This window comes from Hippopotamus amphibius, chromosome 5 (genome assembly GCF_030028045.1).
Source record: "Hippopotamus amphibius kiboko isolate mHipAmp2 chromosome 5, mHipAmp2.hap2, whole genome shotgun sequence".
NCBI lineage: Eukaryota > Metazoa > Chordata > Mammalia > Artiodactyla > Hippopotamidae > Hippopotamus > Hippopotamus amphibius.
Window position 1 is genome coordinate 67092094 of NC_080190.1, and position 121896 is coordinate 67213989.

Here is a 121896-nt window from a genome sequence, read left to right on the forward strand (position 1 = left end):
GAGTAGCCTCCCCTCACCACAACTAGAGAAAGCCCTTGCAGCAGCAACGAAGACCCAACACAGCCAATAAATAAATAAACTTATTTAAAAAAAAAAAAAAAAAAAGGCACAGGAACCTCCCTGGTGGTCCAGTGGTTAAGACTTCGCATTTCCACTGCAGGGCGTGCCAGTTCCAACCCTGGTTGGGGAACTAAAAAAAAAACCAAAAACAAAAGGCGGCACAGATCTGTACCTACGGAAAAGAATGCACATATTGTGGAGGGAAAAGCAATTCACAAAACTGAAGGAATGATTCTAGTTTTGTAAATGAACTGGAAGAGATGCTCACAAATATGTCGGATACGTGGTGACTGATTTGCTTGTTTTTTCTGTTTGGATTTTTATACCCATCGTGTATTATTTTTAAAATAAAAATTTCAATTTTAGGAAAAAAGTCACCAAAAACATAAATAGTAAATACTAATAACTTTATTATGGCATAAAGCTATATTTTTATACATTAACTCAATTTTACAGTAAAAACACTTTATGTACAACTGTAATGAAACTGCTGCACAGATAGTTCCAACATAAAAATTGGTTGTATTTTAAAGGTTCACTGAGTTGTTTGATACATAAATTGGAAAATATTTTCTCTGTAGAAAATAGTAAAAATTATAACATTTCCCAGGCAAGCCCAATAAACCCATTTAAACCATATAGTAGCTGAATTATACATTTATAAATATGCTTTGAATTCTAGGATCCAGGAGAAACTTTAGCTTCATTTACTGAAACAGCCATGTTGTCCTAAGTTGTATAAAGTGAAATTCTCACTAATCTTGCCCCTTACTCTTGATTTAGGCCTGATTATTTCTTCCTAAAGGACAGGTACACTGTCCTTTTAATCTACTTGATAAAGTAACCCATTCTTATCCAAACTTAAATGTTTTGGTTGTTATTTAAGTATGCTCAGTAACTCAGCAAAACCAGAATTTAATAAAACGTGATCCACAAGGCACGAGTTGTTGGTCATCAAGTACCTACCTCCCCTGACTCGCTCTGGCTTGATGGGAAACCACGAGGAGGTCAAGTGATAAAACTGACAAGTGGATCAAGGAATAAAAGCCAAGAGAATTTGAGAACACAGAAACATCCAGTCAGCATCCAAGGACAGAAGTGAAGTCCAAATAGAGAAAGGATGCTGCCTCAAGAATGAAGGAGTTGGAAGATGCCTTAGAGGACTGGGGCGGGGAGGGTGGGGGGGACTCGAGGTGGGGGGAGTCAAGGAAGGGAGGGAATACGGGGATATGTGTATAAAAACAGATGATTGAAGCTGGTGTACCCCCAAAAAATAAAAAAAAATTAAAAAAAATAAAAAAAGAATGAAGGAGTTGAGAGGGAGGCTCATGAAGGAGGGAATATAGGGATGTATGTATAAATACAGCTGATTCACTTTGTTTCCGGAAACTGGCACATCAACAAATCATTGTCTTATCTCATTATAATAAAAATCCACCAGTGAGGGGGAAAAAAAAGAATCAAGGAGTTGAGTTGGCTTATCTGAGCCCTTTACTGCAAAGGTGACTGAGGAAGAAGCAGTTGGATATAAAGACCCAGTTAGAGAAACCAGCGCCTAGAAATATTTCAGTTGTTCAAATGTTAAATGAAAACAAGACAGGCCACGTATTTGAACTCCTCCTGTCATAGTTTATTTCCTGAGATTCCCTTAATTTCTAGGAATTAAGGCAAGAAGACAATGCCACTCTTAAGCTCCTGCACCATGCACAAGGTTTCCCAGAGAAAGAATACTTGAGACCTCAGAGTAATATCTGGCCAGGGGCTATATTAAGTTCCCCAGTTCCCTCAAAGCAACAACTTAAAAATAACCATGTAGAGTTTGTCTTAAAAGGAAGTCTCTAGGTAGCTGCAACCTTTCAGTGGAGTAGCAGTCTAATAAAAAGAAAGATATCCTATACTGTGGCTATAGGAACTAGGCCTTGAGAAACTAAATTGGATCATTCTACCTAAAATCCACAGCTTGCCTGTTAGAAGTTAAACTCTAGAAACATTAACGACCCATTAAGTTTTCACCATTAAAAGAATGCTTTATCATGCACCTTCACGTGTTCTTCTCTTTGCTCTCAATACATATGAATGTTTCCTTCATGCATGTGGAAAATATTTTCAGTGGGTTTTTTTTGTTTGTTTGTTTTTTGAATCTTTCGCAATGCAAATCTCTGCCCCCTACTCCCTTAGTTCCTTCTTGGTAAATAATGTTAATCTTCCAATAGGAAGTGAAGTATATTATCATCAAGCACCATTTATTCAGCCTCCTTACTTATGAAGAAAGTTATGGGGTCATGTTATACACTTGGAATCCCTTAAGAGTACTTGCTTTCTAGTAAAACACTTATATACACATTATATATACATTTTAAATCTGTGAAGAATTCACTGACGCATGAATCACCTTATACTGAGAAGCTAAAAATTTATCAAAATGCACCTAACAATGGCTATTCTATATACTATCTCCTATCAGATGTTATCACCTCCTCCAAATCTAGAACATATATGTTGGCATAAATTGTGTTACATCCCAGCTAAATTTGAAATCTTGCTTCAAAACATTGCTCAGTATTAATTCTCAGAAGATACTTTATAGGACCATAGGAGTAATTATTAGGCAAGTGGCTGAGGAATACCAATTACAAAACAAAGCCTGGAGTGCTCAAAGTGCTTCTCCAGAAACTGTTGCGTTCCCCATGGTATTTAGGAAGGAAACTATTAAGAGACACTTCTAAGTATAAAGACAGGTCAATTAAAAAAAAAAGTATCAGCAGAAACATGCTTGATTTTGTCTTACAATCTATAGACAATGCATTAAAATATGTAATAAATTCATATACCTTTTCCAAAGAAATACTCGATACAGAAGTAGCAACAAAGTTATAAATGACAATGATCAGATGAAATAATTTAGATAAAGCTTGTCTCTCTTGAAGAGATGGAGACTGGGCAAGCGGTCAGGAAGGAAATACAATGTGCTTTTTTGTATGAAAACTAATGTTCAGTTCCCTGTCGCCAAACACAGTTAGTTCTGTTTTTGCCATATAAATCCTCTACTTCAAATTACTGTCCAAATGCTTTACTAAAACTCCGCTTCTGGCCTTTGTTTTGGAATCTGTTACTTTTGTTGCCACCTCCTGATCGCTGTCCTCTGAAGCTTCTATTTCTTTCCCACTGTCCCCTGGAACCTCGACTGCCTTCCCGCTGTCCCCTGAAGCTTCTGTTTCCTTCTCGCTGTCCCCTGAAGCTTCGATATCCTTCCCGTGGTCCTTCTAGCTCTGGTTGCTCTGTGGCCACAGAAAGCTGCCAGCGCCGTGAATCATGCCATTTTTCCTGTCAAGAGATAGTTTTGTTTTTACCTGCTTTGATTTTTACTGAAGTTAGTTTAAAAAGGCATGAGAAAGACAACATTTTTGCCCTTTTTCTAAAGAAAAACTAGATTGATAACCTAAGTGGCTTAAAAGGTCACTGGCCAAAAATAAAATAAGTTTCACTATGAGACATACTCTCATCATTTACTCAATTCAATTACTACAGTGTATCCACAGCTGTTAGATAGTAAAACATATAAATATGCCACTTGTAAACACATTTCTCACAGCAGTACTGAATAAAAATACAGCAATTAAAAATGTCTATATAAATCTCAGGTAACATACATGGGGGAAAAAGCTGGATATTGTTCACAAAGCTATAGAAAGGAAAACAGGCAGGCTGAATAAGAAAAATATTAGTATAAAAAGGCTAGGAAGAAAAAAATACTAAAGTTTAATTCTTAGTTGTTTTTAGTAAAGGGACTAGAGCTGTTGTTTCCCTTTCTATTATGCTGTATTTTACCATTTAGACAGGTTAACTTCAAAATCTAAGAGAAAAGAATACCTGTACTTCTGTTACTGATGCAGTAGGGATATCAAAGCAAACACCCTAGAAATCAAAACAAATGCAAGTTAATCCAGATTTTGACAAAAATCATAAAATGCACATTAAATGATACTCCAAGAGACCAGGTATTACGTTTAAAAAAAACAGCCCAAACAAACCAGGTATCGATTTTAGATAAACTTTAGACCAAGCCAAACACATGATAACTCCCAGAGCACAACAGTAAAAACCCAGGGATATTTTAAAAAGGACTCAAAACTACTTAGAACTGCCTAGAGATCATTCCTGGCTATCATACTGTGCTAATCTTCACTGAGCTATTAGCTACATTTTATAGCTGAGGAAACAGAGGCTTGAAGAGGCTAAGTCACTTGTCTAAGACTCCACCCTGGTAAGAGCAGCTTTTAAAAATCTGGTTAGTACAGCTCTTAAATAAAACCTATACTCTAAAACCATTAAAATACACTGCCTTACGTAAGAAAGAGTGAACTATTAAGGATGACCTAATTAAAACAGAAAAATAACTGATCTTATATTAATTTTCTAGTTTTTATAATTCAGCCTCCTATGAAAAGAGTTTAAAAATTAAATACTTCACAGGACACTAACTCTGATAAGTGCCATCATCTCCAATTAAGAAGTCTTCAATCCCTGGTCTGGGAACTAAGATTCCATAAATTGCAGGGTGCGGCCCCCCCAAATTAAAAAAGGCCTCCTGTTTCTCGGTGTCCACAAAATAAACTCCCCCCGCAACTAACACAGGCACTCCTCTCCCCTGGCTGTCTTTACTTGCAACATTTCCAGGAACATCCCTTCCACCCAACAATTTACCCAATTATAACCACAGATAGCATCAGGTACTGACGGATTTTGCTATTTGTGAGAATCTTCATTCACATTTTTACTAAGTACTCAATACCAGGCACTCATTGCAGTACACAGATGTCTAGAAAACAGTTTGGGCCCTTAAGTCAGCCACAGTGTTCTTGAGGCTCTCAGTCAGTAAGCAAGCACATCTAGGCAAAATTTACATGAATAAAGCTATGCCTTAAGAACTCTGAAGCATATACAGAGGTGCCCCCAACTCTGCCATTCGGCCACAGGAAGCTTCAAAAAGACTTAAGGCTGAGCCAAGTCATAAAGGATACCATGGAGATAGGAAATACCATATAAACAGTGGACTGACCATACACATAGGATGAAAGAAAGCAAGATGTTCTTGGCATTGTTGGCGTGGAGGGTATTGGTGGTGAAGAGAGAGAGGAAGCTGGTAAAGAGGACAGGAGCCAGCTTGTGAAGAATCTCCATGTAAAAGTTAGGATGTTATCCCAAAGATTATGTGGAATTGCTTAAGGAGGTAAATGTGGTCAGACATGCAATGAGTTGAAGATAAACCTGATTTGAGTCACAAGCCAGTAGTTCTCCAAGTATAGTCCATGCACCCATGGAACCCTGAGATCTTTGGCTGGGGGGTGTCCACAAAGTCAAAAATATTTTTATTGAGAACTTCCCTGGTGGCACAGTGGCTAAGAATCCACGCTCCCAATGTAGGGGGCCTGGATTCAATCCCTGGTCAGGGAACTAGATCCCACGTGCATGCCGCAATTAAGACCTGGAGCAACCAAATAAATAAATAATTTTTATAATACTAGTAAATGTTCTCTGTCCTTTTCACTCTCATTAAGGGTAGAGAGGAGTTTTCTAGACACTACATTACATGTGATACCATTGCTATGATGACTAATAGAAAATGATATTCTTATGCTTTATTAGAATTTCAGTCTTAATTTCTAACACAGGAAATATCAATAGACATAACCCACAAAAACAAAAGCTTTTGGTATCCCCAAGATTTGTAAAGAATGTTAAGGGGTCATCGGAACGAAATGTTTGAGAACCGCTGCACTAGTCTATGCCAGTAACTGAGAGCAGGAGTCAGAAGAAAGAAGACCAGGTTTGGAAGGCAAGATTTTAAATTTTGAATTCTATTTTGAATAAGTTTGTATTAAGTTGCTTAATAAACCCCATCTGGGTGGAGATCTCAGGGAAGCAGCTGGATCTTCAAGTCTGACACTTCATGCAGATGGTTCAGGTTAGAGACACACACGGGGTAGTTGTCAGCGACTAAGCGGCAACTGAGGGTCATGGATGACACTGCCCAGAGACAACTATATATACAGTGAAAACATGCAGCATTCCCATAGAACAGGGAGAAGCTACCGTACAGTGATGAAGCTACTGAACCAAGGCGAGCTCACAACAGAAGCCCCAGCCTTACCTGCTTTCCTTTGAGAAAGACCATTCCCTTCACTTTGGAATCAATATCCTCACCCAGTTGCTCTTTAAGTTCCTTCCAAGCATAACTAATGTTTGGCATCTCAATTGAGCACCGCAAGATCATGGTCACAAAGCCCTGTGGAAGAAAGGGGAACAAAAACAAACATAAGTGATAAACACTTGTCCTCATGTTTCTAAAATATTTATGGGAAAGTTCTTCCTAAAAGCATACCTCTCCTACCCCATTAGTACAAGTAAAACTGAGGAACTCAATAAGATTGGTGGATTGTGCTAGAGTTGGTATCCAGGTTGTGGTATTACACTTCTGCAAAATGTTACCATTGGGAGAAACTGTCAAAGTGTACAAGGAATCTCTCTGTATTAACTCTTACAACTTTATGTGAACCTACATTATCCCAAAAATTTCAACTAAAAAAAAAAAAAAAGAAAGAAAGAAAGAAAAGCATCACCTCCTTAGGTTTCTAGGTATGCTAGCTAAATGTATCATATACACTTGTGTTCATACAATTGGTTTTTTTTAAACATTAAAAAAATTTGACACAATTCACATACCATAAAATTTGCCATTTTAAAGTATATAATTCAGGAGGTTTTAGTATATTCACAAGATTTGCAACCATCACCACTATCTAAAATTCCAGAACGTGTCATTATCTACCCCTACCCCAACACAAAAACCCACATTCCTGTTAGCAGTCACTGCCATTCCCTCCTCTACTGAGACACTGCAACCACTAATCTACTTTCCATCTCTATGCATGTGTGTGTTTATCTCAACCTTCATGCAAAGGTTAAAACAACTGGGAAGTTTCTCTACATCTGTGTCTCTATTTCTGCCTTGCAAACCAGTTAATTTGTACCATTTTTCTATATTCCACATATATGTGTTAATATACGATATTTGTAGAGAACAAACATATGGACACCAAGTGGGGAGGGTTGGGAGGGAATGAATTGGGAGATTGGGATACCAAATTGTATACTCTAAATATATGCAGTTTATTGTATGTTAACTGTATCTCAATAAAAGTTCTTAAAAAAAAACAAACAAACAACTGGGAAGTTTCAATGAAATACTTTCAAATCCTGCTCAAACTCTAAATTATAAAGCGTCAGAAATTTGACAGGGACCCTTACCGCATCTGAATTGATCAAGGAGCGCTGGTCTACTGACGTAGCACCTGAAATATGGGCCAGGGCTGCTGCCAGGGCTTCCACAGCTCCCTTCTCCTCTATCAGCTTCTCAGCTGACTGCTTGAAGTGACCAATTGCACTGGGAGGCACAGAATCCAAAAGCCTGTGGTTTGAGAGTATATTTGTTAGGAGAAAGGACAGAAGTGGACAGATTTCATTTTTAAGACAACATCATCTTGAGATAAATCAATATCTTTCAAGCCATATCTTGCATATGTCTAACATCATTTCGATGCAGTGTATAAAATCATCACATTTCTGTAGTAATAAATCCATTCCTTTGATTGTACCTAATTCTAATTTACCATCAAAGCAAAAAAAAAGTTTTATCCTAAGGAAATAATAAGAAAAAATATTAAGATGTTCATCACAGTGTCACAGAAAGAGTGTGAACAATTTTAAAATGTGCGTCAATATGGACTGGTTAAGTAAACCATGAAACGGATACAACAAAATGCCCTATTGCCACTAAAAATGATGTTAATACAGACTTCCCTGGTGGCCCAGTGGGTAAGACTCCACACTCCCAATGCAGGGGGCCCGGGTTCGATCCCTGGTTGGGGAGCTAGATCCCACATGCATGCCGCAACTAAGAAGCCCGCCTGCTGCAACTAAGACATGGTGTAGCCAAAATAAATAAACATTTTTTTTAAAGAATGTTAATAAATGAACTTTTACAATTAAATGTGCATTACTTTTAGAATCAAAATACATTTAGAATATTATATTTATACATTTATACAATTCTTTAATACTACTTTAGGATCAGAAAATATTACATTAAGAATGAAAATACTACTACTTTCATTCTGAAATAAAAGAAAAAAAGACTCTCAAATCAGTTTAAAAATGATACAGGCCTTTATGAGACTATACATTTGTTAGGAAGTCACTGTTATCTTGGTGGTGATGAAGCAGCCTCATTTGGCAGGGCTGCTCCTCCAGAGGCCTTCTCTCATGTACCACTAGCATCTTGGTATCTTTTCTCCTTCCTGGGCATCTAACCCCAAATTTCCTTAACTGGTATCACAGGAAACCCTGTCTACAGGATAAAGAAAAGCATGCCATGCTAAAATAATTTGAAAAATGCTGAGTTAAATTCTTTTCCTTTGCAAAACTTTCCTGAACTATTAATATGCTAATATTTAGCATTTCTTTTGATCATGAACTCTCCCTATTTTTTAAATAAGTATCTCACATATTTATAAAAGTAAATGCAGAAAGAATTCTAAAAATGTTATTCAGACTCTGGTTCTTAAGCAGGGGATGTAGCTCACCACTTGGAAAGCATTTGGAAAACAGTCGAGACCTCTTTGGTTTTCATAATACCAGCCCCACTCACCTCCCAGGAATACACTACAACCAGGGATGCTAAACAGCTAAATATCCTTGTGAATCAAAAAAAATGGGCAGAAGACCTAAACAGACATTTCTCCAAAGAAGACACATGCATGGCCAACAGGCACATGAACAAATGTTCAACATCGCCAATTACTAGAGAAATGCAAATCAAAACTACAATGAGGTATCACCTCACACTGGTCAGAATGGCCATCATCAAAAAGTCTATAAACAATAAATGCTGGAGAGAATGTAGAGAAAACAGAACCCTTCTACACTGTTGGTGGGAATGTAAATTGGTACAGCCACTGTGGAAAACAGTATGGAGGTTCTTTAAAAAACTAGAAATAGAACTACCATATGATAGTTCCTACTGCTGGGCATATATCTGGAGAAAACTCTGATTTAAAAAGATACATGCACCCCAGTGTTCACAGCAGCACAATTCACAACAGCCAAGACACGGAAGCCATCTAAGTGTCCATCAACAGATGAATGGATAAAGAAGGTGTGGTACCTACATACAATGGAATACTACTCAGCCATAAAAAAGAATGAGGACTTCCCTGGGGGCACAGTGGTTAAGAATCCACCTGCCAATGCAGGGGACACAGGTTCAGTCCCTGGCCCAGGAAGATCCCACATGCTGTGGAGCAACTAAGCCTGTGCGCCACAGCTACTGAGCCTGTGCTTTAGAGCCCACAAGCCACAACTACTGAGCCCATGTGCCACGACTACTGAAGCCTGTGTGCCTAGACCCAGTGCTCCCCAACAAGGGAAGCCACTGCAATGAGAAGCCTGTGCTCCACGACGAAGAGTAGCCCCCCACTCACCACAACTAGAGAAAGCCCGCGTGCAGCAACGAAGACGAACAGAGCCAATACATAAAGAAAAAAAAGGAATGAAATATTGCCATTTGCAGCAACATGGATGGACCTAGAGATTAACATACTAAATGAAGTAAGCCAGACAAATATCATATGACATCAGTTATATGTAGAATCTAAAAAATAATGTAAATGAACTTACTTACAAAACAGAAAGGCTCATAGAAAACAAACATGGTAACCAAAGGTGAAGGGGGGGGGGGTGGAGGGGATAAATTAGGAGTATGGAATTAACAGCTACATACACACATATATATATATATAAAATAGATAAACAACAAAGATTTGCTATATGGCACAGGGAACTACAGTCAATGTTTTATAATAACCTATAATGGAAAAGAATCTGAAAAATTATACAAACACACAAAACTGAATCACTTTGCTATATACCTGAAACTAATACAATATTGTAAATCAACTATAGTTCAATAAAAAAAATAATTATTCTTCAATTTGTAGGACAACTGCACACAATAAAGAATTCTCTTGCTCCCATGCCAGTAGCACCTCCAATGACACTGTTAATCTAATCCCCACCATCCAGATATTTACCATAAGTTTTTCCTACACCCTATGTAAGATACAGTTACTTTAAAATGCCCAAGACAAACATCTTTCCTCTGGTGAATAGGATTGGCTAGGGATGAGTAGAAACAAGAGTTTCTGTTTTATAAGCACAGTCTGAGTATTTTTTTTAAACAAGCAGGTTATCAATTTTTAAAACAGTGACTAAAATAAATTTCAAAAGGCTAAATCTCATTACCGCACAAAAACATGTAACAAATAGAACAAGCACTAAAACAGACCACAGCAGTGATAGGGAACATACCTGATGGCATCTTTGCTAGAAGCTTTTATTATCTCTGTTGCAGAAGGAACACCTATTCGCTTAAATTTAATTCCCTACAAGAAAATGAACCATAATTTAACGTACAACGTGGCCATCAATTGTTTCCACTGAGATCAGTAGTCCCCCAATTTTTCAATATTTACCAAACATATTTGTTACATACTTAAAAGATGAACTTTTAATCTTAAAAAGGTTTTAGAGTTATAGAAAAGTTGCAAAGATAGTACAGAGTTCTTGTCTACCTGCATCTATTACTTTATTACTTTGGTACACTTGTCACAGTTAAGAAACCAACATTGCTACATTACTAGTAACTGAACTCCAGAGTTCATTTGAATTTCACTAGTTTTTCTACTAATAATCCTTTTTCTGTTGATATTCGACCTAGGACAGCACATTACATTTAGTCAACATGTCTTCTTAGTTTTCTCTAATTTGTGGTAATTTGTCTTTGTTTTTCATGACCTTGACAGTTTTAAGGTGTGCTGGTCAGCTATTCTGCAGAATGTCCCTCAATTTGTGAACATCAGTTTCTCACATCCTTAGACTGGGGTTATGGGTTTGGGGGAAGATGACTGGTCTCATTACATTATATCAGGGGCACCTGCTTATCACTGATGTTGACCACGATCACCTGGCCAGGCAGTGTTCGCCTGCTTTCTGCACTGGAAAGTCCTCACCCCCAACCCTACCCTGCTCTTTATAAGCAAGTCACTAAGTTCAATCTACTGAAGGTGAAGCTGGGAGATTAAGCTCCACCACCCAGAGGAGGAAGAACCAGTAAAAGAATTTCCTTACAAAATCCTTCTGTAAGGAAAATTAATGTCTTCTTTCCAATTTAAAAATTTATCCTTTTGATATATTCTCATCTTTTTGGTTTTCAAGCAATTCCTATAACTCCATAAGTCTACATTTAAATGTTTCTGGTGTGTTCACAGTGTATCACTGTCTGAAAACTGCCTTTCAAACATAAAAAAGACCTCTTGTCATTACAAATACAAAACCACTGCTTTCAAATCCAAAATATTTAGAATGGGCTTTATATCATAAGACAATGTATAAAACACGTATCTAACAATGATCTTTCAGTCATGGCCATGTGCTAAAAATAAAAATAATTTCAACTTAATAAAAACTGAATAAAGAGACCAAAGACTGACGTTAGAACTCAACATTTGCTGAATGAAGGCTCAGAAAATAGTTTTACCGCTTTTTGCTCCACTTGGGCTAACTGATATTCTTCCTTGTGCTGATAAAAGCAGATGCAAACTCCAGTCCTTCCAGCTCTACCTGTTCGTCCAGAACGATGAATGTAGGACTCCACATCCTATTGAAGTAAAATGCAGTGACACTGAACAACAGAGACCAGAGCAGCCTATGCAGAGGCAAGTGTGGTGGTTGTAGACCTGGGGGGGCAGGGGAGGGGGGAGGAGCGATGAGGAAGGAAGCACCTAAGCACTTCAATTTAAATTAAAGAACTGTGAAAATGTTTTAAAACCTCTAGAATAGTGTTCCCTATCCTGTGGGTAAATCTGCAAAAAGCATTGTCTAAATGGTGCTGTCCAACAGAACCATATACGTAATTTTAATAGTCAAATCTCTAGTAATCATATTAAAAAGTTTTTTAAAAAGTTAATTTTATTATTATTTTACTTAACAGAATATATCCAAAAACTTATTTCAGTATGCTATCTCTACAAAACAAGTTATCAATGAGGTATTATACATTCTTTTTCCACAAATCTTCAAAATCCACGGTGCATACAGAAAGCTTAAAATTTTTAAAAATCCAATGTATATTATACTTATAGCACACACCTCAGTTCAAGCTAGCTGCATTTCAAGTGTTGAACAGCTCCATGTGGCTGTGGCTATCATACTGGACAGCACAGGTATACAGGCTTATTTAAACAATGTCTGTCACACACTTATGGGACTTCCTTTATAAAAAATGGTGACTTTGCAGTAATGTATTTTTCCATCACTGTGAACATTAATCCTGAGGGATTTGCCAAATTTGGAAGTAATGGAGTCTACATGCTTGAAGTGATGGGAACAAGTTCCTTCACACTAACTTTTATGTAAGTGAAGCATTGTCCACACCACATAAACTATGCTTCAGGGCCCTCTTTGGGAAGTTCCCGTCATATACAAACCCAAGCTATTTTAACCACAGAGGTTGTTAACTATAGACCTTTTCTCTCTTCTCTATCCTCTAGCTCACAAGTTTATCTACCCTACTACCACCCCATCTAAGTCGTACCCATCTTCAAAGTCAAGTTCAAAATTGCACCACCCCCACCCATGCAGCCTTTCAGGATTCCCCTCTGACCAGAAACTATCTTTCCAACATCTGGCCACTCACCACACTTTCCCCTCAACTGTCAGTTCTGAGAGGGGCAGGGGCTCATGACAGGTTCATTTTAAAATCACCCACAGCAACCTAACACCCAAGAGAAAACTATTACTAATCACATGAAAGGAAGAGATACAACTTCCAATTTGTTTTAGCATCCAAAAGAAACAACAAAATAAAATCTAAGTGTAAAATACTTACCTTTGGTGGAGAACTTTGTACAACCAGATCAACCTCGGGGATGTCTAATCCACGTGCAGCGACATTGGTTGCAACCAGAACTCCAAAATCACCATTTCTAAAACCCTTCAGGGTGATTTCCCTTTGCTTCTGTGGAATGTCTCCATGTAATGACTGGGCATCCTGCCAAAGAAATAAGCCCACTTAAGAATACCAGATCCTACTGATACAGATACTTTTAAAATCACCAATTAGGCCTATAAAGACATTCATATTTTGGTGGCAATTCTGCTGAAAATAATACAAAGGGGAAAACGTGCCTTACATGGACAAGCCTCAAATTTCCAATTCTTGGTCATGAAATCAACTGTATCCAACTATACTTACAAGATAAAGAACACCAAATATGAGTAATCAAACCTACATCAGAGTAACCTTGGGTTTGAGCCACCCTTTCTTCATCTGTGAGATGAGATGGGCAGATCAGATGAGCTCTAAGAGGTATACTCTGACTATTACTTTAAAGATGCTTTCTCCCTCAAGGGAAGAGAGAGGAAGGACCAACCTGCCTTACGGACACATTCTGTGACAACTCCTGGGCTTCTTTCTTGGTTTCACAGAAGATGATAGTGCGCCCTTGATAACCACTGTACACTCGGATCACGTCCCCGATAACTGCTGCCCTTTGAGTCCAGTGGCACTTGATAGCCAGATGCTTAGGAAAGAGGGAAAAAAAGATTATTTAGTAAAGTCTAGCTGGAATCTAAATCACCTGCTCAACCTTAACGACACTAGCAGCAACTGTTTAAGTCTGACTAGAGCAAACTTCTGCCACCAGTTTAGAGGAAAAAAGTAAACCACTAAAGCAGTCTTTCCTTTTTCTCCAGAGAGCATCTGGCTTCTTTATCCATTTTCTGACTTTACCAGGAAAAAGTAGGAAAAGAAATGCCATTCCCTAGGTTGCTAAAGGAAACCAAATAATTGACAGGAGAAAGGCCTCTGTGTGTTTTATCCTTTCAACCACTTAAAAATGCAGTCCATTGTCAGTTTCTGTATGGGTCTGTTCCTTGGGTGCAACGAATTCATCTAGGTACGGGACCCTAAGGTGAAAACCGGCTTCAACACGAACACTAGGATTCTCTGTTGCTCTCTAGTGTATAAACTTTAGGTGTAATGTCATTCCGCTTAACCAATTCAGACAGATTTAGGCTCCAAAAGATTCTGCAATCAGCCTACCAGATGATGAAATTTAGAAAACACAGATAACATATACAACTCAAAAAGAAATATAACTTTACGTGACTTTTCACATGGATTTGGAAAAGAAGTTAGTTTTTGCCAGTCTTAATACTATCAGACAGGGAAAATAAATTATATACAATTTATTACTAATGCCAGCAACTGAATGAATCATTTACCTCTACAGTTATTGCCGTTTTCTGAGTCTTTTTACCAATCAGGTCCACTTGTTCATATGTAGACTTCATATATTTCTTAGCAACATTATACACCCAATGAGGGCAAGTTGCAGAAAAAAGCAATGTTTGGGGATTGTCTTCTGAATCTTTGAGGGGAAAAAGAAAAGTCAGTATGAATAATTCAAACAAGCCTACACAGAATTTCACCTCACCCAATTCTTCCAGGGTCCATCAACACTCTAGAGGAAACACTTGAGGTCAAGCCAGGCATTGAGGACACAAAAATGCAAGATACCACTGGGTACCAATGGGCAAAGAAATGCTGCCTAAATAATTTATGTAAAGGATCCTTGAAACCCCCAGCGTACTTTCAAGTTACTTTGCTTTCTAACCATTGGCCTTTATGAACCATGAGGGAAATCTGTCCTTTATAATGAGACCTACTAAGTGGAAAACACCAATTAATCAAGCCCATTAACCAACCAATTTAAATCACTAAATAAATAACCTACAGTAAATACCCAAACAGATTCTATATGTACCTATACTCCCCTCCCTAGCATTTCCTCAACATTTTAAGGTTAGAATTCTAGTCTATTCATCCTTTGAGGTCAGGTACTAAAAACAGCTCCCCAACCCCATTTTTCTTTTTTTTTTTTTAGTTTGCTCTTAGAATACCATTGCATTTTCATATATTTCAAATGGCAGCGTAAATAACCCTTTTGAAGAGCAAGCTGACAATGTATATTGAAGAACATGAACTATACCTTTCAACTCAGTAATTTCACTTCTGGAAATCTATCCTTAAGAACTAATTCCAAATACTGATGCTTGAAGCAAGCTGTCTACATAAAAATGTCTGCAAACGGATTTATATTATGTAAAACTTAAAAACTGTAGATGGATAAAATCACAGCAAAGCAGTTCAAGTTTTATATTTACAATAAGATCATAGTTAACACACACACATACACACAACAGCACAAATCAGGAAGAAATAAACCTAAAGCAAAGTATACCAAGCTGGTTTCTTTTATTTCCCAAATTCTCCCTATTGTAATTATCTGCGAATCATGGAAAACAAAATTTTGGGGGGGCCACATTAGGTGGCATGTGGGATTTTAGTTCCCCGACCAGGGATTGAACCCATGCCCCCTACACTGGAAGGGTGGAGTCTTAACCGCTGGACCACCAGGGAAGTCCGGGAAATTTTTTTTTAAATTTAAGTTTTCCTGAATAAAGTGAGCCACCTGCCAACTTCCTAAGGCTTCATTTAACTCTCAGAAGGAAGTTAATCACCACCCTTCCTCCGATCCCTTATACCAGTTCTTGAATGTAGAGTTTACCTTTCTTGTATGCCACACATAAAATCTCTTCCACTTGATCAGCAAAGCCCATGTCCAACATCTGGTCAACTTCATCCAGGACAACATGCTTAAGTTTCGTGAGATCTAGCTTGCCATTCTGCAGGTGGTCTTTGATACGACCTGGTGTCCCAACCAGGATATCAATTCCATTCCGCATGCGTTCAACTATAAGGAACACCAGTGATAAGACATGCTGGATTTTTAAGTCCTTTTATTAATCTGGGATACCAATTAGATATATTTTTATTCTAAAATATATTATTAACTACAAGTACAAGGTAACATGTTAACTACTGAAGATAAACACACGTGTGGCACTCTGAGCTACTGGGTAAACATGTAAGAAGTGACAGTCCAGTGTACTACATGGTATAACAGAAAAGTACACCAGTGGGGGATAGTAGCACCATGAAAGAAATGATCTTCTTTGCTGGCGGAAGTGTCAAATCTTGCTGTGTCAAGATTTCACAAAGTGAAAATAAGAATCTTAAAAGAAATGGGAGTTTTCTATAATGTAAGCAGGAATAGGGAGAATGACAAGATAGAAGGGCAAGTATTCCAAGAAGGTACAGAGATGTTCAGAAAAACAGAGTTCAGTATAACTGCGATAAGATGGTAATGATGCAGGTTTTTTGGGGGATGCTACTGCAGTCAAGGAATCTACTGCTAGGCACTTTACTCACCCAATATCATCCTCACAACACCACTGCAGGGTGAGTTTAGCAACCCTCTTTTATACATGAACAAACTGAAGTGCAGAAAAATCAAGCAACCTGAACTGAAAAATCACAGTTACTCTGTGAGCAGAGTTCAGATTCAAACCCAGAATGTTCTGATGCCAAACCCTTTAGTTCCACCAAAGCTGAAAAGAGATAATCACAAGCCTTGTGTGCCAATATTAAGACCTCTATTTTTATCTTTTTATATTGTTTTTAAATTTTTTTTTATATTGGAGTATAGTTGATTTACAGTGTTGTTTTAGTATCAGGTGTACAGCAAGGTGATTCAGTTATACATATACACGTATATATTCTTTTTCAGATTCTTTCCCCATATAGGTTATTACAGAGTACTGAGTTCCCTGTGCTATATAGTAGGTCCTTGTTAATCACCTATTTTACATAATAGTGTGTATATGTTAATGCCAACCTTCTGATTCATTCCCCCCTCCTCGGCCCACATTTCCCCTTTGGAAACCATAAGTTTGTTTTCTACGTCTGGGAATCTGTTTCCGTTTTGTAAATAAGTTCTTTTGTATCATTGTTTTGGATTCCACATATAAGTAATATCATATATTTTTCTTTCTCTGTCTGACTTACTTCACGTAGTATGATAATCTCCAGTTGCATCCATGTTGCGGCAAATGGCATTATTTCATTCTTTTCTATGGCTGAGTAATATTCCATTATATATATCCACATCTTCTTTACCCATTCATCTATCCAATGCTAAGACTTTTAAAATGCTTAAATCCCTTCCCAAATTACATATCTAATCTACAAAATAAAGGTTCAAGGTCTTGAACTGGGAAGTAATGGAATACTACAGCAGGGCTACAACATTTGGCCCTTGGGACCAGAAAAAAGAAAGCCTGCCTACAGTAAAAAGAGGCAGAGACCCAAGGTCCTTGAGAGATAAAAAAAAAATAACCTTGAATTCTGACTTTCTAGTTCCTGGACTCTGTTCTCTTGGGCTCAGTAAAGTACCACTGCAGCCTTTAGATAAACACATAAATAATACAAAAGTCCTAAGAACTGTATACAGGATTTGACACATCATCATGCAGGACTATATGCTTGACCATCTTTCAACAATAATGGCAAAAGGAAACCACCATATCCAAAAAGAGCTTAAAAAAAAAAGGAAACCACCATAAATGACTAGATCACATAGGTAAAGCCAGATGTCAAGGTCAGAAGAAATCCAATCAGGGCATCCAACAGTAGATGGCATTTTCCTTCTCTCACTTCTAGATTTACTTACTCTGTCCTCCATAGGGAGTTCCACCATAAAAACAAGCCACTGCCAGCTTTTTTGTGATGTCACTGAAGTCTCTGCTTACTTGACTGGCCAACTCCCTTGTGGGTGCAAGAACCAGTACCTGAAAAGGAAAGACCAAATCCAAAGTATTATGCAGTATTTTTTTCTTAACAAAATTGGAATGCACCAGGAGGTTCAACTCATCCTAATAATTATTTTCAAAACATCCATTATGGGGGCTTGCCAAGCAGCACAGTGGTTAAGAATCTGCTGCCAATGCAGGGGACATGGGTTCGATCCCTGCTCCAGGAAGACCCCACACGCCAAGGCACAACTAAGCCCGTGTGCCACAACTAGTGAGCCTGCGCTTTAGAGCCCATGAACCACAACTATTGAGCTCATGTGCCGCAACTACTGAAGCCCACACGCCTAGAGCCTGTACTAGATAACAAGAGAAGCCACGGCAATGAGGAGCCTGGGCACCACAATGAAGAGTAGCCCCTGCTCACCGCAACTAGACAAAGCCCGTGTGCAGCAACGAAGACCCAACACAGCCAATAAATAAATTAAAAAAAAAAGAGAGAGAGCAAGAAATAGGTACTCAAATTTATGGTGCTCTCGAATGGCTGCACACAGCAAGCTGGAGGAATTAAGGTAAGTTTCATGGAGCTGCTAGTACTTAAGGAGCAGCATTCCAGGAAAAGAGCAACTTTAGCAAGAAGTAATACTGCTGATGATAATATTAGCTAATATTTGAGCTTTTATTAAGTGTAAGGAGCTACTAAATGCTTAATATGCATTATTTTAATTCTCACAAGCTCCTCACCTACAAATGCACTGTACAACTGTATTATAATACCTACAATAACATACAACAGATTTCTAAAACCAAAAGGCAGAGCCTGGATTTAAATTCGGGTAACCAGGATACAAAATCTATAGCCTAAACCTCTGCACTACAGTGAATATGAAAAGTAGAATGAAGTCAGAAGAGTAAGGCAGGGCCAACATGGCGAGGGGCTTTGAATCCTAGAGCAGTTAACACGACACACACCACACAACCACTACAGACCCTCGAGTAGGGAAACAGCATGAAACAAATATGATTTAAGAACAACTTAGTATATCCATCCAACAGACATTTACTGAACATCCACTATGTGCCAGGCAGTATTCCAGGTGCTAGAATAACTCATTTGTTTACTGCTGTTGCAACTGTAGATAAATACAGCAGTAAACACATGAATTAATTAGGAGGGAGCATGGACACTGGAAAGCTAGTAAATGAGGTGAGGCCGGAAAGTCAGATGCAAGAACCCAAAGCCAAGGTGACAACACAGGCATTTCAGTGAGGTAAAGGTTTGTCAAATGCCAGGTTCTCCAGAAATGAGCTCAATGAGCATCATCCTGAGCATAAGGCCTGGCCTCTTCACCTCTGATACCCCTATTCAGGCAGCTCTATTAAAAATGCGCTCTCCATTTTAGGCAAAAATAGAGACACCTGACTAAACCTGTGAGCCCTAGGAATATCTAAGAGTCTGAGAGAAAAATGCGAGCACTAATAAATAATACAGGTGATCACAACCATCAGGGCAGATTACAGTGTTTATATATATAAGGTTTGTGGTCAACAGTCTTAAAAGAATTATCCTGGTTTACCTTCAGATAAAGATCTCCAGTAAACACCAGAAAAAGGCCTTAAAGAGAACCCAATAAAAAACAATAGGGTATGTAAACAATGCCCAAGCAATGTCTCTTCCTGTGTGGATTTGGAACCTCTAAGGACATGTGTTAAAGATATTTACCTGAGGGGCACGGCCCCTCTTGCGGTCTTGCAGTTCTCCCAGAAGTTTCTCAACCAAAGGGATAGCAAAGGAGAATGTCTTCCCGGTTCCTGTCCGTGCCTGTGCAATCAAGTCCTTCCCACTATAGACATGGTGAAACGTCTTTGCTTGTATAGGAAACAGGAAGGTCACCCCACGGGCTGTGAACAAATGAACCATGTTATCTGACACTGCGATTCTTAAAGTTCCACTACACTGGAGGACGAAAACATAGCCATGCTTCTGGTCCTACAGAGTTATGGAATTCTATGTTCTGGTCACAGCTACAAAGACAAGTTCAAATATATTCTGGCAATGAAGAATCTGCTTGACTAAAAAATAGCAATACATTTTTAAGCACCAAATTATAATAAACACTTATTATCTTAAGAGATAAAATCTCATCCACAGGCCAGTATAAGCCTGAAAATCAGGTGTTTTGCTGTCTTGACTGTGCCGCACATGATTCAGAAGACACCTAAGTTGAGCATTTGTGACTTCCTACCTGGTTCACAGGCACAATGCTAAGATGAATTCTGAGTTAGGCTGGTATCATTAACCTAGAGATGCATCACGAAGTGGAAGAGGGAAAAAGAGAAAATACCAACACGGCATCAACTGTTTAACTGCACCAGCAGTATCAGTCGTTACACTTCTCAATATACATATTGTACTGAATAAATTTTAATCACTCGCTCAAGAGGCAGCAAAGGCCATCACTAGTTTAGTCCTTTACCAAATATACAGACCTACTTCATTATATGGTTACACACACTGTCCTCCAATGAGAACACGTCCCAATTAATCTCAACAAAAACAGTGAGTGGAGTGCTTCTAAATAATATGTTCTAATACTATACAGTATTTCCAAGAATATTACCTTTGAGAAGTTTAATAGTTTCTTCAGATATGGGAAAATTAGAGAAAGCTCCTTCTTTTTGCTCCACAGTTATTTCCTGTCAAGTAAAGGGCCACAGAAAGAAATCAATAACTTTACCCCACAGGCTAAATACAGAAAGCCTTCTGAAAAAGAAAGTATTCTAAAACATCTCTTCTAAATCAACCAAAAAGACACAAAAACTTTGGTAGGTAAATCAAGATCTGAAAAGGAAACAGATCATAGTAATCTATAAAACCCTAACAAAAGAAAAACTTGTAGCATATATATACAGCACATATATACCATGCGTGGCTAGTGAAAGCAGATACAGTCTCGACTAAGAATTTTCCCAGTCATTCCAAACTAACCATACACTGTTGAACGGGTTATTAACCCGTTCCCATAGCAACATCTTTCATATATACATCCATAGAAAATAAGGAACAAGCATTTATGACAAAATGATCACACTGGCACTATTTGATTGTAAACAACCTGAATGCCCAAAAGAGGAATAATTAAGTGAATATCTAAACATTATACGATGGATTATGAAACCATTTAAAATGTTTAATATTTAAAAGTGGGGAAAATGCCTATATAAAAATACAGGCAAGATAGGAAAAGGCAAGCCATAATATTGCATATAGTAAAATCGTAATCTGATTAAAAAATAGCTAGCTGTATATATTTTTTAAAGTCAGGAAAATTTTTTAAACGTTGATCATGACCTACGGCAAAGAGAAAATTATCAGATTTACAATTTTTCTTTGATGGCTGAGTTTCTAAAAGATAACAGTATTAGCTTCCAAAGGGACATTTAAGCATCCTATTCGTCTCTAATTAGTTAACAGCCTAAACAAAAAGACTTTCGTAATCAGGCAAGCACCTTTTCAGTGTTTCCACTTAATCATAATTTACTAGCGGAAACCCCTCAGAGAGAAACTGGAGCATATTCGCATAACTATATCCCTGCTGTTGATTTCTGACTTGCAACTAGGCAGATTAAGTGTGGAGAGAAGACTTTCTCTAAACTTAGACCTGTTCAGTTGCAAAGGAGGCATTCTGACACTCTGCAGTTTTTAAGATGAAGTCTCACCCTGCAGCTCAAGGGACCACCCCTCCCATGAAGTGCTGACATATCAAATTTCCTCCCATTATTAAATAATACATGTAACAATTACTTAAACAACATCGAAAGACACATTCTACATATTAAAATGCCACTTCACCTGGTCTAACTCACTGTTACTTTCTTCACTGGCAGCTTCCTTGGAGTCAGAGTCAGGTCCAGAATGAGTGAGTCCATTCTTCAGGTTGGGGCTTTTCTCTCCCATTTCTCCATTCATTTCTTTTTCTTTCTTCATCTTCTTGGGCTTAGGCGCACCCAATTCTTCCTCAGAAGGCTCCTCATTTTTAATTACTTTTTTGGTTTTAGGAGAAACAACTGTCTTTTCACAGGGCTCCTTTGATTTTTTCACACTTTTGGTTTTAGGAGAAATGATGTCATCTTGAGATGGCTCCTCTTTCTTTTTTGCCTTTTTGGATTTAGGAGAATTCATGTCAACCTCAGAAGGCCCTGCTTTCTTTTTAACCTTTTTAGCTTTGGGGGAAATCATTTCTTCCTTTTCTTCTGCTGCCTCTTCAGTCTTATTAGACTTGGGCTTCTCTTTTTTACCTTTCTAAAAAATTAATAAAGACAATACAAACACTGAACAAAGCACTGATACATTTGTGTAATATATCAATTCTGTGTTATTTCAAGATCATATAATTATGAAGACAACAATTTGGGGGCATTTTTCAACATGTGTATTTTCATCCTGTAATAAGACAAAAATCAAATGGAACGTTTTTAATATCATTTCTTGGCTACATGGAGAGAATATATCAGTAACTTCATCAGCCTGAAGGAGAATGCTTCTTGGTACCCAATTCATGCTGGTCGAACAAGCTGTAAAGTCAAATTTTCATAAGGGACTTGGAGGGGCTCATGGGATGCTCCAACAGTTCTAAACTACACACACTATAGGGAGTGACCAAGAACAATCTAACTTAGCTCTGATGCAGTAACAGGATCGTGTATATCCATGGACGGAGGGTGTTAAGCAGATTTCTTTCTCTGCTAGAATTCCTCTACAGGTAAAACATGGATTCATAATATCTGCCTTGCGTATCTCACAAACGCAAGTAAATGTACATAAAGACATTTTATGAGCCAAAAAGTTATAAAAACCCACCATCTATTACCCCATGTGTAAAAATGGTGTACCTAATTTAAACAGAAAAACAAAGAGCACAAGTTACAAGAAAACATAATGGGTGAAACCTCAAAACCAAACCAAATTATGGCTCCTCCTTGAAATGTCTGACCCTCTCCGATTTTTCATATTTCTGAAAACTTAATATTACTGAAAATGTGTTTTACCCTGTTAAAACCTCTGTGGCAGGCCTCAGGCCAATTCCAGAAGTATGGGGACTATTACATTGAGCTGAAATCTGCTTCCCTGAAACTTTAGGCCTTGCCTCTGCTCTTAAATCACGGGTATGGTAATGTCCCCCATATGACCCATCCTTCAGACATCTGAAAAACAATCTGGTCCACCCCATCCCAAGACTTCAATTCTTTCATCCCTTGGTTCCACCAATGAGTGGATTTCCAATCCCGGTGGTCTCCTTTGGAATGCAATGGAGTTTGTTGCTCAGGTCCCTTCTAACTTCAGCATCCCACAACTGAACACGCTGACAAATGCAAGGCAAGTAAACCAGGACCACTTCCCCCGTACCTATGGGGACAAGTCTGTACTACCTCGGCACCTACAACAAAATATTGCTGTTGTAGAAACTCCCCATCAAAAAGACCCAGAAACAGCAAGTTAAGGAAATTCTAAGTCATGTACAAGTTCAGGGACAATCTCTGTTCTCAATGACCTTATCTAAGAACAGAGACTCAGTCACAAGTTAAATCGCTATCTAAGGAAGTAACAGCAAGGAGGCAGACAGCTACTGAGGTAACTTAAGACTACCGCACACTGTCGGCCTATATAAAAATATGGTATGCAGTTATCACCACATGTCTGCATTTCCACGGGAAATCTGGCCAATAAACATTAAGAGGAACTCAACTACTTTATCCTCTAACGGCCGCTTCCCGGAAAACTGTACTCCCTCCACTAGGGTAAAAAAATGTCACCGCGGACGCGCCCACGTGTGCGGCTGGGTTTATGGTCTCGCCAGTTTAGTCGAAAACGCTAGTCCCTACCTTGGTTTGACTTACAATCCCCTCCGCAAACTCACGCCGGAAGGTCTGAGTCTGGGCCAAAATGTGGGGCCTAACCGTGACCGTTTTACTCTGCACCGGGTGCGAGACGCCCAGACTCCGGGACCATGTGGGACACCCGGCCCGCTCTCCAGTTCCGATCCGCCCGGACCTCTTCTGGGCAGCGCGTCCTCCGCCCGCTCCCGGGCGCCCCTTGGCCGAAACCCACGCGGGTCTCGGGACGAGCCGGCTCCGCGCCGCGCGCCACGCGCCGCCAGCCCGGGCCCTTCCCCTTAGCGCCCGGCCCCTCGTCCTGCCTTGCCCCTGGGTCCTCGGCCCTCGGTGGTACCTTCTCGTTTTGCTTTCGCGGCATCTCCACTTTTGCCACGGCCGTGTCCGACTCCAAATCGCCGTCACTAAGAAGTTTCCCCGGCATCACTCAGGACAAGCAGAGCAGGCCAACCGGTCTCGGCTACCTCGTGGAGAGGAAGAGAAAGCCCGGCCCCTTTAGCCCACCCAGCTTTCGTCACTTCCTGGAGCAAAGCGCATCCTGCGGAAGCGGAAAACCCCGGGAGGCGGGGGCGCGCGTGGTAGTTCCGCGGCAGCTGCTGCTCGCGCTGCGGCACTCGCTGAGGAGAGTAGCTGCTGCGCCTGGACTAGAAGGCTGCTGTACAAGGGTAGGAACCACAGAGGTTGGCTTTATTCTCCTTCAAACCCTGCCCAGATTCTCGGTAGCCCCCGCCTGATAAATGAAGACTTGAGGTTGCGTTTGAGTGGCGCCTCTTCAGCGCTTTATATTAGATGGCTCGCGTTTGTAAGGTCCTTTCATGCGCAGACGCCCGAGATGGGTATTCTTGATCATCTTATGGAAACGTCGACACTTGAAAGGAGACACCCAGACTCACAAGCCTGGATAAGAACTAGAGGTCGCGCGGGTCTAGGCATTCATTCACACGTCCACTCAACATACATCCCTTGAGCATTCACCTGTCAGGTGTGAGAAACAAGGTTAGGTTTCAGCACAGACGCCTGTCTTCAATAAGCTTTATAGGCTGGTGGGAGATGGACGAGTGTCAGTTGTTTTGAAGGCACAGAGGGGCACCTAAACCGGCCTCGGGACCTGCAGAAAGGGTCCCCAAACCACGCAGACCTCTACTAGAAAATACAGGGGCTCTTAGTCTTGCAGAATTTGGGCATATACTAATTAAAGCGGTTGAGGGAAAGTGGCCCCTTGAATGATGTACGACAATATCGCTAAACTTCCTGTGAAGAACTAGTGAGGCAAAAAATTGGGAGCCAATTTATCATAAAATCGTTTTTAAAAATAGGTTGAAATCTTGCCTGGCTTTGAAAACCGGAACCGTTTGCTCTGTGGTTTTGAACATATTTCTTACTCTGAACCTGAGTTTCGCATGCATTACTGCGATATTTCATCGGTTGGAAAAATTAAGATAATGAAAAAGGTTTAGCATTGCAGGGCACATAAAGCACAATAAATAAGAGCTATTAAAACTCATAGGGGGAACTATACTCAATATTTTGTAATAACCTATAAAAGAACCTGAAAAAAATACGTATGTATAACTGAATCACTAACATTAACACAACATTGTAAATCAACTATACTTCAATAAAAAATAAAATAAAGCCACGGGGGAAAAAACCTCATAGGTATGTCAAAGTTTTTAGAAAGACAATTCAAAATGTAATCATTTTATGACAAAGAAAAATGCTGGCTGGAAGTTTTACTTCTGTATTTCCTAAGATTAGCTGTTACTGCACATTTTTTAATCTGACAGTTTAAAGGAAATTTTTCGTGTTTCACAAATTATTGATGTTTCACAGTGTCAATTTCTTAACAGATAAATTTATGTAAATATACAGTGCTTTCACTTACACTCCGTGATATCCTTGAGCCAGGAGCTTTGATTTATCTATCTTTGCATCCTTAAGATTTTGGACACTGCCTGGCACACATTAGCCTACCACTAATAGTGGGATAAGGAAGAAACCCTTTGAAATAAATTTTAGTTATATGCCCAGGCAGGAAAGCAGTTAGGATACCTGCAGTCTGGTTAATAACCACAAAATTACATGATACTGCAGTATATGATATGGCTGTACACAGTACATTTTTATTACCAACAGATGCTGAGCAACAGAGTAAGCCCCAAACGCTACTAAATGGAAAATTTTTGTCAAGCTTATAAAGTATATAAATTCCTTTGTAACATACCTGCACATAGGCACAAGGCCAAAATTCCAAGAGGAAACATGCAAAAGGCCCTTTTTGGCTCAAAGGTGGCCAAATTATTGTATTTAATCTAATCATCAGTACAAAATTCATTAACAAGTAGAAGAAATGGATCTTACACCCATCTGCTAGGAAATGGGAAGTACTTCTTGAATATTGATTCTGTCCGACCATTTTCCTCTGATGTAGATGATATAGTATGTTTTCATAAAATTGGGAGAATTTCTACTTCAAAAAGTATGTATACACACACGTACACAGAGTGAATTCAAAAGTCTACACAACAAAATATTAGTAATTATCTCTGAGAGGTGATTTATAGATGGTTTTAATTTTCTTCCATTTGCTTCTCTATTTTTTCAAATTTTCAACAATGGACATATGTTTCTATTGTAATATTTTTTAAAGGAATATATTTTTAAAAAGTGACTATTAAGCACTACTCCCAAATTATATATAACAAAAATAGTGTGAGAGAAGGCTCTCAGACATTCACACCTAAATGTGAATTTATTATTCAAATTTCTAATGCTGAAGGGAATAAAACATATTATTTACAAATTCAGAAGCTGAAGATCAGGGTAATAGATTCAAGTTCAAGTAGATATTAAGGGACCACAACACTAGGGTACAGAGTACCAAACAGAAGACTCTGAATAGCCAAAAGGTGGAGCCATGAAGGTGCCGGGCTCTATGAAGAAGGAGCCGGGCTCTATGAAGAAGGAGCAGAGTAAAGCTAAGCGGCTGAATGCAGCCCAAAGCTGAGACTTTGGTGAGGAATTTGCCCTGCCCCCTCCTTCTTTCAGAAGACACAGACAGCTATTATTTTATCTTCTTAGGATCTGCCCCCCTTTCCCAGCTCATTAGCAAGAGGACCCCTTAAGTCCATCCTCCCCCTTGCTGGCATTTACCTACATGCTTATCTTTTTCACTCTTCTCCCTGAAACCCTTCAATGGCTGTCCAAAACAAGACCTATGAAGCCTTCCAAGATATGACACTTGTCATGTTCTCACCACCGCTTTCCCCATAGTCAAGATCCCAGCAACAAAAGCTACTTACTGTTTGCCATAAGTAGACCGTGTTTTATTAGCTATTCTGTGCCTTTGCCTGGATGTACATTCCCACTTCCCTGTTTCTTTTACCTCTCTTAATTCACATTCAATCATCAGGGCCAAAAAGCTTTATCTGATCTCCCACCCCATTCTGGGGCTGGACTAGTAGGTGTCCTTGTTCAGAGCTCTCAAGTCATCACACTTAGTCATTGCCATGGACCTAGGTTTATGTGTCCATCCATTTCACTAGATTCTGAGCTCTCAATGGCAGAGACTGAGCACTCCTTATTCATTTTTATATCCCAAACATAGTGCCTGGGACCTTGTAGCTACACAGCATGTTCTGAAGTACCAAGCACCTCAGTAGGAATGGCGCCCCTATTCCATCTTTGGTATAAATACCCCACTTACACTTACTCAAATGCAGAGCCAACTGAGATACCCTCCCCTCAGCCATAGCTATCTGGAATCCCACTGCCCATAATTAAAACTTCCCCCTTTCTCAATCCAGCACTGAGAGTCCTTCCTCCCTCCTTGGCCTGACTGAAATCTGGCTCTTACTGGAAAGTACTCCCCTATACCTTTCTCATATGTATGTTGCTTATTCCCTCACATTCAATGTACACTGGTATCAGAGTCCTCTTTTTCTCAAAGTTTCCTATTACTCCTTGACTTTTCATGTAAATGCCCTTGTCCCTTTGAAAATCTGTGGTAATCTCACCTTTCCCCCCTCCTAATTCAGGTAATTTACCAACCTCCACCACTCTTTGGTATTTTGGCACCTGGTATTTGGCACTTTGGTATTTAGTCTTCCTCTCCCTCCTCAGTCCTCGTCTGTCTTCATTCTAGAAGACATGGACATCACTGTCCATGAAATCCATCCACATAACACCTGGCTTCTCAGTTCTTTGTCCAACTCAACTGAAATAGCCTTGCCCCCAACAGGCCTACTACCATACTTTGCAATTGTCTTCTCAACTGCTCCACTTTTGAAATCTCAAATTCATTCAACCCTCCCTGACCTTCATTCCCGTGCCCCTTCTGTCCTCCCTATCAACCCCATCTCCACTTCAATCCCTAATTAGTCTAGACTCCTTGGACCATTACTCCAGTCACTTTTGCTGAGTCCTTAACATCTTCACCTTGTCATCCTTTCATCTTACAGAGCAAAACACCAGTCCTCAATCAACTGTCTCCCATCTCTACTTCTACAATAGGATGCTGAGTGTTGTCACAGGAAATCACATAATCGCTCTAACTAATGCCACTGCAAATTCAGTTTCTCATCTCAACTGGACCCTCAAAGCTGCCTGTGACCCTCAGTTTGCCTGGTGAGTTCTTCATCATGTTCTATGGTCAATACCTAAGCATTTCTCCACTTTCCTCAAATCTCCTAGCCTACTGCTTCCCTCTTCACCTTCAGTGGATGACCATGCAAAAAGACCACAGGCAAAAAATAGAAGACATCAGGCAGGCACGCCCTCAAATTTTTACCTTAATGCCTGCAAACTTACCAACATGATAATCATACTTTCCGCTTGACAGAATGTTAGAGATGTGCTTCTACCATCTAAGGCTAAAATCTCCAGTGTGCTTGAGCTCATCCGTCTGGGTTTTCATAGGGATTGTGCTCCATCATATATTCATTCTTTCTCCGCCTCCCTCCTTTCTGCCTCCCTCCCGTATTAGTATTTCAGCATGCTCAAATTTCCCTCATCTCCCCACCCCAACACAAAATTCTCACTGCAATCTCCTGTCCTTTCTTCTATGCCCAGCTTTAGCTTATTCTTCCCTATCCACAGCAAGATTTCTGGGAGACACGTTCATGTTTGTTGTCCCTACTGCTTTATCTCCCATTTTCTGCTGAAGCCACAGCTAAACAGCTTCTACTCTCAATACTCTTAATATGGTTGCTCCCTGTGTCAATGTCTTTTTGCTAAATTCAAAGGCCATTTCAAACTTATCTTCTGGTTCCTCTGAAAGCCTCGTACTTTTGGGCTTTGTGCCCTCTTCTTGTCATCCCTTCTCAATGGGATCCCCTTTCCTCTGCTATGCAGTAAGTACACTGGTATGCCTCGGTTCTCTTTTCAGCCTTCTTTCCTTACTATACTTTCCCTGGATCATGTCATCTACTAACTTAATTACAATTACCATTTTTTGTTTTTTATTCCCAGATCTTTAGAAGAGATCTCTCTCCCTCTTCAGACCTATAAATCCAACTGCCTTCTGTTTATTTCCTCTTATGCATCTCATGGACTACTCAATATTGAAATACATCTAATTCTGAACTAATCATATTCCCACTCTTTCCCCATATAACTTTTCTTGCTCTCTGTTCTAGTACCTATCCCAGTGACAAAATCTAACTTTTATTCTTCTGCCTCTCTTACCTTTCAAGTCAAAGCACTAAATCCTAACAATTCCATTTCCTAAAAACCTCTGAAATCTATCCATGTTTCTCAAAGTCCACTGCCACTATTTAGCACGGTGGTTAAGAGTGCTGGTTCAGAAGCTAGACTTGGTTCAGATCCTCACTCCACTAGATATTATCCAGCTTTGTGATTCTAGACAAGCAACAACGTCTCAAATGCCTCAGTTCTCATTACTCAAAATATGTTACCTATCATTAGTGCAGACCACCATCACTTCTACCTTGGAGTATTCTGACAGCATCTTAAAAGGGCTCCTAGTCTCCAGTCTGGCCCTTCTGCACTCCAGTCTCCTCAGTGTAGCCAGTAATCTTTCTAAAACAGAAAGCTCATTATGTTACTCCTTACTGTAAACCCTTCAATGATTCCCCCGTCTTCAAGAAAACATTTCAACAATCCTTAAAAATGCACACAGGACCTTTAAAATCTGGTCCTTAAATCCTTATCTCTTATTGCTGTCCTCTATCACATGCAAGTCACACTGAACTATTTGGAGGTCCTCAGACTTACCATGCTATTCTTTGCCCCTGGGTCCCTGCATATACAGGCATCCCTCAGAAATATTGCGGGTTTGGTTCCAGACCACTGCAATAAAGCAAATACTGCAATAAAGTGAGTCACACAAGTTTTGAGGTTTCCCAGTGCATATAAAAGTTATGTTTACACTATACCAGAGTCTATTAAGTGTAATAGCATTATGTCTACAAGAACAATGATATACCTTAATTAAAAAATAATGCTGTCAGAAAAATAGGACCAATAGACTTATTCAACGCAGGACTGCCACAAACCTTCTATTTGTAAAATATACAGTATCTGCAAAGCGTAAAAAACCAAGGTATGCCTGTACTGTTCTGGCGGCAAACCCTCTCTCCCTTCTAAACTGGCTAGATCAACTTATACTTCTGCTTTACTTCTCCTTTTGGGTATTACTTCTTCTAAAAGCCTGACTCCTAAGACTGGTTAGGCGCACCCCAACTAGATCCTTAGCATTCCATACCTACTTTCATCCTAAACATTAGGTGTTAATCTCAACCATAATTTCTTCTTTAGACTGTAAGTTCCTTGAAGGTAGTGACCATGCCTTTTTCACCACTATACCCTAGGGACTAGGATAGGGATGGGCACATAATAGACATTCAACCAATATCTGTTGAATAAATTACTGAGTATGTACTGCTTGCACACCTTTTAATTAACTTTACTAAAATTTAAAGTGTTACATCTAACCAATCATGTTACCAGTCTATGTATAAGCAATTTCTTATTTTCTACCACATATCCTATGGAAGGAATGATCTGAATATAGACACACCACATTTTGTACAATGCAAGTAACCTTAAGACTGACTTAACTGCCACATTAAATTTTAAAAGATTACATTGAGAAAATTCTTAACGCACAGTGAAAAGAGACAATAAAAGGAGGTTTTTTTATTCAAAGGTATAACTAGATAGGTAGATTTGTTTACAACCATTCTTGTGAAATACTTTTTAAAAAAATACAACCAACTTCTTTGCAAATAGCAGACACAGACCTCAACTATGATGACCTAATTTTTGGTGGATAATGTACATGATTAGGCAGAAATAAGCAAGCTCACGCTGGTAGATTAACAATCTCAGTCAAAACTCCGTTTGTGGCCCCCACTTCTTGATCGATTTCTGTTCCCACTTCGTCTTCTACCATCCTGTCGACTTCCTGACCGACTCCCCTGTCGACTCTGTCTACCTGACCGGCCACCAGATCGACCACCTGACCGGCCCAACCGGCCCGACCGGCCACTTGACCAGCCACTCCTCTGTCTGGAATTAGAAGATGTGTTTCCATCATAATATTCTTCAATTTCAGGCAACTTGGCTGCCACTGAGAGTATCCAGTCTGAATCATGCCACTCTGCCTGTTGGGGTAATTACAGGATTAATATAAATGCAAAATAGAAACCATAAGCAAGCACATGAATACAGGAGACTCTTTTCATATCCATTAGCTAAAGGCCATCTATCCATTAAGCTCAAAGTATCTGGAACAAAACTGAAAACCAGAAAACAAAAACATATTCAAAGCTCATTCACTAAAGCTCCTAAGTTTATGAACAAACAAAACAGAAACAGACCCAGATACAGAGAATAAACAAGTGGTTGTCAGAGGAGAGGGAGGTGGGTGGATGAGTGAAACATGTATGGGAGATCAAGAGGTACAAATTCCCAATTACAAAATAAATGAATCACAAGGATGAAATGTACAGCATGGGGAATACAGTCAATTATATTTTAATATCTTTGAATGGTGACAGTAACTAGACTTATCCTAGCACTCATTTTGTAATATATAAAAATATCGAATCACTATATTGTGCACCTGGAACTAACACAGTTTTGTAGGTCAATTATATTTCAGTTTGTTTTTTAAATGTAGACACTAGGAGGAAATGCTTCAAAATGCTAATAGTAGTCATCTCTGGGGGTGGGGATTATGTGTGCTTGTTATTTTTTACTTCATGCTTTTATGTGTTTCTAATTGTCTATAATGAACATGTACTGCTTATAAAATTAGAAAGAAAACAATAAATGTTATTAAAAATGAAAAAATATCAATCCTCTTAAAACTTAAATCTCAAATTTAATATAACAATACAAAGCTTGGTTCCCTTCCCTAATGCTCCCCCCCCCCCACCGCAACCCCCCCCAAAAAAAAGAGTTTCTAAAAGCTAAGTTTTAGTCTCAGGAGAAATTTTCAGGCTGATTTTGGGACTCTAATATTCCTAGTCAGTTTATGCATTCTAAAAAAGAGCACTGGTTTCTCAGCATGAAACAAATAGACCACTAATAAGTAGTATTGATACATTGCTTTCAGCACATATACTGGCAGAAGTAAGGACTGAGAGCTGACATTAAAAATCTGTCAACACCAGCCAGGCACTAAAAAATGTAGCCATTGGAAATAATTTGGTATCGGGATAAACAACTCAAGATATAAAAATCGGAAGCTCATAAGAGCATCAATGTGTCATATCCTGCTACATTAACTGTTTTTCATTGCAATCATGAGTTGCCAAGGCAAGTTAATATTAAAATACCTTACAGGTAAGAGTGAGCAAACAGCCACACACACCACTGGTGGCAATATATGACCAAAGCTGTAGAAATACACACACCTTATGGCCAAGCAGACATCTTAAAAAGTTCACCTTAAAGAGATAAACATGGCAATGCATAAAGAGTTAGCTATGCCCACATATAAGGCTGACCTGCTCATAACAGAATATTAGTATTAGAAATAATCTAAATGTCAGGAAATAGGACATTAAGTTGGCCACCCAGGTGGCCAAATGTCAGGGAGCCAATAAAAATAAGTAACTGTACAGCTGACAAAGAAATGTGTTTACAATATATTCTGAATTTGTAAAAAGACGTTAAAAACCGAGTAATCCCATTTTTGTTTCAAAATATGTATATAAACATGCACAGGGATGCAACAGACAAATTCCACAGTGTAAGAATCTAGTGGACAATCTCTTTCCTCAACAGATAAAATACAAAGGAAAATTTTTTTAAAGGAAGGAGAACGTACAGAATAAAAGAGACAAACATCAAATTACACTGTATGGACCTTCTTACATTTAAAAATATTTAGGAGGCAGAGGGAAAATTTAAACAAAATTGGCTAATACTGAGGAATTATTATTTTGGAAGGTTTAATTATGATATATGATTATGTTTTTTGAAAGCGTTTTTAATATTTTAGGTATATAGAAATATTTATGGTTGAAATGACAGACTTCGTAGAATCTGTTTCAAAAGAATACAGGAGAGGGTGTGGAGAAAAGGGAACCCTCCTACACTGTTGGTGGGAATGTAAATTGGCACAGCCACTATGGAAAACAGTATGGAGGTTCCTTAAAAAACTAAAACTAGAACTACTATATGACCCAACAATCCCACTACTAGGCATATACCCAGAGAAAACCATAATCCAAAAAAATACATGTACCACAATGTTCACTGCAGCACTATTTACAATAGCTAGGACATGGAAGCAACCTAAATGCCCATCAACAGATGAATGGATAAAGAAGATGTGGCACATATATACAACAGAATATTACTCAGCCATAAAAAGGAGTGAAATTGAGTTATCTGTAGTGAGGTGAATGGACCTAGAGTCTGTCATACAGAGTGAGCCAGAAAGAGAAAAGCAAATACCGTATGCTAACACATATATGGAATGTAAAAAAAATGGTACGTATGAACCCAGTGGCAGGGCAAGAATAAAGATGCAGATGCAGAGACCAGACTTGAGGATGTGGGGGGAAGGGGGGGGGCACGTGGGATGGGATGGGACTGGGATGAAGTGAGAGAGTAGCACTGACATATATACACTACCAAATGTAAAACGGATAGCTACTGGAAAGCTGCTGCATGACACAGGGAGATCAACTTGATGATTGGTGATGACCTAGAGGGGAGGGATAGGGAGGGTGAGAGGGAGGGGATATGGGGATATATGTATAAATACAGCTGATTCACTTTGTTGTACAGCAGAAACTGACACAACAGTGTAAAGCAACTGCATTACAATAAAGATCTGGGAAAAAAAAGAAAAAAACTATGACACAAAAATGAAGAAAAAAAAAAGAAAGCTGGTAATACTTGGAGATATGAAACGTTAAAAAAAAAAAAAAGAGTACAGAAGAGAGTGGGTAAGTGGATGGAAGTAGACATGAAACACAATTGGCCATGAGTTGATAACTGCTGAAGCTGTGTGATGGGTACATGAGGATTCAGTATGCAATTTCATTTTCTCACATGTTTGAAATTATTCATAATTTTAAAATGTTTTAAGCTATGATACAGACTGGATACCTATTATTTATTATTATTTTATTAAGGGGTTCATTGATTTAGGCATGATAATGATATTATGACTATTTTCTTGTAATCCCTATCTTTTAGAGAAATATGCTCAACTATTTAACAGATAAAATTTTTTAAATACCTGTAACCTTTCTGCCTCGGTTGTGGGAACATCAAAGCAAACGCCCTAAAAGTAAAATGAAAACATTTTTATTTAGGTACATTTGAGATGCCTTTTTAAAATACCTGCTTATAATCTTATATTGGCTAAAAAAAAGAAAAGATTAAGCGTGTCCCATGATTGCCTATAAGATTAAACCAGCTAATATATAATGCATGACACAGAATGGCTGCTAACTGTACTTCCTAAAAGTAAACCAATATCTAAGAGGAACTTACCACTACTGAGAATTTAGAGTACTCTCTAGAAAAGTTTTTGTAGACACTATAATGTTCCATGTCCCTTGTAAAATTACCTGTCTAATAAATTCCTTTAAAAATTTACTGTCAGAAACTTTCTCTCCTGAAGAGCTGAAATGTTTATCAGATAATGAGAATGAGGTAACCTAAGGTGTTTCCTCTTCGGTCTTGGTTGCGAAGACCGAAGTTGAAAGTTAATTTAATAGTCAAGTATAGCCAAATAGTTTGCCTTACGGATCTTGGTATATTTTCCCTCCCCTCCACATTTTTTCTGAATGTACATATTTGTCTCATACTTGCCACAGATCTTTTTTGAAGGTAAGTAATACTAAATTTGAGAAAGAGAACTATTTCCAATAAACAAGTTAATAAATTATAGACTAGAATGAATCTATGTTGTCAAGTGAGATGAATAAATATAACATCTTTTCTCAAAACCATTAGAAGAAATCAGTCACTAAGATTACTGATGGTTTTAACTTTGCTATTTCATAACTGTATGAAAATACATAATTCACTTTATTATCCTCATTAACAATCAATAGCAGGCCACTTAAAAACCAATATTGTGTATTCCCTAAAAAATAGAGCTGTTTAGCTGTTTCAATTATAAGCTACTTAATCTTAGAAAATAAACACACACAACCACATGTAATATGTATACAAAGACAGAAACTTAGATAACTCGGGTATTAGTCAAATTAAGCAGAATGACTTACAGCTTTCTAGAGGAATGGGTTACTTAAATAACTCCCCAAATTTACAAGCAGAAACATACTAATGTATGGAGAAAACAGTATTATTCATCCCATTAGGCTTCAAAAAGAAAAAAGAATGAACAAAATCTGTTAGTCTTTATAAACGTGTATGACAGTTGTCTAGAAAAGCCTACCATATTTCCTTTTAGGAGGCACATTCTGGTAATTTGGGACACAGCATTACTACTCAGCTTTCTGTTAAGTTCTTTCCAAGCACAGCTGACATCCTGTATTTCTTCTGGGCTTTCCAGAGTCATGGTCACAAAGCCCTTAAAGAATAAAAGTCACATTACATTTGGGAAAAAAACAGCAGCAGCAGGACAATGACATTCTAACTTGACAGACCTTTTTGACTTAACCATGCACTTCTTATGAGCCAATAGTATAACATGACTGTTAAAAAAATAACTTCTTTGAAACTATATTAATAGAAGACTAATGTTCATAGATCATTTAAAGTACCATTCTTCTATACATTGCTGTAAAGACTACATTTAATTCTAACCATCATGCTTTAAGAGGATATTAAACTAGAGCATCAGAGGAAAGATAAGGCAGTGAAGAATTAAGGAAATGCTGAAGGAATGAAAGTTAGCTTTGAGTGGAAAAACAAGAGGACATAAACCTCTTTAAACTTTTGAAGGACTATTACATGAGCAAAAATTACTTGTTCTGTAAAACTTCACCAGACAACAAAAGGATCAACATGAAGAAGATTTAGGGAGGCATTCACTAACAAATATTTGAGCACCCCCTATGTATGTGTCAGAGACTGTACTAGGTGCTAGAGATTCAGCACTAAGTAGTCCTTTGTCTCATGGAGGTTACATCCTAGTGTGTGGGGGGGGCGGGGGGGGCAGTGGATAATGGTGGGGGAGGAGACAGTAAACAAATAAGGAAATCTATATAATGTCAGATAGTAATAAGAATCAGGAGAAAAAATAAAGCAGGGGAAAAAAATGAAAATAGAGAGTAAAGGGAGGGTAAGCTATTTGAGACAGTGCGATGAGGAAAGACTTCCCTGATGCGGTGGGATCTGAGCAGAAACCTGAATGAAGCAAAGGAGGGAGCCAAGATTAAAAGAAAGAACATTCAAAATAGTACAAATAAGTGCAAAGGCCTTGTGTAGGATTAAGTTTATGTTTGAGTATCACCAAGAAAGTTAGGGTAGCTGAAACAAGCAAGGGGAGAGTGATAGGAGATGAGGCCAAAAGGTAGCAAGGGAAGACCCTATGGGACATTCATGGCAAAGACTTTGGATTTTGGTTTAACCCATAAAAGAAATATCAAACCACTAATATCCTCTTGCCTAAGATATTTAATCAGAGGTTAGATAACCCATCTGCCAAAAAGGGATTCTTTTATTAAAGGTTGGGGTTAAATGGCCTCAGATACTTCTTAGATTTAAAAATCTATCTTGGGACTTTTTTTTTTAATCCCTGGTGGCGCAGTGGTTAAGAATCTGCCTGCCAACGCAGGGGACATGGGTTCAATCCCTTGTCAGGGAAGATCCCACATACTGCAGAGCAACTAAGCCCGTGTGCCACAACTGAGCCTGCGCTCTAGAGCCCAAGAGCCTCAGCTACTAAAACCTGCAGGCCTAGAGCCCGTGCTCTGCAGCAAGAGAAGCCACCTCAATGAGAAGTCCTTGCACCGCAGTGAAGAGTAGCCCCCACTCACCACAACTAGAGAAAGCCCTCATGCAGCAATGAAGACCCAACACAGCCAATAAATAAATAAATAAATAATAAATACATAAATAAATTTTTTAAAAGTCTACCTTAATATTTTCTTAAGAAGTATGGTTTAAATGTTTTCTTGAGAAGTATCTGGTGTATTATTAGGTATAGGGCATTTGCTCATTGCTGAAGTATCACCCCACAGATTATTTACTAATTACAGAGGGTAAAATGTATCTTTATAATGGGAATGTATGGCTCTGGGTATGGTTTGTTTTGACATCTGATACTGACCTGGCAGGGAGACAGGTCAGATGGTTTTACACACACACACACACACACACACAGATACCCTCCACATATACAAGCAATCCTTACTTTGCATGGTATTGTGTTAGTTGCACAGAGTCTATTTCTCAATTTGCATGGCTCCACGGCAAACAAAATGAGGAACAGGTTCTGATACGCAAGTTTCGGTTAACAAAGTACTGTGCAAAGTGAAGATGTCCTATATTTCTCCCCAGGTAGAGAGGTATCTATGGTTCAATTTTAATCTTTCTCAGGCTTCCCTGGTGGCACAAGTGGTTAAGAATCCACCTGCCAATGCAGGGGACACGGGTTCGAGCCGTGGTCTGAGAAGATCTCACATGCCTCAGAGCAACTAAACCCGTGTGCCACAAATACTGAGCACACACGCTGCAACTACTGAAGCCCTTGAGCCCAGCGCCCGTGCACCGCAACGAGAAGCCACCGCAATAAACTACTGAGCCCACACGCTGCAACTACAGAAAGCCCGCACACAGCAACAAAGACCCAACACAGCCAATAAATTAAAAAATAAAAGAATTTAAAAATAAAATTAAAAAAAAATTTTTAATCTTTCTCAACCACATGCAATTTTCTCACAGATTTCTACCTTATCAGAGGTGATCAAAGAACGTGGTTCAAAACTTGATGCGCCAGAGATGTGGGCTAATGCTGCAGCCAATGCATCCACTGCGCCTTTCTCTTCTATCAGTCTCTGAGCTGATGGTCGGAAAAAATCAACAGCAGCATAAGACACGGAAGCCAGAGACCTATGGTTTAAAAATAGTAAATTTTCTTGGTCAAGACAAAGGGAAAAAATTAAAGATAAGAGAACGAATGGGAAAAGAGCGCAACGGTTTTGTATTTTAATATAATTAAATGTCTGCTGGTAAAACTGGTGATTAAATTTTCTGATATGTGAACTAGGAGAGCTTAAAGATGTATAGCCTAATACAAAAGAAAAAAATTATTCAGCAAGGTCAGAAAGCATACCTGATGGCATCCATGCTTTTAGATTTAACTAAATCCATTGTAGAAGGAACACCTACACGTTTAAAAGTAATTCCCTGAAAATGAAAGAATTACATTAAAGAAAAATGGAAGTCTTTACAATTAATTCCTAAATTAATCTAGATTGTTGAATTTTCATATCTTGGACTTAAAGAGATTTCCAAGCCCTAGCAAATCAAAAGATTTTCTAATAAATCATTAATTACAAATTTTAGAAAGAGAAAAAAAATTTTTTTGAATTGTTTCTTAGTTACAATCATGGAATTTCAATTGCAAAATAAAGCTGATTTAAAGAAAAGAAAAAGATGCTGTTCACATCAATCAACTTTTTCCTTATTATCCTCATTTTAAAAAGTATATGAAATACTGTATGAAAACACATAAAAATAGGAAAAATGTGAAATACCACAAAAACTCCAGACCACAAAAAATGTGTGATTTCTTATAGAAACTGGCTATGGTGCCATTACTCGATGTAATCATAACTATTACACTAAGACAATGTCACAATCATCCATTTACAATATTGGACTAAGAGGTACGGAAATCACAATGCACTTGATTTTAGTGTCAAGGGAGAAATTGAAGGGAAAAATGAGAAAGTCAGCTCTTCTGTCTTCACAATAAAAGCTGTATTAAAGTCTTGCAGCTAATATAAATTTAGCTCTCCACATGCTTCACATCCAAATGCAGCTTAAACTGAGAAAAGTTATAGAGATCTAATTGTGAGAATATAAAAAGATCTCTTTTCTAAGGCACCATTTAGATAATAAGCTTGAAATAATTTAACTCTACTTACTGCTTTTTGTTCCACATATCTTAATTGACCTCTTTCTCTTGGTTGATAAAAACATATGCAAATTCCTGTTCGGCCAGCTCTACCTGTGCGTCCAGAGCGATGAATATAGGACTCAACATCCTAAAAATAAAAGAGGTAACTCTTCTTAAAAATCTGGCAAATTAAAGAGTCATTCCAGCATTCAAATAATATGAAAAATACCAAAACTACTACTATCAATAATAACATTTTTATTTCAGTCCTGTTACTCTTTCAACATCCCAAAGAATTTTTATGCTTGAATTCTGCAACAAAGGGGATAGAATTTAAAACCTTTTTATCCACCCCATCCCAGGGTTCTTTATATAGAAACTTTTTATAATTCCCTTGCATGATTCTAGGCCTCAAATCCAAGTAAAGAAGCTAATCATTTGCAACGGCACCAAATTCTGATCAACTTAACATCACACTAAAAAAAAGCTAAGAGCAAGAACAGATAACATATTTTTCATATCTAAGCAGTCTTGTAAATTAAATGGCAATTTATATAGCTGTTCTTATTTTCTCCAAATCACATCTCATTTTCTTGCAAATTAAAAACACACTGAGGTGTCACCTTACACCTGTTAGAATGGTCATCATCAAAAAGACAAAAGATAACAAATGATGGTGTGGAACTGGAGAAAAGGTAACTTTGTGTACTGTTGGTGGGATTGTAAATTGGTACAGTCACTACGGAAAACAGTATGGAGGATCCACAAAAAATTAAAAAAAGGAACTACCGTGTGATCCAGCAACTCCACTTCTGGGAATATATCCAAAGGAAATGAAAACACTATTTCAAAAAGATATCTGTATCCCCATGTTCACAGCAGCATTCTTTACAATAGTCAAGACATGGAAACAAAGAAAGTGTCCATCAACAGATAAATGAATAAAAAAGTTATGGTATATATATGTATATGCATATATATATATATATATATAAAATATTATTCAGCCATAAAAAAAAGAAATCCTACCATTTGGGACAACATGGCTGAACCCTGAAGGCATTATGCTAAGTGAAATAAACCAGATGGAGAAAGACAAATACTGTATGATCTCACTTATATACAGAATTTTAAAAAAAACCCCACCAATAACAAACAAAAAACTAAATTCACAGAAACAGAGATGAGACTTGTGGTCACCAGAAGCAGAGGGTGGGGAGAGGGAGAAATCAAGGAAAGTGGTCAAAAGACACAAACTTTCAGTTAAAAGATAAATGAGCACTAGGGACGTAATGTACAACATGATGACTACAGCTAACAATGCTATATGATATTGTATAGGAAAGTTGTGAACAGGGTAAATCCCAAGAGTTCTCCTCATAAAGAGAAAACTTTTTTTGTTTCCTTTTTTCTTTTCTTCTCTTATACCTACATGAGAATATGGATATTAGCTGAACCTTCTCTGGTAATCAATTCATAACATATGTAAATCAAACCATCATGCTGTATGGCTTAGCTTATACAGTGATGTGTGTCAATTATTTTTCAATAAGACTGGGGGAAAAAAATCTCATTGCCTACCTGTGGAGGTGAACTCTGAATCACCAGGTCAACCTCAGGAATGTCCAAACCACGGGCAGCCACATTGGTTGCCACCAAAACTTTAAAACTACCCTCCCTGAAGCCTTTCAATGTAATTTCTCTTTGTGACTGTGCGATGTCACCATGTAAACACTGGGCATTCTGTTTGTAAAAAAAAAAAAGGAAAAGTAAGTGTATAGCACATACTTGCAACTGATAGCACCAAACACCATACAGTCTGTGATCTTTTTTGTTGTTGTTTTTAAATCTTATCTTCTGATAATTATAAAAATGCATGCTTATTGTTTTTTAAAAAAATCAAACATTACAGAAAAACATTTAACATAAAATGCAAAAGCTTCCCTTAATATCAGCCTGCTAATAATTAACTGCTAACAGTTTGGTGAATATTCCTCCACACATTATTTTTCAAATACATACACAGACACCTCACAAATTCTAGCACACAATTTTATGTATTCACTTATAAAAATGGGATTATACTAGATATGTACTGTTTTACAACCTGCTTTATAAATTTGTCATATCTTAGCCATTTTTGCACATCTATAGATACACATGTACTTAAGTTTTTAAAACTATATATGATTTCTTCATATGGCTGCTTTTTTTTTTTTTTTTTGGCCATGCCACGCAGCTTGCAGGATCTTAGTTCCCTGACCAGGGATAGAACCTGGGCTCCGGCAGTGAAAGCACCAAGTCCAAACCACTGGACCACCAGGGAATTCCCAGCATCATTTATTTTAGCAGTACTCTACTGATGAACATTTTGGGTAGGATCCAAACTTTCACCTTCAGAAACAATTCTACAACGAATAACCTTGTACTTACATCTCCAGACTCCTTAGTATATGTATATTTCAGTAGGTTACATACCTAGTCGTTGAATTCCTGGATCAAAAATTATAAACATTTAACATTTTAATAGCTACTGCAAAACTATATTATAAAAAGAAGCTGTAAACAAATAAATAAACAAAAAAACAAACTCACAGACATAAAGAACAGACTTGTGGTTGCCAAGGGGAAGGGAAGGTCGGGGAGGGATGAACTGGGAGTTGGGGGTTAGTAGATGCAAACTATTGCATATAGAATGGATGGACAACAAGGTCCTACTGTATAACACAGGGAACTATAGTCAATGTCCCAGGATAAATCATAATGGAAAAGAATATAAAAAAGAATGTACACACATGTATAACTGAGTCACTCTGCGTAGAGCAGAAATTAACACATTGTAAATGAACTATACTTCAATTTAAAAAAAAGTTGTGCCCATTTACTCTTCAACATTCTGAGTGTTTATTTCATCTTACCCCACCTATACACACACACACACACACACACACACACACACACACACACACACATCCCACCTGTATATTATGAACCATTATAATCCCTGTAAATCTAATAGGCAAAAATAATTTCCCAATGTTGTTTTAATTTACATTTCTGTAATTTTTAGTGAAGCTGAACCAATTTATACTGGGTTGATCTTCCACGTATGCTGCAAATACTTTTCCAAGTATTACAAATAAATTTCCTAGTATTCCTAGCCACTATTAAAATTTTAAAGTTCATAACAAGGATTTAACCCCAACAGTATCTAAACTGCAGTATCTAAGCCTAATGCATTCATGAATGAATTCACTGAGCACTTGCTATGCTCCAGGTACTATGCCAGGTTCTGGAACAATCATAAAGAATCCTGAGACAGATAAGTTGACAAGTATTTTCAATATAGTATGATATGTGCTATAAGAAGGTGCACGGTGCTATAGGAATACCTAAGAGGGGAACCTAACTCAATCTAGTTTGTGGGGAAGGCAGCACTAAAGCTGAGACTTGACGTAATAAGGAACCAGTAGTCAGGTGAAAAAAGAAAAAAGGAGTAGGAGGTTAGGGAGTTCCAGGAAGAAGAAACATCACACATAATTAGTGTTTCTGGGGAACTACAAATATTTGAGTATTGCTGAAGCACAGAATTAAAAGGAGAAGTGGTGAGAGGTGAGACTGAAAAGAAATATGAATTTTATCCTGAGGACAATATGGAACAACTGAATGATTGTTAGCAGAAAATTTTCATGAACATATTTGTATTCTAGAAGGAATATTCTGGCTACAATGCATAGAATGTATTAGATAAGGGCAAGGCAAAAGCTAGGGAGACTCAGCAGACTGTTGTAGAAATTCAGGAGAGATACCATGGCTTCATCAAGGCAGTGGCAATGACCATTTATTCATTTAACAAATATTTAGTAATCTACACTTCAGGTACTAGGGATAAATGGCAAACAAAAGTTAAAACTTTCTCTGTCCTCATCATCTTGATACCCTGGTCGAGGAAATGGATATTAAATCAAATAACTAGGTACACAAATAAATTTAGCCAACAAATATAACTCATGATGCATGGGTCTAACAGGCAAAAGGCATTTAGAAGAGGACAACCTGACCTAGTTTGGGGCAAGGAAGAATTCACAGAAAAGTACTCTGGACTGATATCTGAAAGATGGGAGTTGCTAGGCAAGACAGACTACAAGTTCAAGAGCCCTGTGGTGAGAGGAAACATGGCATGTATGGCGAGATGCACAAATGTGGAGAAAGTGTGATAAGATTAGGCTGGAAAGGTAAGTAGGGGCTAAGCAGTAAATGAATTCAAGAACTATTAGTATACGAAACTGGGAGAACTTGGTGAAGGGAGTGGAAATGAGGTACAAGAGAAAGAAACACATACAGGACTCCTGGATTTTGAACTTCTGCAACAGTAGTAAGGAAGAAATGGACCATTTTAAACCACAGGAAATAGAATCTAAAATACTTTGTAGTTAGCTGGATGGCAAAAGGAAGGAAGATAAGTCAAGGGTGATATGTAGATTTCCGGTTTGGACCATGGATATCATTCAACAACAGGGAATGCTGGAGACAGAGTGGGTATAAGCATACAAAAGAGGATGAATTCAATTTTAGATACACAATGGGTTGGGGTGTCTATGGCCAGTATGATAAACACAAGTCTAGATTCTGGAGACAGAGCTAACCTGGAAAAAGATTTGGACATCAGCAGCATATACACAATGACTGGAGCCATAGGAGTGATTACATATATTTATCTATACACATAGCTATACTTCTATATTCCTACACTTATTGACTGCCTGTTATAAGAAAAGCACTGTACTAATAAATGCTTTAAATGATTTTTACTTGTCTTAAAAGTATAAAAAAAATTTTAATACCACTTTTTAAAAAGGAAACATGGACACTGAAATATGAAGTTATTTGCCCAAGTTTATGCAGCTAGTAAGTAACACAACTGGGATTTAAATCCTGATCTGGGGACATCCCTGGTGGTCCAGTGGCTAAGACTGCTCACTCCCAATGCAGGGGGCCCAGGTTCAATCTCTGGTCAGTGAACTAGATCCCACATGCCACAACTAAGAGTTCACATGCTACAACTAAAGATCCCTCATGCTGCAAATAAAAAAGATCCTGCATGCCACAACTAAGACCTAGCAGGGCCAAATAAAAACAAATAATGTTTAATTAAAAAAAAAATCCTGATCTGTCTGACTCCAAAGTGCAACTAATCACTATACTCAGAAAGAATATATTAAGTGAGAAGAAACAATTACAGAGGTTAGAACTGTGAGGAATGCCAATATTTACAGTACAAGTAAGAATACAAAAAGACCTCAACAAAATTGGGAAAGATTAGCCAGGGGAGAAGAAAACCTGTGTGATATCATGGAACCCAAGTTAAGAAAACTATTTCAAGAAAAGAAACATTTTTTAAAGTCAAAAGCAAATATATTTTAAACAAGTTAGACAGTATTTCATAGTAAATTCTTCCCATTCATTTTTTAGAAACTTGATACAATGCAGATTTTTTTACTTGATAATTAGTCCTAAGGGGGACATAATATATTCACAATACCAGTGACCGTTTCTAGGTCTCCAACTTATGAATACACTATTTTCCAAAAGCTTCTGTGCGTGTGTGTGTGTGTGTATAATTTAGAATTAAGAAGGCATCATTCTGACATTAAAAAAAAATTAATATTTAAAAATAAAAATAAAGAACCTAACCATTGAAGTTCCATGGTAGTCCAAAAAAATCACATATCACCCATAATGATATATTACTACTGCTTTTTATCTAAATAGCTAACAGTCACCCAATGGAGGAGAAATTGCATTACTCTCAATCATAGAAACCGATTACTATCCACTAAGAGGGGAATTCTCACCCAGCCTTTGCAGCAAGGCAATTAATTCCTCCCTATGAGATAAAACAAAAGACAGCTGCTGCTGAGTGTTCTAAAGCAAAGACAGGAAAGATAAATTAACTATTCTTCAATATTCTTTCACTATTTAGAGTCTCTGTTTATACTGGATACAAAGCTAAAGTTACACAATTAGTTAAAATGACACTGGAGGAGACAGTGCCTGCATTGTCTTTCAATCTCCAGTTCCCACATAAAAACAAATAGGACAACTAGGATGACAAAATTAAAAATCTACAAACATCTATGACAAAATTTAGTGACAAGGTATTCTCATGGTTTCCAACAAATAAGCAGGTAGGGATAAAACCTGTATGTATTAGGGGCGGGGGGGGGGGTTGGGGGGGAGGGACACACTTGCTAGTCCTAATAACAGATACTCCCTGGAAAGCATAATGGGCCAATCTGAGACAGTGTGCTGAAACTGTGAGCATTTCTGCACATTTAAGGGTGACTGTGAGGAGCCAGAGGTAAGGTGTGAAAGAGGCTGGAGCTTGGACCTAAATGAACTTTCAAAACTAACAAACCAATGCTCCCTTGCCAGAACAAAGTGCCCCCACATTGAGGAGAAATTGTTGGACCTAGAATCCAAACCGAGGATGCCAGGGATGCTAGAAACAAAGGAAAGAGGTGACCCAGATATAAGTGAGGGGAAAGTCACCAGAGCTCAGAAAGTGGGAGATCTTTTTTTTTTAACAGCTTTATCGAGATATAATTTGTAGACTGTATTCTTAAACACTATCAAAAATAAGAGAGGCAGCTCTAGCTAGAAAACTATTCTGACCCATACCTCCCCATGGGAGCTCAGAAAGATTAATTTTATCTAAAAATGAGCAACAGAAAAGATCACAGTTAAATCCCATAGAAAGTAATTATGAGAGGACAAAAAGAATAATATCCCCACAAACAATGAAAGCTCTAGAAAGGCACGCCCGCAAAACAGATACAGTATACAGCATTATATTTCTGAATGCACTAAAAGAAAAATTTTAAATATATGATATATGAAAGATGAAAAATCAGAATGAGAAAAAGTAAAATATGGGGTGAAATCACTCGAGAAAGAAGTAGAAATAAAAGACAAAGACTTTTCACAAATGAAGACTATACTGGAAGGAATACAAGGTTGATTAAACACAACATGATGCCTTAATTTTGAAATTTTGAAAACTGAAATAAAAAGGTAAAAAAAGATTTGAGATAAAGTGATAAAGAAGGGAGGACGGGGAGGGTGGGGGGGAGTTGAGGGAGGGAGGGAATACGGGGATATGTGTATAAATACAGATGATTGACCTTGGTGTACCTCAAAAACTGGTACAAGAGTGTAAAGCAGTTATATTCCAATTAAAAAAAAAAAAGAGAGAGGAAAAAAGAGCCAAAATACATGTAACAAGAGTTCCTAAAGAAAAAAACCAAAGCAATCAGAAAAGCCAAATACCAAAAAATTAGGATTCAAGAAAATTTTGCTGAAATTAAAAAACACATATATTTGAAACTACAACGATGTATACTGTGTACTCAGAAAAAGTGAACAAGAAAAATACCAAAATATATTATACTAAAACTACTGATTTTTAAAGAAAAAGGAAAAAAGCTTTTGTATTCAGGCAAAAAACCAAATCACTTATAAGGGGGAAAAAAATCAGACTGGCATCAGACTTTTTATAGTATACTTTATTCCAGTGGAAAAACATATAAGATACTGCAGGAAAGAAAATGTGATCCAAGAATTTTATATCCATCTGAAACGATTTTTAAGGTATAAAGTTACAAACAAGCTATTATCAATAGCAATATTGTTTCCATAAGCCATTCCTTGGGAATCTTCTAGATAACAAGTGATAGACAACAAAAACTACTAGAGAGACAGTGACACAAGGACCAATGGTGTTATTATCAATGAATGTTAACATCACAAAACAGGAAAGTACTAGACATTATATACCTCCTGATGGAAGTACACCACCACCTATGAAATAATTTTGCCACAAACAAATCTGAATTTACAGGAAATACAGAAAAGCATGTTAAATGATATCACAGGAAAGCAATACTCTAGATTATGAAAACTTGGTTTCCAAAACAATAATAAAAAGAGCTACAAGGAAAAAAAAATAGATTGAAAAATCCATACAGTGATGAGATTTAATGAAATCACACAACATAAGAATCTTGTTTGCATCCAGATTCAGAAAAACAAACAGGGACTTCCATGGTGGTCCAGTGGCTAAGACTGCTCACTTCCAATGCAGGGGCCAGGGTATGATCCCTGGTCAAGGAACTAGATCCCACATGCCTCAACTGAAAAAAAAAAAAAAAGATCCCACACGCCACAGTGAAGATCCCACATGCCTCAACTAAGACCCAGCACAGCCAAATACATAAAAAAATATTTAAAAAAAAAAAAAAACTATAGAAGAAAAAACAAAGCATGTTTGAGGCAACTGAGAATCTGAAGATTAATTGATATTTGAAGATATTAATTACTATTAATTTTTTTGGATGTCATAACAGTATTGTGAATTTAAAAAAAAAACAAAACCCTTTTTCTGGCCTTCCCTGGCAGTCCAGTGGTGAAGACCCTGTGTTTCCACTGCAAGGCGCACCGGTTCAATCCTTGGTTGGGGAACTAAGATTCTGCATGCTGCGTGGCACAGCCAAAAAGAAAATAATAACTCTTTTCCTTTAGAGATACATACCCAAATATTTATGGGCATAATAACATGTTATCTAGGGTTTGCATCAGCATAATTCAGGAGCATGAAGTGAGTGGGCATTTGGATGAAGTAAGATAACTGCTGCAGCTGGAAAATGAACACATGGGGCTCATTACACTGTCAATGTCTTGTATAAGCGAAATTTTCTACTATAAAAAGTTAACAGAAAAAAGACACATGGATTTAGTGTTCAGATCCATTCATTCAATAAAAATTTGAGATTCATCTTCTACACAACTCTAAAATATTACCCACTCCTACCCATAGAAACTCATTTTGTTTCACTCTTTGTATTTTCAAGATCGATTACATCTGTAAAGTCTTAAGAAAACTTCCCACGAAAAAGGATAGATTTCTATCCTGACTTAACAGACCATAAGAGGCTGGCTATAAATTCTTTCTGAATTAGACTCAATTCTAAGAATGACTATCAAACCTAGTCCACAAAGCACATGATTTTTTGCTCAGTGATGCATACCTATAATTTCAATCAGAGAAAGCATGAAAAAAGACTTACCTGTTTTATGTGTGGATTCATGGCCATTTCAGTTACATTCTTTTTGGTCTCACAGAAGATAATAGCCCTCCCTTCAGACCCACTGTAGACTTGAAGGACATCTCCAATAACTGCTGGCCTCTGAGACCAATGGCACTGGATGGCCAGATGCTTTGAGGAAAGAAAATATCAAATATCTGCTTCATTAAAATTATTGAAAAAGATTTCTCTTGTACATTTTTTTCCTATTTGTTCAAGAATTGGCCTTCCTGGAAGACAATAACACGATTCTCCCCAACCCCATTTAAAAACAGCCATCAATAGGTGAAAGGATAAGCAAATTGCAGTATACTTATACAGTGGACTACTATTCAATAATTAAAAGGAACCAATTACTGATCTACCCAACAATGTGGATGACTCTCAAAACATGCTGGGTGAATGAAGCCTTACAGAAAAAAAGTACACACAATATGATTCCATTTGTATGAAGCTCTACAACAGGCAAAACTAATCTGTGATAGAAAAAAAGCAGAACACTGGTTGCCTCTGCATGGGGACTGGGCAGGGGCACAGGGGAACTTTCTGTGATGGTGATAATATTCTTAGTTTTGATAGGGGTTTAGGTTACACACATGTATGAATTTGTCAAAATGAAGCAAATGTATACTTAAAATTTTGCATTTTGTTGTATGTAAATCTTATCTTAAAAATTTTAAATGTTAGGTGGATGAACCTCAAAACATGCTACATGAAAGAAGCCCAACACAAAAAAGCCACATGTTGTGATGATTACATTTATATGAAATAACCAGAAGAGGTAAATCCATAGAGACAGAAAGCAGACTGGTGGTTGCCAGGGGCTAGGAGAGGAGGGGAATAGGGAGTAAATGCTTAATAATTACAGGATTTCCTTTTCAGGTAATGAAGTGTTTTGGAAGTAGACAGAAGCAATGGTTGTATAACATTGTGAATGCACTAAATGACACTAAATTGTACACTTCAAAGTGGTTATTTTAGTTATGTGAACTTTATTCCAATAAAAAAATTGTAAATATTGAACTCTAGTTAAAGATATGCACACTAAAATATGGGGAATTATACGGGGATTTCTGCAATTTGAAATAAAAAAATAAGATGCGTACAGGGATGAGTAGATATGCCATAAACCAAATTAAGCAAAATATTAATGGCAGAATCTAGCTGGTTGGTACATGGGTGTTCACTGTAAAACTCTCTCAACTTTCCAGCATGTTTGAAAATCTTCATGATAAAATGTTGGGAAAAAAATATGTTGTAACATTTTAAATCTGTGCATTTTAACATATCATATCTCAATAACACTGTTTAAAACAATTAATCATAGAACACATGGAAAACAGATAAGCACAAAGAAGAAAACTAAGAATCATTAGTACCAAATATGTCAAAGTCTTGCTTCTTCCTTCCCACCTCTCAAAATAAAAAATAAAAAAGATCCTGAATCTGATCAAGCCTCACAATCTAACCATCAACTCACAGGAAAATGAAAGCAGAGGAACATGTTAACTAATACCACAGGGTTGCAAATCAGCAAAATTGAGACTATGAGAAACCTATAAGACAAATGCTCAGTTCTTTTCAATAAAAAATTGCAAAGAAAAAAAGGGACAGAGGAACCTGTATTTTAGAAGATTTAACAGATGAATAGATAAAGAAGATGTGAGGTATACATACAATGGAATACAAGCCATAAATAAGAAAATGAAACCTTGCCATTTTTGACTACACAGATGAATCTAGAAAGTATTATGCAAGTATGAGTCTAGAAAGTAAGTCAAAGACAAATACTGTATGATCTCACTTATATGTGGAATCCTAAAAAACAAAACAAATAAAACTAAATGAAAACTGACACACAAATACAGAGTACAAAATGGTGGTTACCAAAGCGGAGGAGGGTGTGGCGACCTGAAAGAGGTGAAGGGGATTGACAGCTAGAAACCTCTAGTTATAAAATAAATAAGGGACTTAACTGATGGCACAGTGGTTAAGAATCCGCCTGCCAATGTAGGCACATGGATTTGATCCCTGCTCCAGGACGATCCCACATGTCACGGAGCAACTAAGCCCGTGCGCCACAACTACTGAGCCTGCACTCTAGAGCCCATGAGCCACAACTACTGAGCCCATGAGCCACAACTACTGAAGCCCACATGCCTAGAGCCTGTGCTCTGCAACAAGAGAAGTCAGGGCAATGAGGAGCCTGCGCACCACAATGAAGAGTAGCCCCTGGCTTGCTTCAACTAGAGAAAGCCCACATGCAGCAACGAAGACCCAATGCAGCCAATTAATTAATTAATTAAAAAAAAAAAGCATCCGCCTGCCAATGCAGGTGACATGGGTTCAGTCCCTGGTCAGGGAAGATCCCACATGCCACAGAACAAATAAGCACGTGTGCCACAACTACTGAGCCTGTGCTCTAGAGCCCATGAGCCACAACTACTGAAGCCCATGCACCTAGAGCCCGTGCTCTGCAACAAGAGAAGCCACCGCAATGAGAAGCCTACGCACTGCAACAAAGAGTAGCCCCGCTCACCGCAACTAGAGAAAGCCCACACACAGTAATGAAGACCCAACACAACCAAAATATAAATTAATTAAAATAATAAAATAAAAAAGCCAGGGGAGGCAACATACAGCATAAGGAATATGGTCAAAAATATTTCAACAACTTTGTACAGAAACAGATGGTTATTAGACTTATTGTGGTGATCATTTCATAATGTATGCAAATATCAAATCACTATGCAGTATACCTGAAACTAACAAAATAATGTACATCAACTGTATTTCAATAAAAAAAAAAGAAAAAAAGGAAAGATGGTGAATAAATATTCAACACATGGATAAAAGAAAGACCTAAGACATAAATTAGTAGCAATATAAGGATCTTATTTGAATCCACATTCAAACTATTTACAAAAAAAAAAAAACAACTAGGGTAATGTGAACACTAGATATTTTAAAATATTAAAAAGTTATTGATTTTTTCCTACTTTGATGGTAACTTTGTAGGTGTTTCTGTTTTTAAAGAGCGCTTAGTCAAAAAAAAAAAAAGAGCCCTTATTCTTTTAAAAATATACATAATTATATGAAAATGAAATGATGACTGGACTGCTGCAAATGGAGGAATTAAAGAATGACTGGGGGTATAGAAAAGATCACTGTTAAAGCCTGGCGATGGGTACATCAGATCCTTTGTACTACTCAACTTCTGTACATGTTTGAAAATGTCCTTAATAAACTTTTCTTCACTGATGCATTTTATGTTCTTAATGTAAAACCATTACAGCCATTACAAAATATACAAAGCTTCCTCTGACCATCCCATACTATAAAAGTCCTCTTTCCCAGAAGTAATCATTATTATTAGTTTGTTTAACCTTCCCACCTATCTTTGTACATAAATACCTAAAGACTCCAATTAGGATTATTTGTGTATTTTTTAAAATAGTATGATTCTGTACTTATCATTTTGTAATCTGGTTACTATCACTCAAATTCATTCCTTTCAACCATTACATTGTATTTATAGATTATACTCTTGTTCATTTGGACTATTTTTATCTACACACACATATATGTATATCTATCAAATGTCAAAGTGACATATACGGTACATACCTGTCAAAATAATGCAAATATTACCTTTAATTCTTTTTTTAAAAAAACATACTATAGGTTTTAAATTTCATGGAGTCAAAATTATAAACCTTTTCCTTTATGGTGTCTTCTGTCTTTATGTTTAGAAAAGTCTTCCCCTTCCTGAAATCAAATAACTGTTGATCTACAATCTGCTGTAAGTTATCTTATGGCTTAATTTTTTTAAATCTTTGGGAATGTTTTTGGTATAGGGTATGAAATGAGGATCTTTTCTCCACATAAGCTTTAACAAATTATCCCAGCACCAGCAAACTGAGATGAATTACGTTTGTCACATTCTACATACTTTAAGTCTGTCTCTATGGATGCTTGTATATCTCCTGTTAGGACTTGCCTGTTCACAAACTTTTCCCTCCCATTTATTTTACTCTGCTGAGTCTCAGACTATACAAATACATAAGTATCTTATTGACTAAGGGCAAAAAAGAGAGATTTGGCCTGAACTGGTACCCAAAACATAAATTTAGCTTCAACAAATTTCAATATATCAACTAAAAGCTAAAATCTATCACACTGGAAAGCTACTTACTTCCACAGTAGTTGCAGCCTTTTGAGTCATTTTCCCAACAAGGTCAACCTGTTCGTATCTGGATTTCATGTATTTTTTTGCAACTTTGTATACCCACTGTGGGCAAGTTGCAGAAAAAAGTAAAGTCTGAGGATTGTCTTCAGAATCTTAAATAAACAAAAAGAATTCAAATGTTTTATTAATACCCCAAGATGTAGTCAGCTCTTAAAAATCCCCCCAAACTTCAAAGAAATAATGAAAAATTCAAAACTTGGGGTGAATTTTGAACATATAAACTTTACTGCGATTATCAAAAGTTTCAACTTTCAAAACTGAGAGAAAGTATCAATATGAACAAAACTGAACCCAGAAGATGAGAATTTAAAAAGGAACAATGAGCAAAGAAATTAGTAAGATGAGTCAGTATAACTACTTACTATAAAATAATACATGGAAGAGAGCACAGAAGGCTAAGAAAAAGCTTAAAGTATGCCACTGTACTTTCTTGTTCAGGAAGAAAACCAGATACCAAATACCTTTAGTTTTGTTAGAACACTGGGGACAATGCACTAAAAATTATGAAATAAATTCATAAGCTTTTAGATAAGAAAATAATTGCTAATGTGATATACCAGTCTTGTAGGATTCGTGGATAATATCTTCAACTTGTTCAGCAAAACCTAAATCTAACATTTGATCCACTTCATCAAGCACAACATGGCGCAGTTTAGAAAGATCTAATCGGCCGCTCTGCAGATGATCTTTGATACGACCAGGGGTCCCAACCAAGATATCAATACCATTTCGAATATGATTAACTGTGAGAGGAGAGAAATATCAACAATATGTAAAAATTCAAATACAGATTTTTCACAGTATATTTTTTTAGATTTGAGTAGCAAATAGATCTTTGTGCTACCATCACACATATTTACTCACTTTGGCTTTGATATGATGTTCCACCATAAAAACACGCCACGCTGAGTTTCCTAGTTATATCTTTGAAGTCTTTGGCTACTTGGTTTGCCAGTTCCCTCGTAGGAGCCAAAACAAGCACCTGAGCAAAAGGTTTAAAAAACAAAAAGATAAGTCTCTATAGACCTCAAAATTCAAACTGAGAGGACATGTTTTTAAGGAACATTTAAAACTAGGAATTTCATCATTAATGTCATAGCATTTAAAGACAGAGCACAAATAACAACAAGAACAGCTTATGTTTATTATATCCTCCCTTACTTCCTCAGGTCTCCTTTCAAAAGTCACTTTTTCAATGAGGTTCCTAACCCTCTCTTCATACCCTCCCACCCCTACTTAACTGTTTCTCTGTAGCACTTATACCATATAAAATATTTATATTCTACTTATTTGCTCATTGTCTGTCTCACCTACTAAAATGTAAGCTCCATGAAGACAGGGATTTACGTCAGTTTGAGTTATATTCAAGATATTCCCTGAACTTCAAACGGTGCCTGGCACAGAGCAGATACTCAAAAAATATTTGTTGAATGAATGAATGAATGAATGAATGAAAGAATGAATGCCCAACATCTGCCAATTTTTTAATGAAATATTTCAGGACTTCCCTGGTGGCACAGCGGTTAAGAATCCGCCTGCCAATGCAGGGCACGCAGGTTCTATCCCCGGTCCAGGAAGACCCCACATGCTGCGGAGCAACTAATCCCGTGCTCCACAAATATTGAGCCTGTGCCCTAGAGCCCGCAAGCCACAACTACTGAGCCTGCCCACCACAACTACTGGAGCCCGTGAGCCCAGAGCAACAAAGAGTAGCACACGCTCACCAAAACCAGAAAAAGCCTGCACGCAGCAACAAAGACTCAGTGCAGCCAAAAATGGATAAATAATAAATAAATCTTAAAAAAAAAAAAAAAGAAAAAGAAAAAAAAGAAATATTTCAATTTATTTAAATTGTTAAGTAAAATATGAAACTGAATTTGTAGCTAGTACTAGAAAATGAACTTAACTGTTTGGTGTTTAATTAGAGCAGCTTCTTCTACACAGGATCCCAAGAGACTTACTGAAAAAGTGGCAAACCCCCTTATAAAGCAAATAAAACTCATCTTTCAAATAGCTTAAACAAAAATTGATCTATACTCCATTTCCTTTTTTTTGATATTTATAAAATGCAGATTTAACAAAAGGTAGCCATAAACTTTCTATGTACAATGCCGATTATAATTATGCAAACAATAGTGCTTTACATGAATTATTTGCTTTGATCCCCACAAAAACCCAATGAGGTAGCATTATTTTTCCAGTTTTACAAATGAGGAACATAAGTCTTAGAGAAGTTGAGTCTTGTCCAAGATCAAATAGCTAGAAGTGATGGAGCTGGAATCTCTGGTAATGTCCTTCTAATACAAAAGCTTTTTAAAGGCAGTGTTGGGACTACATCCTATTTCTATTCCTTTCAGTCTTCCTAATTTTACCTAAGAAACAGAACTCTCTAAAAAAAGATTTGTCCTGTTCCAAGACCATTATTATTTAATTCTATTCATACATGCAAATTTACTTTCACACTGTAACAGTAACAGGAGTCTCAAAGAACAAATTACTTTTAGTCACATATCTGTTCAAATTTTGATACTAATTTTTTTTTTTGGCTGCACTACGTGGCATGCAGGATCTTAGTTCCCCGAGCAGGGATCGAACCCGTGCCCCCTGCAGTGGAAGAGTGGAGTCTTAACCACTGGACCACCAGGGAAGCCCCAATACTGATTTTTTCTTCTTCACTTTTATGAACCTGAAAGTGAACCTAGGTTCTATAAAGGTCAAATTTTAGGGTAAAATTTCACTAGGTCCTTTCTGTTCTTTACTATTGATAAATCAATACCCTAAGAACACAGTATCATTTCTATAATACTCTTAAAGTCAATCAGTAAAATAAATATTATTTACTGAATGACCAAATAAATAAGTACCTCTCTATCTCTAGCAAAATCATTGTTTAAAAGCAAAGGTCAGAACTGAAAAAAAAAGAAAAAGGTCACTAAATATACTAACTGTAAATACTTCTAAAATTAGATATGCTGGCTTAATAAATATACAGTTATCAAAGACATCTGTGGATCCATACACATTATATTCATATGTAATAACTCACTTTAGCTTTACTTGAGCTTTACCTTAAAAATCAGATTTTTGCTTCAGGACCCAAATTTTACTTTATGCCTCAGGACTAACTTTTCTATCTATCTTTGGGGTACTTGAACTTAAGACAAGTACACTTTTGGGTTTTGTTTTTTTTTTTTGGCCACGCTGTGCGGGCTTGTAGGATCTTAGTTTCCTGACCAGGCAGTGAATCCAGGCCCAGCAATGAAAGTGTTGAGTCCTAACCACTGGACCACCAGGGAATTCCCAAGGCCAGTACATTCTCTTTCTCTTTCCATTAGAGTAACATTTAAACCTTTTACTCCTGTTACCTTTGGTGAACGACTTTTTTTAATTGTCTCTTGATTTCTTTGGAGTCTTTCAATCAAGGGGATGGCAAAAGAGAATGTCTTTCCTGTTCCTGTCCGCGCTTGAGCAATTAAATCTTTTCCTTCATATACAGGACCAAAAGTCTTAACTTGAATAGGAAAGAGATATGCTACCCCTCGACCTGTAAAATGAGATTTCATCGAAATATTTACTTAAGACTAGCATCAGGAAAAAATACATTTATTTGAAAATAACATTGTTGATTCATCAACATCTGCCTAAAGACACACCACCTAGCAACATTTACAGTCATTCCTACCCCAAAGAGCAATTATTTAAAAACTGGTCTGAACTTTGACAAGTACATATAAGTCTTTAAAGTTAAAAACCAATCAGAATATCAAAAAAAAATGATGTAGAAATAACTGCAACTAAAAAAGCTATTTCTCTATACTTTGGTCAGAATAGGCACAAGTTTCCTAAAATCTAGTTTTAGATTTTCAATTATATAACCATTAAAATTCATTGTACCTTTCAGAAGCTTTATAGTCTCTTCAGAAATAGGGAAATTGGAGAAGGCTCCTTCTTTCTGTTCACGTGTCAGGGTCTGTCAAAATGAAAAAAGTTCTGATATAACTCATATCCGACCAGGTATTTAGAATCTTTCACTCACTTACTGCTTTTAGTCTTACTAAATGAGCTAACAAATCAACTTTAGTTAGTACTTGCAAAAACTGTATAGATTCACTTATAAGATAAATCAGTGGGAAATTCTTTTAATTTCAAAAGTATCCCTTTAAATAACAAGCTTACTTAATACACTTTCCCATATTTAAAAATGATTAATTCACACATAAGACTCCCCTTAGAAATACATTTACTACATAAATCAAAATTTATTTTCACTTGACTAAGGTATCACAAAACAGCTATTCAATAACCTAAATCATATTCACAGATATAGGTAATATTAATTATGAAGATTAACACAAGCCTATGAACCAACCCCAAAAGAAGCTAACCAATGAGGAAAGTAAACTGTTCCTAAAATTCAAAGTTAAATAAGTTGTTCTATGTTAAGAAAATGGTAATTGGAACACATATGTCAATAATCACCTTAAATGTAAATGGATTAAATGCTCCAACCAAAAGACACAGACTGGCTGAATGGATACAAAAACAAGACCCTTCTATATGCTGCCTACAAGAAACCCACTTCAGACCAAGGGATACATATAGACTGAAAGTAAAGGGATGGAAAAAGATATTCCATGCAAATGGAAGGCAAAAGAAAGCTGGAGTAGCAATACTCATATCAGACAAATTAGACTTGAAAGTAAAGACTATTAAAAGAGACAAGGAAGGACACTACATAATGATCAAGGGATCCATTCAAGAAGAACATATCACAATGGTAAATATCTATGCCCCCAACATAGGAGCACCTCAATACATAAGGCAAATGCTAACAGCTATAAAAGGGAACATCGACAGTAACACAATAATAGTGGGAGACTTGAACACCCCACTTACATCAATGGACAGATCATCCAAACAGTAAATAAATAAAGACACACAAGCTTTAAGTGACTCATTAGACCATCTCGACTTAACGGATATTTATAGGACATTCCATCCAAAAATGACAGAATACACCTTCTTCTCAAGTGCACACGGAACATTTTCCAGGATAGATCACATCTTGGGTCACAAATCAAACCTCAGCAAATTCAAGAAAATTGAAATCATATCAAGCATCTTCTCAGACCACAACGCCATGAGACTAGATATCAATTACAGGAAAAAAACTGCAAAAAATACAAACACATGGAGGCTAAACAATTCACTCTTAAACAACCAAGAAATCACTAAAGAAATCAAAGAAGAAATCAAAAAATATCTAGAAACAAACGACAATGAAAACACAACAACCCAAAACCTATGGGATGCAGCAAAAGCAGTTCTAAGAGGGAAGTTTATAGCATTACATTCCTACCTTAAGAAACAAGAAAATTATCGAACAAACAACCTAACCTTACATCTAAAACAATTAGAAAAAGAAGAACAAAGAAACCCCAAAGGGAGCAGAAGGAAAGAAATCATAAAGATCAGAGCAGAAATAAATGAAAAAGAAAGGAAGGAAGCCATAGCAAAAATTAATAAAACTAAAAGCTGGTTCTTTGAGAAGATTAACAAAATTGATAAACCATTAGCCAGACTCATCAAGAAAAAAAGGGAGAAGATGCAAGTCAACAGAATTAGAAATGAAAAAGGAGAAGTAACAACGGACACCACAGAAATACAAAAGATCATGAGAGACTACTACAAGCAACTATATGCCAATAAATTGGATAACCTGGAAGAAATGGATACATTCTTAGAAAAATACAATCTTCCAAGACTGAACCAGGAAGAAATAGAAACTATGAACAGACCAATCACAAGTATGGAAATTGAGGCAGTGATTAAAAATCTCCCAACACACAAAAGCCCAGGACCAGATGGATTCACGGGCGAATTCTATCAAACATTTAGAGAAGAGCTAACACCTATCCTTCTCAAATTCTTCCAAAATATTGCAGAAGGCAGAACACTCCCAAACTCATTCTACGAGGCCACCATCACCCTGATACCAAAACCAGGCAAAGATGACACACAAAAAAGAAAATTACAGACCAATATCACTGATGAAGATAGATGCAAAAATTCTCAACAAAATGCTAGCTAACAGACTCCAAGAGCACATTAAAAAAAATCATACACCATGATCAAGTGGGGTTTATCCCTGGGATGCAAGGATTCTTCAATATATGCAAATCAATCAACGTGATACATCATATCAACAAATTGAAGGATAAAAACCATATGATAATCTCAATAGATGCAGAAAAAGCTTTTGACAAAGTTCAACATCCATTGATGATAAAAGCTCTCCAGAAAAAATGGGCACAGAAGGAAATTACCTCAATATAATAAAAGCCATATATGAGAAACCAAAAGCCAACATCGTTCTAAATGGGGAAAAACTGAAAGAATTCCCTCTAAGAACAGGAACAAGACAAGGGTGTCCACTCTCACCATTATTACTCAACATAGTTTTGGAAGTTTTAGCCACAGCAATCAGAGAAGAAAAAGAAATAAAAGGAATACAAATTGGAAAAGAAGAAGTCAAATTGTCACTCTTTGCAGATGACATGATAGTATATATAGAAAACCCTAAAGACTCTACCAGAAAACTGCTAGCACTAATTGATGAGTTTAGTAAAGTAGCAGGATACAAAATTAATGCACAGAAATCTCTTGCATTCCTATACACTAACAACGGAAGAGCAGAAAGAGAAATTAAGGAAACTCTCCCATTCACCATTGCAACAAAAAGAATCAAATACCTAGGAATAAACCTGCCTAAGGAGGCAAAAGATCTGTATGCAGAAAACTTTAAGACATTGATGAAAGAAATCAAAGACGACACAAAGAGATGGAGGGACATACCATGTTCCTGGATTGGAAGAATCAACATCGTGAAAATGACTGTACTACCCAAAGCAATTTAAAGATTCAATGCAATCCCAATCAAATTACCAGTGGCATTTCTCACAGAACTAGAGCAAGAAATCTTACGATTTGTATGGAAACGCAAAAGACCCCGAATAGCCAAAGCAATCTTGAGAAGGAAAGATGGAGTTGGTGGAATCAGGCTTCCTGACTTCAAACTATACTACAAGGCCATAGTGATCAAGACAGTATGGTACTGGCACAAAAATAGAAAGGAAGATCAATGGAATAGAATAGAGAACTCAGAAGTAAGCCCAAACACATATGGGCACCTTATCTTTGACAAAGGAGGCACGAGTATACAATGGAAAAAAGACAGCCTCTTCAAGAAGTGGTGCTGGGAAAATTGGACAGCAACATGTAAAAGAATGAAATTAGAACACTTCCTAACACCATACACAAAAATAAACTCCAAATGCATTAAAGACCTACATGTAAGGCCAGACACTATAAAACTCCTAGAGGAAAACATAGGCAGAACACTCTATGACATCCATCAAAGCAAGATCCTTTTTGACCCACCTCCTAGAATCATGGAAATCAAATCAAGAATAAACAAATGGGACCTCATGAAACTTAAAAGCTTTTGCACAGCGAAAGAAACCATAAAGAAGACTAGAAGGCAACCCTCAGAATGGGAAAAAATAGTTGCCTATGAAACAACGGACAAAGGATTAACCTTCAAAATATACAAGCAGCTCATGCAGCTTAATACCAAAAAAGCAAATAACCCAATCCACAAATGGGCAGAAGACCTAAATAGACATTTCTCCAAAGAAGACATACAGATGGCCAACAAACACATGAAAAGATGCTCAACATCACTAATCATTAGAGAAATGCAAGTCAAAGCCACACTGAGGTATCACCTCACACTGATCAGAATGGCCATCATCACAAAATCTGGAAACAACAAATGTTGGAGAGGGTGTGGAGAAAAGGGAACTCTCCTGCACTGTTGGTGGGAATGTACGTTGGTACAGCCACTATGGAAAACAATTTGGAGGTTCCTTAAAAAACTACAAATAGAACTACCATATGATCCAGTCATCCCACTCCTGGGCATATACCCAAAGAAAACCATAATCCCAAAAGAAACATGTACCATAATGTTTATTGCAGCACTATTTGCAATAGCCAGGACATGGAAGCAACTGAAATGCCCATCAACAAATGAATGGATACAGAAGATGTGGCATATATATACAATGGAATATTACTCAGCTATAAAAAGGGATGAGATGGAGCTATATGTAATGAGGTGGATAGACCCAGAGTCTGTCATACAGAGTGAAGTAAGTCAGAAAGAGAAAGACAAATATCGTATGCTAACTCACATATACGGAATCTAAAAATGGTACTGATGAACTCAGTGACAAGAACAAGGATGCAGATGCAGAGAATGGACTGGAGAACTCGAGGTTTGTGGGGGGCGGGGGGTGAAGGGAAAGCTGAGACGAAGTGAGAGAGTAGCACAGACATATATATACTACCAACTGTAAAACAGATAGCCAGTGGGAAGTTGTTGTCTAACAAAGGGAGTTCAACTTGAGGATGGAAGATGCCTTAGAGGACTGGGACAGGGAGGGTGGGGGGGACTCGAGGGAGGGAATACGGGAATATGTGTATAAAAACGGATGATTGAACTTGGTGTAACCCCCAAAAAATAAAAATAAAAATAAATTAAAAAAAAATGGTACTGATGAACTCAGTGACAAGAACAAGGACGCAGATGCAGAGAATGGACTGGAGAACTCGAGGTTTGGGTGGGGGGGGGGTGAAGGGGAAGCTGAGACGAAGCGAGAGAGTAGCAAAGACATATATATAGTACCAACTGTTAAATAGATAGCCAGTGGGAAGTTGTTGTATAACAAAGGGAGCCCAACTCGAGGATGGAAAATGCCTTAGAGGACTGGGATGGGGAGGGTGGGGGGGGGGGGAGTTGAGGGAGGGAGGGAATATGGGGATATGTGTATAAAAACAGATGATTGAACCTGGTGTACCCCCCCCCCAAAAAAAAAGTTGTTCTATGAATCTTAAAAGCATTTTTAGGTCACTAATACAAGGAAAAGTTCCTGTAAGCTTGAAAATTTCTCTAATATATATACAGGTTGCATGACATTGTCATTTAACATGTATTGAAAACTTTGTGTACTAGGCAATGCATATATAGAACAAAGACAATATATCTACTTAAAAACTTTATTATTGGCTGTTTAAAGAAAGTAGTTCCAAAACCACACACGATAGCAATTTTCAAACTAAGAACCAGTTAAAAAAACATAATATCAAAATCAAATGTAATCCATTTAGGCAAACCTCAATGCTATTATCTTTTTAAGATTAAAAGAAGAAAATTTTATTAGAAAAATACATTTTCATGGCAGAAGTTTTAGAAACCATATATTAACACAAAGAAATTTTAAAATTATCTATAATCCGGTCAGCTAAAGCCACATTTGAAACACACACTCCTTCAATCCTCACTCTATGCACTTACACATTTTTTAAAGAAAATAAAATCATACTGTATACACTATTTTGTAATCTGCTTTTTCTCATTTAATAAGATAGACTGAGGGGCTTCCTAGGTGGTGCAGTGGTTGAGAATCCGCCTGCCAATGCAGGGGACAAGGGTTCAATCCTTGCTCCAGGAAGATCCCACATGCTGCGGAGCAACTAAGCCCATGTGCCACAACTACTGAGCCTGCGCTTTAGAGCCTGTGAGCCACAACTATTGAGCCCATGTGCTGCAACTACTGAAGCCCACATGCCTAGAGCCTGTGCTCCGCAACAAGAGAAGCCACAGCAATGAGGAGCCCTTGCACCACAACAAAAAGTAGCCCCCACTCACCGCAACTAAAAAAAAAGCCCATGCACAGCAAAAAAGACCCAACACAGCCAATAAAATAAATAATAAATAAGTAAATATATTTAAAAAAAAAAAGATAGACTGAGTACCTTTCTAACATATCTATGCCTTTAGGATCAATACATTCTATTGCATAGGTATAGCATATTTTATTAAACCAATTGCCTACTATCAGACATTCAGGATGTTTAAATTTTTTACTATTACCAACGTCACTGTGATAAGATACTGATTCATACACTTCTGCACACCTTATGATAATCTCCTTAGGAGGATAAATTCCTAGAAGTAGAATTCCTGAACCCTAACATAACCTAAACAAAATAATTAACAGTTAAGCTTATCACACTATAGAATGCTATAGCAGACAAAATCCCAACAGAGCAAGAAGTACATTCCTCTACTTAGTGATACAGATTTGTAGGGCTTTATTTAGATCAACTCTCTAACATATGTGGTTCCTGACAAACAGCAAACTCATAAATAAAAACCACCATATTGTAAAGTAAGGATTCAACATCTTTTCTCAAAGCTCCCCAAAGACTACACATTAAATTAAGCTCAAATATATTTAAGTTAACAGCAACTATCAGATTTTTAAAATATAAAGAATTATTAAATACAAAGAGTTATTAAGAATATCAAAGTTTGTTCCTGAAGACCTGAGTAACTGAATGACAATTTATAATACCTAGATAACCTATGAACTCTGCTAGAGGAAAAGTGTAAGAACTGAATAAATTCTGTGCAAGAAAACATCTACTCAGATACTGGCAAAAGCAATGGGTTCAGGAATGAAGATTCTACACTAAGTATGTTTTCTACACCTCCCAAAAAATTAATACCCAGGAGAACAGATTTCTTCAGATCATTTTTATATGTTTCATTTCTGTTTTAAAAAAGCAAAGAGCTTTAAGATTGTTACAGTAAGACCTAAAAATCATTTAAAGTTGTTATTGTTACAGAAGTACGAGAAACAGAAGGAAAATACACAAAGTCCAGAGGCCTTTAAGAACCCTGTTTCAGAAAGTCAGAATTTAATTCCTGAGTACTGATAAGGACTGAAATAACCATAAGAAATTCAAGTAGGTGACCATCAATAAGCAATTTGGAAAATCTATTTAGGAACCCAAATGTACAGGAAAGATTTAAACTTGACCACCCCCTCCCAACCTTGGAAAATCTATTTAGGAACCAAATGTACAGGAAAGGTTTAAACTTGACCACCCCCTCCCAACCCAAGGCACCAAGAAAAAGGCAATATAATGAAAGCAACAAGAGACAAAGGGAAAAAGGGACAGGTTTCAGCTGTACAGACTCCCCAGTCCAACTGAGACTATTGGACACTAAACAGGAAGTATTACAGAATCAATTCTAATTAGTCTAAAAAAATCAAATTATCCTATATTCCAAGGATAATGTCAAATGCAAAATGAAAAGTATCCATACCTCTTCTAGTTTATTATCACCTGATTTATGAGTAGAACTATCTAAGGATGACATTCGCTTTGATCTGTTTTCATATTCATCAATATCTCCATTTGACAGATCTTTTCTTCTTGACTTATGAGATTTAGAAAATTCATCTGAAAGTCTGTTACATCCTTCCTCAGTGTCACCATTTAGCTTCTCTCTCATTTTAGCTTTTTTGGGTTTGGGAGCATCCAGGTCATCTGCAACACCATTTTCTCTTGTTTCTGATTTCTCATCTGAATCAGAATGGTGCCTTGACTTCCTTCTATCACTCTGTGGAAGAACAAAGAAGCAGTGACAAGAGGGTCACAAGGTCTGCTTTTAAGATTCTAGAGAAGTTAGAGTATGACTCCCCCAATCAGCAAAACTTAATCTACTGCAATCTTGAAAAGCTCCCCAGTAGAAATCCAGACTGGTTTCCTAATGCCAAGCCTAAGCTTTACTTACTGCTTTCTTTCTCATCCCACCTCTTGCACTCTTAAGACTTGGCTTCTAGTCCCTCTCTAATCCCATTATAACATTTCAGGGAAACTGAAATAGCTATTTCAGTAAAAGAATGAGAACTCAAGATTTATAAATTAAATAAACAAACACAAACTTCTAATATCTCCAAGAAAAAATTAATATTTATTGAGTACCTACCCAGCATTGTGTAATATGTTTTCGGCTTATCTTGTTTAAATCTTCATAATAACCCTATAAGGGAAGTACAGGTCCATAATCCCTTATCCGAAATTCCGATATCCATAAAGCTCTGAAAACCGAAAGTTTTTTAGTAACTAATTTGGAGACAAAACCTTACCTGACCTGAACTCATTTCGTGGCAAAATCTGACTGCAACTAATAAGACTATTTATAATCTTTATTTATTCCACTTAGTATGAATATTCATATTTAACATTAAGGTGTTTGATTATGTTGGGGGCCCCAAACCCTACTAGAGTGTTACCCTTTTAAAAATCCCCAGAATTTTGAATTTCAAAACATATCTAGCCCTGAGGATTTTGGATAAGGGATGGCGAACCTGTATTACCTTTGCCATTTTACAGATGAGGAAACAAGTTCTTAGAGATAAGTAACTTGCCAAAGACTCATATATGGGATTTCTTGCAAGTGCTAGAAATCAAACCCTGTGATGACCTGAAAGCCCATACTCTTTTCACATCATGTTTCCTCTCTGAACTTCAATAAACAGGTTAAAGAAAAAACAAACCAAAGTATGTAATTTATATAAAACCCTGATTGTTACACCCCTTTGGCAGGACAACTATTTAGTAATTCCAGAAAATTTTTTAAAGTTTCAAAAATTTAGTTAATAGAACTTTAAAAAAGGGGAAGGTGGTGGCTTTCTGCAACTCTAGTTTTGAAATGCCAAGCTAGTGGCCAGTGTTTTAATATTTGCAGACAGCAAGAAATTATTTGGAAATTTGGCACTTCAAAATTACTTGGTCAAATGTTCAAAATAAATTAGATGGTACTGACTAGTACTAGTAAAAACTACCACCACCAAAATTTCACCATGATTTACATAGTTTCTACAGAATACTTTCACAATTTTTTCATCCATAAGATTTGCTATGAAAACTGAATAGCATATATGAAAATGCTTCGTAAAGATTAGAGTTTTTACATTAATATAAGTTACACAGTTATATGTTACATCATTTGATCTTTAGTTAACTGAACTAACCCACATCTCCCCAAACCAATCAGTTCTATAGAAAAACTAGATTATTTATAGAGCCAGCCTTGGGGTTCGAATTGCTCCTGGGCCCTGCACTTCAGGGAGATGAACCCAGGTAAAATGAGACCTCTAGGTTCAAGCCCAGCAATATCCCAAGGTGATGAAACACATTGTTCCACATCAGATCCACAGTGCTCGACACTGTCCACTTTCTTAGCTTTCACGACACGCTATATTCGCTCCTTACCCTCTTACCTCTATCTTCTTCGATGTCTCCTCTCCCTTCTCCTTCTGTGGATGCTCCTTAAGTCTCTGTTCTCTATGTACTCTTTCATACCATTTTCAAGGCTTCAACATACACTTCCAGGATTCCTTCCTAACCTGTACTCCAGTTCTGAGAACCTAAGGCTCAGTTCCATATCTTAACACATCCAAAACCAGTTACCTTCATCTCAATGCCCGACCACTATTTGAATGCTCTATTTCTATTAGTTGATACTACAACCTGTTTCCAAATCTTTAGTTATCTTTCATAATTAAAGGAAAATCAACAAGTACTTCTGGAGAAACTACAACGTGAAAGCCACTAATTTCAAGGATATAGTGAAATGCAAGCATGGACAAAGATATACTCATTTCCCTCAAGAATCTTCAAGAAATATGTGGGAAAGACACACTGAGGAAGAATGAGCTAACTTTACAAGGAAGTGCATAATAAATGCCAATCAAATAATAAACACTGGAACAAGGCTTCAAGGGGGAAAGAGATTACTGTATGTGTACACTGGAATGGTTATAACAGATACAAACTAAACCTTGACAGATGGATAGGATATGTATGCAAAAGGAGGGACAAATATTTCAGGAGAGGCAAAAATTAAAATAACTGCTCAGTGATTCCATTTACATGAGTTATGTAGAGTAGTCACATTCATAGAGACAGAAAAAAGAAATGGTAGTTCCCAGGGGCCAGGGAGAGAGGGCAACCAAGGAGATGGTGTTTAACGGGCACAGAGCTTCACTTTGGGATAATGAAAAGTTCTGGAGATGAATGAAGACCATGTCTGCAGACCAATGTGAGTGTAGTTAATGTAACACAACCGTATACTTTAAAATGGTGAAAATGATAAATTTTATGGTACGTGTATTTTACCACAATAAAAAATAACAACTGCTTGGCTGGAATGGCAGGTTTACCTTGGTGGTAAGGTTAGAAGGGTAGGTTCTGCTCTCCGGGACTATACAGAATATCTTCATTTTTTTGTCAAATGTCAGCCTTCAAATACTGCTTCCTTACCCTCCAAAGCTCTATTTTCTTTTCTCTAAGCCTCTTTCTTCTTTTGAGGGGTGGGGCGGGAAGTCTCTACAACTCTACTAACAGGCTCCTGAAGGGCAGGGACCTTCCTGGTGCCCAGCAAAGGGTCTGGCATAAATTAGGCTCAATAAACATTTGTGAATTGAATGAAAATACTAACAGAAAAAGCTATTAATAACAGAACCCACACGATCTCCATCACAGTCAAATCCTGGCAATGTTGGCTGTGACACTTTCCCTCAATCCTCTACTGACCCGTTATCGAGCTCTGTAAATCTAACATCGCTTTCCCCAACATTCTCGCATACAGGACAGGATGACGGAGAAGTTACACATATTCAAGGCAATCGTTTTTCTTAATCATCTTCTAAGACGGCTAACGAGAACCAAATGACAGGCCTCGCTGCTTAAGAAGAGGAAAGAAAGAACAGATTCCGCGATGAGAACTTGAGTCTGCCCATCTCGTATGCGCCGACGGGAAGGACTGGGGGTCCATGGGAGGCCGGGCCAAAGCCCAGTGCTGCCCTTCTCCAGGTTAGGGGTGTGGAGGTAGGAATGGTCCCGGAGCGACCTCCCAGGGACGAGGGCGGCGCGAGGAGAGGCCCACCGCTGCTCCGGCCCGACTGTGACAGGCCATCAGGGAGACTCCCCTCCCCGCCCAAGCCGGCGCAGCCCAAAAGGAGGCGCGGCCCATCTTCAGCGCACCTTTTGCCTCTCCTTCCTCTGGCTCTCGGTCTCCTCCAAGGGTGCCTCCAGCTCCATAATGTCCCCCCAGAGGAGTTTCCCAGGCATCATTAGCCGCCACCGCTGCCGCCGCCTCCCTCTGGGCTCGGTGGCCACAACCACCTATAGGCAGCGACAGCGTGAAAGGAAACGGAGGCAGAGCGGCCGCTCGGCCAGAGCCGTGCGTCACTTCCGGGACACGCACCGCACGGCGGGGGAAAATAATCCCGGATAGTCTCAGTTCAAACTCGTCCCTTGTGACGCAGTCTCCCAGCCAATGAATGTGAGCAGTCTCGATTGGCCCACCCTTGTTCTGAAATGATTGGCTTCTAGAGTAAAACCCTGACCAATCTCCATAAAGGATGCGCGAACTGATTACCATAAAAAGTTCGGGATTTTTTTTCTCTCTTTCTCTCCCTCTCCTTCACTCCTAACATTTCTCCTTGCCACAGCGGAGATGCTTCGGGGCTTCCCGGCATGCAGTGTTGGGGCTAGGAAACCTCTCAACGGCGGCGGAGAGGGGCCCGCGCGCGCGGAGGACTGGCGGGAGGACCCACCATTCGGGGGCGATGGGAACACCACGTGCCGCGTCGCCTTCCGCCGCCGGAAGCTGCAGGCCTCGGCCCCGCCCATTGGGCGGTGAGGCGTTAACGTCTAACGGCTTCGCTCGAGGGCAGCAAGCAGCCCGGCGTTGGTCGTAAGGGGTGTCTTCGGGTGTGGAGTGGGCTCGGTAGGCCTGAGGTGAAGGCTAGGCCCGGGCGATCTTCCCTCAAGTCTTAGGGTTTTAGTCATGAAGTTGGTCCTTGGTTCATTTTAGGTCCTTCCCACCCTCCACATTTGACAACAGAGGAAACTAACCCCCTAAGAGGGATTTACTTGTGTGAAGTCACACAATCAGTTAGTGGCAAAGTCAGGACTAGAAAACTCATCTCCTGAATCCGAGATCAGTGCTTTCTTTCTCTGCCACTTTGAGTTTACCAAAGTGTTTGGGGGAAAATGCTCCTGTGAAACACAGAATGAATAATAAGTTAGGAAAACCTGGAGAAACCTAGAGAAAAAAAAAACAAGCCTAAATGTCTTTGGCAGATTATGTATTTGCAGTGGATAAAAGGATATTACTTCTGGGGATTACTGCCCCTGAATTACAGCCTTGAACAAAACTGGAAACCTTTTGATAATATAAAGGACTCTGTAGCATATACCTTTTCTTACATCACTGGTGCTACCTGGTTGGCTTTCTTTTCAGGGCCATTTCTTTTTATCTCTTCATGATCTTTTCAACCTAGCTACTCTTGAGAACAAAGAAACCGAGATGTAGAAGCAAGGGCATTTCGCAAACCACTTGACAATGTAACCTGAGCGTCAAACTTATGCCTTAGCAAAATTTCAGATTGCTACATGTCCTGGAGTTGGAATTAGTCCTCAATAGCTGAAAGCACAAATGATAAATCTGTGATTATTACAGGGCTTCTGCATAAGTATGGATTGGCCTGAAGTCAGGGGCTATATGTTTATCTAAATGTTACCTTATGGATTCAGTACTGTGAACAAATGGAGTGTTCAGTTGGTGATGGTGAAAAAATACACCTCTCTCCCTAGATTATGGGAATAGCTATACATCCCTAGATAGGTGCTTTTCTAAAACTTTTGTCCCACTCTCTCACACCCATTCCCAATTCTACCACTGTGAAGTCTTTGTAGCCCTACAAAAGGGTATGATGTGCATAGAAACACAAGAGTGGATGTGGCTAAAAATGTCACATGTATAAAATTGGGATGATAATAGAAATAGATATCAGTATGTTGTGGTGGAAAGTCAAACAGATGAAGTAAAGTTTTAGCTCCTCAAGACTCTATTTTTGGCATTCATTTTGACATTGGAGGTCATACAGCAGGTCTGAAAAAGGAAAGGAGTGGACTGTTCAAGACTCCCTAGGCAAGAGACTAATAAGTATATTAGTGTTTTTTAGAATGACGTTCTGTGATTTGGGACACTCTACAAACCCTACCTTTCTAAGCACCAAACTCATAGAATCAAAACTCTGGCTGCTGTCTATGTCAGGGGAACTGTATGTAAATTAAACCAAGTCATAAATAACTTGACCAAACCGTGACATAGTTGAAAAAACTGAGGTACCACTACATATGTATTCTCAATGGGCATCAACTAGAAATCTTGGGAATCAGGATGAGGCCATGGATAATTCTTTTTTTTATATTTGGTCCTGATAAGTCTCAAGAGATTTATATTGATAATGAAATTTATTGGGGGGAAAATGAAAGGGTATCATGAATAATTAAAATGTACAAGTAACTCAAAATGTAATCTTATCTAGAACATCTTTGCTTTCCAAATATCTCGCCAGAATCACTGATATAATTTCTCAAAATTTGAGAGTTGAGGTGCCTCGCCTGCTGCAACATTCTATAAAGATTTCCCTTGCCTTTGGTTTTGGCTCATTAAACTCTATAAAAACAAGATGACTATAAACTTGCCTCATTCTCAAGCCTAGAGGGCTAGATTTTAATTTTTATTCCATAGTTACAAAGTAGAAGGTAAAAAGAACCATCATTTTGCATCTGTATGTCAATCTTATGTGACAAGAGGAATTGAACCATCATTTTAAAATGTTATGACATGGAAATAGTGTAAGGGGCAGCTATAAGTCAATCAAAAGATATTTTCGGCAGAGAGTGAGGAGAGTACTAAGAAGTAAGAAGAAAATGAAAGAGGGACCAGGAAGGATGTTTCTGCCATTGATAGCCACATGGCCTTGGCCAACTAAACTCTAAAACCTGTTAGAGTTTTTTGTTAGTAAAATGGGGGCAAAAATGCCTCCGCTGATGATAGTTGAGGGAAATTGGGGGATCTCCTGATATAAAAGTACAACAGAGATGATGTACACAGGTGCTTATATTTATTTCTACTTTTCACTCCAGGTTTTGACAGTGTTGGCAAGGAGACAGCTTTGAACATATGTAGCACATGTATACTTATAGATGTATGTAGTTCCTAATTCAAATTATTTGGGAAAGCGTTTTAAATGTTTAACCTTTGGAGGGAAGAGGTCTGTTTCTTTAGTCAATTAATTTGTAGATGCTTTGAATCAAGTGGTGGGAGTAGTCACATCAGTTACACCAGAAGAGGGCACCATTCCCCAACAAATGGGGGATCTGCTACTGCTAAAAAGGGAACATGCTTCTAAGATTTCAAGTGAGAGAAAGATCTGTAGAGGCCAGCAAGATAGTCATGAGTTTGTTTTTGATATATCCCCTGGCCATGTTTGTTTTATGACTCTCATGTCTTTCTTCCACACTCTTAGGCACTAGTCTGTCTTCCCCACTCCTGAAAGCCTTCTCAGGTAGCTCTAGGATGGATTCTCAAAATGCAGTTGATCCCAATTTTTTCACTGCTCTAACTCTTTCTCCTGTTTTTTCCTCGTAGATCTGACACTTTGAAACATTTTGTCTGCTAAACTGCATTTAGTAATAATTGATTCATGATCATTCTTCTTATATATGAATAAGATACAAATGAAGCTCAGCAATGTCACATCAGCACGTGATAACGTTGCATTACTGAGCAGGTGTAATTTCAGCCCCTGGCAAAGAAATTGATGTTTTAGTTAGCAAGGAGTTAGGCAAAGGGAATGTACAATTTCTATTAGGATTTTTGAAATATTGAAAATAGTTTGCAGAGGCCAGCTCCTTCTCTGAGGATTCCTAGAGGTCTGAGATCCCAGATGAAAGAGGATGAACATGATATCACATTATATGAGTAGCCACAATAAGCCCATGCTTTGCATACTTTATTCCTATTTATAGCATAAGGTATTAACTGAAAACATGTTAGCCATAAGCATAAAATTTCCCCCAGATATATCTGGATTTTGATTAATGATACTTTTCTATAATCTTAACCTAAAGGACTGAATCTCTAAATGGAGGAATTCCAGACAACCTGGCAAAAACCGAGGACCTGTATAGTAAGCCGTGTATTAGACAAATTTTGTGAATAAATACATTAAAATATACATACATATGTTGTTAACAATATTAGGTGCCTCCTGCATTGGGCACTTTCAGCAGATTATCTTCAGATCTTACAACAATCCTTTAAGGTAGATATCATTACTATCTTCCTTTACAGATGAGAAAAATGAATTAGATAAGTTTGGTAACTTTCTCCATCACACAGTTACCAAGGATTGGAATTGGGATTTAAACTTATCTGACTCCTAAGCTCAGGTCACCATGCTGTTTAAAGAGAACAGTTTTCTCTTAGCGAACAGACTGCAATGAGAAAGAAAAATAAGTAAAATTTCCACACACAAAAATTAAGTGGGAAAAATGCAAGTCACTTATTATAGAGAGTAATCTCCCAAACAACAATTTGATAACATGTATACTCATCTTTAATATCTGTGGTCACGTGTTTTGTAGAAGGGAGGTTTATTGGTTTCATAATAGGCTTCATTTAATACATTTAGAGAGTGTCATAATGCATCTGGTGGCAAAATTAGGTGGATTTCATTGGTCCCTAGACATGGCTAGAGTCACAAAAGACTTTGGATTCCTCACTCTATTAAGAAAATTGTCCAGGTCCAAGATCAAGGATAGAAGAGTTGTTGGTACTCCTTTTCCCAAGTATTGGTAGGTATAGGTGCAGAAATGGAGAACTGGAAGCAATAATCAGGAATCTTGAGTGAGTTCAGTATTTCATAGGATCCTCAAGGAATCTTTTTCTTTTTCCTTTTTCTTAAATTGGATATATTTGACATATAACCTTCACTGAGTCTTATAAGCACAGAACCTTACAGTTGTAAGGAATCTTCAAAATCATCTAGTTCAGTCATCTTTTTAAGAAAAATACTGGCAATACCTCTGCAACACACCCATCAAGGGATCACCAAGCCTCTGCTTGAATGTCCGAAATGGTGGGAAGTTAATTTGCTTACAAAGCCGCCTATTTCATCTTCAGATACTTTTGTCTAATGAGAAGTTCTTCATATTGAGCTGAAATTTCTTTCTCCTAACTTCCATTCACTGATGTTGATTCCAAGCTGTAAGACCCCCTATACCAATGCTTCCCCCACAAGGCTTTTCTATCCAGATTACCCTTCTTGGCACTTTGCTCAGGGTTTTGAATATCCCTGTGACTACAGGTAATCTTGGAATGCCATGGTGGGTTGGTCGGAGCCACTGAAAACCCAACACTCATGAGTAAGTGGTCCAATCACAATGAAAGAGAGCAGCACATCTGATCTCCTCTCCTCTGCAGTCCCAAAGGGCCTGGAGGCAGCTCTCCACAGTACTGAGCTTCATTCTGGCCTGCACTGTTACCTGGATGGTGAGAGCTGGAAAGAGACACTCTCTATTCAATCATTTTTGAGCTCTAAGGCTTTGACGATCCTTAGAAACCTCTTAGTAGAAACTTCCCCTCTACGGGCAGTCAGCATTAGCATCCACCCAACATGCTGAAACCACTCTTGACTGCTCCATGTTCCCCAAACCCAAGAGAACTGACCGTTCCACTACTTGGTCTGAAAAGGCCTGCAGAAAAAATTCTGGCAAGGCTGTGTAGATCTTATCATGAACAGAAATGGATCAAATGTAGAAAAACTATCAGCCATCTTCCATCTTTCCTCTAAATCTCTAAATCAGAACCTCCCTTTCACTCACAAGCCATCCTGCAACCATTCTGCTTCCCTTCTGTCTCCACCATCTGAGAACATCCTGACTTCTCAAAGCCATTTTATAGAGAGAGCCTCAAATATGGGGAGGACCCAGAGAAACAGTTGAGCCATATGCCTACTGCCACCGGTATTTTGGACAGTCAGTCAATCACAGGGTGGAGCCATTTGTTCATATTCAAGCTGGTCACAAAGAATATCCTTGGCAGCAATGATTGGATGGAAGGAATTCTTGTTGCAAAGTACCCAACACATCTGTATAAATTCTTTCTGATGATAAAAAGACTTTAGTTGCAAACAAAGTATCTACGTAACCCTCAAACACTATTTTCTAGGGTTTTGTGTTGAAATCTGGCAAGATCCACTTACCCTAAGAACTCAGTATTGATGTGGGTACAGAAATTCACTACTGGGTAGTAAATCAGTATCCTACGTATTTGAGAAACCAATGAATGCCCATCTGATGATTCGAGTTAATTACATTTAATTGGAAGAAGACCAATGATTCCATGTTTTTTTAATTATAAACAATCTATATATTCCCAATAATGTTATAATAAAATAAAAGCTTTAATAAAGCCAATGTCAAAAAAGGAAAAAAACCAGTAACTACAACAAAATATATAATGAGGTTAATAACATATGTGCTTGGCTTTAGAGAATTCTTACAAACTCAGTTGATTAAAACAGTCTATATTAATGCTGTACATTTTTACAAAAAGTTGCCAAAAGAAAAATAAGAATTAAACATTTATGGGACTTTCCTTGCGGTCCAGTGGTTAAGACTTTGCCTTCCAATGTAGGGGATGTGGTTTGATTCCTGGTTGGGGAGCTAAGATCCCACATGCCTCAGAACACCAAAACATAAAACAGAAGCAATATTGTAACAAATTCAATAAAAGACTTTAATAATGCCACATCAAAAAAAATCTTCTAAAAAATTAAACATTTATGACTGGAGTTAGTTGTAGTAAGGGATTGGATGTGAGTGTTTGACTGTTCTTTGTGCCTTCAAAGTTCGGCAGAAAATTCTGTCTTCTTTTTAGTCCATCCAAAATGACTGAATTATTAGATGCCAGGCTCTGTGTCCTAAAGATATTAAAAATAACAGAATTATTGCCTTCAAAAAGGGCCTGGATTTCTAACCAAGGCACTATGTCTTGATTTGTTACTTTGAAGCAGTACATTTACTAATAGGAACTAACTTAGCAAATAAGATAACCTTTAAAAATCTAAGGTGCTTTTTACATTTAAAAGGATTCCCAATAGCAACTCATTTGACTGCTGCTTTCTAAGAAGTTCATATTTTCTGAATATCTCTTCTCAGATCCAATATCAAGTATATTCTAGGAAGAAACAATAAGCTCCCTGAAAAACTCTTCTATACAACTGAAATGACCAATATCTTCTTGTATAATGTTTCTTTTTTGAGAAGGCATATGGAAGGGAAAAGCCAACTATTATATTTTTCATATTGACAGTGCTCCTTTCCTAGGAGCACTTAAGTTAGTCCCTTATCCAACACGTCTACCTTGCTTCAGCCAACTCACACTACTGGTTGGGCATTTTGCTTTTCACATTCCCCCTCTCCCACCTTGCCTCCTCTCCCTCATCTGTCCATTACATCAAGAGATGTCTCAAAAATGTGTCCTCCATAAATCTTTCCCACACAGCCCATTACTCTTAATTCCACATCTCTTTGGCAGTTATGAAGAGTTTATGCTTCGTTGTTGAGTTCAATTTGTTTATTGTTTGTTGGTCTCCTCAACTAAACTAAGCTAAATTGTAAACTTCCTATAGGTAGCAACAACATCTTGTTCATCTTTGTCTCCCTAATCCTAATCCAATTATGGCACATAGTTGATGTCAAAATGTTATCTACCCCCCCCTTTTCTATAAATGTCTTTAATGATTATAGTTATAAATCTTTCAAGAAAACCACATTATAAGCAATTTTTAAAAATTAAATTTCTCAAAGTTTCTCAAATTTAAATTCTGAACTGCATGTCAATTTCTCTTATCTGCTTTGGGTTTGTTTTTAGTTTTGTTTTTGCTTTTGCCAGAGAGAAAAAAAGGGAACCCATGGCTTATTGGTTTACACCATTGTTTACCTCAAAGACAACAAGGTTTGATACTTCAATGACTTAATATGAATTAAACTATTGTTTCAGGCAAAAAAAAAATCTGGTTCCCCAATAGATATGTTTAAAAAATGCAGACTTCCAGTAATTTAGCCTAAATTATAAATAATTAGGAATATCTGCAAACGTACGTAATAACAATTCATTGCAGATTGATTTATTATAGCAAAAATTGGGAATAATCTAAATGTCAAAGGAAGGAAAATAATGGTTATGTAAATAACAGGGTCCACATAATGGAATACTATGCAGCCATTTTAAAAAATGAGGGGCCTCCCTGGCAAACCAGTGGTTAAGACTCCACACTTCCACTGCAAGGGGCATGGGTTCGATCCCTGGTCAGGGAACTAAGATCCTACATGCATGCTGCATGGCACAGCAACCAAAAAAAAAAAAAAGAGCTGGAGGGAATTCCCTGGTAGTCCAGTGGTTAGGACTCTGAGCTTTCACTGCTGAGGGCCCAGGTTCGATCCCTGCTCAGGGAACTAAGATCCCACAAGCTGCAAAACGCAGCCCCCCCCAAAAAGCTGGGTATATATGTACTGATTGCAGGATATCCATGGTAAGTTAGGTGAAAAAGTCACAGCTCTGTATGATCTGCTGTTAGAAAATAATTATATTTATAAATGCAAGGGGAAAAGTCTGAAAGAATATATGCCAAACTGTTAACAATATTCAGGTCACCTCTATGGAATAGGAATGGAAAGGCTAGGAAATGGAGACTACTAGTTTTACTTTTTACATTTCTATATTACTTTACTATTTAAAAAAGAAGTACACAAGAACTTTATATAGTAAAACTAATGAAAATGTATATGCCAAATTTTAAGATGACTTTTTAGAAAACTAATAACGTGGGGGCGGGATGTTCATTATATTCTACTGAAAAAAGCAACATGCAAAATAGTAACTACAGTATGAGGTTAACAGACAAAATATATACAAGGGTGAGTTAAAAATTATCCACGCTCTGCTACAGAATTTATTTAACTTTCAGAAAAGATAAATATATCATTTTTGAACATAATCTCCCTGCTTTTCAATACATTTTGTCCATCTGTCAACAAGCTTTCGTATTCCCTCGTTAAAAACTGTTTTAGGCTGAGCTGTGATCCACGAATGCACCGCTGTCTTCACTTCTTCATCAGAAGTGAATCTTCATCCTCATAGGGCTGCTTTCATGGGACCAAACAGGTGAAAGTCCGATGGAGAAAGATCAGGGCTATAGGGAGGATGCTTTCACACATCAAAACAAAGTTTTTGCAGAGTGTCAACAGTGTGGGCAGAAGTGTGCGGACATGCATTGTCATGCAAGATCACAATGCCCTTGGCTAGCAGTCCTCTGTGTTTAATCTGAAGTTTGGGCTTCAGCTCTTCAATAAGCATCTCACTGTAACGAGCACTGTTGATTGTTGAACCTTCTTCCTGATAATGTTCCATACTGGCCCTTGAGAATCCCAGAAAACTGTAAGCATCAATTTTCCAGCTGATGGTTGATTTTTGAACTTATTCTTGGTCGTGGATTAAGGATGTTTCCATTTCATACTCTGCCATTTACTCCCAGGCTCGTAGTGATGAATCCATGCCTCGTTTCCAGTAATGATTCTCTTTAAGAAACTTTCAACTTCCTTAGAGTATCAGTCCAAATTTTGTTTGCAGATATCCACACGCTTCTGTTTATGCTCTTCCGTGAGTTGTTTCGGTACCCATTTCGCACAAACTTTTCAAAACCTAAGTCTGTTGTGGATTATTTCATAGGCAGAGCCATGGCTGATGTGCAAATGACTTGCCACATAATCCACTGTCACTCATCTATTCGACAGAATCATTTCATGTGTACGCTAAATGTTGTCATCAACCGTGGACGTGGACAGGCGTCTGACTCCTTCTTGATGGCTAACACTTGTGTGACCTTCCTTGAACTTTGCTGTCCATTCATACACACTTCTTCATGACAAAACACTTCCTCCACACTGCACACAAAGTCTTTGATAAATAACAGCACCAGGTACACCCTCAGACGAAAAGGAATCCCTGCATGCTGCTCTTCTTTAGTGAAAATCACAAGTAGGGCATCCATTTTTGCTCATGCCACAGTTAAAAATGAACTGATGTAACACGTTCACACCTGCAAAGCAGCAACTGGGGAGATAGTAGCCTTGAACAGAAAGCACTGATAAGTCAGTGCGGCCAATAGAAGTTTTAACATAACCAGAGTGTGGATAATTTTTGACTCACCCTCATAGATTCAATATGTTCAGACCAAAGTGTTATAAATAAACCAAATATAAAAGGATTTTTAAAAATATCTAGATGGTAGGGTGATTATAGGCGTTTTTTTAAAAGATACTTTTCAGTACTCCTCAAATGTTCTATTATGACCAAATTACTTTTATATTCTGAACAATGTTATTTTAACAAATTGGCATGGAAAATATTAGTGGAAAGTAGCCACATCTCTATCTCAACCTGTGTAGAACCAGGAATATAACTGAAAACTTCAGGAAGTTCTTGGTTTACGGCAGTTCCTTCCTATTTTTAGAAATAATTCAAGATTTAGTAGTAGTGGTCAAATCTTGGTTCACATTAAAAATGAACTCTATCCTATTATATAAGAGATTTCATTGTAACTTCACACAATTTATTCAGTAAAGGCTGGCAGAATTGTAATATTATAAAAAATTTATTCAGGAGTCTCTCATCAGGTAACTCAATATGGCCTTGATTTTAATAACTCCTGTGTGATAGTGGCTAATCACTTATCTGTGCACTTACCGTGGAGAATCTATTCCACTATCTCCTGCCATGCTCTGATTTTCTGTTCCTTCCAAGTGACTGTGTTCAGGCTGGACATGCTGAGCCAACACTGGCATATGTGAAGTGTTGAAAAGTTCTAACTTGTGTGTGAACTGTTTTCTTATTTCCTGATTCTGAGCACTCTGACTCCAGCTAACTGGTTTCTTTCCCGTGTCACCAACAGAGTCTTGCAGGGTTTCAGGCTCAGAAGCGGCTTTCCTTGCGCTGTAGCAATCAAATATACTTACATCAGCAGGTGCTGAGGCCTGTACACATTTAGCTACACTGGGTTCCTCTTCATAGTTAAAACCAGACTCGATTCCTAAATCGAGGACACAGTTTTCAGCACAGAGATTAGGTTTTTGGCTTACACTGGGGTTAGTAAGCAACCCAGTGGGCTTGTAATGTTCATTTCCTTTAAGCGCCAGAGGCTCAAACCTCTGTATGTTGCTATTGTACTCAGTCAGAGACCTTTCAGTCACCTTTTGTTTTCCTAAATGATTCCACTTGTTTCCCCCTGGAAAGGAAACCTGAATGTGGCCAGGCACCATTTGAATTAAGCTGTCATTCTCAGAAAAGTCACCGTCATCTAGATACAATGAACTGCAGGCCCCATCCTCATCTTCCACTTCGTTCTGATACAAGGCCTGGTCATCATCAGAAAGCCCTTCATTTTCTAAAGTCACAGTCTCTGCTTCCTGGATAAATGCCTTTCTCATCAGAGTTTCCTCTGAGTCTCTGTCTTGTCTCTCAAGTTGTCTCAAATGGTTTGCACCAACTGGGTAATCCAAAAGACCAAGATTTTGGAACTGATGTATTGTTTCATCAACTAATCTACAAGCAGAGGATGCTTGGTCTAAAGAAGAGGAACCTCGTGATGGCAGGACATGCTCTGTTTCTTTTGTCTCTTCTAATGTGTCAAAATGAGAGTAACTTTTCCTGGAGACTTCAGGGACTGCCTCATTTTCTCCACCATACACATCACATCTCAACATGCTTTCCCTGAAGGAACAGCATGTACTATCACTTTGCCAAACACCACACTGAGAGTAATTTAAGAGGTGATCTCTAAAGTCATCACTGATCGGTTTGACAGTAGAGTGATTCACACAAATGGATTCTGCTGTCAGTTTATCATTACATTGTTCACTGTATGACTGTTTGGCTTCACTCTCAAGGATTCTTGAGGAATCCAAACACCTTGACCTTTGGAAAGGCTTTCCCTTTGGTCCAGTCTGACTGGGTTTCAGATCACTGGTCTTCTGGATGTTGTGCCCTTTGGTTATTGGGCTCCTTCGGTGAGACAAACCCTGGAAAGGATTACTGATTTGCTTTTTGTAAATCAAATAGGAACCTAGAACTGATGGATTCTCACCAAGTGGTTTCTGAAGTACTGTTTCATTTGGGCTTTTAATTCTGGGGGTAAGCTGTGTAGCAGGGAGCTTGGGGTGTTTCTCCAGTCTAATGCTTCCTGGCTGAGGCCCACTTCCCTGACTCTTGGCTTTGTCTCTGTCTCTATGTGAATGGCCTCGCCTTCGAGGCTTTACAGACCGGCTCTCCCTTTTCTTAACGCCCACTTTTGAAGGATACTTATGCCTGAGCGTCAGCATATCAGTGGAAGTGCCCTGGCTATTATATTTTTTCTGTTCTTCGTATTTTTGCATTAGGACAGTATGTTTGATTAAGTTGTCAACAGTTAAAATAGGATTAATTCGTTTGATTATCTCATGTTCAATGTCTCGAGGGATATTGTCCAAGTTATCTTCATCTCGGACAGGCCACTCTTCCGGTGGGAACTGGGCAGAGAAACTGCTGTGCACTGTTCTGGACTTCTCCTTTCTGGATATACTGCGCCAGAAGAGACTAAAGCCAAACTTCTTGGCTTTATCTTTTGTGAATGGTAAAGGTTTGGTGCTCTCACAGACGTGATTCTCCTCAGACACTGAAACTGCTCGATTCTGTACCAAAGGTTTGGATTCCCCAAGACCTTTCTGGCATTTTCTAGTCACTTCTGCAGCAGCTGGTGGTTCCTGTACATCCTGAGTGCACACATCATGGAAACACCGGCAAGAATGACAGTGGGAAACACGGGCCACATTTTCTTTGGATAACTCTGCACAGCTTTCCATGTCCACCAGATATGTAATGGAAGTTGGTATCTGGGGACTTCCATCTGATAGGACTCTCTTATGTTCTGGGGGGGTTATATTTGTGATGAAGTAAGTCTGAGGAGTAACTATGAAGTATCCTTCTCCAGTGTGATAAATCTTCCTTTCTCTAATGAGAGTTCCCAGAGTAGTATAGAGAATATCTTGAGATGGAATTGCAATGCCTAAAACAAATAAGCATCTTACATTGATAGGTTCTGAGTAAGAAACATTTTATTGAGTGAACTCAGCAACTCAGAAATGACCACACATTTGCTTGATGAACCCAGAACTAACCATAACACAATTGACATATGTAATTAAAATGCCAAAGAAGCATTAACAGTAATCATAATTCAACCGAATAACAGGCATATAATTTGGTCTACAAAGACATACAGCTAGGTTACCAGTTAAGTAGAGAAAAAAATCTGAGTTCAGTCAAACACAAATGGCAAGTTATATGACCTCATTATAAATTTAAATTTTGACTAAGGAAAGCCTTCTTGAGAGCAAACATGCAAGTTTTTGAAAACCAGAGTCTCACAGCTTAAATCTTAGTAAGAATCTAAAGAGAAAATGAAAACCAGTCTGTGTTTGGGTGAGGGCAAACTACCTAACATCTGAATTATTCTGGTTTTTCAAACGAGAAGGTAACAATTTTAAAAGAAATTCCCTTTCTAAATAGCAGAGTTCAGGGACTTCCCTGGCGGTCCAGTGGTTAAGACTCCGTGCTCCCAAGGCAGGGGGCCCAGGTTCGATCCCTGGTCAGGGAACTAGATCCCATATGCCACAACTAAGAGCTGGCACAGCCAAATAAATAAATCAATGTATTTAAAATAAAATAAAATACAATAAAATAAATAGCAGTGTTCAAAATTATATTTATATTATGAAAACAATGTTAAAAATCTAACAATGGAAGAAAATACATCAAATGTTAACACTGGTTTCCTCTGAGTAGTGGTACTATAAGCGATTAATTTTCTATATTTTCTGGATTTTTCTAAAATAAGCTTACCCTATAATAGGAAAAATAAAAAATACTCTTCTACATTCATACATTGGGATATCATGAAACTATGAAAAGAATGAGATAGACTGATACATGCTTATACAGAAAGATCTCAAAAGTATGTCTTTAAGTTAAAAAAGGAAAAGTGCAGAGAGAATGTGTAGACTGATCCAATTTATGTTATTTAAAAAGGATACATATACTCAAATACAATTTATGAAAGTGTCCATGAGAAACCAGAAAAGATAGAAATTGTCATCTCTGGGAAGTGGCAATTTAAGAACAGGAGGCAGGGACTTCCCTTCCCGTTCAGTGGTTAGGACTCTGCTCTTCCACTGCAGGGGGCATGGGTTTGATTCCTGGTCAGAGAACTAAGATGCCGTGGGGGTTGGTCAAAAAAAAAAAGGAGGCAGGGGAGAAGATGAATCTTCGGTTTTTGCTTTGCACTCTTTTCTACAGAGTCTGACAATTATAACCATCAGCATTATTTTTGAAAAAGTTCATCTGGAAAATAAAAGAAATACTCATAAACTTGCTGATGCAGAGCTTGTTCCAGCAGGGCTTTAATATGTTTCTATAATAGAAAAAAAAACTGGATATTGCCCAGTTTATGTGCTTGAGATGATTTATAAACAGAAACCAAACACATGCAATGAATTAATAGAGAAAAATTTGTTACTCTACCTGGGTAATGTTTCATCAAATGTTCCAATAGTGATTCCTGTGTTACCACAGTCTGAGCGGCATTCATATCAGATACAGCACAGCAAAGAGCTTCAGCCAAAGGTATAAACTGAGACTGAGCTATTGGATTCATTTGCACTGGAAAGACATCACCTACATTGGACATTTGGAAAAAAATGTGAAAAATTTGATATAGTATAAAATATTCATAATTAGCGCATCAAGAACAGTTATAAAGACTGAATATTAGGTGGAATTGCTATTCTTTCACCAGTCTTTAATCAGTCTGTTATCATATGCACAATGATAGAAACCACAGAAGAAAAAGGCTTATTTTATGATCTCTACTTTTAAGAAGTCTGTAATATTTGTCACTACTTTATAAGTAAGAGATAAGTTTCTATATGAAAGGCTCAAAGTACTATTGGAGTTCAAGTCAGACATTGCTTATATGGCAATTCACATCTTTCGAAGCATTTTTTCGTATTAGCTACCTGAGATAGGCACAGATGGGATTATTATTTCTCTATTTAAAATAAATATAGCCATAGAAAGCTCAAGTAATTGTCCCAATTCTAAAAGCAAGCAAAGTGACAGAAATAGGTCTTCTGACTCCTAATCCAGTATTTTTGTCATTCCACACTTTCCTGATTGAAATGATTAGGAAGATTTGAAGAAGGAAAAGGCAGAAGTGATTTCTAATTTGTAAGAATACATGGAACAAAATCACTGAAGGAGGGAATCACAAGGTAAATAAGAGCATGAATAGAGTTATTCTGGTTGGGTAGAGTTTAAGGGTTATATCAGACCAAAGTAGAAGATAAGACTGGAAATGGAAGCTACACTATATTTCCTCTTTGCCAACATATAAAATTGTTCTTCTTAACTTTAGTCAGGTTGAGTTTTAGATTCTGCTGGATACCCAAGGGAACGCCTCAATTAATTGGAAATGAAAGATTAGGACTCAGGAAAGTGATTTGGGAATCAACCAATAAAGATAAGAGCTGAGGATAAGGAGTGAAATTAGGTAATTGCCTGGTGGTCCAGTGGTTAGGACTTCATGCTCTGTCAGTTCCCTTGGTCGGGGAACTAAGATCACAAGCTGCACAGTGCAGCCAAAAAAGAAAAAAGTAAAAATAAGGACTGAAATTAATTCTTTTAATAGGAGAGTAAAGAAGAGAGCCAAGGAACATTGAACTGAGGGACTATCTACATTTAAGATGCAGCAAAAATAGGAACCCGCAAGAGAGAAGGCACAGTAATGAGGGAAAGGAGGAGGGGAAGAAGCAAGATTATGAGGGGGAAAAAAAGTTCAAAATGAATAGCAAATCAACAATGCCAAATGCTTGAAAGATAGCAAAAAGGTTGCGGGAGGACACAAGGACTGGATTACTTGATTGGAACAAGGTGACCATTGGTGACTTTCATGAGAACTGTTTTCATGGGAAGGAAAAGAAATGTCAGGTTGGGGAATTCCCTGGTGGTCCAGTGGTTAGGACTCCACGCTTTCACTGCCAAGGGCAAGGGTTCAATCCCTGATTGGGGAACTAAGATCCTGAAAGCCACATGGTGCACAGCCAAAAGAAAAAAAAAAGTCAGATTGAAGGGAAGGCAGTTGGTGAGAAAAAAGTGAATTTAATGGGGCTTCCTTCTAGACCAGGGTTTCTCATCTTTGGCAGTTTTGATATTTGGGACCAACCATCCCTGTATGCCCAGGACTGAGGGGTTTCCTGGGACACAGGATTTTCAGTGCTACAACCAGAAAGTTGAAGGCAAACCAGAATGGTTGGTCACCATGGTCAGAGAATTATTTGTTGTGGGGGGGCTGTCTTATGCACTGTAAGATGTTTACTAGCATCCTTGACCTCTAGACGCCAGTAGCATCTCCCACAGTTGCAGCAACCAAAAACGTCTCCAAATATTGCCAAATATCCCTAAAAGGAAGGGGCTAGGGGTCAAAACTGCCCCCATTGTAAACCACAGTTCTAGACCATTTTTGGAAAAATCTGACTGTGAAAGAAGAGAAATAGAACACAAACCAGAAAAAAGTAGGATCAAGTGAATGCGTATGTTGTGATTTTCTTAAAAGATCTTTGCACACTTGGATGCAAAAAGGAAGGGTTTAGTGGAACTGATGGAAATGATTCTGAGAGAGAGAAGACCAGTAAGACAGCAAGATCCCAAAGGAAGGGAAAGGGAAAGTGTATAAAAGGCACAGGTAAAAGAACTATCTCAGAAATGAGAAGGATATTACCTCATCTGAAACTTGAGAATAGAGGGTGGCAGAAGACCAGAAATATATTAAGGCATAGAAGGAAAAAAATATTAGCATAGAAAAGCCATCTGATCTCTGTAAAGTTAGACTGGGAGAAAGAAAATAGGAATGGGAAAAGAAAAAATGGGAACAAGGAGGTGAACAGTAGAAAGGGAGTTTGTGGAGTTATTTTCAGAGTACACTAGGAAATTTTAAAATGAACACAAAGATTATGAAGGAGTAGATGGAGTTTCTGGCAGATGAAGCAATCTGGAATCAAAAAGGAAAGGAGTCAGGGGGGCCAGCAGGGCTTCTAAAACTTTAATGTGCATATGAGAATCACCGAGCGATTGTGCTAGTGTGCAGATTTTGATTCAGAAAATCTGAAACTGAGCCTATGATTCTGCATTTCTAACAACCTCCCAGGTGATATTCATGCTGCAGGTCTGAGAACTGCTCTTTGGAGTGGTACAGGGTTAGGCTGTTAACAATAGCAGTGTTAAAGTAGCTAACCATTCAACAAATAAATATGGTCCTAGGGCTGCATGGGAGTCAGCCGTAGCCAGAGGGAAGCCAAGAATTTAGAAAACCTGGCTATACCCTGCATTTGACTCTCCCAATGACAGTGTGGAAGCCAATACATTGCACTGGTTATTGAGGAGGAAGGAAGGTGATGAAGACTGGCCAGGGGTAAAGGGTTGTAGCCAAAGCTGGTAAGTGGCTCATAGTACTTATTGTATCTGCATGAAAGACAAAGACTGCCATCAGGAAATTGATAAGCAGTTTGCTGTTAAAGATCACATTGGTCTGTTTCCTTATTAAATGCCTCTCTTTGACAGGCTGGGGCATCTTTGACCTTGGAAGGTCACAACACAGGGCAGAACTGCTGTCTGCTTTGGCAGCCAAGGGAAGAATCTCCTCTTGGCCTGCTTGTTGCTGTCCCATTGGGTGATGCTGAGATACCTATAAGGTTCTGAGAAGCTAGGATGAATGGCTAATCAATTAGCATTTCAAAGGGCGGCGATAAGAGATGATGCTATGAAGCTTAATGTCCAAGTGGAACATTAACAGACCTAAAACTCAAAATCCTCCTAGAAACACTACCTCTGAGCTAAGGGTATAAGCCTTTCTCCCTATCTTCATTCCCTCTTTGCTTTTCTTCTTACCCTCCACATCTGAGATTTACTTTCTTCTCTTTCATCTCCCTCCTCAACCTGACAAAATATAGAATTAAAGTACAATTTCACATATTTTTATGCTTCTTAAACATAAGTCTGTGCTTAATTTATAACAAACTTATGTAACTCTCTTCCCCATCTTCCAAGACAGTCTAAGTGACTTTTTTCTTGTATGTAATCTTAAATTGATTACCTGCCCCACTTCATGTGGACTTAGAAGTCCTTAATGCAAAAAGGAGGGAAAAGTTCTTCTCTCCCAGAAAGATAAGGGCTAGAGTATTGGAGAAGTAGAGCGCAAAACCTAAAAAGGATTCGCTCAACCACACAACACACACTCAAGCCTCAACTCACCCCACACCTGGCCTAAACCCAGTCACTTTGAACTCTGAGATTGGGGGGGGGGGGGCGGGGGGAGGGAGCACAGGAGGAGGGAGGGCCAGAGACATTAAAATAGATGAATAGCTAGAAAGGCAGTCCATGTCTGATGCTCCTGCTGTGCCCCCTGCCAGTGGCTGCCCATTTCTGCACAAATGAAACAAGGAAGCTGTACTAGGGTCCAGTAAGGGGTCTCCACTATGCCTTTGGGTTAGACCTGAAGCAGCTCATTTTCTAGTTCAATCCTTAAGCTTGTTTCCTGTTTTCATAGGAAAATGAATAGTCAAAATGGATTTTTTATAGGACTGGGGGTAGGCATGCATGGGAGATTCCTGTATATTTCTTTGCAATCTCCTATATATCTATAATTACTTCAAAATAAAAGTTAAAAATAGATTTTTCAGAAAGCACTACTTTTAGTTAACAAGCAGAAATGTATGAGAAACAATTTTTTTCTTAGCATTTTAAAAATTCCAAACAACTTTTTCTTAAAGAATCCCAATACTGCTTGCCAAAGACACTTTTAGAAATTTTATTCATAATTCCTACCATAGTGTGGGGATGTGTATTTTAAGAGTAAACAAACCTACTACCCACTAGAAAGACAAATGCCTTTTTCTTTTTAAAATTAATAGAATTATAGGTCAACTGCCTTTTAGAGAACATGCTAAATTGCATGTAACCTCTGCTTTGGAGCGCCCTCTAGACAAAGCCTAGAGAAAGTTTCTTAGTACATTTCCTTCACAGCCGTTGCTAAGATACGTCTTCAGGTGCATAAATCATCAAGAGTTTTTTGGTGCAGGAACATTTGTGACAGATGCAGGAATCATTTTCCAGCTGTAGCCATAATTTGTTTCACTTACTTTGCACTTGGGTTTTTGGAAAGCAATGACTCTTAACAGAGTTTTCCACCAAAAATTAACTTTCTGTGTAGAAGATCCCTCTTTACAGATGTAATTAGATTTCACAATAAGAGAAGGCCAGCCCTTTGGCTTTATCCTCAACTACTGTGGAATAATTAAAGGCACCCTTAAGTTCAGGCCTGCTGTGGACCTCTGACCCTTGAGCTGGAGCAGGGATCAGAAGGCTAGGAGAGCCTGTGGGCCAGAGTAAACAGTTCACAACAATGTTCTCACTGTTTACACAGTCTTGTACTCTTGGGTGCTGCGGAAACGGGAGAAGTGTTTAGTGGAAAGGCTGGTTTCACAAAAAACACCAACAAAGTAGAACTATACAGATTAGCATCTGCTACACTTAATGCCAGCTTTTCTGCAAAGGACATTTTTATTGCTACCTAGCTGTATTCCCAAAGGATTTAGTTGGTATATAATTTTTTTTTTAATTTCCAAGTTATAATAATGAGGCAAATTATATCAGTTTTTAAACAATTATTCTTTAAAAGTTCTTTTTATGGAAAAAAGAAATGATGCAAGACAAATTAAATGTATGTAGCATGTAGATAAAATGAAAATATGCAGCTCTCAGCTTATCAAAGCAGATGACATCCAGTAAAGTCCAGAGCAGGCTCCTTATGGCTTGGGATCCTAAAACTGCGACTAGAATCAGCTTCCTGTGTGATGCACATAAATTCATACAATTGATTGCCTAGGGTTCGCAATTCCTGCTCCCTGGTGCCTGATGACAGTGGTCTAGAAAGCCCCTGGCCAACAGGAGCAGAACCCTGGAAGTGAGGCTTGTTCCCAGAATTGGCGACAATAGCTGAACGATAATTTGCTGCAGTCAAAGACCTCATCAAAATTCTGAGGAAAAGGAGGTGGTTTCTTTATGTCAGGACACAAAGGCCCCCTCCATATGCCTCAGGTGCAAGCCTCTAGAAGAATACCCTATCCTGGCTGTTTTCAAACGGCAAAGAAAAGTGGCTGAAAGAGCTATTTCCTGGACAATTCATGAGGCGTGAATACTCATGCCCCAGTGTAAAAATAGCAAGAGGTACATTCATGACAAAATGGACACAGCAAGACTGCCTTTCACCAGACCCAGAGAAGGCAGCTGGAGTAGACCAAGCAAACCCTCCCCAGGAGCTGTGGTACTGGAGAAGTCTTCAACCAGGGACACAGGACTCCTAAATCTGCCAGTTATAGCTAATCAGTTGGAAGTTTTAGTAAACTTAAAACAAGCCTAAACTTTGCACTTTCCAAGTGAGAAAGGCAGAACCAAAGTCAAGTTACAAGCTTCCTGTCCCAAACCTGCATTTGCTTTGTCCACTGAAAAAAATCTTTCATGTAAAAGCATCATTATCAAAATTGAACGTGTTTATTTTGATATCTAAATGCACTAGTTAAATTTCAGGGACAAAATTAGTTTTCCATAAAAACTTTACCTTTAGGGGAGAAAAATTAACCACCATGCAATATTTACATTTATCTTATGCTTTTAATTAAGGCACCTAAACAAATTCCAAGAGGGCCTCCTCGGGGAATCTAAGCTCTGACATTTTAATTTAGGGTGTTTGAGTTTGATTTTAAGATCCATAAGAAATTGTGCTTCCAAACATGCAAAAGAAAGGAAATACTTCTTTGGAAATTTGGAAAGCATTCACATCAGAACTTTTCTCTGTTACACTAAAACATGAATTTGCCATGAAATTCTAGGCAAAACTAATCCTAACATTATTTCAAATTAAAACACAAAATTTTCTCTACTATAAACATGTTTAGTCCCTATACAAGTGTGTTTATGGACTCTGTGCTAGGCAGCCTGCCAGAAAGTCATGCATTATTGACCTTCAAATGGTTTAACTGAGACGCTCAAACTCGGCTAATTACCCGGACACATGAAATCTGAGAGCACCTTTTTGGGCGCCTGTATTGAATCACACTGTGGGAAAAGTATCTTCTGCGTGCATTAGAGATGACAACAGAGCATGAATAAAACAGCCTGCAGATACCCTCAAGTTTAATAAAAAAGGATGTTTTGTCCTAAGTAATCCAAGAAGCTTCCCTAATTTTAAACTGCACTTTTATCCAGCACAGGATTTCCAAATTTCTTTAACATTAAAATTACTCCTGAACTTTAAAAAAAATGAAAGTACTCTGTAACAATGTGTCTCATCTGAGATTAGATGCTGTGCAAAAATTTCCATGACTTTAAATAATTAGATCTATTGTGTTAAAACCTTAAATAGGTTCAGAAAATCAAACAAAATGGGGACAAAAAGAAGAAAGGTTTCAGGCCCGCAAAGCCAAGCCCCTCTCTATGTCTCCCTTTTATTTTAGTAAAATAAAAGAATGCAAACACTTCCCTCCACATTTAGAAACAAAAGAGTACCAAGACTCCGAAACTGGCTATAGATCTAACGGTAGTCAGGTTATCTACCATGGAAGCTGAAATTCCTTCTCCAGCACGGTGATGTTTATTTTGGAGTCGCAGACAAATGGCTCCCCTTCTGGGAAATGCCCTCTGTTGAAAACCTACAGGCTTCCCTGAGAAGGCTGGGCTGTTCACCAGCAGGAGTCCTTAGCGCTATCTTTAGTAACAGCACTTTCAACCTGTCAGCATCAGTAAATGAGAGGTCCTTTTCTTTTCAAGTGATTTACCCACTAATACTGACCAGCAGTTAAGTTGCAAAGGTCTTGGGCCATTTATGACAGAGACCTCAGGATGTGATTTCACAGCACACGGATATGCTTGAAAAAACACCTAGTTGGTCCTATCAGGGAGCCCTTTGAGCCTCCAGCGGCCTTCCCCTATAGAGATACAGGGATGCCTGGCTGGGAGGGAAGGATGAGAATAACTCAAATCAGCTGATCTTTTTAAAAATGCTAAAACTAACTCACACTCAGCCCCAAAGTCCTCAGGCCTGGTGGTACCCCTTCCTAACCTCCGTTCCCTTCACAGCTTCCACCTTGGATGTGTTAATGACCTTACCCAGGTGTGCTAGTTTTCTAAGGCTGTCAAAATAAATGAGCGGCTTAAAACAACACAAATTTATTATCTTACAATCTATAGGTCAGAAGTCTGATGGGCTCCACTGGTTCCTCCGCTCCGGGACTCATGGCCTAGGCTCTGACTGGAGGCTCTGGGGTAGAATCTGCTTCCAGTCTCACTCAGATTTTTGGCAGAATTCAGTTCCTTGTGATTGTAGGATTGAGGTCCCCATTTCTTTGATGGCTGTCAGACTGCAGCCTCTTCTCAGCAACTACAAGCCACCTGCATTCCTTGTCATGTTGCCTCCTTCATGTGTGAAAAAGCATGGGGTCTTTTTCACACTTCATTTCTCTCTGACTTGCCCTTCTGTTGCTTCATTTCTGCTTCCAGCCAGAGAAAGTTCTCTGCTTTTAAGGGCTCATGTGATTAGACTGAGCCTACCCATATAATCCAGGATAAGCTCCCTACAGTCCATAACCTAATTACATCTGCAAAGTCCCTTTTGCCATAATAGGTAACATATTCGCAGGTTCCAGGGATTCGGATATGGACATCTTTGGGGGCCCATTCTGCCCACCACAGCAGGTATAAGGGTTGGGGACAAGCTGAGGAGAACAGCACAGTTTGTAAACTTCTGCAGTCCCTATATCTCCTTAAAAATGGCTATACAGAAAAAAACATCCTTTCTTTGCCCTCCAGGCAAACATGGGCTGATTTAAGATGAACCTTCTTCCCAAGATTCTAGAGGCTGCACAGGCAATGAGAGCACTCTCATCTCTGCTCAGCATCATGGTGATGAATATAAAACACCACCGTACAAAACTGGGGGAAATTTTAGCACCAGAGTTGTTGTTTGAATAACATAAATAAAAGTTCCCTGTAATGAAGGAGCTGTCCTTTATATACACATAGTCTTCACATTACAAATGAGCATTATACTGGAGGTCAAGCGATCTGATGCAGGTTCTAATCTAAGTTCTGCTATATGGCTCTGAATAAGCCACCTCTCTTCTCTGGGTCTCAGTTTCCTTGTCTATAAACGTGGAGCCAAACTAGATCAGCATTTCCTAAAACGTGTTCTGTGGAAAATTCATTCCATGAAATGCTCTGCAAGAAAAGGGTCCCAAAGGTCAAACGTTTTAGAAACAAGGCCTGGAGTCACAGGGGCATTGTTAAAGGCTCTGAGAATTGTAACAGAAAACCTACTTATCTAACGAAATGTTTCCCAATCATATTTGGCAACAATTCTATATTTTTCTCCAGTACCTACTATTACCCTTCAGCTGTGACTTCTCTCCATTCAGATTGGCCTCTCCCTGAATAGTCTGTACTTTCTCACCTCTACAACCTTGTCCCCATTTCCTCCACCTAAAGCACTCTTCCCCACACCTCAATGTGAATTGTTCTCTAATCCCGTCAGCTGGAGATACAGTCTCCTTCCTACATGGACCACTTAAGAAATATTTAACAAGTGGCTATCATGGCATAGCATCAGGCACTCATAATACACTGATATTGTAATAGCACAGTCCTTCAGTCATTCCTTACCCAGCAAATATTTACTGAGTGCCTACTATATGCCAGTTAGTGGGGATGCGACAGTTGACACAGTCCTTGCCCTCAGCGGGCTCCCATCCTAGTGGAAGAGCAGGGGTTGGAGGCAATCATAACCCAACAGGAGGGCTATCATTGGTAGGACTGTGACTCAGTATTCCTGGGTCCCACTCCTGAATGCCATTCTCAGAAGTCTGCGGATGCCTAGGCACAACCATCATAAGGAAGAGGACCCAGACTTGTCCCTGTGGGGCTCGGGGTACCTAAGGCAGCAAGGGATAAGAGAGTCCTGGAACTGGTAGGGCAGACCTGGGCTCAAGTCCTCCACTTCCACTACTGACTGTGTGCCCTCTTCAAGTATTCATTAGTGACTGCTCAACATGAATAACAGTATTTGGTTCAAATATTATTGTGGGAAAACATCCAGAAGTACCTGGAATGAGATCTGACACACATCGGTCCTCCCAATATGAGCACTCTTTAACTTCTCTTTCCAAATGAGGGATATTAAACTTGATCATCCCTCATTCCATGTCATTATTCGTACTTGGAGGGGTTCTTGGAGGGCACTGATTCTGCACGTGGATGGATTTCTTAGCCAATCCTGACTTCCCTTTTCCCAACTTCCATAGCCTATTTGATCAGACAACAGTCCTGACCATGACCTTCTCCCCACCTGGGAGAAAACAATTTATGTAGCTAAGGCCAACTGCAAGCCCTGCTTTCTCCTATTCAGCAATACTTCATTGTGACCCCTTGTGGCAGAAGTTATAGGCTGGCACATTCAACCCACATTCCCAATCATCTTTTCCTTTGCCTTCCTCTAGTCCGGAGGCAGGAAAGCGTATTACATACTCAGTTTCCCAGGCTCAGTTAAAACTAGTGGACATGTGACATCATGGTGGTCAATGAGATAAAGGCAGCCAGCTGCCAGCGCCAGGAGAAGAGCCCTCACAAAGAAATGGCCCTTCCTTCATCTTTTACCTTTTCATTCTTAATTCTTTCTTCCAGCCTGGGTCCTGCAGAAACTGCAGCCACCTTGCAGCCATAAGGCGACAAGCATGATGTCAAAAGACCACCTACTAAGGAAGACAAAGCAGAAAGAAAGAGCCCTGGTGTCTGACAGCCTTGCTGAGCAACTGTGCTGGCCCCGGGGGGCTGCCTACCTCCAAGCTTCTTGTGTTTTTTGTTGTTGTTGTTGTTTTGTTTTTTTATACATTTGTTTATTTATTTATTGGCTGCGTTGGGTCTTCGTTGCTGCACATGGGCTTTCTCTAGTTGCGCTGAGCGGGGGCTGCTCTTTGCTGTGCTGTGCGGGCTTCTCATTGCAGTGGCTCCTCTTGTTGCGGAGCACGGGCTCTAGGCCCGAGAGCTTCAGTAGTTGCAGGCGTGGGCTCAGTACTTGTGGCTCGCGGGTTCTAGAGTGCAGGCTCAGTAGTTATGGTGTACAGACTTGGTTGCTCTGCAGCATGTGGGATCTTCCCGGACCAGGGCTCGAACCCGTGTCCCCTGCACTGGCTGGCGGATTCTTAACCACTGCGCCATCAGGGAAGTCCCCCCAAACTTCTTGTGATGAGACAAGTCTACCCCTTATTTGTTCATGCCATTTCATAGAGGGTTTTCTGTAATCTGCAACAAAACACATCTCTAACCAATATACTTAGCCAAGGGCATTTGACATTCATCTCCTCCTCCTATTTTCTGCTGTGGGCAAAATGTTTGTCTTGCCGAGGGCTTAAGCTTCTGGATCTTATACCAGCCGGATGCTTTTATTTCAACAGCTTAACTGCAGTGATGCTAGAATGTTACACTGATGGATATTTACGGAAAAGGTGTCAGGGCTCCTGCTGCTTCCCCCCATCACATCAAGTCAAGGACATGCCATGAGAAGAAAGACGCAGAAGCTTTAGCTAGTTTTGCTAATTTTTCACTGTTTGGGAAAATCTGTACTATAAAGGTTACAACAGGCACTCTCCTCTAGATGAGAAAGGATATCCTTATTGCATGTAGAAATCACAGAGGGGAAGATAAGAACTGTCACAGCTGTTACAGCTCGATCTCAAAATGGGTATCTACAATTATAGCCCTAAGAATGGAATGCCTTTCAATCTCTCCTGAAGTCTTGTGAAATAGAGCCAGTAAGTCAATATCACCGTTAACATCAATATAAGATTAACTCAAGTTTTAAAGAGGCAAATAATAAATAACCCCCACTTATATGTGAGGGGTGAGTAATCCCTGTCATATGTTTAAGAAAGTTGTCTTCAGTCCTGAAAGAGCCTGGATCCACCCAGGCGCCAGGTCTCTGTGTGGAGGTGGATTAAGCCCAGCACAGGCCTCCTGCTCAAAGAGGACTGGCTTCTGTGGTGCAAAGGCAGCTGGGAGAGGGCTCTACTTTGCAACATGAGATAAACACACACACAATGCTGCCTTTTACCCACCCCCCACCCCCACATTTTACCAAAAAGCATCCTGAACACTGCAGCCTGCCTGCTGCTCTCCTACTGAAGGAGGTGGGGGTTGGGTGACTCGGAATAATCAACAGGATCTGCCCAGAATCCCGGGAGGCTTATCACGGTCCACAGGCGCTTCCCCGTGCCCCCAGCAGGCTACTCTGCACATGTCGGCCACCCTCTCTCCCACCAAACCTGGAAAGCATCATTGAGTTTCTGCATCTCAACACTCTCTTTCACTTCTCCCAGACTGTCTGCTATGCACCAGCTGCTTTCAAGTTGATTACAGACTCTCTTTTGGACTCCTGAAATATTAACTTTTAAAAGATAAAAGCCACTCCAGGGATACAACTCACATAAATGTATTTTACTAAGAAGCACTTCTAGGCTGTTAGAAACTTTAAAAGACATAAACTTTTTGAGATTGTGAATTCCCTTTTCTTTCTTACATCTGGGCAGATGTGGCCTGCACCTCGGGGGACTTCAGCATATTTGTTGAAGTCGTAGGTAAGGTCGTTGCCTTAGGAATGAAATGTAAAGTTCACCACCCTGAGAAATCTTAAAAGAGGCTGTGGGTCTTGCTCACTATCAGTGACTCTGATCTTTACATGTGAGGGTCATCTGGTCACTGCTTCTAGGAACCGACCACCTACTTCACACTAAGCCATCCATTACTGCACCTCTGACCCAAGGTAGCCAGACGGTTTCTCAGATTACGTTCTGGGAGAGTGTGGGTTCGTGCATATGGTGTGGTGAGGCTGTCCAGGCAGACGCCGCTAGGGTCCATCTGCAGAGGTTGTCTGACCCCTCCTTTGCCTTCCACACAGACATGGCCCCCTAACCCCAATCAGAACAAATGCACATGCTCTCTCCTCCTCGCTCTCTGGGTTTCAGCCCAGAAAAGGGGCTCCAAGATATCTTTCAAATACACTTGCTTCCTAGCTTATTGCTTCCCCAGCCCCCTCATCTTCCTTTTTAGGAGTCTAAGACGGATATTCTCTATTTACTCATGAAATATCCCCTCCCCTGAGTGCTACACACAACGTACTCCCACTACCCACACACAGAAGGTTTTCTCAACTCCTGCTCACTCACCAACCCTCTTGCCCAAGCTGCCTCCTCCCTTTCTCGCTGCCACTTCACATTTTAGCTTGGCAGCCCAATGCATGGCGCCAAAGTTCACACGGCAGGAGAGCAAAGCCAATTTTTGTGGAATTGCCTGGAGCAGCACAGACCGCTGGGTCTTGGGAGTCATGCATCCGTCCTGCTCCCAACGTGGCCCAATAGGGCAAACTGTTAGCAAGAAAACCTGTGACTTTGAAGAGTTGGGGCTTTCTGGACAAATTATACTGAAAATTTGGGATCTTCAGCAAGGTTAACTGACAACCGTATTAGTGAGAAGACTCCAGAGAGATTTACCTAACTGATGGTGTGTTTATGTTTCAAGGGAAAATAAGGCCCAAGACCTTGGAGTCATAAAAACTGGAGTCACCAGGGTTGTTCTGGCTCCTGCAAAGATGTGTTTATATTCTAGAAGGTTAGAGGGAGAACCCAGGATCCCTCCATCCTGTCTCTAATGCAACAAAGTTTCTTCTCCCTCTTTCTGGGAGAGAAGGAAGCAGTTGCCTCTTTCTCCTATACATAGCAAGGAAAATTCACTCTTCTCCACCCCTCACCTATGGAGTGTGTGGCTACTCTTGCTGGAGATTTTTCCATCTGGCTTTTACCACATCGCCCTAGCAGTAAGCACTGGGGCAAGAGGTACTGATACGGTTATAATTACTTACATAATACTATTTTTAAATTATTGCATAAACTAACCTGTCTGATCTAGAATCCTTATGTGCACTGAGAATGAAATTAATAAAGATAAACAGTAAAAGCCCAACAGTTCTGGTGTCAAGGATGATGGGATCCTGTGTGTCTCCTGGTTTACTGGGAGAGACAAAGGAGAGCCCTGAGGCTGGTTAGCAGGGTTTAAAGAAGATCCATGGGAACCAGAAGCAGGTCTGTTGAAAGGATTAGGAAATTTGTTAGCCAGGGGTTAGAAGATAGACGTGAAAAACAGCAGCACAATGGCACTTTTGGATTTTGCCCTCTCTTCTCTTCTGGTTGGACCCTGAAATTCTTAAAGATGGACTCTAGGTGGGACAAGAGAAGCTTAGGCTGCTCTCTCCCACAGGGGAGAGGAGAGAGCTAATTAGTTCCACAGCCAGAGCGAGTCTAGGAGGACTGCACAGCTAAGCTACCCAGGACCGCAGGGACGGAGCCTGTATCACGATCTTGAAGACACTTCTCTGCTCCCCTCTGATCCTTAGCTCCTTTTCTACCCTCGCTGATCTTCCTATTTCAGAAGGCACTACATGAGTCCCTTTACACAGGGGGAAAGGGGAGTGGATGAGAGGCTGGCATGATGAGAGCTCTACTAGATACCAGCACCATGCAGCCGTGTGGAGAGGGGACACGGGACATGGGGTAAATGGAGGCACTGAGGAATATAGAGCGAAACCTTGGTGAGTAAGCAGAAAAGTCCTGGAGGCTTCTCACACAGGCCAAAGGGGCAAAAGGAGAGGGCTGGTCTAAAATGCCACACTGCAGCCTGCAGTTTGCCTCCCTTCTGCACTCCCCACAGGTTGCGAGGAAACAGCTTCTCCCTGCAGCTGTGACTTTTACCCCTGTAAATGCTGACTTTAACTGCTAGGAGTTTGTACAAAACTTTGCAGTGGGAAAAAAAAGTTTAAAAACAGCTTTGCATTGTTTTCTGGGCTACTGCATCTGAATGTATGGCAGAAATTGATTTGGATGTTATATGCTTGTCATAAGTGCTTGAGAGGGATCATCTCTGAATCAGAGAAAAATGCAGAAAGAAGTGTTAATGAGATTCCCTTGCTTTTTGCCACCTGCAGCTGAAACAGGTGCCTCTTAATTCAGAGGTTCTGGCAACAAGGAGAAAGGGGCTGGCTTCTTACCACCAAATTGGAGGCCTGAAATCTTAATGGACTCTAGGTATGGCAGACAGAATGAGTCCCTGTACTGGATTTTGGCTACGATGTTTGCCTTAGGAAAGGTAGTATGCCAAGAGAGTAGGAGACGGGAGACAGTTTCCAGATTAAGGTACACTTTAGGAGTTTTTGACATGGTTACTAGATACATGCCTTTTTGAAAAGCGGCTTTTAGGTTTGCTAACGAGCTCCTGTGGAAATCAGATTGCCCATTTGTGCACCACGAAGTTATGGGTCAACTCTACGACTGACCGGTGCAAGGAGCTTTAAAAAGAAGTCCTTGCAAGAAAAGCCCTGCTAGGCTGGCAGCGTTTTAGCTTTGCACAAGAAAGGGGCAGCTATCCTCTCTGCTGCCCAAGCAAGGAAAAGCTGCTGGTTTGGGGGGAAAGTCAGAGGGAATCATAGATTCACAAGGTTTCTCTCAATTCCCTGGGCCAGGCTCACTGAAGCCTGTTGTGGTTTCAAGCTCTGCTAAGCTGAAAACAAGAGTGAGCAGAACTCGCACTCTAACTGCTGAAAGACACCCTTTTGTGGGGCCGTGAACTGTGGAAACAGATCACGAATGCTGCTGGCCCCATCTGCATAGCACACAGGAGCCTGGGGAAAGGGACGTTCTCTGAAGAGGTCACTGCCCATCAGGAAAGCCAGACTCTTTCCCGGCGGGATTCCTAGGGAAGCTGCAAGATGAGGAAGGTCAAATCACAAGCACGGCCCATCCACCCACTCGGAAAGATCTCATTGCTGTTGGCTTTTTGGGTTCGGCCTTTCTGATTTTTGCTATCAGGGCAATTTGTGCCTTTTCTGGTTCGGGCAGAGGTCACTACCAATCAGCTGCTGGTCTGACTCCCCTTTTCCCTCACACCTCAGTAAGGCTGCTTGATTATTCAGTGCAGCCTTCACCACGGAGGGCTGATCCCCTCTCTAGCCTTTTCCCTAGGTCACATCAGGACGGTAAGGGCAGGGACAGTATAGATCCATTTCAAAAATTTTTTTAATTCAAAATTCTGCCCTGACCATTCTCCTGGACATAATGTATCTTCCTCTCTGTCCCCTAACAATAATCCCAGATCAGCTTGCCTGGAAGGGTCTTAGGAGATTTGGATTTAATAAAGTCTGTTTGAATTGTGTGAAAATGTTCTGTGAGGAGGCTTCCTGTCTCTCTAGCTCCCACCCTCCTGGAGGAAAGGTCTAGGTGAGAGGGGAGGATGATGGAAGAAACCAGTGAAGTTACAGTCATGAGACACAATGATTTTGTAACAATGGAGGGAAAGCAAAAAGCAAGGCGCCAGGGAAGGGAAACCTTTAGACCCTGGGAGATGGGGGCCGGGATTAACAATCTCTGTTTTTCAGAATCTGCTCCTGGAACCCTCCTGCCAGAAGGAGGCCACCCCTTGCTGCTCTCTCAGCCAGCTGCCCTTTTCCTAACCGCCCTCCATGCTACCATGAAAAAACTGACCCCTGCCTGACACTGACCACACAGGAGGGGACGGGCCCGGCTCCTGTGTTTCCATGAACACCTCCAGGTGTTGCCTGCACTGCAGGGACAGATGAACTGGTGGCACGAGCAAGCAGACTGCTTGAAGCTGCACGGAGAACTGAACCGACCTGAATTATTTGGGCTGAAGTGCAGAGTCCCCAGACTTATCAACTGGTGGGAGGCCGGAGGCCCCGCTTAGGGATCCTGCCCCTTGTGCTGCCTCACTGATGGACAGGCCCACTTGGCTGCCCCAATAATTGTAAACACTTTGTCCCCAGGGGTGCTGTGTGTGCTTCCTGGGGCTGTATACATGCAAGGCAGGCATTAACTTACCTCTAGTAAAAACACTGACTTACATCTGGAGGTGGTTATCAGAAACTTTCAAGGGTTTAAGGAAATACCCCAGGTAGACCAAGCAGCCCTCAGACACGTACTCTGTGGGATGCTTTCCTCCAATGTGAGTTATTTCATTAGAAAAGTGGTATGAAATGTATCCTCACTTTAGCTGATGTGATTCATGACCCTGCCTCAACCTCAAAGGCATTCAGGGCAGCTTCCACTCATGGGGGCCAGTCATATGGATGGACAGCATTTGCCACAGATTTCTTTCTTGCAGGTCATGGCAAAGTCTGTGCTAAGTATTAATGTATCCAGCTCTACCTGGGTGTGTGTCTCAGGCCAGGTAGGCAAGGTTGGTACAGAAACCTGAGGAAGCCACCACACATTCTAAGGTAGACCTTTATGGTAAATGAGATGCCTTTGACTGACTAAAACCAGGAAGAGCCTTGGAGGCTGAGACTAAGGCCAATACAATGGGACTGACCTCATTCTGCCCTTGGGAGTCCTGCTGGGTAAGTGCTGTTTAGGACAAACCCACTGGATTTAGTCCTAGCTCCCACTGGTCAGATTAAAACGAAATGACCACGATGGAGTGGCATATTATGGGACAATTTACCAGTAGCCAATTATGGAGAAACACAAGAGGTGGAAATGTGGGGTAGAGAGAAACTAGTTTTGTGTTTCTGCAGAGTTGGGGTTTTTTGAATAAATTTGCTGAAAACTTGGGATCCTGGGCTAAGGACAAGTCTTAGAAAATTCATTTGCAACTACATAGATAGTGAACTCCAGATTCACCCAACTCCAGAGGTATGTGTTTATATTTCAAGGGAAAATGAAGCCTAGGACCTTGGAGACATCTCCGGGTCAAAAAGCTGGAGCTTATCTGTCCCTAGAGAGATGTGTTTACATTGCAAAAAGTTAGAGAACCCAGAGTGCTTTGCATCCTGTCTCCAAAAAGCAAAAGTTTTTCTCCTTTCAAGAAAGGAAGGAGGGGCAATTGACTCTCTCCTGTGTATAAGCAGGGAAAATCAATTTTTCTCACTCCCATGCCTATGGAATGTCCAGCCACTTGTGTGGGTGGTTTTTCCAACTGCTTCTCATGGAGTTGCCTTAGGACTGATATAGTTTTGTTTTTGTTTTTGTTTTTGTTTGGGGGGGGGTACACCAAGTTCAATCATCTGGTTTTTTTTTTTTTGTTTTGTTTTTTTTTTAAGTTGGCTATTATTTTTTTTTCTTTTTATTATTTTTTTGGGGGTACACCAAGTTCAATCATCTGTTTTTATACACATATCCCCATATTCCCTCCCTTGGACTGATATAGTTTTTATGTAAGTAACAATCTGGTTGCACTTTGGGATGTCAATGTGAAGAACTCCATGGACCACTTCCTAGCAAAAGAAAGCTGGTGGGAACTATAAAACACTATTCAAAGTCTCTGGAAATTCTTCTAAGGGCATACACCAAACAAGGAAACATTTATTCAAGAAAATCTAGTAAAACTTGGTAAGAGCAATGGGAATCTGTGGCAACTGGACCACCACCTTCTCCCTCCCCCGTGTGTCCCTCCACTTCAGCTCAGTTTGATGAAAGTCCCACTTCAGGCAAGTATGGCCAAGAAGTCAGGGCTCCCTCTCCTCAGCTCCCAATCAAGGTTTACCATATCTTGCTGGAAAGGGCAAGCTGTCAGCATTTTCCATCCCCTCCAACTCCAAGCCAAAGAGGCTAAATTTAAATTCCTGTTGAGTATGGCTGAGAGATTTGGGGTTCCTTCCCCTACCCAGTCTCTACCCTCTCAATCCTGGCTCTGTCCCAGGAGCAGCAGCACAAGAACACTGGGACTCCAACCACCTTCACCCCAGCTCACTCACAGGGCACAGGTTCCACCCTGGGAGAGCAAGCTGGTCTTCTCCTTGTGCCCAGAACCCAGAGCAGCGGTTCAGTTTGGTAAGAGGGGAGAAGCAGTCCAGAAGAAAAACTTCCAAAGCACTCCCCAGAGGAATGGACTTTATTTGAAAAGTGTGTAGGGAAGTTCAAGCCTAAAGGCACTCCTGAAGACAGCTCTTAAGAATAATGAGCTAAACTATAGATCAGCTAGTGCACCACAAAGAACCAGAAAAAGACACAGCTAAGAAGAGTCCTCCTGGGGTCTGAAAAAAACCCTCAAAGACTGACCTCAAAAACAATCCCTGGGCTTCCTAGATAGCGCAGTGGTTGATTCCACCTGCCAATGCACGGGACACGGGTTTGATCCCTGCTCCAGGAAGATCCCGCATACGGATCCAACTCTGTGGCGCACAGGCTTAGCGGAGCAACTAAGCCTGTGTGCCACAGCTATTGAGTCTGCACTTTAGAGCCCGTGAGCCACAGCTGTGGAGCCCGTCTGCCGTAACTACTGAAGCCCATGTGTCTAGAGCCCGTGCTCCGCAACAAGAGAAGCCACGGCAATGAGGAGCCCACGCACCACAATGAAGAGTAGCTTATGCTCGGCGCAACTAGAGAAAGCCCGTGTGCAGCAACGAAGACCCAACACAGCTAATAAAAATAAATAAATAAATAAATAAATTTATTAAAAAAACAAAAAAAAAGCAATCCCTGCCAGAATTTAACTGGTGAGCAAGTTTGCTCCACGGCATTGTTGAAAACAATAGAGAAATCACCTGTTAATTAAAGCCTAATAAGAGTGGTGTAAGGGACTTCCCTGGCAGTCCATGGTTAAGACTCTGCTCTTCCATTGCAGGGGGAATTGGTTGATTCCTAGCTGGAGAACTAAGATCCCACATGCCACGTGGCACAGCCAAAAAAAAAAGAAAAAAAAAAAGTGGTGTAATACCAAATGAAGCAGACATCTTAACTAAGAGATCAGGTAAAAAGACAGAGCTCTGCTAAAACCACTGTCATCCCAGGGTGACTGTGTACGTGACCAAGACTGTGCTCTCTGAGAAGTAATATCAAAGGCTTCATGCTGCAAAGGAAACAGACATCACTAATATAGCCTAGTCAAGTCACAAAAGCAAACACAAGTCCAGGAGAGGGGAAAGAGGAATCTGTATCCTGAGTTGCTATATTACCTAAAAGGTCCAGTGTTCAACATCACAAGACATGCCAAGAACCAGGAACCCGTAACCCATATGCAAGGAAAAAGTAGCAACAGAAACTGCCTGTGAAAGTGACCAGATGTCAAATTAAAGATGTCAAAGCAGCCATTATATGTTCTAAGAACTAAAGGAACCCATGCTTAAAGAAATAAAGGAAAATATGAAGACACTGTCTTGCTGAATAGAGAATATTAATAAAGAGAAACTATAAAAACTAAATGAAAATCCTGGAGCTTAAAAGCACAATAATCAAAATTTTAAGTTCATTAGAGGAGCTCAACAGTAGATTTGAACTGTCAGAAGAATCAGTGAACCTGAAATTAGATCAATAGAGATTACATAAACATTCCTAAAACAGAAAACAAAATGAAGAAAAATGAACAAAGCCTCAGAGGAATGTAAGGCCCCTTTAAAGGCATTAGTCTACATGTAAGGAGGAATACCAGAAGGATAGGAGAGAGAGAAAGGGGCAGAAAAAAAATATTTGAACAGCAGTAAAATCTTCTCAAATCTGCTGAGAAATAATCTATACATCTAAGAAGCTCAAAGAACTTCAAGTAGGATAATTCTACACACAGACACATCAGAAAGAAAACACTGAAAGCCAAAGACAAAAACAAAATCTTTAAAGCAATGAGAAAAAAACAATCCATCACCAGAAACCATAGGCCTGAAAGTAGTGTGATAACATATTTAAAGTGATGAAAGAATAATCTCTTTGACCCAAATACCACATGTGCGCATTCTAGATAAAATTAATAAAGATGTATATTAAAAAACCAACAATGCTCTAATCAAAAGATTTTAAAATTGAATGACTTTTTTTTTTTTTTTTTTTTTTTTATTTTTTGTGGCACACGGGCTTAGCTGCTCCGCGGCATGTGGGATCTTCCTGGAGCAGGGATCGAACCCGTGACCTCTGCATTGGTAGGTGGATTCTTAACCACTGCGCCACCTAGGAAGCCCCGAAATTGAATGACTTTTTACTGCCATAGTTGGAGGACAATTTTACTAGTGAGTTAAGACCCACACGATTAAGTTTACTCATGGCATGATTAAGTTTACTCATGGCACGTTCAAAGGTCCTAGAATGTTGGGGCTCCCTCTTCCATCCTTTTTGCAAGGACGGAGTTCCGTTTGATTTTGTGTGGAAACCTGTTCCTCCTTATATTACGGAAAGATATTTGGTCTTTGTTGCCAGTTCCTGGCACAGAGCTCCTAAAAGCTGTGGCATTTCCTGGGTGATAAAGGTAATTGGCAGGCCGCTAGATAGCCTCAGGATGGAGGCTGGCTGGCAGGAAGACCATGCCTTGACTAGAAGCTTGGAACTTTCAGCCCCGCTCCCCAACCTCTGGGGGGTGGGTAAAGAGCTGGAGACTGCACTGATCACCAATGGCCAATAATTAGACAAATTGTGTCTATGTAAGGAAACCTCCACAAAAACTCCTAAACAGAGTTAAGAGAGCTTCTGGACTGGTGAATACATCACGTGCTCAAGAGGGCCTCAAGCTCTGAACCCCTCTCCTACACCTCCTATGCAACTCTTCCATTTGGCTGTTCCTGCGTTGTGTACTTTATAATAAACTGGTAACAGTAAGTAAAGCACTTTCCTGAGTTCTGAGTTGTTCCAGCAAATGACTGAGTCTGGGGAGGGTGGTAGTGGGAACTCTTGACTTTGTAGGCAAGTTGGACAGAAGTGCTGGTAACCTGGGGACCTAATACTTTCAACTGGCGTCTGAACTGGGGACAGTCTTGTGGGACTGAACACTGAAACCTGTGGAATCTGACACGAACTACCCAGAGCTAATTGGCATTTGCAGAGACTCAGAGAATTAGTAGGTGTCAGGAGGAAAAAACACCTCTCACCCTTCCTGCTTTCCCCTCATACTCTATGCCTGCAACCTGTGTAACTGGAGCTGGCAGTCCGAGTCCTACAGCCCTCCCCCGAGGCCCCCATACGCCAAGAGGCCGAGCAAAACCACATAAACGTCTAAGTATAAACAAGACATCATGGAATCTCAGCTACTGACGAAGTGCCAACTTTAAAATGAGTGTGTAACACAGAAGTGAACACCAAGGGAACTTCTGCAACACAAAACCCACGAGCACTTTCCTTACACTTCAGTTTAGAGAAGTTGAAAAGTTAGTGTCTTAGAAACCCAGTCCATTGTTTCCTAAACATAAATCATTTGAGTCACCTTTGAGATGTGGGACCTATCCACATACATAATATTTATCTCCACAGCAACTGTATTAAAATAATTACTGAGGAAACTTTATGTCCCTACTTTAAGTAGCAAATCAGTACCATTTGTTAAGTAGAAAGTATACCTTAGTTCATTAAAAAAAATGATTAATGTCAAGTTGTGTTATCACCACGAATGCTACACATGCCACACTTTGGGAATCAACGCCCTAAAATAACGCCCTGACCCACTGTGTGGGATGAAAGGGTAAGACCGGAAACAGAAGGCACCGGCTGTGAAGTACCCTGGGTTCAAGAACCAGGCTTCCTTCTGAACAGGCTGTTTTCAGCTTTCTTTCTAAAGGCACAAGTAACCATAACCTCCACAGTGCTTTGATTCAGTTATAACAGAATTCTTTTAAAAAGTTCTTTTTATTACCAGGGCCTTCAACCAGTTAACATAACTATGGGCAACTGCAGGGCTAGACAATTAAGCTTAGTTTTAAAGACAAAACACAGCCCTGGGATTTCTGAAAAGCACCATCACCAAATGCTATTGCTCTCCAGAGACAGACCATTTTATGCGACCCACAATTACCACTGAAAGGGCACACCATTTCTTTATTCTCTTTTCTTAGCGTTGTGGAGAGTCGAATGATGGAAAGTTAAAGAGAAACAGATTCTGACAAAGGCTGTGACAGATAAAAAACAAACATACAAAACTGCTCCTTGCCGGTAATTTTTCAACCTGTATTCCAATAGGAATCAAAATCTGAAGAACAGGGATGAAAGAACAATCAGGAAACAAATTCTAGGGACAAACACACATACCTCGTCCTGTTAAGCTTCCCCCTTGACTAGCGTTTCATTTCTGTGCACGGCCCAGTCAGATGGGAGAGGCCTCACACACCCAAAAACGACATGGGACATGTCTTGAGTGCCCTGGCTCGCCTTAGTCTGACCCTTTTACTTAGACTTAGGTGAAAGGTGGCGGTCAAGCTGGGATGAGCCTGACCTGGCTGAAGTCTGGCCAGAATTAGCACCTTTCCGTTAAGGTCAATTAGCAGGGACTCGAGGGCTCCTTGCCTCGGCCCTGAAAGAGACCTGAGTAGAAAAGTGACAGCTGGGACATCCCTGGTGGTCCACTGGTTAAGACTCTTGCGCTTCCACTTCAGGGGATGCTGGTTCAATCCCTCATCAGGGAACTAAGATCCCGCATGCTGCACAGTGCAGCCAAAAAAAAGTTTTTTAATAAAATTCTCAAAAAAAAAAATAAAGAAAGGAAAAATGACAGATATCTTTTCCAGTGCAGGAAATACTGCTCAGCCTATGATCCCAGGGCAAGGAGACTCATCACCCCTCACTGTGCCCTGCCTGGCACTCAGGTCAGAGCTGGCCTAGCATGGTTCTTGATAAACAACTAACACAAAGGCCTTGATCAATTCCAGGGAGGATGCAGGCAGAAGAGAAGACTTGAGAATATGTCTACCCTCCAATCCCCAAACCCACCCCAGACCTGACACATCAAACTCCCCAACCACCCAAGCCATCACAACAAATGTGTATCTGCTAATGCTCTTAAATCTTAAACTGAGGTCATCTTTTGTTGCCTTTCAAAATATTTTTCCTCTCAGTTGATATGAACTTCCTAACTCTTCCCAAAGGATGTGTCCCTTTTTGATTCCCAGCGCCTCTGTGCCTCTCTAGAATTTAGATGGGTCTTCTGGGGTTTCCATTTTCTACGCTACCTCATGCACCTGCATTGCTTACTCCTTGGTATCGAGAGGGCATTTGGTTTCACAGAAGGCTTTCAAAGACTCCAGAAGCGAAAGGTCAAAATTTACATTTGTAACAGTCAGGCACAAAGAAGATTTAACAGAGAGATATACTGTGTCCATCCATCAGAAGACTCAATACTGGTTAAGATGTGAATACTCCTCAAGTTGATCCATAGATTTAACACGATCCTAATAAAAATCCTAGCAGGATTTTTTTGTTTTTTTGTAGAAATTGACAAGCTGATTCTAAAGTTTACATGGAAAAGCAAAGGATCTAAAATAGCCAAAACAAAAAGAAAGTTGGAAGTGTGACAGTACCTGATTTCAAGATTTACTATATAGCTACAGTAATCAAGACAGTGTAGCACTGGTGAAAGGATAAGCAGATAGATCAAAAGAACAGAATACGGTCCAGAAATAGACCAACACACATGCAGTCAATTGATATGTGACAAAGGGCCAAAGTTATTTAAAGAAGAAAGGACAGGTCTTTTCAATAAATGATTCTTAAAAAATTGGACATACATATGCAAACAATAAATAAATAAGCCTTGACCCATACCTCACACCATATACAAAAATTTACATGAAATGCACCATAAATCTAAATATAAACCTAAAAGTATAAAATTTCTAAAAGAAAACATAGGACAAAAATATTCGTGATTTCAGTTAGGTGAAGATTTCTTAGATAGGTGACAACAAACTCACAATTTTTAAAAATTGATAAATTAGATTTCATTAAAATTAAAAACTTCTTTTCTTCCCAAGACTCTGGTAAAAAGAAATAATAATAATAAAAAGACAAGCTACAGACTGGGAGAAACATTTGCAAAACACATATCTGAAAAAAGATACATGGAAAATGTATGAAGAACTCCTATAATTCAATAAGGGAAAAAAACAAACTTTTTAAATGGGCAGAAGATTTCAACAGACACTTCACTGAAGATACAAATGGCAAAAAAGCACATGAAAAGATGCATTAGGGAAATACAAAGTAAAAACACAATGAGATACCATTATTCACCTATTAGAACAGCCAAAAATAATCAAATCAAATCAAATCCAACATCAAAGCTGAAATAGAATACTCATATGTTGCTGTTGAGAATATAAAATGGTACAGTCACATTGGAAAATAGCCCTCTAAACCCATGCCTAGGTATTTACCCAAGAGAAATGAAAACATACATCCCACACCAAGACCTCTTAGCAAATGTTTCTTGCAGCTTTATTGATAATCACTAAAATCTATAAGCAAACCTTAATGTCCACCATCTAGGTGAATGGATGAACATGTTGTGGAACATTGATGTGACAGCATAATACTCAGCAACAAAAAGGGATAAATTAATGATACACACACTGATGAATCTCAAAAGCATTATCCAAAGTGCAAGAAGCCAGACACAAAAGGCTACACACTGTATGACTCATTTATGACATTCCAGAAAAGGCAAAACTACAGAGACAGAAATCAGATCAGCAGGTGCCAGGAGTCAGGGGTAGAAGGATGGGATTGAATAATTCCATTTGCAATAGTATCAAAAGAATAAAATCCTTAGGAATAAATTTAACTAAGGATGTGAGAGACTTGTACACTGAAAACACCTGATGAAAGATAATAAATAAATAGAAAGGTAGCTTGGTGCTTGTTTACAAAGTGTTTTCACAGGTAGTATCTCATTTGAGCCTGATGCCAACACTGTGAAGTAGAAAGGGCAGGTAGAAGGCTTGCCAACAGACGAGGCGACCAAGGCCCCAAGGGGACTGGATGAGAAGCTGGTCACCCATCTGATTAGTGACAGAGGATTAGATCTTGGATGTCCTGAATGGCCTTTGGGCTCTTTCTACGACCTTACTCAGATGACAGAGTAACCACTTAATGAACACCAACGGTACAAACAGCAGTGGATTCACAGGGGTTATATAACCCCGTCAAAGGCACCGCCAGCTCAGACAACAATCTCTATGGAAGATAATACACACATAAGGTTGGGAAACATCTACAATGTAGCATGTTAAGTAGGATTATGGGGGCTTCCCTGGTGGTGCAGTGGTTAAGAATCCGCCTGGCAATGCAGGAGACTCGGGTTCGATCCCTGGTTCAGGAAGACCCCACATGCCACAGAGCAACTAAGGCCATGCACCACAACTACTGAGCCTGTGCTCTAGAGCCCAAGAGCCACAACTACTGAGCCCACGTGCCACAACCTGAAGCCCACGTGCCAAGAGCCTGTGCTCTGCAACGAGAAGCCACTGCAATGAGGAGCCTGCGCACCGCAACGAAGAGTAGCCCCCACTCACCACAACTAGAGAAAGCCCACGCACAGCAACCAAGACCCAACGCAGCCAAAAATAAATAAAAATTTAAAAATAAAAATAAATAAACAAAATAGGATTATGAAAGTAATCACACACACACATGCACTCTACTGCTTGATACTCTTCAGTGGTCTCAGGTTCAAATCCACATTCCTCAGTATAGCAGTCAAGGTCTGTCACAGGCCAGCCCCTCCCCAGGCCCTTCATGCCACTGCCCACCTCCCGCCCCACGCTCTGGCTGTGCTCAGCTGCTTGTGGTTCCTCATGTGGGCCATGCCCTCCCCCAACCTCAGCTTAAAATGTGCTTCTCATCAAGTTAACATCTACTTATTCTTCCCATCTTAGTTCAGGCATCACTTTCTCCTGGAAACACATGCACGCGCGCACACACACACGCAAGGGACACTTGGTCAGCTGTCCTTCTATTGTTCCATATGATTCTATATCACTTACTTGTCCATCTGACCCCTAGTCTATGAGCTCCTTGAGGTCAGGGCATGAGTCTTTTTCCCTCCGAATCGTGTGTGCACAGGACCAGGCACCAGGTAAAACGTTCCATGCATACCTAACAAATGACTGTGTGAGCAAGGGAGGCCCAGCATGGAGTGCTCCAACAGCCCTGAGACTTCAGACACTTTGCAAAGCGGGATGCTATTAGAGAATCAAGATGTCTGAGAAGGAATAAGGGGAAGGTACAACTTCCCTGACTGTGGAAAATATCTTACGCAACTTTAACGTGCACTTTCACCTGTTCTTCCCTGGGCCTCCTGACACAGGTGACTGGCAGGCTGATCCAGCCCAGGCCAGTGCCAAGCCAGGAGTTGGGAAGCCTGAGCCAGTCAACAAAGCCAAAGTGAGCAGTGGACTGTTCACAGCTGAACACCCAGAGGCCCAGAGAAATGAGGTGACTGACTTAGCAGTAGAGTTAGTTCCAAACTCAGGCATCTGAATCCCAGTTCAGGGCTCTCTCCACAGCACCAGGCACCCTTTGGATCTGAGGTAAGGCTCAAACGGCTGTGGACCTGACCAGCACCAATGGTCTGGCATAGAACACGAAGCACAGGACAAAAGGACAGACAGAGATCTTGAACATAAACATGTGCCAGGCCAGCAATAATCAGCACAGGCCCCAGTGGAGACAGGCTATCGAGAGAATGAGAATCCAGAGACACGTTTTCTTCTCCCTCCATGCCAAAGATTTCCATGTGTTTGTTGTTTTCCTGACTTTGACTCTGGACAAGGCACAGGCTGAGTGCTCTCAGGTGCCTTACCTTCAAAACAACCTGCAAAGCAGCTATTATATCGTCATTTGTACTCATGAAGACACTAGAGCTGAGAGGCGTAACTAGCTCAAGGTCACAGAGCTAGTAAGTGGCATGGCAGGAATTTGAACCTGAGTTTTCTCCACTAACCAAAGTGGCTCTGGGTGATAAGGAAACTTTAAATTACAGCTTTCAGTGACTCTTCAAGTCTCAGTTTTGCTGCCTGCAATTGAAGATAATTTTGCGCTGGTGTTCTTCAGTAGTAATCCATGGGGAGATTCACAGGAGTGTTTAAGAGACTCAATGCACGTTATAACGAAAGAAGGAAGATGTTTTAAAACAAACAAACAGTCTGGAGCTGACCACCAAACTTTCTGAGACATTCACCCCTCAGCCAGCAGCAGAGGTAAGAATGGAAGTGGGTAAAACTCAAGGATGATTCAATAGTCTGCTTTTCCTTGGAGAGCAACAGATGTGTTAAGTACATCCAGGGATGGAGACTCTGCTCATGGCAGACTTGGGAGAAACCAAAGAGCACCCATCTCAGGCACCCGGTAGAGGGAACAGCATGCAAAGACAGCCTATATGAGAGCCTGTTTGTTCAGAACACAGCACCCAGGTCTGGCTGAAGGGAAGTGTGATGGTCAGTCTTACGTGTCAGCCTAGCCAGGCTACAGCCCCCGTTACTCAATCAAATGCTAACCAGGCTTTGCTGTGAAACTATTTTATAGATGTGATTAAAGTCTATAATCAGTTAAATAAATCTGAGAGATTATCCTACATAATCTAGGCTTCGATCAGTTGAAAGGGCTTAAGAACAGAACTGAGGCTCCCCAAGAGAGGAAACTCCACTTACACACAGCAGCCTTGGCTCGTGCCTGAGAGCTCCAGGGTTCCAACCTGCCCTTCATGACGGCCAGACCTATGTATTCTGGACTTGCCTTGCAGCCCCCACAATCATGCAAAGCCAATTACTTGTAATAAATCTCTTAATATACATCTCATACTGGTTATGTTTCTCTGATTGATCCCTGACTGGTATAGGAAGGCAGGCACCTCTCAGAAGGTGGGGAGAGAGGGGGAACTCTACCTGTACCTGGATTAGAGAGCCTTGCAGTACATGTTCAAGGTTCTGGACTTTTCCTGAAAAGATAAGGGGAGAAGCAGAAGGGATTCGAGCAGAAGAGCGAAATCAGATCTGCACTCTAGATGCTGCGAGTCTGTCTACCTGTCGGATGGGGAATGACCTGGAGCGTACAGGACCACACAGGAGGCAGAGCCGCCAAAAGGGAGAAAGCTAGAGCCACAATTCAGGTAGGAAATGGTGAGATCTTGGCCTGACAGTGGAAATGGTGAGAAAGGGGTGGGTTTGAGAGACACTGAGGAGTAAGCCTTATGGAACTTGGTGACCTATTGGCTGGGGATGAGGGAGAGGAAAGAGGACTCCAAGCTGACGTTCTGGTTGATGGCACTTTTCATCCCACTGGACCTCAATGCTACATGGCAGCAACCAGAGGTGTCGTCTCTCATCCACCAGTTGCCAAATCAAAATATGAAGCCAAGGACGCTCATTAACTACCCAGATGCTACATACAGATCATCCAGCTTCTTTAAAAATCCTTGTAACTCTGACATCTCAGTCATCTCAGGGTCAGTCACATAGGTTGCCTTTGCTCTTTCAGACTGAACCCTTCGGTTGCCCCCCTGCACAGAATAAGGTAAAAGGCAACATCTGGCAGAACAAAGCCAGAAAAACATGGCTGGAAAGATCCTGGGTAAGAAGGAGGGAGGTGAAAGCAGGGGCGTGGTCAGAGCAGCTGGTTTTGCCATTTCACAGACCTTGGAGTGGATCAAAGGCCTGGTGGGAATCTGACAGCCTCAAGAGGAGAGTGAGTGCCAGGGCACTGCTGGTGAAAAATACCAGAGCCTTCTCAGGAACCCTGGGAGAACGGGTGGTGAACCGGGAGGAAGACAAGAAACCTAAGCAACACCACCCATGTCACAGCCTTGATTCCATTTCCTGTCTGCAAAATGGGCAGAGTTATTCCAGCTTACCGCCAAACAGAAGTAAAGGGTAATCAAGCTAGAAAGGACTGGAAAAATACCAAGGTCTGTCTGGGAGAAAGAAGAGATGGATCATGGGTATTTGTTTTGGTGACTGGCTAAATGACCTTGTCATGACCATTAGTTTCTCTGCAGTCATGACATTTTAAAAGAGGAAAAGACAGAATTTATAAAACATTCATTAATGGGACTTCCTAGGTAGTACAGTGGTTAAGAACCTGCCTGCCAATGCAGGGGACATGGGTTCGATTACTGCCCCAAGAAGATCCCACATGCCACAGAGCAACTAAGTCCATGCACCACTACTGAGCCTGTGCCCTAAAGCCTGCATGCCACAACTATTGAGCCTGCGCTCTAGAGCCCGAGAGCCACAACTACTGAAGCCCGCGTGCCTAGACCCTGTGCTCCACAACAAGAGAAGCCACTGCAATGAGGAGCCTGCACACCACAATGAAGAGTAGCCCCCGCTCGCCACAACTAGAGAAAACCTGTGTGCAGCAACAAACACCCAATACAGCAAATAAATAAGTAAATAAAGTACATTCAAAAAAAAGTAAAAAAAAAACATTCCTTAATGAGGTTCTGCTTCCAATAACAGTAGACAAGATCCTATTAGACCAACCCTCTTGCAAATAACAACCATAAACTTTGGACAAAATATAAAAGCTTTTACCTGAAGGTCCTGAAAACCAAAGTCAGATAGAAACTGGAGGGGTGGTCCTCTTGGAAGGAAATGGCAATGGATAAGTATCCCACTTTTTTTATAGCTCATCACCTAAAGGCAGGCTCCACTAGGAGCCAGGCCAGGAGGCTGAAACTTTGATAGAAACCCAAGAGTTGGCCTTACTGGCTTAAAGAATCTAAGGCCACTTTGGAGCAGCTACAATAGTAAGAAAGTGATGCTGGAAAGGGCTGAGCCACACAGGTGGAACCCCAAATTCTGCATATAAACGCAGCCTGACTCTGTGGCTGAACTATGAACTATGCATGCAGAGGGCACAAGCAGCCTACTTTAAGAGGTTTTAGCTGCCATTTACTGCAGGGGAAATAGAGTTCAGAACTTTGTGCCCAGCCACATCAATGGCCTGATAAAGAAAAAACCAAACTCCACAGAGGAACATAATAATCCAGAGTCTCTACAACATATCACTCATAATGTCAAAGATACAACCCACAGTACTAGACAACCCAGAAACAGGAAAACGTGACCCATTAAAGCAAAAGCAACCTATGTGACTGACCCTGAGATGACTGAGATGTCAGAATTATAAGGATTTTTAAAGAAGCTGGTATAAGTATGCTGAAAGATTAAAAATAAGAAAAATATGGGGCTTCCTAGGTGGCGCAGTGGTTAAGAATCCACCTGCCAATGCAGAGGACATGGGTTCGACCCCTGCTCCAGGAACATCCCACATGCCACGGAGCAACTAAGCCCGTGTGCAAAAAAAAAAAAAGAAAAAAAAGAAAAGAAAAATAACGAACAAACTGGAAATCTCATCAGAGAAACAAAATATTAAAAAATAATTAAATGATCAAGCAGTACCAGCAGTATTTCGTCTTGTGGAACTGAAAACCACAGCCACAGAAAGACAGAGAAAATGAAAAAGCAGAGGACTTTGTACCAGATGAAGGGACAGGATAAAACCCCAGGAAAACAACTAAATGAAGAGGAGATAGGCACCCTTCCAGAAAAAGAATTCAGAATAATGATGGTGAAGATGATCCAGGACTTTGAAAAAAAGAATGGATGCAAAGATCGAAAAGTTTACCAAAGACCTAGAAGAATTAAAGAGCAAACAAACAGAGATATGCAACACAATAACTGAAATGAAAAATACACTAGGGGCTTCCTAGGTGGTGCAGTGGTTGAGAATCTGCCTGCCAATGCAGGGGACATGGGTTCAATCTCTGCTCCAGGAAGATCCCACATGCCGCGGAGCAACTAAGCCCATGTGCCACAACTACTGAGCCTGCGCTTTAGAGCCCGTGAGCCACAACTATTGAGCCCATGTGCTGCAACTACTGAAGCCCATGCACCTAGAGCCCGTGCTGCACAACAAGAGAAGCCACGGCAATGAGTCCATGCACCACAATGAAAAGTAGCCCCCACTCACCACAACTAAAGAAAGCCCGTGCACAGCAAAAAAAACCCAACACAGCCAAAAAAATTAATAAATAAATAAATTTATAAAAAAAAGAAAAGAAAAATACACTAGAAGGAACCAACAGCAGATTAACTGAGGCAGAAGGGCGAATAAGTGACCTGGAAGACAGAGTGGTGAAAATCACTGATGCGGAAAAGAATAAGGAAAAAAAGAATGAAAAGAACTGAAGACAGCCTAAGAGACCTCTGGGACAATGTTAAACGCACCAACATTTGCATTATAGGGGTCCCAGAAGGAGACGAGAGAGAGAAAGGACCCGAGAAAATACTGGAAGAGATTATAGTTGAAAAATTCCCTAACATGGGAAAGGAAATAGCTACCCAAGTCCAGGAAGCGCAGAGAGTCCCAGGCAGGATAAACCCAAGGAGAAACATGCCAAGACATACAGTAGTCAAATTGACAAAAATTAAAGACAGAGAAAAGTTATTAAAAGCAACAAGGGAAAAACAACAAATAACATACAAGGGAACTCCCATAAGGGTAACAGCTGATTTCTCAGCAGAAACTCTGCAAGCCAGAAGGGAGTGGCATGATATATTTCAAGTGATGGAAGGGAAGAACCTACAGCCAAGAATACTCTACTCAGCAAGGATCTCATTCAGATTTGATGGAGAAACCAAAAGCTTTACAGACAAGCAACAACTAAGAGAATTCAGCACCACCAAACTAACCCTACAACAAATGCTAAAGGAACTTATCTAAGAGGGAAACATAAGAGAAGAAAAAGACCTACAGAAACAAAAACAAAACAATTAAGAAAATGGTAATAGGAACATACATACCGATAATTACCTTGAATGTAAATGGACTAAATGCACCAACCAAAAGACACAGACTGGCTGAATGGATACAAAAACAAGACCCATATATATGCTGTCTGCAAGAGATTCACTTCAGACCTAGGGACACATACAGACTGAAAGTGAGGGGATGGAAAAAGATATTCCATGCAAATGGAAAACAAAAGAAAGCTGGAATAGCAATACTCACATCAGATAAAATAGACTTTAAAATAAAAAATGTTACAAGAGACAAGAAAGGACATTACATAAAGATCAAGGGATCCATCCAAGAAGAGGAGATAACAATTATAAATATATATGCACCCAATATAGGAGCACAATACATAAGGCAAATGCTAACAACTATGAAAGAGGAAGTGCAAGGCAGAAATAGAGACACACAGATGTAGAGAACAAACATATGGACACCATATGGAATGAACTGGGAGACTGGGATACCAAATTGTACACTCTAAATATATGCTGTTTATTGTCTGTTAACTGTATCTCAATAAAAGTTCTTTAAAAAAAAAAAGGGTAAATCTTCATGACCTTTGATTTAGCAATGGATTCTTAGATATGATGATAAAAGCATCAGTAACAACAACAACAAAATATTTAAATGGGACTTCCCTAGTGGCACAGTGGTTAAGAATACGCCTGCCCATGCAGGGGACACGGGTTTGAGCCCTGGTCCAGGAAGATCCCACATGCCACAGAGCTACTAAACCAGTGCACCACAACTACTGAGCCTGAGCTCTAGAGCCCACAAACCACAACTACTCATGCCCTCGTGCCACAACTAATGAAGCCCAAGTGCCTACAGCCCGTGCTCCGCAACAAGAGAAGCCACCACAATAAGAAGCCCGTGCACCACAATGAGGAGTAGCCCCTGCTCTCTACAACTAGAGAAAGCCCAGACACAGCACCGAAGACCCAATGCAGCCAATTAATTAATTTTTTAAAATAACTAAATAGGTTCTACCCAAGAATAAAAATATATGTCCACACACAAACTTGCACAGGAATGTTCATAGCAGCATTATTCATAGTGGCCAAAAAGTGGAACCAACCCAAATAACCATCCACTGATGAATAGATAAGCAAAATGTGTATATCCATACAATGGAATATTATTCAGCCATAAAAATGAAGTACATATGATACAACATGAATGAATCTTGAAAACATTATGCTAAGTGAAACATACCAGACACAAAAGACCACATACTGTGTGATTCCATTTACATGCAATGTCCACAATAGGCAAATTCATAAAGACAGAAGGTGGATTCATGGTTGGCAAGGGCTTGGAGGAGGGGAGAATGGGGAGAAATTGCTACTGGGTACAGTATTTCTTTTGGGGGTAATAAAAATGGTCTGGAATTAGATAACAGGGATGAGTGCACAACATTCTGAATATACTAAAACCCACTGGACTGTATACCTTAAAATGGTTACTTTTATATGTGAATTATATCTCAATTTTTTTTAAGGTAAGGTGAAAAACATTATGGGAAACTGGGTGACAAATATAAAACTCTGTACTATCTTTGCAATTTTCCTGTAAACATAAAATTATTCCAGGGACTTCCCTGGTGGTCCAGTGGTTAAGACTCCAAGCTCCCAATGCAGGGGCACAGGTTCAATCCCTCATCAGGAAACTAAGATTCCCACATGCCTCGTGGCCAAATGAAATAAAATAAAAATAAAATGAAATAAAATAATTCAAAATAAGTTTATTTTAAAGTAATTCTATTTATAATAGCATCCAAAAACATTCTTACGAATATAAACTAACAAAATATATTCAAGACCTGTACACTTAGAAGTACAAACCATTGCCAAGAGAAATTAAGAACACTCACAGTTATACCATGTTCATGAATTGTTAAGATGTCAATTTTTCCCAAAAGAGGGTGACCAATCATCCCAGTCTGCCTGGGCTTAAGGAGGTTCCCAAGATGCAAGAATATCATTTCTAAAACCAGGGCAGTTTGGGGAAAACCAGGATGAATTTCTCATCTAACTTCAAATTGATCTATTGTTTCAACACAATTCCAATTAAAATCCCAGCTGTTTTTTTTTTGTTTTTTTTTTTTTAGAAATTGACAAGCTGATTCCAAAATATATGTGGAAACACAAAGAACCTAAAGTAGCCAAAACAATTTTAAGGAAGAACAAAGTTGGAGGACTCACAATATCTGATTTCAAGTCTTACTATAAAGTACAATAAGTATGGTATTGGGTGAAAGGACTCAAGATGAATGGAAATAGACCCTCACATATATAGTCAACTGATTTTTGACAAAGTTGCAAAGGGAATTCAATAAGAAAACCTAGTCTTTTCAACAAATTGTCATGAACAATTGGACATCCATGTGCCAAAAAAAAAAAAGAAGAACCTCAAACTACGCCTTATACCATTCACGCAAACAACTCGAAATGGATCATACACCTAAATGTAGAACCATAAAACTATAAAACTTCTAGAAGAAAACACAGAAGAAAATCTTTGGGGCATGCCAATTAAAACTACAAGATACCACTATAAACCACCAAAAGAGCCAAAATTAGAAAGACTGACAACATCAAGTATTGGCAAAGATGTGAAGCAACCAAAACATCTCCTTTCACGGGCAGGCGTGTAAAATGGTTCAATCACTTTGGAAAAAGGTGCCATAAAACTAAACATAACCTACTCAACGAGTCAGCAGCTCCTCTCCTAAGTCAGCAGCTCCTCTCCTTTTTTAAGTAAAAGCTTAAAAAAAGTGTATACAAATATTCATAAAATCTTTGTCATGATAGCCATAAACTGGAAACATCCCAGGAGTTCATCTAAGGGTAAATGAATAAACTGTTGTATATTAATAAAATGGAATTCTACTCAGCAATAAAAAGGAACAAATTAGTAATACAACAGAGACTAATCTCAGAAACATTAAGCTGAGTGAAAGAATCCTCACACAAAAGGGTACACAGTATATGATTCTATTTATGTGAAGCTCTTGAACACACAAAATTAATTTACAGTTTAAAAAATCAGAATAGTGGTTACTTCTGAGGGTGGGGGCAGAGCTGAATGGGAAGGGGCAAGAGGGAACTTTCTAAGGTAATGGTAATGTTCTAAACCCTGTTGGAAATTTGGGTTACATTCATGCATATTATTTGAAAAATGCATCAAATGCTACACTTATGACTTGTGCATTTCAGTAAATGTAAATTTCATCTTAAAAATTCCATTATATACTAAACCGAACAGAATGCCCTACTGCCAATTCATGATAGGACTTCAGAAACAAAAAAGAATAGGAATTGAACCCTCTCCTCACCATCTCTACACGCTCCCCCTGGCCATTCCCAATATCAGATAAGGATAAGTCATTTGCCCACTCTTGCACCATCAGGCACCAGGTACCCTTGAGCTGTTCTTCTCCCAAACCCAGAACAGATTCTGAAATTTACACCTAGCATAAATGAGTGATTGGCCTCTACTATTCTTGGGCACTTGTAATTTTTTTCTTTTTCAGAACTGTGTGGCATGTGGGATCTTAGTTCCCTGACAAGGGATCAAACTCCCTGCAGTGAGAGCGCAGAGTCTTAATCACCGGACCACCAGGGAAGTCCCTCAACCATCCCCTCTTGAACAGAATATGAAATAAATAGGCTGATTCTGTTTTCTCCTGGAGCACATGCAACTCTGAAAGAAAGGTACATTAAAACACAGGAAAAAAAACTAGAACAGTACCTAGCATATGAATACACTAATGAAGCAAGTAGTTTGAAAAAGCCACAGGCTTTTTTTTTTTTTGGCCCTGCTATGCGGCTTGCAGGATCTCAGTTCCCCCACCAGGGACTGAACCCAAGCCACGACAGTGAAAGCCCAGAATCCTAACCACTAGACCACCTGGTAACTCCCCAGAAGCATTTTTATTTTTATTTTCATTCAATGAAAAAAGATGAAAGGCCATGCTGGGGGTGAAAGAGTATGGATACCTCAGCTATAAACTTCAGGGAACAAACTGCTCTGGCCAAGCAGCCGTCCCTCCCTTACCCCAGGAGGCCATCGTCAACCTTTCAACTCCCCAGTGGGTGTGGTCCTCGAGTAAGAACTGAGTCACACAAACAAACACAGGTGTCCCCCACCTCTACCACTTTCAGAGGCTCAGCCTGGGAAGCAGAGGACTCCCTCCAGCTTCATTTGTTAAGGTCATTTGCTAATTTAAAAAAAAAAGAGAGAGAAACAGAAAATACCGGAGGACTAGAGATAGGGTTAGGACCTGGTTATCCGACTAAAGATCCTCTGCTCCCTTTTTCGGGAAATGCTGTCAGCCTGGAAACTATTTCTCATCAGAGTAAAACTGAGGTAAAGTGAAGAGGGGAAGAAGAAGCACAAAACAAGGAGAAAACATAAACTCCTGTAGGCCTTAAATTCAGGTCTGTCCCTGGGGCTCAGGTCACTCCTGTCTGCTTGGCCATGGCGCTCCTTCCTCACATCTTATGAGGGCTCCATGAGCCCCAGGTCCAGAGGCCTAGAAGAAGGACCCACGGAGCACAGTGCCTTTATAAAGCTGATGGCTACCTCTCCTCCCCTCCCTGCCTTTTGTCTGAGCTGGTCAGCAACATTCCCTAAGGCTCTTACATAGGAGTATGTGAGCCTTAAAACACAACAACAACAACAAAAATCTATAGCAAAGAGACCAAACTGATCTGTGACCAAATTGATTCTTTGTGTCTCTTTCTAGCATTTTGCTCTTTCCCACGAAGTATCAGTAAGAGTGGAATGAGAACCTGCAGTGGTTCTCAGCTGCTCTTCCTTGCCTTCCTGGAAGCCCATTTTAGCTTCTGGAAGCCAATGATGCCGGATTCGGGCAAGCAAGCAGACTGAAACTTCCAATTTCTTTGGGAAAGTCAGCTCCTCCTGCCTTCGACACCTTCTGGGACTCTTGAGATGGCCCAAGAGCTGCCTTGATACCTCCTCTCCTTTGATCTCACCCAAGGGTCCCCCAGTTAGACTAGTAATTAGCAACTAATTTTCAACAGAAACCCTCCCCATATGCACCCACTGACCGGCATTAAATAAGATCTTCCCCATTTTGCTCCTTAAAATGTCCTAACAGATGGTTTTGTACAAATTACAGCTAAATGTCCAAATTCTTATCAGGACTCTGTGAAAAATCTCAAAATCATTCCTGCCAAGAGCTCTACATCAGGGGAGACGACCCAGCATAAAGACCACTGTATTGCACACTCCACAGAACACAGTGTCCGTCACATCCTGAATTGTGCAATGAGGCAGCACTACCTAGTGGGTGGAGAATCAGAGTATCTGGTGACACATTCACTTTGTCCACTGCATCTTTCATATGCCGGCAAACAGGGCCAATCCAGGAACCAGCATTCACCACTGCTGGCTGGACCCCACATAGCAGCATCACGGCTGCCTCTGGCTTGGCACAAGCCCTCTCTATTTCACCCTCTGGTCCAGACTCCAGCTCCATCCACTTCCTCTCTGCAATGTACTCTATGCTCACCCTTTGAAAGGGGATGGGGGAACCAGAGGATGCAACCACTAATTCAAACCAGAAAAACCCGAGGACACAGAACTGAGAAGAGTTTCATCCAGTCTGTCTGAAAGACTCCTTCCCCTTCAAGAATTTTGGCTTAGCTATTTGGCTCACTGCTGTTAAAGCCAGAAACCTATTTTCTTCACTCACTCCTGCGAATAAAGATGAAATGTGTGTATGTGGCTTTCCAAATTAGCTCTTTTTCATTCTTAAGGGAAGAAAAGTGGGGGTGGAAGGTAGTATCACACAGAATTGAATGCATGGAGGTGAGAAGCCAAGGTTTAACCTCACTGGCCTGGGATGTGGAGACGTCATCTCTGACTAGATGATACACAAACATCGAGTGCCTCACGCTGCCCTTCTGCCTTACACCTGAGGACGAAAACAAATGTTTTTCATCTGCTGCTCCTTCTCCTCCTAGGATGATTTATGGACTGAGACAGAGAGGGGTTCTTTGGTAGGAGTCAAAATTTAGGGCTGGAACAACTGGTGACTTGTCAACAGCACACCATCAAGCGGTCCTCACAATCCCACTAAATGCAGAGAAAACCAGGCTGTTACAAGAGGCTGACACCCACCTGAGTTTAGTGGGTAACAGAGACGACTCAGTGGTGCAGTGGTTTAAGTTCTGAAATGAGAAACTACTGTATACAAGCAAAAAGCCGCTGTCCGTCTCCTAACAAACCAGCTCTCTGAAAAGACTGGAAAAGAGGAATGCTCTCTATTTAAGTAATGGGATGGGATGTGTCCACAGCGCCGTTTGTCATTTCTTTTTCCTTACTAGTTAACAACCCCAAACTTTCCTCTAGGCCCTGATCGAAGACCACCACACCACCCAGTACAGCAAGGCATGAAAACCACAGCCTGTAGTCTGCTCCAAGTCTGTAATTTAAAACAAACAAACAAAACAGCAGCCAGTTCACAATCGGTAGATTCTGGCCAGACCGTGGTATACCCTTCCTAAGCCCCACCATGGAGCCAAGACAGAGGCCCCTGTCTCCTGACTGCAACGCCGGCTCCCCGGGCCCAAAACCTCTCTCCCTAGAGCATCACTTTTCCAAGTAGAAAGTTCCTTCGACCAGGAACCTGTGCGCTCCACTGGAGCTGACCCAGGGCAGCGCCCAGGCATATCTTAAGATGCCGAAGCTTCTGTGTCCCAGCAAGAGGGAATGTCTTAGGAGGACAGCCCTTCCCCAGCTACTCAGTCTGTCCTCCCACCGCCTCAGCCGCCACCGCCACCTCCTCTTCCCTCCGAGTTGAGCCTCGGGCGCACGCGCCCCTGTGGCCAGGGCTCGGTCCCGCAGCTCGCGCTGGGTGCCCGCCCCACTGGGCCCCGCACTCACCCACCGCCCGGATGCGGAAGCCGCGCGGCGGGCGCAGCGCCCGGCGGCACCAGGCGTCGCGCAGCACCTGCAGGCTGGCGGGCGGCGCGTGCACCAGCAACACCCCGCGCCGCAGCCAGCCCTGGAAGGCCAGCCGCGAGGCGGCGCGCGCTAGCCGCGAGTCCCAGAAGCAGCGCGCGTTGGCGCGGCGGAAGGCGCGGAACACAGCGCGCCCGCCCGGCTCCTCCGCGCCCACCGCCGCCTCCTGTGCCTCCAGCCTGCAGAGCACGAGCGCCAAGGAGCCCGGCGCCAGCTGCACGGGCCGAGCCATGCTGCGTCGGCGGCTGGGGCCCGCAGCCTAGCGCATCGCCGGGCTCGGCAGCGCCGCGGCACGGGCGGCCGTGGCCGGCGGGAGGGATCAGCTTACTGCGCGCCGCGCCCGCCGCCCGGGGAACTGGGCTCCAGGGGGCGGGGTCGGTGTGCGCGGCCGGCCGGAGGCGGGGCGGGACTCGCGGCCTGGGACGGCCGCGGCTCTCCCCCGGCGGGCGCCAGGTAGGCGTTTCCAAGTGAGGAGTTCCCAGGCCCTTCTCCACATCCCAGCCAGTTCTCTGCCCGCGCAGTCCCCCGACTCCCGCCCGGGGCGACTCCCTTCACGTCCCAGCTCCCCG

At 39.9% G+C, this 121896-nt stretch overlaps 3 protein-coding genes across 10 annotated transcripts; all 3 read right to left on the reverse strand.

Moving 5' to 3' along the window:
- Positions 1-456: 456 nt before the first annotated feature.
- DDX21 (DExD-box helicase 21) lies at positions 457-24270 on the reverse strand. The gene is made up of 15 exons (XM_057735166.1): positions 24119-24270; positions 21743-22192; positions 20511-20586; positions 19613-19791; positions 17811-17928; positions 15807-15992; positions 14461-14606; positions 13608-13757; positions 13064-13225; positions 11714-11833; positions 10486-10559; positions 7369-7528; positions 6212-6346; positions 3931-3975; positions 457-3384 (listed from the first exon to the last, which is right to left on the reverse strand). The coding sequence occupies exons 1-15, from the start codon at positions 24203-24205 to the stop codon at positions 3115-3117; spliced, it is 2358 nt and encodes a 785-aa protein (XP_057591149.1). The 5' UTR covers positions 24206-24270; the 3' UTR covers positions 457-3114.
- Positions 24271-30924: 6654 nt separating this feature from the next.
- Positions 30925-67874, reverse strand: DDX50 (DExD-box helicase 50). 5 transcript variants are annotated; one of them, XM_057736770.1, is made up of 16 exons: positions 67667-67864; positions 64605-64658; positions 63939-64235; positions 56594-56669; positions 56065-56243; positions 53564-53681; positions 53257-53442; positions 52646-52791; positions 48433-48582; positions 40889-41050; positions 39336-39455; positions 38519-38592; positions 38136-38295; positions 35675-35809; positions 34505-34549; positions 30925-31406 (listed from the first exon to the last, which is right to left on the reverse strand). In XM_057736770.1, exons 1-16 carry the CDS (start codon positions 67754-67756, stop codon positions 31128-31130), a joined length of 2271 nt encoding a protein of 756 aa, XP_057592753.1. In that variant the 5' UTR covers positions 67757-67864; the 3' UTR covers positions 30925-31127. The 5 variants fall into 5 exon arrangements, with proteins under 5 accessions (XP_057592753.1, XP_057592755.1, XP_057592756.1 ...); XM_057736772.1 differs by having other exon boundaries at positions 64605-64716; positions 67667-67804; XM_057736773.1 differs by lacking the exon at positions 67667-67864 and adding an exon at positions 65902-66290 and having other exon boundaries at positions 64605-64716.
- A 5506-nt stretch (positions 67875-73380) lies between these two features.
- Positions 73381-121664, reverse strand: STOX1 (storkhead box 1). Of its 4 annotated transcripts, XM_057736313.1 has the most exons (5): positions 120485-120948; positions 92576-93038; positions 82161-82313; positions 78294-80646; positions 73382-74466 (listed from the first exon to the last, which is right to left on the reverse strand). In XM_057736313.1, exons 3-5 carry the CDS (start codon positions 82291-82293, stop codon positions 74319-74321), a joined length of 2634 nt encoding a protein of 877 aa, XP_057592296.1. In that variant the 5' UTR covers positions 82294-82313; positions 92576-93038; positions 120485-120948; the 3' UTR covers positions 73382-74318. The 4 variants fall into 4 exon arrangements, with proteins under 4 accessions (XP_057592298.1, XP_057592296.1, XP_057592297.1 ...); XM_057736314.1 differs by lacking the exon at positions 92576-93038; XM_057736312.1 differs by lacking the exons at positions 92576-93038; positions 120485-120948 and adding an exon at positions 121250-121664 and having other exon boundaries at positions 73383-74466.
- Between the last annotated feature and the right edge of the window lie 232 nt (positions 121665-121896).

Bases quoted from the DNA above. Each gene is read 5' to 3' on its own strand.
- DDX21 (XM_057735166.1), bottom strand. From the start codon at position 24,205: ATGCCGGGGAAACTTCTTAGTGACGGCGATTTGGAGTCGGACACGGCC. The intron at 20,587-21,742 runs GTGAAGTGGCAT...TTTACTTGACAG, and splicing joins GTAACAGTGAGTTAGACCAG to GAAATAACTGTGGAGCAAAA. The intron at 19,792-20,510 runs GTAATATTCTTG...ATTTGTTCACAG, and splicing joins AACTATTAAACTTCTCAAAG to CCCGTGGGGTGACCTTCCTG.
- DDX50 (XM_057736770.1), bottom strand. From the start codon at position 67,756: ATGATGCCTGGGAAACTCCTCTGGGGGGACATTATGGAGCTGGAGGCA. The intron at 56,670-63,938 runs GTATGGATACTT...TCATTTTGACAG, and splicing joins GTGATAATAAACTAGAAGAG to ACCCTGACACGTGAACAGAA. The intron at 52,792-53,256 runs GTATATCACATT...TGTTTATTTAAG, and splicing joins CCACGAATCCTACAAGACTG to ATTCTGAAGACAATCCTCAG.
- STOX1 (XM_057736312.1), bottom strand. From the start codon at position 121,559: ATGGCTCGGCCCGTGCAGCTGGCGCCGGGCTCCTTGGCGCTCGTGCTC. The intron at 82,314-121,249 runs GTGAGTGCGGGG...TGTCCAATGTAG, and splicing joins CTTCCGCATCCGGGCGGTGG to GTGATGTCTTTCCAGTGCAA. The intron at 74,467-78,293 runs GTAAGTGCACAG...TAATATCTTTAG, and splicing joins AGTGGAATAGATTCTCCACG to GACACAGAGCCTGGCATCTA.